The sequence below is a fragment of the Nelumbo lutea genome, chromosome 7 (assembly GCF_056320005.1).
Source record: "Nelumbo lutea isolate HS-2025 chromosome 7, American lotus-T2T, whole genome shotgun sequence".
In the NCBI taxonomy this organism is placed as follows: domain Eukaryota; kingdom Viridiplantae; phylum Streptophyta; class Magnoliopsida; order Proteales; family Nelumbonaceae; genus Nelumbo; species Nelumbo lutea.
The window spans coordinates 14,285,443-14,413,875 of NC_142690.1; the positions used below are offsets into that span (position 1 = coordinate 14,285,443).

Sequence of the window (128,433 nt, forward strand, 5' to 3'; positions counted from 1 at the left end):
TTATATGTATTTGCATTGTACATATTTGTATTCGTACTCCTTCCAAACTGAGCCTTAGGTCATTTTAGAATTGATCCACTCAAATGCATAACTTGCACCTCTACATCTTAATGCTTTGAAACCTTACTCCACACTATTTTCCAATCCTTGCCCTATAACTGAAACAAACTAAATTCATCTTTTGATGTGATATACTTAGAGTTGGATGCTTTAGGCAATGTCTTGAAAACTAGAATAGGCCTTGACGGTGGAAATACTGGGTTTGGTTGCAAGATTTGCACACATATTCAGAACCACTAAAGCCCAGTTTGGAAGGAATACAAATACAAATATGTAGAGTGCAAATACATTCAAAATAATACAAAGTATAAGGTTTTGCACTCTATATATTTGAATTTGTACTCCTTCCAAATCAAGCTTAAAGCTCATTCGGAAAGAGTACAAATACAAATATGTACGATGCAAATATATAGAAAATAATACAAATACAAGGTTTTGTACTCTACAAATATGTGAAATGCATAACCTTGTATTTTATATTATCTCGAATGTATTTATACTATACATATTCGTATTTGTACTCTTTTCAAATTGAGCCTAAAAAATAATGAAAATTTGGAATTTTTACAGTTAAAATGCAGGGCTGCAAATGGGTTGAATGGGATATTGTTAGATCTAAGTTTTACTATATATTATATACACAATTCAAATTTGAATAAGATATTATCCATTGTATTTAGATTGGATTAGAATTGAATTCGAATTGCAATGGGTATTGAATAATATAAATAAAATAAACTGAAAATGATCAAAATATTTTATATTACTAGTAAACATGTATGTGCATTTTCACGTGGCAATATCTCTAAGACAAAATTATTTATAATTCATGTGTAGTTTCTAAAATGAGGGTAAATGACATATATGCTCTCTTTATGACCATTGTATGTTTAGACAAGAGGGATAGAAAATGTCCAATGAAAATTCCTGAAAGAAGGGGCATTTGCAAACTCTCCAATGAATTGAAAATTACATGTATAAAACTTAGAACCTATTACAATAGTAAAAACACAACATTCAATTCAAGTTCACTAAACATATACCGTAAATTTTAAGTATATATGAACATATTCATTTTATAATGGATTTGGATCAAGTTGGAAATAAATTTCGAGCGGAGCCAGGGGGACCCAGGGGAGCCATGGCCCCCCTATAGTCCATAATTCTTCACTTGCAAATAGAGCTTTCCATGTAAGTTTCCCCCTTCCCAAACTCTCCAACCTAATGGTAAACCCCCCCCCTATGGGCCCATAAATACTTATTCCCCCTCCCCCATTTCACTTCAGGTTTTGGCCCCCCTCACAAAAAAATTCTGGCTCCACCCTTGTTGGCAAATTATGGTGGCCAAGGCCCATCTATATGTCCTTGTACACACCAAATCTATAATTTTATACTCATGTGAATATTTGCCTTGGATTTTGTGTCGATAGTAAAAGTTAAATCCAAATAACGTATATCATATATGATTAATACTTGCACAATGTGCATAATATATGCTCTTACACTAACTTACCCAAAAGGAAATACTCATCAAATAAAATAGCTTATGTTTGGATAAGTTTCTTCTTTTGGGTTGTCTTAAACAAAATATATTCTATTATATAGTGTATATTTGCCTTGGTTTTGGTGGTCATAAAATTTAAATGTGATTTCAACTATGGTGCTAAAAAGACATGATACTGGAAAAACTTATACTAATCAACCCACATTATAAAAAGTAATAACTAATCAGGTGGGTTTTCATCAAATTTACAAGAGTTGTGATTGGTCAAACCATTTCAGGTATCATGTCTTTTTGGCATCATAAATTTTCTCAATTACATAATGTTCTCATATCCTTGTCATTTACTTGCACACATGCATAGCATGTGCAATTACACTAGTGTGACAAAAAATGTTTCAAGCGTTTAGTACTTGACCGATATGTTGTGTTTCGTTGAAGATTCGATACACGTAACATACAAAATCTATATGTTTCATTTATTTTTGATAGTATTAGACCATTTTGGGTCTGTTTCACTTTGTATCGGTCCGTTTTGGGTTTGTATCAACCAATACAATCCTGATACACTGCATGGATACAACTCGAAATTCAACTTCAAATTTGAATTTAATGACTCTTAATTCGAATATATATTCCATCATTCTCTCTTAATATTAGTAACTTTTCAAATTCAAATTTAATAACTCTTAATTAATTATTATATTTAATTAAGAGTTTGTCATATAAATTTATATATTAATTTTTAATTAAATTGGAATGTTAGTGAATGACTACCAATAAAAGCTAAAATTCATCACTAAAATATATATAATAAATATCAATGTTTAGAGAATTAGGTTGGACATCAACCCAGAAAAGGGAGAGGTTCAACCGAGGTCAAATTGCGATGGTGTAATACTATATATATATATGTATATTATTTATATATTGGATTCTAATATATTCAGATTATATAATTGTATTCTTTTATAACATATATTTTTTATTTTAATTTCAAATTTTTATAAGGCACCTATATCGAAAAGTTACCCAAAATAAAAACAAAGGTCACTGCAAAAAGTTATGGCCTTTAGAAGTTTGCATTAATGTGTTAAAACAATTTAAAAAATCTGTTGTTTTTCTAAAGCCAAGAATGAATCACTAGTAATCGAGTTTGACTAGTCAGGTCGGCAAGTTTAAGCAAATTTTTAACCCAATTTAGTCATGGTCCAATCTGTCTAATAGGTCAATCGGTCCTATTTTCTAAAAAAGGTAAATATTAATACAAATTATATTGATTCTTTAAATACTATGATATGCATGCATACACAAATATTGAAATATGGATTTTTATGTTTAATTAGCTTATTTATAGTGATATAAAACTTTTATTTATTGTAAATAATACATATTTTTTAGGATTTATATGGATTTCTTAGTGTATCTATGTATATCTTAATTTTCTATTCGTATCCATACATATATTAAGCATATCTCGATATATCTCTTAAAATTGTTTCTCCGATATACATTACATTTCTGATACTTTAAACTTAGATTGTAAGGATTGAGAAGAATCTCTTGAAACACCAAAAAAGCAATTAAGTTTTTGTTATCTTAATCCATATACTAATCTTACTAATATTTATAATATAATATTAGCACCACATATGTAATTTGTCCTTTTGCAAGTAAAGAATGGTGTTTTCCAAGTTGACTTCAAATATATGATATGCCAACATCAGCAAAAATTAATATAATGTGCCTGAGTTTGTTCCATCATCCATGTGACTTGACCCACCAGGCACTGCCGCACTGAAAAGTCATTTACCAACTGTGCGGCCACAAAACTACACTTATTCCAATCCCAAAGGTTTCCGAGCCCACTAAAATCGGATCTAATTGTTTATCCAAAACATGACAAAATACCTATCTGATTAAAGCTGTACTGAAGAATCTGGCCCAAAAACAGTGAAGCAGCCAGCATTGGCTAATTGGATCAACTTAGCCACTTGGACGGTCCAGATGGACGCAGAATCTGCACGGTTGGCCGTGCAGAAGCAACTTTCTTATATTTCGCCCAATAATATTCAACGACAATTTGTTGCGAACGTCAGAGCTGACAAAACATGCCCGGCTAATCGGGAACCCCCAACCGGCTATTGCCAGTCTTTAATACGGATAAAACGCCCAAGAAAACCGGCAGTAACCGGTGAATAGAACGGTCCATGCTGTAATCGCTTTTGTTCTTTCTTCACATGTGATTCTACTCTCCTATATCCAGTCTATTAGGTAGGCTTCACGATTTGATCATGTCTGATCTGTTAAACATCTGACTAAGATTCCTTATCCGTGGTGATTAAATGTGTGGAAGTAAAATGAGATTTACTGGATCGGAGCAGACCAGTGGACTCTGTGCTTCTGAGACGAGGTAGACGCTAGAGGAGGTGTGTGCTTCCGGCCCTTGCTCTTTTATCTTCACATCCATTTGTTCTCTTCTCCACACGATCCTCTCCCTCTCCCTTTTTCATTCTCTCTCTCTCTCTCTCTCTCTCTCTCTCTCTCTCTCTCTCCCACTTTCTGGTTCCGTTTGGTGATCAGCTATGGCTCTTCAGTCCATCGTACCCATGCCACAACTTCTATACTCTAATGGCTTCTCATCCAGCACTTCACTTTCAGCAACAAAGAGTTCAATTTTCGACGCAAACAGAGGACTTCTCTTCGCAGACTTCATCGGTCTGTGTTGTAAATCGAAACGGACGAGACAGAGAATCGGAAACAGAGCAGTCCGGAGAGGTCGGGGGTCATTGGGGAGGAGCTGGTCGTCGGTGAAAGCTGTTCTTGACGTCAATCGTGTGGATTTCGCTTCCAAGGAATCTGACACAGTTCGACGTGCTGAAAACGAGGTATGCTTCACGCTATGACTTCTGTCAATGAAGAGGCTATGTAGTATCTACTTTTGAATACAGAGAATTCTGCTTTGGAATGACAGAAGTTACTTTATATAGTTTCTGGTTAGGCTGCAATTTTTAATTTCTATATTTGAACTTAAATGTATAATGTGTTGGTTGTAGTTGCCTTATTTGATCATCTCTGTCGATGCTAGTTCTAATTAGCATTTGAGTTTTTGGTAGAGGTATGGTTACTCTGGTTTTTGACTTTATATTGATTGATGATCGTGATAATTAGAATTTCATAACTGTGTTGACGACTAAATAGCAATCTTGAATTTATCATGTCTGTGAGGGGCGATTGGCCTATGCATCGGTAAGAGGGTTCCGGAATGGCATAAGGTTGTTAGTCACTCAAATGCTGCTACTGTGTTATGGACGTTAAGATTGATTACATATTTGGTTGTTTATTTTGAAATGACGGTGGACGTTATCATGGAGCTATAAGGTGACAGTAGTTGATCAATTATGTTTTTATCGTTTGAAATTTACTGGGCCAACTTTTGGATTGGCACATGGTGTAATTCCATATTCTGAAATTTGGGTTGAGCGATCAATATAGCCTCTAATGTTCCAGTTAATCAACACAATGCTATTACATTTTTCTTACCCTGACAATTGCAACTTCATCTTCAATCTGAGACCCGCAGCATTTTTATCTATTTTTATTTAATTCTGATTATAAGTTACTATTTGTTTTTTATTAAGATAGTAGTAGTGTATAGTTTACTTATACTAGGGAAAGAAAATCAATGAAATAGAAGAAGCATATAGTCATATTATAGAGGTTTAAACAACATAGAGAATCCAAGTAATCTGTTATTCCCTAGGCAGTTGGCAATTTCATTATGTTTCTATTGGCTATAAGCAAGAATGTGGATATGGTTTATTTTATTTTATTTTTTGATAAATAACTTCATCATCATAATCATTGCCGTCATCCAAGCTTTATCACAACTATATGGGGTTTGGCTACATGAATCTTGTTTCACTGATCTGTTCTATTTAATGCCATATCCATTGTTAAATTATTGAGAAGTAAGTGTACAAAGTATTATACATGAATGAGAGAAACACAATGCGTATACAATCCATGAAAAGAGCATTTACAATTCGGCCCAGAATAATTGATTTCTAACAGCCCCCTTGACTGGCTAATACATCAGCCAAAGAGTTGGCCGATCTATGTGTGCATTGCACCTTCACATGCATTCCTTCTATTAGCCATTTGAACTTCCTTATTTCATTCCTATAGAGCGAAAGAGCGTCCTCCCTCTGTAGCCATCCCACCACCACCTTAGAGTTGTCTTCCACCACAAGCTTCTTGATCTTCATCTCATGTGCCTTTTGTCTTCCCTGAATCACAGTGATAATTTCTGCTCTTAGTGAGTCACCTTCTTCTATTGACCCTAAGAACACAGCCATTAAATTACCCTTCTTGTCTTTGAAAGCTCCCCCTATCCCTAAAGGTCCTGGATTCCCCATACTGCTGTCAAAATTAATTTGATAAAACCCTCCACTGGTGGTATCCACTTTCTAAGGGTTATTCCTTTCTTCTGGTCTGTGCTTGCCATTTCCTTCCACTTTTTGACTATATCCTCTACTCAGTGAGGTTGGAATAGTTTAAGTGACTTGATCCAATATACCACACTAACAGTGATGCACTCAATGACTGCTTCAAAGGATCTTTCTTTCTCCTTGAAAATTCTAGCATTTCTTTCCTCTCAAATTGTCCACACAATTGCTGCTGTTATCACCCTCCATAATACTCTTCCTCTTTCCTTTGGCCATATGAAGGACGTGGCCATTTTTTGAGTTTATCATTATAGATAAACCCATTTTTTGAGTTTAGCATTATAGATGAATTTTCCTTATCTTTTTTTGATCATTAAATGCAATTTCAATTTCATTAAAGTATTAATAGAAAATTACAAAGTGTACAGAAAGCAAGAGGATAACAGATCATCTCCAATCCAAAAGCTTTACAACTGAGCCCAAAATATTTGAATCCTCCCAGCCTTTTGTTTTTCCAAGGAATCCACCATGCTGTCAGGCGTCCTTTGCACTCATTGAATTTTAATATCCATGTGTGGTTATCCATTTAAACTTTTTAACTCATTTTTGTATACCCACAACTTATCCCCCCTGTTTAGCAGCCAATTGATGAACACTTGTGAGTCCCTTTAAATAATCAGTTTATTCACATTCAGCTCCTTTGCCTTGCTTACCCCTTCCACAACTGCCATAACTTCAGCCTTCAAAGAATCATCAATGCCTATAGGACCTGAAAACATTGCCAACACATGCCCTGACTCATATCTGGAAAGACCTCCAACACCTAAAGGGCCTAGGTTCGATTTGCTGCTTCCGTCGAAGTTACTTTTGGTGGTGTCCAAAAAGCTGGTCCTAAACTTCAGAGTCAAAGTTAGAACCACTTCTTGTGACTTTCTTCTCAAGTCATCCACTAAGAAATTCGAGAATTTGAAGGTGGAAAAGGCTTATGGATTGGGTATTAGTTTTGCCAGAATTTGAAGGTGTTCCAAAGGAAATGTATGAAGACAACTTTTGATCTGTTTTAGAAGTTTGATTTTGGTATATTTTGTTGCTGTTTTACTTATTATAATTTGATTGTCTTTAGGGATCTCTCACCACCTTTGATCTATTCCTTTCCTTTATTATTAAAATTTTATTTTTTATTTATTACCAATTACCAATTCAAGAATAGCTCCAATGGTTTTAGCCAGTGGGCCGTAGTAACAATTATATATTCAATTACAGCCTCCCTGCTTCTCTCTCTTTAAATTTTTTGCATTCCTCTCCTCCCATAGCACTTTTTGACTTATTTTGTTGCAATGTTCTTACATGCCCTTATCATGTCAACCTTTTCTCTCTCTTTTTTTTTTTCCCTTCTACAATGCTAACATGTTTAGACAAGCCTCATAAGGCCATATTGGCAACAATTCCTGTTTCTTTATTGTGCAATTAGAAGGCTATAAAATATCTCATAACGAAACCTAGCAAAGAGTGACTGAGGCTTTCTTGGTATGAAAACCTACATCAGGGTTTTAACTAGAACCTTGGTTATGATTTCAAGATGTGTTACAGAAAACCTACTGTATTATCATATGATTTTGGTCTTTTATACCATGCATGTAAAATAAACTTGAGTTTGCTTTTATCCATACTCTTGACATTGCTATTACAAGTTTTTCAGGTTGCAAATTTGAATGATATCATATCTGAAAGAGGAGCATGTGGAGTTGGGTTTATTGCAAACTTGGAGAACAACGCATCACATGAGACTATCAAAGATGCTCTTACAGCCCTTGGCTGTATGGAACACCGTGGTGGCTGTGGAGCAGATAATGATTCTGGTGATGGTTCTGGATTGATGACTTCAATTCCATGGGAGCTATTCAACAATTGGGCAAATAAACAAGGGATTGCTTCTTTAGATAAGTTGCACACTGGTGTGGGAATGGTTTTTCTCCCCAAAGATGATGATTCTATGAAAGAAGCAAAATCAGGTGATGCTGATAGCAACATGATCCTTGTCTCTGTTCATCTAGTTTTCCCTTTAGTGCACTTGCATAAATGTCCATGCTTATCTGATGCATCTTTTTATGTCCTAGGCTAGCTATCTGTGACTCATAGGTGCTGTATACTGGTATCACAAAACTTAGTATGCCTGATACCCAATTAGCACTGTATAGCTAAATATTGAATTATTGATTTCTTCCTCATAACTAATAAAATTCTGAGCAGTTAATGATAAGAAAGAATCTTTTCATTGTGCTCTATATATGATTAGTTACCCTTGGTTAACCTTTTTAAAGCATTTTCAGATATTTATTGGTCATCTACTTCTATTCCTCTGTCAATAAGTTTTCTATATTGTTTGTATTGTTTGTTGATTAAAAAATATTGTTTGTATTGCTGTTTCTGTATTTGCCTTTTCTTGATGATATATTGTGTAAATTCATTGTATGCTTTTATATCTAATTTATGCTTTGTGATTTTATTGCAGTGTACCCACTACTTATTTTTCTCTTTTAACATAAATTTGTTCTTAATAACAAATATATATTTCCTCTGCAGTTATTGAAAATACCTTCAAGCAAGAGGGCCTTGACGTTCTTGGATGGAGACCTGTTCCTATAAATATGGCAGTTGTTGGTTACTATGCAAAAGAAACCATGCCCAACATACAGCAAGTATTTGTGAAAATTTCAAATGAAGAAAACATTGATGACATTGAAAGAGAGCTATACATCTGCCGGAAGTTGATAGAAAGAGTGTCAAAGTTAGAGAAGTGGGGAGATGAGCTATATTTCTGTTCTTTGTCCAATCAAACTATTGTTTACAAAGGAATGCTTCGGTCAGAAGTTCTTGGGCAATTTTATTCTGACCTCCAGAGTGATCTTTATAAATCTCCTTTTGCTATCTATCACAGAAGGTACAGCACAAATACTAGTCCCAGGTGGCCACTGGCACAACCAATGAGATTGCTTGGTCATAATGGAGAAATCAATACTATACAGGTTTCGTCTTTGATTGTCCTATTTATACTTAATTAATCATCTCGGTGCTATTTGTTTCCCTTTATGTGCTTTTTGTCTGTATTTTGGGTCTTTTTATCCATTTTTTGTATTTTTATTAATAGACTCATCTAAACATTTTTATATTAGTATTTCATGGATATAAAATGACTTTGATGTCTTCTTTTTTGGTACATGATGCTGCCAAAACTTGTCCAGGGGAACTTGAACTGGATGCAGTCTCGAGAGACCTCACTCAAGTCTCCTGTTTGGCGTGGTCGTGAAAATGAAATTTGTCCTTATGGAAACCCAAAGGCATCTGATTCAGCAAATCTTGATAGTGCAGCAGAGGTATGAGAATTTTAATACCTCTTGTCTTTGTTTGAATAACTTGTACAATTCTTGTTGTGCAATCTTTTATTAAGTTTATTGTACACGATTCCTTGGAAAGAAAAGAAAAAGAAAAGAGAATTTCCTTTAGAATACTGTCACTGATGACTTGAATTTTTTGGTAGAAATTCTCCCTAATCTGAGGGATTTGTATTTCCACAAAGTAGTTTAAAAACAAATACGATGATATCTGTACAGATTTTCTTTTTTGATTGTGGCAAGAATGCAAAGAAAGAAAGAGTGCTGATAAAAAAAAAAGAAAAAAGAATTTCAAGAAAAAGATATGTTTGTGTAAACAATAGAGTAGTAAGTCCTTTTTCCTGGGCAGCTAAAGTAGAGTTTACATGAGAAGAAGAAAATGGAAGAGAAGCCTAGTCAAGGCCTAGAAGATAAGGAATCTGGAAAAACCCACAAAGATGAGAAACAAAAAGAAATGGCAAATAGTAGTTACAAATAATCAACACCTCTTTACCTTGGTAGAGTTTCCCTGTTACAACTCAGGTCTACCAACTACCCATTGGTAAGGCTGTTCGCAAAGGAGTTTCTTTTTGAAGATAAAGAAAAAATTTATTAAACCCTAATGGTTCAAGGGAAAGCCTATTTCTGATTTCCTAAACCATCATTCTCACTTGCCAGGATTGAATTGGAACCTTGGTTTTAATAGGAATCTTAGAGAATGTGAATTGCTTGTAGTCTCTGAGTTGTTAGGTTTGCTGAATTCAGATTTTTTGGGGGGAAGGTGGGTTAGATTCTAGAATTTGGGGTCCTAATCCTGATGGATCTTTTTCTTGTAAATCATTTTTTCATTCGATGGTTGCCACATAGTCTTCTCTTCAATTTCTATTCAAAGAAATTTGGTGCCATCCTATTCCCCCTAAAACCAGTGCTTTTTGTTGGGAAGTCTTTCATGGTTGTATTAATAGCTTTGATGTAATTCAAAGGAAGAGGCCAAATGGGTGCTTGCCCCCTAACTAGTGTGTTCTGTGTAAGTTGAATGGTGAGACTGCTATCCACCTTTTTTTATCTTGCCCCTTTGCCAGTTTCATTTGGAATAGGTTTACTTCTCTTTTTGGGTGCAAGTGGTCTTCTCCTGACCAGTTAGAAGGTTTATTCAACCCTAATGGTTGCAGTGGTAAGACAAGGAGGGGAAGGATTCTCTAGAGGTGCACTAGAGCAGCAATACTTTGGACTATTTGGGAGGAAAGAAATGATAGAATATTTGAAAGTAAGGAAAAATGCAAGGAATCTCTTGTGGAAACAATAACATTGAGGGTGGCACACTGGGTAAAAAGTTTAAAGCAGTTCTTAGATATTAAAGTCAAAGACTTCTTCAGGGTTTGGGGACTTATTGCTGCTTCATCAACTATGAGGCGACAGATTTGTGAAACCTGGTCCCCTCCAACAGAGGGTTGGATGAAGCTGAATTTTGATGGGAGTTGTATGGGTGACCCAGGCCCTTTAGGTATTGGGGGGGGGGCATTAGAAATGAAAATGGCTCCTGTTAGAGTTAGCCGAATAAGGGTAGATTAGTCAACTCACCTTGGTTAAGTTATGAGCTTATGTGGCAGTCTTATCAGAGGTTCTCTGTCCCATACTTAAGTAGGGGCAGTTTAGTCCTTGTACATTTAATTAGAGCCTAATCACTATTAAGAGGTCGACTGATAGGGTTTAGCTATCAGGTTCGACAGTTCTTTCATCTTCTTCTTCTCCTCCTCTTCTTCTTCTTCTCCTTCTCATTCTTCTTCTCCTTACTGGTTCGGACTACTGTAGCAACAGTAGAAACATGGTATCAGAGCAAGGTTTGTGACCTGTTTCAGTTCGTGACAACTTCAGTTCGTGTTTCAGTTCTCTCCTTTTCTTCTCTGGGCTGTCAATAAGAAAAGTGGTTCGTCCCAGGCCTGAAATATCTCAGCTCTTTTTTTTTTTTTTTTTTTTTTTTTTTTTTCCGGGTACGCAGAACCTCCTTTCCTAAGAAAACAACTTCAGCAGTGAATGGTTGGCTGAAGCTCTCAAACGAAGGTTGGTTATCTCTTCTCTTTGTGCTGTTGGTACTTCTGGGTTGAAAATCTTCAAGAACTTGAGAGGACTGATCAGAACCTAGAGAACTAGGTTGGTTGTTGCCCTGGTTTTTGGAAAAATTCCAAGAATAGGCTGTGTTTACAGTGACCAAATGGTGTAGGGGCTACTGTAGGTGGCCGAGTGGTGCAAGGTGTAATGCAATGGTACTAGTTGAGTTCTTGTTGGTCTTGTGGTGCCCTCTTAAAAGCGTTAAAGCAGGTTTGTATTGTGTGTGACAGCTATGGCTGTGTGGTGGTGCTTGTGATGCACAAACTCTGTTGAGTAGTTGTAAAAGAGTTTGCATGTGGTTAGTAAGTTCTGAATTAATGTCAGTGTAGTCTGTGTTTTTTTTTTGTGAAATCAGTAGTGGTGTGGATAAGAACAAAGGCGCGTGTATCTATCATTGTGTTTAGGGATTGCTGTAGGTTCTGGAACATCAAACTCTTGATGGCAGCGCTTAGTTGGTGATTGGGAAGTCAGATTAGAGGCAGCATTGAAAGAGTATCATGGCAGCAATTGGAGATGGCTGTAGTGATCAGAAACCTAGTGTGGTGGTTTACTCTGACTATCTAGGTGTACAAATGACATCAATTAAACTGAATGGTGAGAACTATGTTCCATGGGCCAAGTCGGTGGAAGTTTTTCTCAAGGCAAAGAGAAAAGTGAAGCATGTGAAAGAAGATAAACCACCGGTTGACTCTCCAGGGTTTGATGATTGGGAACAGGAGGATGCTCAAATCATGACATGGCTATGGAACAATATGAAACCCAAAATAAGTGCCAACTTCATGTTCTTAGATACAGCTAAGGACATATGGGAACATGCCAAGAAGCTGTATTCTGGACAAGATAATACTACAAGGGTATATCAGCTCTATCAGGAGTACTTTGGTCTGCAACAAGGAAATAAAACCCTAGAAGAGTACTATACCAGTATGAAGAACCTCAGAAATGAACTCAATGTCTATCATCCTCTCACTCCAGATGTTAAGTTTCAACAACAACAGAGGGAACAACTAGATGTCACAAGGTTCTTAGTGGGGTTGAAATCAGAGTATGAACCAGTTAGGGCCCAAATATTGGGGGGCTCTACCCTTCCTACACTTGAGGAAGTGTTTGCTCGGCTTCACAGGATTTCTTTGGGACAGACAGAGAATCCCACAAAGTCTGATAGATCAGCTTTTGTGACAGCCAGAGGAGGTGGACGTGGTACGAAAGGGGGAGGACATGCCTCCCGAGGAGGTCGTGGTGGTTCCATATTTGGCCGTGGTGGTGGTTGTGACTCAAGGGGAGGCAGTGGCAAAGAAAAAGGCAGCTCTACAAGGAAGTGTACTCACTGTGGCAGGGAAGGACATTCGGTAAATTTCTGTTATGATCTCCATGGCCGCCCTCCCTCTAAATGGGCCAATCTTATTGTTGCTGGTGGGGTTGATGCTAGTGATAATCAACAGGCAGACCTAACTCCTTCCACATCTACATCTGTTTCCGGAAGGGAGATGGTGAGTGTACCGCGTGATGAGTATGAGCGGTTCCTTCAGTCCACTTCACATCACACTACTGCTACTCTTGCCCACTAAGGTATAGCTTGCCTGTCATCTAAAATCTCTCCTTGGATTATTGACTCAAGAGTCTCTGATCACATGACCGGGACTCCAGGTGTGTTCTCTTCTCTCTCTGAAACTTCCACATCTCAAACTGTTACCCTTGCCAATGGTTCCTCCTCTCCCATATGTCCCTAAGTTTTCATTCAATCTTATGTCTGTTAGTAAATTAACCAAGACTCTTAACTGTTCTGTTACTTTTTTCCCTTCCTCTTGTGTTTTTCAGGATCTCAGGACGGGAAAGAAGATTGGTGGGGGGCATGAAGCTGGTGGATTGTATTATCTTGACGGTGGTGGATCGTCAGTTGCACTTCAAACTTCACTCACTCCTCTACAGTGGCATTGTCGACTGGGACATCCTTCTCTCAAGGCACTCAAGATACTAGTTCCGTCTTTGAGTCATTTGTCAGTGTTATAGTGTGAGTCGTGTCAGTTTGGGAAACATCGTCGTATTTCCTTCAGTCCTAGATTTGAAAGTCGTATGTTGAGTCCTTTTGCTTTGGTTCATTCAGATGTTTGGGGCCCGATCAAAATAGAGTCTTATAATGGTTACAGGTATTTTGTCACTTTTATTGATGATTGTTCAAGAATGACATGGATTTATTTAATGAAAGAAAGGAGTGAATTATTTTCCATTTTTCAAAAATTCCATGCTGAAATACATACACAATTTGGTGTTCCAATCAAAGTTCTTCGTTAAGATAATGGTCGTGAATATTTTCTAACTTCCTTTCAACAATATTTAGAACAGTATGGCATCATTCATCAAACTTCATGTGCATCCACTCCTCAACAAAATGGGGTGGCCGAACGGAAAAACCGTCATCTCCTTGAAACGGCTCGGTCTATTCTTCATCATATGAGTGTTCCTAAACGGTTTTGGAGCGATGTTGTACTTATTGCGTGTTTCCTCATTAATCGGATGCCCTCCTTTATTCTTCATGGTCAGTCTCCCTTCTCTATCTTGTTCCCCACCTTGTCTCCCTTTCTATTAACACCTCGAATCTTTGGCTGTGTGCTTTGTTCACAATCTGAGTCCTGGAATAGACAAATTGGATGCATACTCCATTAAGTGTGTCTTTCTTGGCTACTCTTGTACTCAAAAAGAGTACAAGTGTTACAGTCCCATTACTCGGAAGTGCTATGTCTGTCCTGATGTCACATTTTTTGAGTCTGTTCCCTTCTTCTCAGGAACTGAAGCATCTTCGTCTCCACCTTTACTTCCTCTTCCTCTTCCGGTCAGTGATCCCGTTCCGGGTGTTCCTATTGGAGTTGACTCGTCACCCCATCCAATGCAGATCCCTACTGAACGACCACCAATTCGGCAAGTGTATACACGTCGAACGACACCGGCCCCTCCTCCAGCTTCTACCTTGTCTGCGGATCCCGTCGTTGCTTCTATTGCTGAACCCTCAGGACTTGATCTACCCATTGCCTTACGGAAAGGTAAATGTAGCTCTACTCTCCATCCCATTTCCAATTTTGTTTCAGTATCTCGCCTTTCCTCCTCACATCGCCAGTTTGTTTCACTATTGTCATCTATTTCCATACCTAACAATGTCCGATAGGCTCTTAGTTCACCTGGGTGGAGGCAGACAATGGAGGAGGAACTCTCTGCTCTTCAGCATACTCACACGTGGGAGCTCACTACTCTTCCTCCTGGTAAGCATGTTGTGGGTTGTAAATGGGTGTATACTGTTAAATACTTGCCAGATGGTGGTATAGAGTGTCTGAAAGCCAGACTTGTTGCTAACGGTTATTCACAGTTGTATGGAGTGGACTATATGGAGACCTTCTCTCCAGTGGCTAAGATTAGCTCTGTCCGTGTGTTAATTTCCCTGGTAGTTATGTATGATTGGCCCCTATTTCAACTTGAATAAAAAATGCCTTCCTTCATGGTGACCTTATAGAGGAGGTATATATGGAGCAACTACCTAGGTTTGTTGCTCTAGGGGAGGCTGGTAAGGTGTGTAGACTGAAAAAGGCAATTTATGGGTTGAAACAATCGCCTCGTGCTTGGTTCGGGAAGTTTAGTGAAGTGGTGAAGAATTTTGGAATGAAACAATGCCAGGTTGATCACTCAGTGTTTAGCTATGACTCAGAAGCTGGAAAGATTTTATTAGTGGTCTATGTGGATGATATTGTCATAACTAGCAGTGACAAATTGGGGATCGACAAACTAAAGGTCTTTTTGCAAAATCATTTTCAAACAAAAGACCTTGGGACATTGAAGTATTTTTTGGGTATAGAAGTTGCTAGATCAAGACAAGGTATAATCCTGTGCCAAAGAAAATATGTTCTCGATCTATTGGATGAAACAAGACTGTTAGGTGCAAAACCGACTGAGACTCCTATGGAACCAAATGTTAAGTTGAGCAGTGATATAGGGGAAATATTTGATGATCCTGGAAGGTATAGACGACTAGTGGGGAAGCTGAACTATTTGACTATCACGAGACCAGACATCTCCTTTGCAGTCAGTGTGGTGAGCCATTTTATGCAGAACCCTCGTATATCTCACTGGGATGCAGTTCTTAGAATTGTAAGATATCTGATGGGAGCTCCGGGCCGTGAGCTATTGTATAAACCAGGAGGAAAACCTGAAGTAGTTGGGTACACGGATGCAGATTGGGCGGGCTCTGTGTCTGATAGAAGATCTACTACAGGTTACTGCACATTTCTTGGAGGAAATCTTGTGACGTGGAAGAGTAAAAAGCAGACGGTTGTGGCTAGAAGCAGTATTGAAGCCGAGTACAGAGCCATGACACACACTACATGTGAATTAGTGTGGTTGAGGAATCTCCTACAAGAAATCGGGTTCGACATGGATAAACCTATGAAGTTGTACTGTGACAATCCAGCTGCGCTCCATATCTCATCCAACCTTGTTTTTCATGAGAGAATAAAGAACATAGAGATTGATTGCCACTTTGTGAGGGAGAAGGTTCTTACTGGAGAGATAAGCACAGAACACGTAGGCTCAGTTGATTAGTGGGCAAATCTGTTTACAAAAGCCTTAAGCTCAGGGAGAGTGAACTATATATGTAACAAACTGGGATTATATGACATATATTCTCTAGTTTGAGGGGGAGTGTTAGAGTTAGCCGAATAATGGTAGATTAGTCAACTCACCTTGGTTAAGTTATGAGCTTATGTGGCAGTCTTATTAGAGGTTCTCTGTCCCATACTTAAGTAGGGGCAGTTTAGTCCTTGTACATTTAATTAGAGCCTAATCACTATTAAGAGGTCGACTGCAAGTGTGTGAGTGGTATGTTCTCCCTTCCAACTCTCTACCCCCTTATTAAGTCCTTGGAATTTGCTATGGAAAATAGTCTCCCCAACACTTTTGCAACCAAGGTAAACAAAAATGGAGTGAGGGGGTCGCCTTGTTTAATCACTCTCAAAGCCGTAAACAAATCCATTACTATCCCATTCGTCAAGATGGAGTAGTGGCAAGTCCTAATGCAACCCATCACCCACTTGCACCATCTGCTCTAAACCCAAAGTGGGTTATCACCTCCAATAGGAATGACCAATCTACCAAGTCATATGCCTTTTCCAAATTCAATTTGCAAACCACCCCTTTTTTCGGATCTCTTGAAATCTTCCACACTCTTATTTGCTATAAGTATTTGATCTATTATGTACCTCCCCTTCACAAAAGCTCCTTGGTTATTTGGTATAATTGCTGGGAGCACCTTCCTAATCCATTAGGACAACGCCTTTGTAATAATCTTATACAGACTATTAACTAGGTTGATTGGTCTATAGTCCTTCGGATGATTTGCATCTCTTTTCTTGGGAACCAAGGCAATGAAGGTGGAATTCAACCCTGGGTTAATCACTCCCCTGTTATGGACTTCATCAAATACTAGCATTAAGTCCTCTTTTAGTATATCCTAACAATCCTGATAAAAAGCCATTGCAAAACCATTTGGGCCTAGTGCCTTTAATCTAATCCATAGAATAGGAATGACCAATCTACCAAGTCATATGCCTTTTCCAAATTCAATTTGCAGACCACCCCTTTTTTCGGATCTCTTGAAATCCTCCACACTCTTATTTGCTATAAGTATTTGATTTGTTATCTACCTCCCCTTCACAAAAGCTCTTTGGTTATTTGGTATAATTGCTGGGAGCACCTTCCTAACCCTAATGGATAACGCCTTTGTAATAATCTTATACAGACTATTAACTAGGTTGATTGGTCTGTAGTCCTTCGGATGATTTGCATCTCTTTTCTTGGGAACCAAGGCAATGAAGGTGGAATTCAACCTTGGGTTAATCACTCCCTTGTTATGGACTTCATCAAATAATAGCATTAGGTCCTCTTTTAGTATTTCCTAACAATCCTGATAAAAAGCCATCGTAAAACCGTTTGGACCTAGTGCCTTTAATCTAATCCATATAGAACACCACCCCCTTTATTGCTTTCAAATCAAATGTCCTTTCCAACCACTCCCTATCCTCCAACCTCAAGGTTGGCCAGCCCAACCCCTCAAGCTACACCTTATTATTTAGGGGTCTTCTAAATATAGACCTAAAATGATCCCAAAGGCCCCACCAATCTCTCTTTGATTGGAAATTGTTACCCCTTCAAGTTCCTGACTTGAGATAAAATTTCTTCTCATTCTTCCACTTGATACAACACGAAAAAACTTGGTATTTCTATCTCCCTCTTTCAGCCACTTATATTTTGATTTTTTCCTCCAACTTATTTCCTCCTTGAACAGATAGTCCTCTAACTGTTTGTGCAATTTCCATCTTTGTTCCTTATCCTCTTCTGTATGACATCCTCTCCCTTCCTTGAGATCCAAGACTTCAATTTGTGCAGTCACAAATTGCTTCCTTTCCTCCAGTCTCCCAAACTCTAAGAGATTTCATTCCTTGATTCTCTTTCAAATATTGGAGCTTCTTGTGAAACCTCGTTCCACTCCATTCCACTGTCAGATTACTCTCTAACCACCACTCTTTAACTTTCTGAATAAAGACTGGGTGTCCTAACCACATGTTTTCAAATCTGAATGGAGTGGGTCCTGCATTTCCCAACTCCTTACAAATCACAATAGGTCAATGGTCAAAAGTTACTTTTGGAAGCGCTCTAGAGGTCAAGTTCCTCCAATGTTCTTCCCAATCATTTGAAAATAAGAATCTGTCCAACTTAGAACAAATAGGATTCACTTGGAGATTAGACCAAGTGAAACAGCTATGTGACAAGGATATCTCTTTAATCTCAAAGTCATCCACAAATTGATTAAGTTTCCTCATGCTTGTAGTCGACCTCTGCCTAGGACTGTTTGTTTCTTCCAAAAATCTGATTACATTGAAATAAACTCCTAAATGCCATGGTCCTTCTCACAGTCCCCTGATATCAGCCGTTTCTTCCCATAACCTCCTCCTCTCTCTATAGTCATTAGGCCCATAAACATTGTTAAGGTCACCTTTGTTGCAAAAAAAAAAAAATCAGGATTAATTGCTATTCCAACTTCCAAGCTTGATTTCTCCAAACTAGCTGATGCCATCTCTCTACTAAGAAGTAATCTCTGGTCTGAATACAGACTGTTATACAGCGCAGCAGTTGTACTAATTTTCTGGTCTGCTTGAATACCAGAACTGAGGCTTCACTTCAAGGAAGAAACAATACTGAATCAAACTGTAATAATGGGCTGGTCTTTCTTGATACTGTATTCTAATCACTGTCACATACTAACAGTACTTGCACATCACCAATACTTATCTACAACCTGTCATACATTGCCGCAAACAACCACATTATCATTCTTCTTGCAATCAACCTCTGAATTTTGAATGTCTTTCTTTATACAGAATACTTCCACCACGAAGAATGTTCTTCTTTGATCTGTCAAATAGAGGAACTTACTACAACCACACAACTACCACTCATCCATAAGGAGGGCAATGGCAATTGCTATCTGATCTGACTCTCTACCAGAGAGCTCGGTTCTGATTTATGCTAACACAGGTTACTAAATTTTCTTATACCACGTAATGTAACCTGCGATCAGTTAGTGATAAACAAAAAAGACGATATGTTATAGAAGAATAGAGAAAGACTGGAAGAGAGAGGACAAAGAGAAAGAAAATGGATGAGATGGAAAGAAAACCTTTTGATGCGGAGAATAGAATACTCCCCAACCTGCAGCAGCCTATTATTTATATTAGAGATTAATAAAATGTTAAAAGACACTACTTCCCCTATTAAGTAAAGTCGTAGATGGACAGAAATACCCTGATGCCCACTCTACCCTCAATATAGACATATTTCTAATACTTCAAAACAATGTGGACCATTTCAAATCTTATTAAAACCTGTAACAATTAGCTTCTATTCAGTTCTTCACCTTTTTGGTATTTGTACAACCATAATTCATTTTTTTGTACATTGGCTCCTGACAAGTTTTCTCATTCTGGTTTAAGCTTTATAATTAATAAGCTTCTTTTTACCTGTTTGTTTTCTCCTTATTCTCTAACTTGTTGTGTTGTGGAATTCTTCATTCTGATCAGTTGTTGCTAAGAAGTGGCCGTAGTCCAGAGGAAGCTCTCATGATTCTTGTCCCAGAGGCATACAAGAATCATCCAACTTTGATGATAAAATATCCTGAGGTAATATACATTTCAAGTTTGCATCTGTAATCAACTGTGGCTGGCTAATCATTATTAATATGTTATCGTTATCTCCAAGATCAATGGTGATATCATTTTTGTTCTGTTGTAGGGCACTTAAAGTTCATTTTATTTCTTTGTAGTTTGACATTCGTCTTTTTAAATCACAATCTTGAATGCCATTATCCCTGGTTTAGCTTTTTTCTGTTTTTTTTTTTTTGTGTTTTGATTTTTGGGTGTAGACCCTAACTTTTTTTTTTGTTGTAGTGCAATTTAGTTGATATTATATGAGCCTTTAGTTGCTTAGGCCTTTTTTGTTTTTTTCCAGGTGGTTGATTTTTATGATTATTACAAGGGTCAAATGGAAGCTTGGGATGGACCAGCTTTACTGTTATTCAGGTAAATAACTTCACAAGGGCAATGTGCATCATTTCTAAATCAAAATCAAATATTTTTAATATGTATTCTATTATATGATTGTATGATTTATTGCTATGTTCTAGTGAAAATTCTATTAAAATGCTAACTAGAATATAACAACCCCTGAGAATGATTTTTCTACTCCTTACCCTTTCTTTTGGACCTAGCTTCACTGCCAAATCTTGAATCACACGTTGGGCAGTGAAGAGTGACAATATTATGTTTTGTACTGGTTGGGTCAACTGCAACTTTGACCCTTTGAAACTTCTACCCAAGCTTAGCTTAGTCACTCCATGAAGGAGGCAATATGAGTGGAGAAAAAGGAAACTAAAAGGCAAAAGGGATAAAGGGGTTCTTGCCCATGGCTATCCTCTATAAATATGTATATAGGGGTAGGAAAAGTTTTATATACAACCAATATATTGTGCTAGTGAATCCTGAACCCAATGAAAGTCATGGAACAGTGTTGGATCAGTGAACCTGACACCTATCCTGCTATCCAGCACCAACATGAACTCTCCAATAAAAACCATAAGCTCCCCAAACCTGAGAGGGACCATACTGGAAACTTGCAACCTGTCTCATTTCTATCCTTGATATCATTAATTGCATCTTTATTGCTCCCTAGGTGGTTTGAGAACATTGGCAATTCCAAATTCTTTGATAATTGAAGGTGTTATCCGAGTAGCTTAGCTCCACCTCTCGTGGTGCAGTTGAGTGAAATTTTTATGGTCCATCAATGGTTGGAGCTTGCTTTAGAGGTTATTGCCTGTTGGATGCATGAGGGATCAGGAAGGTCTATGGTTTCTGTCACATTTGGAGAGTGAGGACTTTGATGGCTAGAATGAGGACTGTGGAGAGTTCTAGGAGTCATTCTAGATCTGTGGTTGAAAGAGTAAACTTGATTTTAGAGCTGTTATAGCAGGTTTCTGGATGGATGATTTTGTTGTGTAGTTTTTGTTTGGCTGTTTATAAGGGAGCCTTTTTCTGGGTGGGACCTGTTAGGCATGCTATGGGTCATTTGTATCTTTCTTCCTCTTTGTTTGTTCTTCTCTATTTTGACTATTTTAATAAAATATGAAAGTTTTCAATAAAAGGGTGATATCATAACACTGATACATATGATTCTCTATATACCCTTTGATAGTATCAACCAAAATAATATAATATTGTAGTAAACATGTAAATGTTGAGATGGATGAGTGGGAAAACCAGAAAAGACAGTCAGAAGTGGTAATATTCATAAGAATGTAGAAGGTCATTTAATTGCATTATACTCAGGCCCTGTAGGAATAGGGGTTCTATCCATGCTGAGTTTTAAGTAGTGTTGCAGGGAGTACAAATTGTTAAAGAGCTGAACTTTGACAGGTTGAAAGTTGAAGGGAACTCTAAATTGATAGTTGGGTGGCTCAAGGGTCCAGACACTGTAATCTGGACTTACGGGAATAGAAGAGCTAGGGGTATAAGGATAATCTTTTTTGAGCTCAGTTGTAATCTATTGTTGTAATTGAGGCTGCATCTTGCGCCTCTCTTTTTTTTTTTTACCAATATATTTTTTTTTCTTGTGCCTCTCTTTGGGATGTCTCATTGTATTGCTTGGTACCTTTGATTATTTAATAAAACATTATCAGTACTTTGGAGTAGACTTGAAAGGTGGTAAAATGATTGAAAAGTAGACAGTTTGGTCATGTGCAGAGAAGACCATCTGCAGCACCAGTAAGAAGTGACCTGTTGCAAGTTGAAGGGATAGAACTAGGGGCAGGCCAAAACGAACGTAATTAAATTAATGAATAATGATTTGAAGGACCATAGTTTAACAATAGATAATGGCACTGAACAAAGTTGAATGGAAAAACAGGAGTAATGTAGTTTAATCCATTTGGTTGAGACAAGGTTTTGCTGAGTTGAGTTTTGTACTAGCCATGTGGACTTAAAGATGGAAATTAGGTATATCTTGGATAGGATGGTTAAATCTTTTATTATTATTGTTGTTGTTGTTGTTGTTATTATTATCTATTTCTGTCATACTGGAGTTGCCACCCTTGTACAGTTTTGATATTTAATAATTATCAGTTACAGTTTTTGTTATTATTTGAGTAAAATTTATTCGCTTCTTTCACTTACTTGTTCTTGTTCATTTGAGCAGTGATGGAAAAACTGTTGGAGCTTGTCTTGATCGGAATGGCCTTCGTCCTGCTAGGTATTGGAGGACAGTAGACAATGTAGTCTATGTTGCTTCCGAGGTTTGTTCTTTATCATTACTCAGATTAGATGGGACAGTTCTAGTGGCATCCCCCTCCCCCCCCCCTCCAAAAAAAAAAAAAAGAAAGAAAAAAAGAAAAATACACATTAGTAGTTGCACCTTGTATTGGGGTGGCTGATGGATTGGAAAAATACAACTTGTATTAGGGTCAAGTGATGTATGTTATCTATTGTTATATTGTTTCTTGTTTTTGGGTAGTTGGTGTTGTTAGCCAAGGCTAACAAGCTGACAAGCTCTATGGGTGTATCCTTTGAAAGCTAAACCTCTGCAGCCAAAGTAGCAGAAAAGAGGAGAAGAAGAAGAGATGCTGGAATGTCGAACTGTACTAGTCAGTCGACCATGCTATTATTTATATTTGAATATAGTACAAGATACAAGAGATTACTGGAATGCCCTTGATTAGTGATGGGACACCCAATTAACTTAAAACATAAAACAGGTTTAGGGCCATTAACACAGGCCTAGTTACGGGATAACTTAAACTTAAGTATGGGCTGATAAGAACTCTTATCAGCCGAACACCCATACAAAGAGACATCATTCTATCATTCTAACATTCTAACACTCCTCCTCAAGCTAAGCATGGATATCAATCATGTTTAGCTTGCCAAGTATGTCCCTGAACTTTGTTGTTGTCAGTCCTTTAGTCAATACATCTGCAATTTGCATCTCTGATGGAGTATAAGGCACACGGAGTTCTCCTAAAACAATTCTCTCTTTGACAAAGTGTCGATCAATTTCAATATGTTTTGTCTTGTCATGCTACACGGGGTTGTTGGCAATGTTGATAGCAGCTTTATTATCACAATACAGCCTGAGAGGACCCTCGACCTTAATACCAAGCTCATTAAGAAGAGTTCTGAACCATAAGAGTTCAGCAACCCCGTGTGCCATAGCTCGGTATTCTGCTTTTGCACTTGATCTAGCCACAACATTCTGCTTCTTACTGTGCCATGTAACTAGGTTCCCTCCCAAGAATGTACAGTAACATGAGGTTGATTTTCTGTCTCCAACAGACCCAGCCCAATCAGCATCAGTGTAGGCTTTAATTTCAAATCTGTTGTTTTTTCTGAATAGAATTCCTTTCCTTGGGCAAGTCTTCAAGTATCTGAGAATTCTTTCCACTGCTCTCATATGAGGGATCTTTGGTGAGTGCATGAATTGATTGACAACATGCACTGCATAGGCAATGTCTGGCCGAGTAAGGGATAGGTATATTAGTTTTCTTACCAACTTTTGGTACCTCTCTTTATCACAGTATTCCTCACCTATTGATTCTTGTAGTCCATGGTTCGGTTCTATTGGAGTGTCTACTGGCCTGCACCCCATCATGCCTGTTTCCAGTAATCACCATATCATCCACATAAACAATGACAACCGTAAGTTTGTTATCCTGTCTCCTTGTAAACAATGTATGATCTGCACTGCTCTGAGTGTACCCAACTTTCTTCATGGCCATACAAAGTCTCTCAAACCATGCCCGGGGAGACTGCTTCAAACCATACAATGCTTTCCTTAATTTACACACCTTCTTTCCAACATCATAGCCAGGTGGAGGTTCCATGAATACCTCTTCATGAAGATCACCATTTAGGAAGGAATTCTTCACATCCAATTGATGGAGCTCCCAAGAGAAATTTGCTGCTAGTGACAGTAGAACCCTGATTGTGTTGAGCTTTGCTATTGGAGCAAAGGTTTCCTTGTAGTCAATTCATTCATTTTGTGTAAATCCCTTTGCCACAAGTCGGGCCTTGTACCTCTCTATTGACCCATCTTCCCTATGCTTTACTATGAATACCCACTTGCACCCAATAGTGCCTTTCCCCTCTAGCAGGTCCACCAATTCCCACGTTCTTGCTTTCATTAGGGCTTTCATCTCTTCATTCATGGCTTCTTTCCACCTTGGATCAGATGCCACCTCTGAGTACCTGGAAGGGACACATATAGAGGAAAGAGCAAACACAAAGGAGTGATAGGCAGGAAATAAGTGTGAGTAAGAGACAAAATCAGCTATGGGATGCCGGGTGGTACAAGAGCGAACAGACTTACGGAGAGCAATAGGAAGATCCAAATCTGAAGTGAGAGAGTCAAAGTTACCTTGGATTGCAGAGATATATTGATCTGAGTTCAGCTAGTTGCAATCATGAGGTTGAGGGCCCTTTTTCCTTCTGCTGTAAGTATCTCTTTTTCTTGCCTACAGGAACCATCAGGAGCATCTACTGTATCAGGAGAAGTAACTGGCATAGTGGGAGCCACACTAGGTTGACTCGGAATGTCACAGCTAAGAGTAGTGGAAGGTGATGAAAGGGGAACAAAAAAGAAGGGAGAATGAGAATCCTCTTCCAACCCACTAGTCTCCCCCTGAAGAGGATTCTGAGAAGACTGGAAATAGGGTTGATACTCAAAAATGACATCTCTGGTGACATATTTTTTCTTGGAGACATGATCATAACACTTATACCCCTTTTGTGTAGGAGAGTACCCCAAAAATATTCCCTTCGTGGCCTTGGGATCCAGTTTGGTTTTCTTTGGATCCTTCACATGTATAAAGCATGTACAACCAAAAACCCGTGGAGGAAGAGGAAACTCTGGAAGGGTGGGACACAAAACAGAGAAAGGAGTCTTCATACCCAATACCTTAGATGGCATCCGATTTATCAGGTATGATGCGGTGAGTATAGCTTGAGACCATTATTGCTTGGGCACTTGGTGCTGGAAAAGTAGGGCTCGAGTTGTCTCCAATAGGTGCCTGTTCTTGCGCTCAGCAACCCCATTTTGCTGAAGGGTATAAGCACATGATGATTGGTGTAACATGCCTGCATCTTCCATGAATGAGTTCAGGGATCTTTCAAAGTATTCAGCTGCATTGTCTGACCAGAATTGCTTAATCTTCTTCTCAAATTGTGTTTCAATCATCTTGCAAAAAATCATGGTTATCCGTGGAACTTTATCACGTCCTTTTAACATATAAATCCAAGTGCACCGGGAATAATGGTCAATAAAACTAATAAAGTAACAGAATCCATCAATGGAAACAATGGGTGAAGGTCCCCAAACATCCGAATGAACCAAATCAAAAGGAGCACGGATTTCATTACTAGAAATTGGATACATTGTTCTACATTGTTTTGACATTTGACACACATCACAAATTAAACTTTGACTTGGAATTCCCTTACATAATTCGGGAAACAACATTGCTAAAGAAGAGAAAGACACATGACCTAGCCTAGCATGCCACAGATGCAACCTAGCCATTGACTCCACACTTTCCGGACTAGTAGTAGCAGAAGCTCGTAGGGCTGAGCCGATGTCTGCATCAAAATAGTAGAGGCCCCCATATTCATGACCACTCCCAATCGTTCTCCTCGTCAATCTGTCCTAAAAAACACAATGAGAGGGAAAAAAAGTTATACTGCAGTTCAAATTTTTCGTAAGCTTTGAAACAGACAACAAATTTGAGATAAGACTAGGAACATGTAGGACTGATTTAAGAGAGAGATCCTTGCTTAGGTCAACCACCCCCTTTCCAAAGATGGTGGAAAGTGAGCCATCAGCCACTCTCATCTTATCTTGGCCAGACAACAAATGATATGAAGAGAATAAGGAGGACATATGTGTCATATGGTCAATGGCTCTGGAATCAATCACCCAAGAGGTAGAATTAATGGAACTAGTTGCACTAAATGCAGAGGCTGTACCTAATTTGGCAAGAGAGGGGAAGCTAAAGGATTGTTCTTCAGACGGGCTAATGCCCGACTGAGAACCTCTACCTCACTAGCTGTGAAGCCCAAAGTACTTGGTCCAGAGGAGTCGGCAGCCTGCCCTGGGGAGGAAGAAAACACTGTCGGAGTACTCTGTGAGTTGTCACTACTGTTGTTGGTGGCAAGATTCCCACTTGCTGAGTGACCCTTATGTTGCCTTTTGTCCTTTCTCAAAGCAGTTGGCTTCAGATGATGATACATGACCCAACATTTCTCCTTTGTGTGTTTCTCACCACCACAATGGGTACACTTGAGGGACTTCTTGTCTGAATATCTATTTCCCTTAGTGGAGACTAGGGCTGAATGTTCTCTAGATAGTCTAGTTGATTGAGTCTGGGAGTCAACTTGCATCTCCCTTCTCCTGACTTCTTCATTCCTCACCAGGTAATAGAGATGGTGAAGCTCTGGTAATTCATCTCTCCCTAGAATTTGTGACCTTATACCCTTATATACTGGGTCTAGGCTATCCAGAAACTTGAAGGCTCTGCTCTCTTCAATTTGCTTATCATGTCTCTCCTTGTCCCTGGAATTTTCCCAATCTAATATCAAGTGATGGTCAAGTTCTTCCCAAAGACCTTCCAGAGTTGCAAAGTATGTTGCAACTGTCACATCACCTTGCCTTAAGGCAGCAATGTCTTGATTCAATCTGTAGATTCTAGCATTGTTTTTCTTTTGTCCATAGGTCTTAGACACCTTTTCCCAAATCTTGGCTGCTGTAGTAAAGTGATGAACAGTCCTGGCAACCCGAGGAGTCATAGAGGCAAGCAACCAGGACATAACTGTGGCATTCTACTTGCGCCACACAGCATAATCTGCACTGCCAACATCAGGTTCCTTCTTGCTCCCATCTAGGTAGGCTGTGAGGTCACGGGAAGTAATAAACAGCATTGCAGAAACGGACCACTCCCTGAAGTTGTATTCGTCCAGTAGCACACTTGTAATCTGCAGGCTGTGCAGATTAGGGTTTTCCAGATTTGAAGACCTTGCCGCAGGTCTGTTATCCCTAGAAGAAACATCTTCGGATATTGAAGACATCTTGACTGCAGCCCCTGTGAAGATGGCACTGATTTAAGACTAGCTGAAGCAGTTCTGAAGCAGTTCTGAAAGTTTTGAACCAGTTCTGATGCAGGTTCTGATTAGCCGAAGTGACCTCAGCAGGCCCTGACAGCTCGCAACACAGTTTCAGACTTGCCGAGACTGTCACAGTTCTGAAGCAGTTCAGTTACAGCAGCAAATGAGGTGTTCTGGGCTGGTAACCGACCTGTGCTATGCAGACTCTACTTGAACTTTGAGTACTGTAACTGTAAAGGGAGTCCCCCTCTTTACAGCCAACACTAGGACTGCTGAAATCAGTCCTCAACTAGGTCTGTCCTATACAAACCTCTCTTAGCAGCCGAATAGCTGCTAACTACTAGAAACTAGTAGGACATCAGCTTCTGGGTCTTACCTCCCTTGCGCCTTACAACCAAGGGAAACCCTAGGTCGAGCCTTGTGTTGTTCTCCTGCAACCCTAGGGTTTCATAGCAGCAACCCAGAAAAAAAAAACAAGAAGAAAGACAGCAAAAGAGAGGAGATAGCGTCGGTAGTAACCAGGAAGGTGCTCAATGCTCTGATACCATGAAAGCTGAACCTCTGTAGCCGAAGTAGCAGAAAAGAGGAGAAGAAAAGAGATGCTGGAATGTCGAATTGTACTAGCCAGTCGACCATGCTATTATTTATATTTGAATATAGTACAAGATACAAGAGATTACTGGAATGCCCCTGATTAGTGATGGGACACCCAGTTAACTTAAAACATAAAACAGGCTTAGGCCCATTAACACAGGCCCAGTTACAGGATAACTTAAACTTAAGTATGAGCTGATAAGAACTCTTATCAGCTGAACACTCATACAAAGAGACATCATTCTAACATTCTAACATCCTTAACCTTGTACCTCCCTTAAATGTCAATAAAATTCTTTCAGTTATTCATCAAAAAAAAGTTCCACCTTTTGGTGCTGCCGGTAATATAAGATAGGCCTTTTCTTTGTGGTGGAATTTGGTGGCATCTACAGCATCTAGAAGGAATAGAGGAGCGGCTGTTTGGACATCTCAGTCATATGGGCAGTTTGAGGGATGCAGCTTGGGTAATCCAGGTGCCTTTGCAATCTCAGGCCTGATGGGTGCAAGAAACTCGGAATAGAAATCCTTAGATTTAATACAACTAAATCTGGTTAGGTCTCTAGATTACTGAAACTTGATTGTTGAAGCGAATTCGAGCACAATCACCAGTTGGCTAAAAGATGGGGCTGCTGGACCTTGGCAATTAAGATATTTATCCATAGAACCTAGGCACCTGGCATCTTCCTTTGGTGCAGTCTTCTCCTGAATTCCATGGTTTGCAAATGTAAGCTGATTCCGCATCTGGAGGAGTCAGCATGCAGAATCTAATTTGAGGATCATACTAACTAAAATAAAACTAGTTTTTTTTTTTGCCGTTTGTGTTGGTTCTCTGAGTGCGGGAGTAACATGAGGATATCATTATTCCGTAAGAGGTCTCAAGCAAAGTGACCCTTTATCCCCATTCTTGTTCATCTTAGTGGCTGATGTCCTTGGTAGTTTAATCTCTAGAGCTGATGCTTTAGGTTTTGCAGAAGGGCATGAAGTTATTGATGTAGATCTTTGTGATTCAGCACTATACTTGCAACCAACTTAGGTCTAGATGTGTATCATAAACAAACAACTAACAGAGTAAGAAGAGAAGAGATGGAAATAAGATGAAAACACTAGGCAATCACACCTAAGGGTGAAGGCAATCACACTAAATTCTGTAGAGAACTTTCTTTCTTCATTAGGAAAAACTGTTCCCCAAAGCCCAACAAGCCACTTACAAAAAGAAGCTAGTTTAGACTAGGCCTGCCCCAAACAATTATAAACATAAAGCCGAACAAAGGTAAATTACTAGACTAAGACCTGCTCCCAAACATAACCCACCAAACATGCAAAATTACAAAAATACCGTTGCTGTCCAGAAATGTAAGAAAACCAAATAAGTTCTGTCCAGCAGCAAGCTTAACCACACAAAGAGCATCTTAAGGTGGATTGAAGACCGACTCTAGGGTCTTCCCAAGTTGATGCACTGCTATCCCATGTGGGCTCCACATCTTCATAATGATGCCAAATGAGCATAGGAACAGCTTTGGTTCTCTTTTGATATGCCTTAAGTTGATCCCCATCATCTTTCCCTGGCTTGGAAATGTAGAGAAGATGAAGGGTAGTTATGTAATTTTATCTTTCTTTCTTGTATTTTAGCAGGCGTTTACATTAGTGTACAGCTTCTTTAATTCTTTTGTAAGGGAAAATTTGTCCATTCATATTTCTTTAATATAAATACTCTCTTTTTGGATTGGTTCGATCAGATTGATCAACCCTAACAGATCTGGACTATTTGTTCTTCCCCTCGTCTCTTCACTTTCTCACAAACTAACATGGTATTAGAGCAGACTATTCTCTGATCCATTACTTTTTCTTCTAATCTGTTTGAGAGCTATCTTCATCGTTGATTGGTTCTGGACTGTTCTGATCATTCCAGGAACCAGTTTTCTGTGTTTTGTGCATCCAGCAAGAGAGATTTCATTGGATCTCTCTCGGAAGACATCCGTTTGTAGTGAAAATTAAAAGGAAGTGTCGCCTGGTCCTCTTCTTCATCCCCTGAAAGTTCCATCGAGATCATAGAAGTATTGAGAGAGATCTATACATCTTTTCTAGGCGGCAGCAACCAGTCCTTCCTTTTTTCGACTGTGTTCTTAGTTTTCAACTATTGCTGTATCTTGGACACTTTCTTTCGACTGTAAGAGATTTTTTCTCTTGGTTTTGACTATCTTGAATTGGTTTTCTGCTTATATTCCTTGCTTCAACTACGTTTTTTGCTTTGTGTTCTTACTCGACATGGGTCTGGAAAAGAATGAGATTATTTCTATTAAGTTTGATGGAAGCAACTATGCTCTCTCGAAGTTTGACTTTCTGTATTTTGTTGAAGGGAAGGGTATGTCGGGTTATATTGATGGTTCCACATCCATTCCCGATGCTGATGATATCAAAGGGCTGAAACAGTGGAAAACTGAGAATGCAGAGGTTGTTTTGTGGATTATCAGTTCTGTTACTATGGATGTCAATATTCTGATGAGGGGACTCAAATCTGCCCATGACATGTTCGAATACCTTGAAAAGGTTTATCAACAATCGAATATGTCTAGGCAATATCAGATTGAAGTTGATATTTTTTCTTATGTTCAAGGGGAGAAGTAGATTCGGGAATACTATGTTGGGTTTGTGAACCTTTGGACTGAATATGAGTTGACTCACTTTGGGGATCTCTCTACGGACTGTTGTGTGAAAACTATGAAGAAAGAGAAACATCTCAGTAAGAGAAAGACTGCATTTTTTGATGCATCTCGGATCTGATTATGAAACCCTACACTATAGTATACTCAACAGAGAGCCTGTACAAGATCTTGATGTTATACTTGGTGAGTTATTAAGAGAGGAAACTCGTCTCCTCACTTAGTCTGCACTTGATCAGAAGAAGGGGAAGAAGGATTTCTCGAAGGTGTAATGTTATGAACATAAGGAATATGGACATGTGGCATCCCACTACAAGAAGAAAAATTTTTGCACCTACTGCAAACAACAAGGACACATTATTGTGGAATGCCCAATCAGCCCCCGCAAGAAAGGACAACATAAGGCTTATCAAGCCTCAGTTGAACCAACTCCAACTGATACTACATCATCTTCATAAACTCACAAATCAGATGCACAGGGAAATTTGACTGAAGATAAGATTCATGAGCTCATGTACTCAACTATTTCCTTTGCTTTTTCTGCTATTGGACTGGCTGGTAAGTTTGCTTATATGTGTTCTTCTCCTTCACACATGCGGATCATGATTCCAAGACCTTAAACCATATGACCGTGGCCTCCTTTGGTCAGTCTTCTAATCCTTACACCTCTATCAACCACATTATTACTGCTAATGGTGATTCTCTTCCTATATGTGGGTGTGATAATTTATGTTTGTCCACTTCTAAGTCTACCCCCTTGCATCTTCTTAAAACCTTTTTTGTGCATAAGTTGACTATTAGCCTTATTTCTATTGGACAACTTGTTGATGATGGTAATACTGTTTTGTTTACTCGTGATGGTTGTTTTATCCAAGATCAGCATTCTGGAGAATTGAAAGGGAAGGGGCGTAGGCTTGGATGACTGTTTGCTCTGGAATTTGAGAATAAGAAAGCTCCACCAGATTATTGTTTTCTATCTACTACTTCTAGTTTTTCTCCTACCTCTTGTAATAATGTGTGGCACTTGTTGATAAATCTTGTTTAACTTGCTGTTATAGCAAAAGCCATGTTTTGCCTTTTCCATCTTTTACTAAACATGCTTTTACACCTTTTTATCTTATTCACAGTGATGTGTGATCGTCTCCAATTATTTCATGTTTGGGTTATAAATATTTTGTATTGTTTATTGATGATTGTACTCAATATATATGGGTTTACTTCCTTTGAAAGAAATCAGAGGTCTTTCCCATTTTTAAGAACTTCCATGCTATGGTTATGACCCAGTTTAAAAGCACTATAAACATGGTGAGTTTCAAACCTACCTCAAACAACATGGCATTCAGCCATAGAGATCTTGCCTAGGTACACCTTAATAGAATGGGTATCTAAGCATAAGAATCGCCACATTGCTAGTATGGTGAGATCCTTGTTACAAGACTCCCATGTTCCCATTACCTTCTGGGTGGAGGCGACCCACACTACTGTTCATCTCATCAACATTCTTCCTACTGCTATCCTTAAAAATTCTTCCCCCCATCAATCCTTGTTTCATCGTCCCCCTAATCTATCCATGCTTTGTGTCTTTGGTGGTGTCTTCTTTATCCATCTTCCTCCTCATGAATGCACTAAGCTAACAACTCAATTAGCTATGTGCACATTCATGGGATATAGTATGGAACACAAGGGATTTCTTTATAATGATCCCGAAGTCCAAAGACTGTGCATTTCTTGTAATGTCATTTTTCTTGAGAACCTTTCATTCTTTGCACATATTAGTAAATTGCTTGCACCATCCTTTTTTGTTCTACAACATTTTGGCTTTGCAGGTGATCCTCCTCCCATATCTTTGCCACTTCAGGAAGCATCCAGCTCGCCCACTACCTATGCCTCCTCCACCTCCAGCATCAATGAATGGTGATTCCTCTCCACCCATCGCTGCTGTAAGTTCCTCTTCCCATTCTGTTGATTTGCCTTCATCTGTTCCTTTGGATTGATCATCTCGTGTTTCTCGTCCACCTGACAACTATGGCTTCTTTTCTAGCCATAGCTCCTTTTCAGCTGTTCTGTCATCAATAGATTTTCCTAAGTCTTACAACCAGGTTGTAGCAGTTAAGCATTGAAAAGGTGCTATGGACTTTGAGGTTTAGGCTTTATTGGAGAATGATACTTGGGAGTTAGTCACTCCTCCTCCAGATGCCTCCATCATTGGTAGCCGATGGGTTTACACAGTGAAACTTAAATTAGATGGTACTCTAGACAGATATAAAGCCCGGTTGGTTGCTCAAGGCTACAAGCAAGAATATGGAATTGACTATGATTAGACATTTGCTCCAGTGGACAAAATGACAACAGTCCGTTTACTCTTGGCCACTATTGCTATTAGACAATGGACAGTTCATCAGATGGATGTCAAGAATGCCTTTCTCCATTGGCATTTACAAGAAATAATTTACATGAAACCACAACCTGGCTACTGCGATGGTCCTCATATGTTGTGTAAATTGAAGAAATCTTTATATGGTTTTAAACAAGTTCCACGAGCTTGGTTTGACCGCTTCCATACAGTGGTGTTGGAGGTTGACTTTCAGCAAAGTGCTTCGGTTACTCTCTTTTCACTCTCAAGCGAGCACGGGGGTTGACTCTTTTCTTGGTACATGTTGATGATATACTTATCACTGGAGATGATGTGGATGACATTAACAATTTGAAGCTCCTTCTCAGCAACTCCTTCAAAATGAAGGATCTTGGGCCTGTCACCTATTTTCTTGGGCTTGAAATTTAGCGGTGTCCTCAAGGTTATTTTGTTAATCAACATAAATATGCCTCTGATTTGGTGACACTTGCTCGCTTGACTGATTCTAAACAAGTGGATACACATCTAGAGCTTAACCATAAGCTAAGCAAGGATGAGGATGAGCTTCTCCCTGATGCTACTCTATATCAACAACTTGTAGGTAGTCTTATTTGCCTAACTATGACTAGACTGGACATTTCCTATGTGGTCCAACTTGTTAGTCAGTTTGTATTTTCTCTATGTCAGCCCCACTTGTTTGCTGTTCTCTGAATCATCCGTTATATTAAGGGCACCCTATCTCATGGCTTGTTTTTCTCATCTTCATCCTCTACCTAGCTTCAAGCTTATGCAAATGCAGATTGGGCAGGTTGTCTTGACACTTGTCGTTCCACTACTAGCTGGTGTATATTTATTGGTGACTCTCTGATTTCTTGGAAATGCAAGAAACAACAAACCGTTTCCAAATCATTTGTAGAATCAGAGTATAGAATAGTGTCCTCAGTATGCAGTGAAATAGTCTGGCTCAAAAATCTACTTCATGACTTGGACATTGATCATTCATTTGCCATCCCCCTGTTTGCTGACAACATGAGTGCAACCAAGATTGCATCCAACCTAGTATTTCACGAGCGCACTAAACATATTGAGGTGGATTGCCATTTCATTCGTGATCTTCTCCTTGCTAGTCATATCTCTCCCACATGTCTCCTTAGGCTTACAACTTGCAGACCTCTTCACCAAAGCTATGACCAAAGCTCGACATAATTTTCTTATAGACAAACTGATGCTTATCCCCCAACATCAGTTTGAGGGGGAGTGTAGAGAAGATGGAGGGTAGTTATGTAATTTTATCTTTCTTGTATTTTTGGTAGGCATGTACATTAGTGTACAACTTCTTTAATTCTTTTGTAGGGACAAATTTGTCCATTCATATTTCTTTAATATAAATACTCTCTTTTTGGGTTGGTTCGATCAAATTGACCAACCCTAACAGATCTGGACTACTGTTCTTCCTCTTGTCTCTTCACTTTCTCACAAACTAACAGGAAAAACTCGGCTTCGTCAAGTAAAAGGAAAGGTACCTCTCATACATATCACAATTCAGGCATTGGAACTCATTGGCAGTGATCCAAGTGCAATTAGAGTGAGGACGACCTTTCCATTTGACAAGAAACTTGTGATGTCCCCCATGTTGTGTTGAAACAATTTGATCATCAATAACATCTTCAATCTCTTCCTTGGAAGTGGGGGCTGGAGGTAAGCGACCTATGAATTGGTCCATATTAGTTGTATCACCTTGATACAATGTTAAATCCTCCACATTGAACACATTACTCATACCCATATCCTTCAGCAAATCAAGTACATAAGCATTAGATTTGATTTTCTTCTTGATTTTGAAAGGACCTAAGCTTCTTATAAACACCTTTAGGGAAGCGTTCAGGCCTGGTTTGTACCATTACCATGTTCCCTTCATTAAAATCAGTAAACCTGCGTCATAAGTCAACATGGGAATTCTAGGCTTCATTGTTGGTTGGAATCTTCCTCCTAACCTCATCATGGATCTTTTTTTTTTTTGATCAATAACACTTTCATTAATTCATCAGTGGAAAATTTACAAGTGGAAGACAAACACACTTATCTTCCAAGAGTCACAAATAGCTTCAAGAAAGGAAAAAAGAAAAAGACACTAACGTTACAGCTTATCCCAAAACAATGAATCCCTTTCTGCCCCTTGTTTAGCTAAACCGTCAGCTAGGGAATTAGCTGATCTTTCCAACATGTCTTCACTTCCATCTCCCACACCAGCCACTTGAATTTCCTCCTCTCATTATTGTACTTCCATAAATCATTTTGATCTTTAGTCAGCCACCCTATCACCACCTCTGAATCCCCTTCAATTATGAGTTTCTTGATGTTCAATTCCTTAGCTTTCCAGACTCCTTCCATAACTGCAAAGATCTCAGCTCTAAGGGAGTCACCCACTCCAATTGGGCCTGAAACATAGCAGAGATGACCCCATTTTCATCCCTAAAAACACCCCCGATCCCCGATTGTCCCGGGTTTCCCCTACTACACCCATCAAAGTTTAATTTCAAGAATCCACTAGGTGGGGGGGGGGGTCCAAGCCACACTCATTACTGATTTGGTCTGCGTGCAATTTGCAATTTCACCCCACTTCCTCAACATGTCATCCACAGCGTAATCTGTGAATAGTTCCAAAGATTTCAGCCACTGTACCGCCCTAATATGTATGATAGCCCTCAGATCTGTTGCTCCTCTCTGAGTTTCTGAGAAAATCCTGGAGTTTCTTTCTTCCCACGGTGTCCAACATACTACAGCCCTTAGTCCTCTCCACATTGTCCTTCCCCTTTTTATCTACCACCTGAAAAAGGAAGGGGAGAAAAGGCCTTGCAGTCTGATGGGAGATTCTAGATGCATACAAATAAGGAGAAAGCTCAATCCCAAATTGACCTTGTGAAGTGGCAAGACACCAGTAGGTGAAAACCAGTCTCCCCATCTGCTTTACACAGAACACACCACTGAGGTGACAAGCAAGTATTGGGTCTCTTCTTTTGAAGTAGATCACCAGTGTTGATTCTTTCCAGATAGGCTTTCCAACAAAAACTACCAACCCTAGGGGGTATAGCTTTGCACCAAACCTCACCAATAGGGAAAGGGGGAAGGGTAGGACCGGTGGACTGATTTAAGACTTTGCAGAACGAAGCACAAGAGAAAATGCCATTGGGGGTAGGTGTCCAAATTCTAGAATCCGCCCTAGTGGGGTCTAAGACAACGTTATCAAGAAGTGCGATAAGGCTCGAAATACTGTCGAAGTCTGTGTCCCTCAAATCCCTTCTTAGACCCAAGTTCCACCCAATCCTAGATGTGGAAGAGGACAGGGTGGTGAAAGATGAGATCGGCTCATTTTTCAGATTGGAAACATCATACAAAGACGGAAATTGATCCTTTAGAGGGGCGCTCCCCACCCAGGTTTGTTCCCAAAATTTTATAGAGTTACCGGAATTCAAGTCATACCTGATATTAGGGAAGAAAATAGGTAGCAGGTCATGAATGACTTTCCAAGGAGAATTGGTTGTGGTCCTTACTCTGATTCCATCGTCCCATCCATTGTGCTCCAGCCCATGTATACTTGCTAGCTTCTCCTTCTCCATAGGAAACCTCCACAACCACTTCCCCAACAGAGTCATATTCCTTCTCCTAATACTCCCAAGCCCCAAACCACCACGCGACGTACCCCTACAGACTATCTCCTAGCTAACTCTATGATCCCTCTTCTCCTCTCCCGGCTCCCACAGGAAATCTCTCATTAGCTTCTCTAAACTGTTAACAATCTTCACTAGGATTTTAAACACCAACATGAAAAAGATGGGTAAGTTAGCAAGCGTGGCCTTAATTAGTGTAATTCTCCCACCAAGAGAGAGGTAGTTCTTTTTCCAGGATACCAGTGTTTCTTCAAACCTTTCCATCACCGGGTTCCAAAAACTCTCTCTCTTGGGATTATCACCTAATGGCAACCCTAAGTAGTTCAAAGGTCACTCCGAAACTTCACACCCCAACACTTCAACACTCTCCTTGATCTCTCCCTCCTCCAAATTCACCCCCACTACACAGCTTTTCCCAAGGTTAACATTCAAATTGGACATTTGCTCAAACAGTTGTATCACCGACTTTAAGTTCCTGATAAACTTCACATTACCGCCTTCACAAAATAGAATCGTGTCATCAGCAAACTGTAAGTGAGTGAGGGGGGTTTCCATCCTCCCAACTCTCCAGCCTCTAATGAGCCCCCTAGAATCTGTTCTGTGAATCAGTTTCCCCAAAACCTCCGCAATTAGAATGAATAAGAAAGGAGAAAGGGGGTCTCCTTGTCTTATACCCCTACTGACTGGAAAGAAATCTACCACTGTCCCATTCACTAGCACTGATTAATGACAATTTTGGACACAACCCATGATCCACTTACACCATCTAGCCCCAAACCCGAATTTAGTTAAAACTTTCCTCAAAAAATCCCAGTCCACCAAGTCATAAGCCTTTTCCAAGTCTAGCTTACAGACCACTCCCTTCTTATCCCTCTTAAAGTTCTCCACACTTTCATTAGCAATTAAAATCTGATCTGTAATTTGTCTTCCACTCACAAAAGCTCCTTGATAGTGTGCAATGATATCTGGCAGTACCTTCTTCAGCCTCAAAGACCACTTTTGCAATGATCTTATACAAGCTATTAACCAAGCTAATTGGTCTAAAATCTTTCGGGTGGGATGCATCTTTCTTTTTTGGAATTAAGGCTATAAATGTAGAGTTCACACCCGGATTGACAATTCCTCTCCTAAAAAACTCCTCAAACACCCGCAAGAGATCATCTTTCAAGATATCCCAACAATCTTGATAAAAAGCCATTGTGAACCCATCCGGCCCTGGAGCTTTTGTTCTATCCATAGAAAACACTGCCTCCTTGATCTCTTCTAGATTAAAGCTTCTTTCCAACCATCTCCAGTTCTCCACCCCTACATCTGGCCAATCCAAACCTTCTACCCACACCTTTCTACTCATAGGCATTCTTAGAATAGATTTGAAGTGCTCCACACAGGCCCTACCAATCTCCTCTTGTTGTACTAACTCAACTCCATCTACTACCAATTTGGAAATAAAGTTCTTCCTTCTCCTGCCATCTGCTAGAGAGTGAAAATACTTAGTGTTTCTATCTCCCTCTTGCAACCATTTACACCGAGATTTTTGCCTCCAGCTAATTTCCCCCATGTGCAGGCAGTCCTCTAACTGTCTTCTCAAGTCTCTCCTGAGATCATTGTCTTTCTCTCCAAATTCTCCCCTTTCCTCTTTAGAGTCAAGGCTTTCAATCTTATCCATTAGGTCTCCCTTTCTTTCTTCTATCCTCCCGAACTCTATCAAATTCCACTCCTTGATTATTGCTTTCAAGAATTGTAGTTTCTTATGGAATCTCACCCCCTCCCACTCCACTAGCGGGTTACACTCGTGCCACCACTCCCTTACTTTGTTAGGAAACCCTGGATGAAGTAACCACATATTTTCAAATCTAAAGGGGTTTGGACCTCCACACCTTCTTTCCTCCTTACATAACACTATGGGCCAGTGATCCGAGGTCACCCTTGGGAGAGCTCTAGAAGCCAAGGTTCCCCAATGTTCTTCCCAATCCAAAGAGAAGGGGAACCTATCCAGCTTAGAGCAAATGGGTCTAGATTGGAGATTTGACCATGTAAATGCCTTATGTGATAGGGGAATCTCTTTAATCTCAAAGGCATCCACAAAACTGTTAAACTTCCTCATGCTTTTTGTCACCCTTTGGTTAACCTTATTGGACTCCTCCGAGAATCACATTGAAATCCCCACCCATGCACCAAGGCCCATCCCACAACCCTCTAACATTAGCCAGTTCCTCTCACAACTCCTTTTCTCTCTTTGTAGTCATTTGGTCCGTAAACATTTGTGAGCACCCACATATAATCATCCTCTTGCTGCTTAAACTTCATGGAAACTGAGTACTTTCCGATCAACTCCTCCAGACCTTCAACCACATCCCTCTTCTACATTGTTACAATCCCCCCGGAAACACCCCACGATGGAGCCACCACCCAGCTAATCCCCTTGGCTTTCCATACACTCCTTGCCCACTTGTCATTAAACTCCATTCTCTTAGACTCTTGCAACAGCACAATCTCTGGGTCATACCGTCTTATTATCTCTTTTATTGTTGCTCTCTTCTTTGCATTCCCAATTCCCCTCACATTCCAACTAAGAATCTTCATTCCACTTCTTTTTTAAAACCCCTTGCCACCTACCCACTACTTTCCCCCTTTCCTTCTATCTCCTTTTACCCCGAGCTTCTTGTCTCCTTCAACATCTTTTTTCAATCTCTCTACTTCACTCAATCTCCTCTTCTTTGTTATGATCTGCTTCTTCCTCTTCTGTAAATTTTTGTATCTTCTTGATGTGGTTAGCAAAATTTTCTGCATCTGCACTTGGTCTTGCTTTTGATGGCAAAGGAGCTAGGTCTATAGGCTTCTTAGGCTGAATTCCCATCACTATCTCAAAGGGGCTGTGACCTGTACTTCTGTTTACGGAACTATTGTAAGCTAATTCAGCTGTAGGCAACACCAAATCCCATTTTGTAGCATGATCACTCACCAAACATCGTAGTAAATCTTCCAAACTTCTATTCTCAACTTCAGTTTGCCCATCAGTTTGAGGATGAAAAGCTGAAGAGAACTTCTACTTAGTATTCAACATACGCCAAAGAGTCCTCCAAAAGTATCTCAGAAATTTGGCGTCTCTATCTGAAACAATAGTACTAGGTAGGCCATGCAAAAGCACAACTTCCTTAAAGAATAGTTGTGCAATGTGTACAACATCAAATGTCTTGCTACAAGGGACAAAATGAGCCATTTTGGAGGAGCGATCAACAACAGCATAGATGAAGTCATGCCCCTGTAGAGTCTTAGGGAGACCTAGCACAAAGTCCATGCTGAGGTCTTGCCAAGGAGAATGTGGAACAGGGAGTGGACTGTACAAACTAGCATTATGTTTCCTTCCCTTTGCTACTGCCATACACGACACTGCTTGATAACCTTAAGTACATCCCTTTTGAGTTCTGGCCAATAGAAACAATCTTCAACCAAGGCAATCGTTTTGTCCCTTCCAAAATGACCTGCTACACCCCCTGCATGTAGTTCCCAGATTATCTCTTCCCTAAGTGAGGTATTGGGTAGACACAAATGAGTCCCTTTGAAGAGAAAGCCATCATGTAGTGAAAATTCTGGATATGTTGCTTACTGTCCCGACTGCAAATCTGCATAGGTAATGCTGAAATCTCGACATGCAGGGTAGTCTCTTTTGAGCACATCAAAGCCTACCACCTGTATAGCCATATTAGAGAGGATATAGACCACTCGGCTAAGTGCATCAGTTACTTTATTCTCCTTCCCAGCCTTGTGTTTGATCACAAAATTGTATTCTTGGAGGAATGCAACTCACTTGGCATGCCATTGATTCAACCTCTTTTGAGAATTGATGTGCTTCAAAGTCTCATGATCAGAAAAGAAAACAAATTTGTTGGGAATAAGATAGTGTCACCAATAACAAGGCTTGCACTACAACATAGAATTCCTTGTCATAGGTGTTGTATTTTTGCTTGGCTTCATTAAGCTTCTCACTAAAGAAAGCCACAGGGTGACCCTCTTGGCTAAGAGTTCCTCCAATCTCAACATGTGAGGCGTCACAAATTACTTCAAAGACTCTTGAAAAGTCTGGGAGGATGAAGGATTGGTGATCCTGTTAGTTTCTTTTTGATCTCCTCAAAAGCCTTGGTTCCTGCATTAGACCATAAGAACTGGCCCTTTTTCATGCAATCAGTTATAGTACGGAGCTGAACTTCTGAATAAAATGCCTATAAAATGTAGCCAATCCATGAAAACTTTGAACTTCATGTAGTGTGGTAAGTATAAGCCAATTAATTATGGCCTTAACCTTGTCTGGGTCAATCTTCACACCATCATCTGATACAACAGAACCAAGAAACACAACACTAGGCACCATAAAACAACACTTCTTCAAGTTAACATAGAGCTTCTCATGGCAGAAAACCCTCATAACTTGTTGAAGGTGGGCAACATGTGTATCACTACCCTTGCCATATAATAGTATATCATCGAAGTAAACAACAAGGAAACGACCAATAAAGGGTTGTAGTACCTGATTCATAACTTGCATAAATGTGCTAGGTGCAGTAGAGAGACCAAAGGGCATGACCAACCACTCATATAAGCCATCCTTGGTCTTGAATGCTGTCTTCCATTCATCACTGGGTTGATTCTACTCTTATGGTACCCACTCGTAAGATCTGTCTTGGAGAAAATTGTTGCACCAGTCATCGTGCCAAGCATATCATCATGTCTAGGAATGGGAAACCTATACTTGATGGTGATCTTATTAATGGCTCAACTATCAACACACATACACCAAGAGCCATCCTTCTTTGGCATCAAAAGTGCTGGAATTGCATAAGGACTAAGACTTTCTTTGATGAAACCTTTAGACAGCAATTCTTCAACATGCCTTTTAGCATGTTCTATTGGATTCATGCCATATGCAGGCAAATTGAGAAGTGGGGACTTGGGATCCTGGAACAAAATCGATAGCATGCTAGATGTTGCACATTGGTGGCAACTCATTTGGAAGTTCTTCCAGTGCCACATCTGAAAAATCTGACAACAACTTGTGTACTTCTGGAGGTGCATCTACAAGTGGGACAGGTGCTGTTTTCTCCACTTCTTTGGCTACTACAGCATAGATGACTCCTGTCTCTTTGCTCTCTTCCTCAAATTCCTTGGTGATCATGTTTAAAGTGAGGATTCATTATTTTGAAGAGTTGATGCAGTGGGAATTTTGGTAGATCTGCCTGATTCGAACTGCAGCTGAGTCTGATACATATCTTGGAAAGTCGGTCACAAGTTCCCTCCAGGGGGGGTTGTGTCCATGCAACACTGTTTATAGTAAACTATTGCTTTGTGGGCCTTGAATTGAATTCTTCTAGGTGCTTACAATCGTAGGGGCTGGCTTTAGTGATGGATGATATCTGTTTTTTTTTTTGATAAAATAACATAATTGTATTGAATTAAAAGAGAGCTCCAAGCTGTCCAGAGTGGACAGAGGGGAAGGTACAAGGAACAGCTATGAGCTGAACACAACAAAGCTGTTGTGAGACCATGGTTTAATGATTGTTTTTTAGGCTTCATATTATTGCCTAACTGCTAACAAGATATGTAGGTTTACGGTCTTGGAAATTTAATCTTAATCGTGTCCTTGTACTCTTTGCATTTAGGTTGGTGTCTTACCGATGGATGAATCAAGGGTCACAATGAAAGGCCGCCTAGGTCCAGGAATGATGATAACTGCTGATCTGCAAACTGGCCAGGTTTGTGATAAAGATGCCATTTTGGCATATCAGTTGGAATCAAATTGTGCCATTATTAGTAGTAAATGTTTCCACTATACAACTTCTTTTGTTTCTTTGTTTGTTTTCTTTTATTTTTCACATTTATATTTTGAAATTGAACTTTTTTGTTTGATTGGATGTTCAGATACTAAAATTTTCTCATATACTTTGTCTAAATGGAATATTATAGTTCTTGTCATTATTTCTCTTTGTTTTGTTAATCTTTTTTGTTGGAAGTTGTTGAGTAAATCTCTTTAGTCAATTTGTGTGTGGTGCTAATGTGGTGCCTTTACCTTTGAGGAAAAGTAGGACTTTGGTAGGCTCCTACCTGACTTTGTGAAAGTGAAGTTTTCATCTACAAGTCTGCTTACATCCCTGAGTCCCTTCTTTTGGACTGCTAAAAGAGATGAAGCCTTTTTGCGAAAATCCAATTGAGGGGTAAAAGAAAAGAAAGGAACAGAGAAGAAAAGAAAGGGGAACTCTTGCATCTAATGGATTAATTTGACTTCATCCTTGTGGAAAATTAATACAAGTGTGATGGTCTGAAGTGGTAAATTGAAGTTAAACATACAAGGCATTTATCATGTTTTTTTTTAATCAATAACAGAAATCAATTTATTAAAGGAAAATGTAATTACAACATTTCAGGAATAGATAAAGAGGCTTAACTCTCCCGAAAAAGAACAGAAATGAAAATTACAATAAAGCCCAAACCATTTGTTCCCTTCCCACCCCCTGTTTTGCCAAAGTATCTGCAAGAGAATTTGCAGTCCTCTTCACCCACTGAAACTGAACCTCCAACATAGTTAGCCACTTAGCCTCCCTCCTCTCATTTGCAAATTTCCAAAGTCCACTGTCCTTTTGTAACCAACTTTGAGTCAACAATTACCGTCTGGATGTTCAGCTCCTTTATCTTCCTTAAACCTTCCATTAATGCACATACCTCAGCTTTGAGAGAGTCACCGCTCCCAATGGGGCCTGAATACAATTTAATCACCTTCCCATTCTCATCTCTGAGCACACCACCAGCACCAGAGGGCCTTGGATTGCTCTCACTGCTGCCATCAGAATTTAGTTTTATAAACCCCGGGGCTGGTGGGGACCATGTAGGACAGACAACTGAGGAAAAAGGGGCAGAATTTTCCACTTCCAGCCAGATATTCAGCCGCATATCTGTAGAGACATCAGCAAACAGATCCAAGGACTTCAACCAATACACCACCCTAATGATTATTACTTCAATGATACCTTCTTTGTTCCTTTCCTTGTTAGAAAGGGTCCTTGAGTTCCTTTCTTCCCATAGAGTCCAGCAAATGGCAGACCTCAGCCCCTCTCACACCTCCACATGGTCCTACCCCTTTTCTTAGGCTATCCAAGGAAAGAAGTAGCAAACAAGCTTTGCATATCTAGCGGAGGGATCCACTTGGAGGGATCGACTCGCCCTAGACTTCCTTGATTGGAAAAGATTGAAGTTGTTGGTCTATTGTGCCAAGGACTTAAAGAAAGAAGCACAAGATAAAGCCCCGGAGGGGGACAAAGTCCAAATTCTACTATCCCTTTTTGAAGGATCCAAGATATCCCTTTTTGAAGGATCCAAGACCACCCTATTCAACATTTGAATTAGATGCACAACAGTTCCAAGTTCTGACTCCCTAAGGCCTCTTCTAAAATCCAAATCCCAATCATACCCAAAGTTTGACTCAAAAGGGATCAAAACATCAGACACACTTTTCTTTGAAACGGGAGAAGGAAAATAAAGGGGGGAATTGGTCTTTCGGAAGTACATCCCCCACCCAAAGGTGTTCCCAAAATTTTACCTGATTCCTAGAGCAAAGGTCATACATGATGTACTGCAGAAAGGAAGGAAGAATGGAATGTATGGATTTCCAAGGAGAGGCTAAATTAGTCCTTGCCACGAACCGAGAATCCCAACCATCATCTGCCTGTTCATGAATGCTCAAGATAACCTTAGTCCACGACTTATCCCTATCCCCTCCAAACCTCCACAACCATTTCCCTAACAAGGCTTCACTTTTCTTCCAGATATTACCTAATCCCAAGCCACCCTCAGCCCCTACTCTTAGAGACTAACTCTCAGTTCACTCTATGATCTTTCCTCTCCTCCCTTGGTTCCCATAAAAAAATCTCTCATCAAATTTCCAATACTCTACTTATTTTTTGTGAGATCCAAATACAGATAGGTAATACACCAGGAAGCTAGCCAATGCAGACTTGATCAAAGTGATTCTACCACCTAGAGATAAATAATTCTTCTTCCAAGAGGCTAACCTTTTTGTGAACCTATCGATTACTGGGCTCCAAGAATTGTTATTCCTCAAATTATCCCCTAAAGGCATCCCCAAGTACATCATAGTTCACTGTGACACCACACATCCCAAAATTTCAGCCCTGTCCCTCACAACTCATTCCATGTTAATCTCTACCACACAACTCTTATTAAAATTAACCTTCAAGTTTGACATTTTTTTTAATAATTGCACTACCAACTTCAAATTTCTGACCCACCTCACATCCTCCCCTTCAGAGAATAAAATTTTGTCATCAGCAAACTGTAGGTGTGTAACAGGTGCTTTGTCTCTTCCAACCCTCCACCCCCTCACTAAGTTCCTTGAATCTGCCCTCTTTATTAATTTCCCCTTGTCTAAGTCCCCTAGTGGCCGAAAAGTGATCCACTACAGTACGATTCACCAGGATTTAGTAATGATGTGTTTCAATACATCCTAGGATCCATTTGCACCATTTTACCCCAAAGCCAAAGCATTCATCATTTGCACTAAGAAAGACCTATCTACCATGTCTTATTCTTTCTCCAGATCCAACTTACACACAATCCTTCTTCCTCATTCTCCTTAGATCCTCCACTCATTCATTAGTAATTAAAATTTGGTCCACCATTTGTCCATTTCCCACAAATGCCCCTTGATTCTGTGAGATAATCCAGAAGCACTTCTAGACAAGACTTTAGCAATGATTTTGTACAAGCTATGAGCCAAACTGATAGGTCTATAATCTATCGGATGATTTACTCCAATTCTCTTTGGGACCAACACAATAAAAGTTGAGTTCACCCTCGGATTTATCACCCCTCTTAAGGCATTTATCATGTTAGATGCTTAAACTATTGACTTGATGGGAACAATTTAAAATACTTTTCTTTAATAAGATGAAGTAATTTTATTAGAATATGGATAAAATCAGGTACAAGTGTCTCAGGAGAGGCACAAGCTGCAACCTCTCCACACAATCAAAACCAACAACAGATTACAACTGTGCCCAATACAAGTGTTCCCTGTTTGTTCCCTGCTTGGCTAAACTGTTAGCCATGACATTTGTTGATCTCCCCACCCAATGTATTCTGACATACAAACTTATTGTTAGCCACATGAATTTCTTAATTTCATTCTTAAAACACCATATCACAGACTCTGGCTTTTGTAGCCACCTCACGACCACCTTTGAGTCTCCTATTATTAGCTGTTCCACTTTTAGCTGTACTCCAAGCTGCACCCATTGAAGGGCAGCTAGTAATTCTGCCCTAGTGGAGTCTCCCACGCCTAAGGGGCCCAAGTATATGAGAACCACATTTCCACTTTCATTCCTTGACTGCTGCCATCAAAATTTAGTTTCAAAAAGCTTTCAAGAGGGGGGGGGCAACTCATACACACCCTCTTTTTTCAGAGAGGAGCAACTTGCCACTGCTGCCCAAATCCTCCAAAGATCATCAAACGAAAACTGATGAAATAAATGCACAGATTTCAACCACAAGATAGCCCTATACAAGATGCACTCCTTCAGTTCCTGTTGACTTCTCTTCTCTTGGAAAATTCTCTTGGAAAATCCTGGCATTCCTTTCTTCCCCCATTGTCCATAGCAAGGCTGCTCTTGCACACCTCCACATTATTCTTTCTCTTCAATGGTGCCAAGCAAAGGTAGATGGATAAAAAAGCATATTTATTTCTACTTGCCTATTCCACCTAGAGATGGCAACGGGGCGGGTGCGGGGAGGGTTTTGTAAATTCTAGACCCTACCCGCCTTCTTAAACCTCCCAACCTGTAGCCACCCCAAAACCTGTAGTGGGTTGGATTTTGGGAATCCAAACCCTCTCCGTACATGAAAATGCAAAACCCTCCTTGACCCTACCCTCCCTACATTCAAGGGTAGGGGTGGGTTGGGTTTTGAACCTGTATCCAATTTCCTATTATTTCTTGTCATATATAAGCAATAAATAAGTAAAATAACACAAATATACAACAAAGTTTATTTGATTAAGACATGTAGAAAACACATAAACTATCAATTATCCCTCACATAAAATTCAAAATATTATTAAATTCAACACCTAGTACATAAAGTTTATATGCTTTCCAACAATATGCGGGTCGGGGAGGGTTGGGTTTAACCTAATACTGTACCCTACCCATACCCGTATGGGTTGTAGAATCCCAAAACCCATCCTTCAAGAAAAAAATCCGCTCCATTGGGGAGGGTAGGGGTGGGTACCCACTAGGTAGGGTAAAAATTGCCATCCTTAATTCCACCTGCACCCAAAGATCAAGAAGAGCCAACCCCACAACTCTATAGTGACTGCACAAGACATAGCTGTCAAGGTGGCTCGCTCAAATACCTTGACAGTTAGCGACTAGGATCACTAGGCACTCGCCTAGGTGACAAATATAACAAGATGGACACCTTTTATAATATCAAATATATTGTTGTATCTTATTAATGTATATGTTAAAAAGATTTTATTATATGCTATAAATATCAATTATGATTCGTTTTAATGTTTTACTATTGAAATGTAAAAGATCAAAGGGTTTTGAGGAGAGAAAAAGAAAGAAAGAAAGAAAAAAGAGAGATGAAAGAAAGAATAGAATTATAAGGAGGTTCTTTTTTTTCTTCTCTCTCTCTAATTAGATAAAACAGAAACTCCATCATTGTTTTTTCTATTTTTACACTCCATGTTGAATATTTATCATATAAACTTAATAACCTTCTTTAGCTGCTAATTGTAATGAAATTTCTCTGTTAAATACTTATTATAGTAGTATTATTTTTGAAAATAATGAAATTAATATAAAAGATTTTTATCATTTTAGATGTGATGATTTGCCACTTTTTTACTGGAAATTTAATGTTCTTACTAAAGGGAATTGCTATTTATCAATTAATACACATGCAGAATGGTATATAAAACTAGGGAACTATCCAAAAATTAGTTTTTATATTATAAAATTTTTATCGCCTAGGCGACTAGGTGCCACAGTATCGCCCAGAATTGCCTAGATGCCTTGAAAACTATGGACAAGAGATTATAGTACATGATAACAGTCCTCACCATGAGACCTACAAAGAGTACACCAGTTAGGTGAGATACACAGATAAGGTCTCTTCTTTTGTAGATTACCCAAGGTGTTTACTTTCCCAAAGTACACTTCCCAGCAGAATGCCAAAATCTTAGGGGAATAGGCCTACACCAAATCTCCTTAAAGGGGAAAAACTGTTGAGGAAGTGTGGCAAAGGGATTTAAAAAGGAAAGCCCAAGAGAAAGTACCCAATCTGTAGTTGCAAAATATTCATATCTTGAACAAGTATTTTCATAATTAAATTATTTTATAACTTCTCAAGATGGGCATGCCCATAGGGAAATGACCCTTTAGTAGTGTTGCTTTGATCCTGCATCTTCACCAAGTGACACATGCCTCATGACCAACTCAACCACTACTGGGTCATTTGGCTTGTACTCTGTGCCTTTAGTTTTTATCTAGATTTCCTGCTTGTGTTGTCCATAATAAGCATGGGTATGTATAAGTATGTCCTCAAAGTTCCTTGAGTTTTATATTAACAACTGGAACTTCTCATATATACCTATAAAAAACCAGAACTTCTCATATTGCAGGTCTATGAAAACACAGATGTTAAAAAGCGGGTGGCCTTATCAAATCCATATGGCAAGTGGCTAAGTGAAAATATGCGAACTTTGAAGCCTGTGAACTTCCTTTCAGCATCTGTTATGGACAAAGAAATCATCTTAAGACACCAACAGTAAGGGATATGATTTTAATAGCAGTTTTTAAGTTTCTCATTTGTGGATCCTTCTATTCTGTAACCCTCATTTCATCAATCGAGTTCTTTTATTATTCATTGATAAGAAATTAACTGTTTTTAAATGTGTATTATGGTTTTCAATGTGCTATGGCATGGTTAAGCTGAAGATGCTGCATATTTTATTTTCAGGAATGTCTTTATATTTTATATCCAACCTAACCCAATTCAAGCCCATGCTTTAGAGATCTTTGAACCAAAGATGGGTGAGAATCTGGTCTTTTCTCCATGTTGTTTTGCTTTGTCCACGAAATTCAAGACTTTGAGAGAGAAGTTGAAGGTCTAGAACAAAAGTAACTCTTTCAAGGGTGGAGATCAAGCTGAAGGGACAGCTTGGTGAAATTACTGAAATAAATACCAAAATAGAGTGGGACCATTAGAGATGTGTAAAAACTGAAAATAACTGGCCAAGAATGAAAATTTCAGTATTGCCATATGAATACGATATCTAAGATTCGAAACAATAGCTGTTTGTCTAAAGGAAAGGGGTAAAGGGTTTTTTTCTGCATGAACACAGGTCAAGCCTCTTTCCAAACTTCTTAGTTCCTTTATAACATAACTATGCTGCCATGTCAGGTTGCTTCTTCCATTCAGCCAACCCACTACTGTTTTTAGTCACGTTCCATGATCACATTAGTGAAATTTGACACATTCCCAGCTCTAAGTATCTACAAAAATGCTTGCAATTCCACTCAAATGGAATTCCCTTGGTCAGTTGGTCTGGAAAACATGGCCTAAATAGCTCTGTGCTCATATCTAAACACCCCCATGACACCCATGCTTGAAGGCCTAGGATTGCCTTGGCTGCATCCATGAAAACTAAGCTTGATTTGATCTCCCAGGCATAGCCATTGGACTGAACCACTTCTTGAGGTGGAAGAAATTGTTATTGTTATCCATGACCAGCCTCTAAGAATATTATCCATGGAAAAAGGCTCAAAAAGCTTAGTTGTCTTCACCTAGTGCTCCTGATGAGCTCCTCATTAGTTCTCTTTTTTGTCATTAAACACCCTATTATTCCATTCCCTTTAAACAGTCCAAGCAATTGTTGCTTGAATGAATCTCCATAACAGTCTTTTTTCCTTGGAAATGTGAGGAAAGAGGATTTGAGAGCCTTCCAAGTTTGCAGGGGGATTCCACATACAACGAAACAGAGAGAATGCATTCCCAAAATGCTAGCCACAAAAGAACAGAAGATTAGTACATGGTAAGAGGCTTATCCACTTGTATTGCATAGAGAGAAAATGTGTGGCGAAAGGCACCAGTTAGGTCAGTAGAAGATCAAGACTGTAATTAGTCTTGAATCCTAATAGGTTTTAGGTTTGCAAAACAGAAGAAAAAGAGGGAGAAAGGAGAGAGAATAGAAGAGAAACAAGAGAACACAAGTTGTTGAAAGGAGGGACAGATTCTTATAGGTTATGTTTAGTACATAATGGAAAGGACACATCTGCCCTTGGTACTTACATAATAAATAAAGTAAATAAAAGCTGAAATAAATAACAACTGACTCAAACTGACACTACTATAACTGAAACAAATAACTACACTGCTGTCCTACGAACACAGTGGGGACCACTGCAGTGGGGCCCACATCAGTGTTCTCTACACGGTCTTTTCTTTTTTAGATGGTCAAAGGTGTTGGTTTTTGAGTGAAATGCCTCCCAACAGAAGGCCCTAATTTTTGGTGGCATGGGTCTACACCAACAATCTTTTAATGGAAGGTCTGCAAAGTAGAAATGGGGGAGCTGAGGGCTTTAAAAGAATGAAGCACAAGAAAAGATACCCAAGATATCAGCATCGCGATATTTTTTTCAAAGATAAAATAAAAATTTTATTATCCCTCTTGGAAGTGTCCAGAAAAATCCCATCTAAGGAGCTCAATAGAGATGCTGCTAAAAGTTGCCTCCTGATGCAGGAGCTGAAGAGTCAAAATTGGAATTTTATGTATTTATATATTCTTGGACAATTGGGGGTATTTTTGTCATTTTTCAATTTTCTGTGGGGGGGTCCAATGATAGGGTCTATTTTGTCTAGTTATAGTTTGTTTATGTATAAAATTTCAGAATCATTGCATAAGTAGGATTAGAGTAGGGTTTTTTGGCTATTTTGTAACTGTAATCTGAAAAGAGTTGGGTTTGGAACCACCTTTAAGGGGAGGTAACACCTCGTGCCTCCTCTTAGGCCTCCTCTTAGGGTGCTTCATGCTTGTTATTGAGTATTCTTTGAAATGAATGGATATGACAGCTTAGTTTGAGTCCTAGGATTATTGAGTCTAATAGTTTGACTCCTAAGACTGTTATGAGTTTAACAGTTTGACTCCTAGGATTATTATGAGTTTTGAGTCTATAAATATGTATGGATGGACGTTTTACACAAAGAGCAATGAAGTTTATTGAATTTTCTTCAGCTTATGCTAGCTATGGTGAGTGATTCCCATGCCCCAGAGTGATTCTAGGCATAAATGATACGTTATGAAGTTGCCCTGTAAACCATAAGAGTCAAAACTACATGATTGAACGAGTTCAAGGAAAATTTTAACTCAGAGAAAATGCAAATGATTCTAATAGATTAACCAAATATCTATTACACAAAACAAAAAACTAATAGTTAACCTCATGCTTGAAAAGAATATCGAGTTGGCTCAAAGTGGTAATAATGTCCGTTTAGTGGGCAATAACATTGCTACTCCACATATCTACAATACTGTCAGCAATTTATGTTACAGTACTATTTCTTGTAGTCAACATAGTGCTGATAGTGTTTATGGAGGGAGTATGTCGGTTCTAGCAAAATTTCATGTCGGTACCCATGGAAATAAATCAATGAAATATTAGGACATTTATGGGCATTTTAAACTGTGGTTATTTAATGATGCCATTATTGTTATGCTAATAGGTCAATATCCCCAAAAATATGTTCTTGTGATATAATGAACCATTTCAGAATAATTTACCATCTACATTTGTGGGGTCAGGGCATTTGGCTATTCAAGTGAGGACGTCCAGATGGTTATTGAAACCATGGCTGCACAGGGGAAGGAACCTACCTTTTGCATGGGGGATGATATACCACTAGCTGCACTCTCTCAAAAGCCACACATGCTTTTTGACTATTTCAAGCAACGTTTTGCACAGGTTTGCTTAAACACTTTGTCATATCTGAATGTTTCCTTGAAATGATCCAATATGCTTATTTTTAGTTTTAATGAGAATATTATTTATGTGCTTCTCTTGGATATACTGCCATTCAGTTTAGAAGTCCATTTTATATATTTTGGAATCAACATTATAGCTGTGTTTTCCATGTTGTTATGGGGGTCCCTGGGACAAGATGATATGGTAGCTTGGTGATATATAGAATCGTGGCATTGTAATTTAATTTACTCTTGTTGCTTAAGAAATAAAAGTTAGGAATAGGCATTGGGTGACCTGTTCCAACATTCCCTTTTATGTTCTACTCACTCCCAAATCTCTTCTTCCTTCATTTAACCTGTTTCACTAGCAAGTTGGTGTTAGAGCAGTGGTGTACCTGCCAGAGGGTTTAAAGATCAATTGAACTTGGATGCTGATGCCATCATGGCATCCAGATGATGTAGCTCTTGTATGGACATATGGACCTGATAAAGATGGCTTCTACAGTTTGATAAAGGATTTTTTTTTTAGGTTTATAGGTTTTATGGAAGGTTTTAAAATGCGACCTGGAAATGGAACCGCTATGGCCACTGGTTCATGGGTCAGCAGTTCGACCATCTGGGTCAAACGGTTCAGACGGTCTGATTAGATCAGGGCAAATATTTGTGGTTGTCTTTCTTTTATGAGAAGAGAGGCTTAGACAGAGGTGGTTATCGGCTGAGAAAGAAGAAAGAAAGAAAGGAAAGAAAGAATAAAGGAATGAAAGAAAGGAAAAGAAGGGAAAGGAAGGAGAGGAGGATGAGCAGGAGGATCTGGCGTTCACCGGTGGTGGTGACAGTGACGGCGACGGAGATGGCAGCGACAATAAAAACGCAGCAGCAAGTTGGCGTCCATTCTCTCTCTTGTCTCAGATCTCTCATATCTGAGATCTGAGATCCCTCCGCTCCAATCATTTTTCTGGCCTCTCTCTCTCTCTGGGATCTCGATCTTTGAATTCTGGTATGAGAGTTCCTCTCCATCCTTCAACCTCATTTTTGTTATTAAATGGTGAACCACTATCTCGGTCAAACGGGTCGACGGTTCGACCGCCTGGGTTAGCGGTTCTTTGACCAAATCAACAAATTTTGGCCCAGGAACGGGTCAAGGGTATATGGAACCGGTTGCCTGGACAGTTTCCGGGCTGAATGGTTCGACCGTCCAGGCCAATAAATATATTTATATATATAAATATATATTTATATTTATATTTATATATAAATATAAAGACATATTTATATATTCTTATGATTCTTTTTCAGGTCTATTAGAAAGTTACTAAATCTGTAGTTAATTCTTTCCTGTTGTAAAACTGACCAGAACATCATAATTAGAAATGCTAACAACTCCTGTTTTAAGAATATCAAGCTAAACTCAAAAATAAAACCAGGGCATCAAAATAGAAAGTTCTTTATCTCCAAAACTATTAAACCAAAATTATTGAAATTCAAACTGTTTATACAAAAGGGATAGAAGACCCCACTAGTGGGGTTCACTTGGTGAAATGATTATTTTGACTGTTGATCAACTGTGTACTTGGACCAGCAACTGTTATCTGCTTCATGAAGGCTTTCTACAGTTCCATTAGTCTAGTGAAGCCAAAATTTGATGTTCAACACCATATGTCCTTTAATATATCCAAAATTCAATGAAATCCTGTATATGGATAGTTATAAGCACTTGACTTTCTGCCCAGAATTTCTCTCTTCTTTTGACTTTTTATTATGCACCTTTTGGCTTCTGGGTTAACTACAAAATTTATGGATAAATACTTAAGAAACAAGAGGTTTTGAAATAAGTAGGACTAAAACAGAATATATGACATGTAAATTTCATAACAACAACAACAACAGCAATAATAGCAACAGCAGAAATAATAGTAATAGTAATAACAACAAAAACAACAACAACAGCAATAATAACAACAACAGAAATAATAGTAATAGTAATAACTACAAAAACAACAACAACAATAATGATGATGGTGATGGGAGTGCGAATTAGGCTAAATTTGGGATTGGAGACCGAGAGAGAATTGAGGAAGATGTCATCCATAGAATTAGAGCAGGATGGGCAAAGTAGTGGGGTGCATCTGGAGTCTTATGTGATTGGAGAATACCACTCAGGTTAAAAGGAAATTCTATAAAACAGTTGTAAGTTGTAACACTAGAAATGCTATATGGAGCAGAGTGTTGGGCAGTCAAGAAAGATGTCTAAAGATGAGTGTGGCATAGATGCATATGCTGAGATGGATAAGTGGAGAAACTAGAAAGGGTAGGGTAAGAAATGAAGTCTTTCGAGGGGACCTAGGAGTAGCTCCAATAGGTGATAAAATGAGAGAAAAGTAGACTAAAATGGTTTCATCATGTGTATTGAAGACCATCTACAGCATCTGTAAGAAGAAGCAATATGTTGCAAGTTGAAGGGGCTAGAATGGCTAGGGGCAGACGAAAGAGGACATGGGTTGTAGTAAGAAATGATTTAAGTTCTAATAATTTAACAATGGTATGGTAATAAACAGAATGGAATGAAAAAACAGGATTCATGTAGCTGACCCCATGTAGTTGGGATCAAGCTTAGGTGATGATTACACAACAATAGACGGAATGCCATTGTCCTAGAACTACTATTGGAAAACATTCATTTGCCCGTCACTTTGCATGGAAGTAAATACCAGAAAATAGTGTTTTTTGGAAATAATTTGTTTTGCTTAATTTTACTTGAAACCAAACAGAGTTTGTGTACATCCTTAGTTGGTACTTGTTGTTATTAATCCCCACTTTCCCCAAAGGTTCCTTGATCCTCATAATTATGTGGAATCGTGATCATTGAAATAGCACTCTTAGATACTTAGTTTTTGAAAACTTATACCCTGTTGGTGTTTTATTATGTAAGCAAGTTGTTAGTGTTCGGTCTGCCTGTTAGACTGATAACAGTTAAGGAAGAGAGAGAGAAGAGAGAAGGAGAGAAAGAGAGAAAGGAGAAGAGCAGAAGAGAAACAAGGAGAAAAGATTCTGGTTCGAATGAGAGAAAAAAACTCACTCTCTCATTCGGCCAGATGTATTTTATATTACTAAAATAATGTGGAAAAGTCACATATGCCCCTACTTAAGTTAGGGACATAAAATCTAACATAAACTTACACATCAACACCTAAACACAAGCACAAAGACAAAACTACCCCTACATACTCGACACTAACACTGCCCCTCAAGCTGGAGAGTATATATCATATAATCCCAGCTTGTTACATATGTAGTTCATTCTCCCCCGACTCAACCGTTTAGTAAACAAATCTGCCCATTGGTTCCCTGTGTTGGCATGTAGTGTCTATCACTCTACTTAGCACCTTCTCCATAACAAAGTGATAGTCAACCTTTATGTGTTTGGTCCTCTCATGAAACACCGGATTAGAGGAAATGTGAACTGCAACCTGATTGTCACAGTAAAGCTTCATTGGAGTATCAACAGTGTATCCCATCTCCTGTAGAAGGTTCCTTGGCCACACTAATTCACAAGTAGTATATGCCATAGTTCTATATTCTACCTTTGCACTGCTTCTTGCTTTTCCATGTGACCAGATTACCCCCAAGAAAAGTGCAATAGCCTGTGGTAGATCTCTTATCAGATACATAACTGGCCCAATCAACATAAGTATATCCTTCTATTTCAAGTTTTCCACCACTTCTGTATATCAAACTGTGACCAGGAGCCTCTTTTAAATACTTACAATCCTTATAACCACATCCTAATGTAGAACCAGAGGTTTCTGCATGAACTGACTTACCACACTAACTGCGAATGAAATGTTTGGCCGAGTGATGGTTAGGTAGTTCAGTTGACCTGCCAGCCGTTGGTATCTGCCAGGGTCTTCCAACACTGCACCCATATCACTGCTCAACTTAGTGTTTGTTTCCATAGGAGTTTCAACTGGTTTAGCACCTAACAAACCTGTTTCTTCAAGCAAATCAAGAGCACATTTCCTCTGACACAAGTTAATACCATGCTTGGACCTTCCTACTTCTATCCCCAAGAAATACTTCAATTTACCAAGGTCCTTTGTCTGAAAATGATCCTGCAGAAAGATCTTCAACCTGTCAATGCCCATTTTATCATTCCCGGTAATGACAATATCATTTACATACACCACTAATAGGATCTTCCCTACCTGAGAGTCATGACTGAAGACGGAATGGTCAACTTGGTACTGCTTCATACCAAACCTCCTTACTACCTCACTAAATCTGCCAAACCATGCTCGGGGAGACTGTTTAAGCCCATAAATGGCCTTCAGTAGCCGGCACACCTTACCATCCTCCCCCTGAGCAACAAACCCCGATGGTTGCTCCGTATTGATCTCCTCGAGCAGATCACCATGCAAGAAGGCATTCTTGATACCAAGTTGATAGAGGGGCCAATCATACATCCCAGCGAGAGAAATCACAACACAGACTTAACCAATCTTAGCAACCAGGGAGAAAGTCTCTGTGTAATCAATACCATAGGTTTGGGAATACCCTTTGGCAACCAATCTAGCTTTCAACCGCTCTACACTACCATCAGGTAAGTACTTAACCGTATAAACCCACTTACAACCAACAGCTTGCTTACCAGGAGGAAGAGTGGTGAGTTCCCATGTATGATTATGAGCTAGAGCTGAGAGTTCTTCTTCCATCGCACAACACCATCCTAGAGAGGCAAGGGCTTCCTGGACATCCTCAGGTATAACAACAGAAGATAACAAAGAGATAAACTGGCGATGGGAAGTGGAAAGGTGAGCCAGTGAAACATAATTAGAAATAGGATGAAGGGTACAACTACGCTTACCTTTCCGCAAGGCAATAGGAAGATCAAGATCAGATACTGGGGTTCGGGCTGGTGTGGTAACAATTGTTGGATCTGTCGACGATGATGAAGCTAGAGGAGGTGCCGGTACATGTGGGTGATGTGTATACACGTGATGGATCTATGGTTGTTCAACAGGTGGTGGCACCGGAGGCAAAGACTTGGTCACTGTAGGAACAGAAGGAACATAGTCCACAACTGGAAGAGGAAGGGGAGGAGGTGATGAGGAGAACAAAAGGAACAACGCCCCTTTAAAGGATCAATTTCTTTCTTTGTATGCTCTATCTGACTTGAAAAATGAGCCGATCTCGTCTTTCATCACCCCGTCCTCTTCCACTTTTGGGATTGGGTGGAACTTGGGTTTAAGAAGGGATTTGAGGGACTCAGACCTTGACAATATTTTGAGCCTTATTGCACTTCTTGATAATGTTGTCTTAGACCCCACTAGGGAGGACTCTAGAATTTGGACACCTACCCCCAATGGCATCTTCTCTTGTGCCTCGTTCTTCAAAGTCTTAAGTCAGTCCACCAGTCCTACCTTCCCCCATTTCCCTGTTGGTGAAGTTTGGTGCAGAGCAATACCTCGTAGGGTTGGTAGTTTTTGTTGGGAAGCCTATCTGGAAAGAATTAACACTGTTGATCTACTCCAAAAGAAGAGACCCAATACTTGTTTGTCACCTCAGTGGTGTGTTCTATGTAAAGCGGATGGGGAGACTGGTTTTTACCTACTGGTGTCTTGCCACTTTGCGAGGTCAATTTGGGATTGGGCTTCCTCCTTATTTGGACGCAGTTGGAATCCCCCATCAGACTTGCAGGGCCTTTTCTCCCCCACCTTTTTCAAGTGGCGGATAAAAAGGGGAAGGATAATGTGGAGAGGACTAAGGGCTGCAGTATGTTGGACATTGTGGGAGGAAAGAAACTCCAGGATATTCTCAGAAATCCAAAGAGGAGCAGCAGATCTGAAGGCTATCATACATGTTAGGGCGGTACAGTGGCTGAAATATTTGAAACTATTCACAGATTACACTATGGATGACATGTTGAGGAAGTGGGGTGAAATTGCAAATTGCACACAGACCAAGTCAGTAATGAAAGTGGTTTGGACTCCCCCACCTAGAGGATTCTTCAAATTAAACATTGATGGATGCAGTAGGGGAAATCCGAGGCAATCGGGGATTGGAGGTGTTTTTAGGGACAAAAATGGGGTCATCTCTGCCATGTTCTTAGGCCCAATTGGAGTGGGTGCGAGTCCCTTAGAGCTGAGATCCTTGCAATTATGGAAGGAGTCCGAAAAGCTAAGGAGTTGAACATCAAGAATCTCATAATTGAAGGGGATTCAGAGGTGGTGATAGGATGGCTGTCTAAAGATCAAAATGGGTTATGGAAGTATAACAATGAGAGGAGGAAATTCATGTGGCTGGTGCGGGAGATGGAAGTTAAGACATGTTGGGTTAAAAGATCGGCTAATTCACTGTTTTGGGCCAAGATGTAACTTTAGTGTATTCATTTCTATTTTTCTTCTTTTTTCTTTCTTTTATGAGGCTCTTAGTGACTCTTGGAAGATAAGTGTGTTTATCTTCCTCCTGTAAATTTTATACTGATGATTAATGAAAGTGTTATTGATAAAAAAAAGAGGAGAAAGAAACATCACCGGACCCCAAGAAGAATGGAGTAGACTCAAAGAAAGTAACTTCAGCACATACAAAGGAACGTCGAGAGCTAGGGTGATAACACTTATACCCTTTCTGATTCCGGGAATAGCCAAGGAAGATGCACTTAATAGACCGTGCATCTAACTTGTCCATTCCTGGCCGCAGATTATGAACAAAACAAACACATCCAAAAACTCAAGGAGAGAGAGGAAACAGAGACAAGGTAGGAAACAATGTGGTGAATGGGGAATGACCATCAAGGATAGACGTGGGCATCTGGTTAACCAAGAAGCAGGAAGTAAGCCCTACATCACTCCAAAAGGATTTGGGAACATTCATGTGATGCATGAGGGACCGAGTTGTTTCCAAGAGGTGACGATTCTTTCAATCAGTTACCCCGTTTTGTTGTGGGGTGTAGGTACATGAAGTCTGATGGATAATGCCATGTTGGTCTAGGTAGTCCTGAAATGATGAAGAGAGATATTCACAACCATTATTAGAATGGAAAATTTTAATGTGAACACCAAATTGGTTGCGAATCTCAACATAAAACTTTTGGAAAATGGTAAACAATTCACCTTTTTCTTTCATTAAACAGAGCCACGTCATCCTTGAATAATCATCAATAAAAATGACAAAATATTTATATCCATTGTATGACATCACTTTATAAGGACCCCAAACATCTGAATGAACCAAAGAAAAAGGACTCAATACACGATTATCAACTCTAGGACTAAAGGGAACACGATGATGTTTCCCCAACTGACACAACTCAGAATCCAAAACAGAAAGATGACTCAATGAAGGAACCAAAGACTTCAAAACTTTCAGTGAAGGATGACCAAATCGACATTGCCACTAGAGAGGAGAGAGGGACGATTGGAGAGCTGTTGACGTACTTCCACCACCATCAATCAATCTTCATCCCCGTCTTGAGATCTTGAAAAACACATGAAGAGGGGTAAAAGGTAATGGAGCAATTAAGAGACTTGGTAAACTTACTAATAGACATAAGATTAAAAGGTAACAGATTGTGATGCTGAGCAATGAGAGAGGGAAGAAACACACCTGGAGTTCCAGTCATGTGATCGGAGGCTCCAAAATCAATAATCCAGGGATGGGGTGTGGATGCCAGACAAGCCATACCTGAGTGTGCGAGAGTGGCCTTGTTCCACTGAAATGTGGCCTATACTAACCTCTCATACTCATCACGGGGAATATTCATCATCTCCTTCCCATCAACATCCATGGATGTAGGAGGTACTTGATTAGCTAAATGGCTCTCCTGTCTGAAGTTATTGTCACTAGTCACGACATGATTGGCCCAAGTTGAAGGTGGACCTTGCAAGTCATAGCAATAATTGATGGTATGTCCATCCCTACCACAGTGTGTACACCTCCTTGGAGCCGAACTACGTCCTCTACCGCGGGCTCCCCCTAAATCTTGACCTCTAGTACGATCACCACCACGGTTATATGTAGGTCCACTACTACCACTCCGGCTATATGCCGGTCCACTACTACCACTACGGCCAGACTGAGCTCCCCGAGCTCCACCACTAACGCCACGGCCTCTAGATACTGCTAGGGCTGATCTATCAGAAATATTAGGGTTCTCGGTAGATCCAATGGAAATCCTCCTGAGTCGAGCAAACACCTCTTCTAAGGAAGGGACAGTTGACCCTCCTAGTATCTGAGCCCGCACTAGTTCATATTCAGATTTCAACCCCACCAGAAACCGAGTCACATAAGTGAGGGGGTGATAAACATTCAATTCATTATGAATGTTTCTCATACTAGCATAGTACTCCTCAAGACTCTGATTACCCTGTTGTAGATTAAAGTATTCCTGGTACAACCGATATACTCTGGTTGTGTTGTCTTGACCCGAATACAGCTTCTTAGCATGGTCTCACACTTGTTTGGCAGTATCAAGGAACATGAAATTTACACTAATCTTGGGTTCCATACTATTCGATAACCATGTGATGATATGTGCATCTGCCTGTTCCCAATCATCATACTCAGGAGAATCGGTGGAAGGTTTTTCATCCCTTATGTGCTTCACCTTCTTCTTTGCCTTAAGTAAGACTTCTACAGATTTGGCCCAAGGTACATAGTTTTCTCCATTCAGCTTAATGGAGGTCATTTGAACATTCAGGTAGTCAGTAGGGACCATCACACTAGTCTTGCTATCACTGTTGTCTCCCATTGCTAAATTCTGATATTGCTGAATTCGGCAAACTGCACACTAGATCACACTACACCCTGATTTCAGCACTTACTACTGCTGTAAATTGCACTCTTTACACCACAAACCCAACTCCGCGACTGCCTGAAACTTCCCAACACTGTTTGAGGAACAGCCCCCCTTTGAATCACACTGAAGGGTGCACAAACCCTAGCACGCTACAATCTGAAATCCCACCATACAGTCTGAAATAGACTTCTCATTTGATTCACACCAAAAAAAAAATGCAAAAATCCTCTTACCTGATCACTGAAAATCAGACCACACAAGACACCCACTGCACTACACGAATCAGCCCTCTTCTCTTCATCGATTAGGGGAGGGCTTCTTAGAAACTGCAGCAACCGACCACAAAAGCCACAACTAGAGGCATAGAAACCTCCAAGGGAAGAGGGCGATCACTCCTTTTCAGCCCTGTCCCTTATCTCTAGCTGATGGCGAAGAAAATAAGAGAAAACTCTAGGCTGGGTGCGCAGATAACCGAATTCTGGGCAGATCCGATTTGCTCAATTTAGCTCTACTAGAAGTTCAGGACTGTTATCAGTCTTGAACCCTAATGAATCTCAGGATCGAAGATAAGAAGAAAGAAAGAGGGAGGAGAAGCAGTAGAACACAAGGGTTGAAAGGAGGAGCAGAAGCTTAATGTTCTGCCGCTGCCACTTTAATTAATATTTATAGGTTATGCTCATTACATGGAAAGGACAAATATTCTCTTAGTCTTTACATAACAAATAGAGTAAAACAAAGACTGAAATAAATAACAACTGAAACAACTAAATGACCAATAGCTAACCCTAGGCAAACTAGAACATCTTCTACCCTATGAACACAGTGGGACCGTAGCTGTGGGGCCCACATCAGTGTTCTCTACACTCCCCCTCAAGTTGGGAATAAATGTTTATCATTCCCAACTTGGATAGATCTGCCTCTAGCTTCTTCCGTGATACAACTTTAGTGAGGATATCTGCCAGTTGCATATTGGAGGTGATGTATGGGAGACATACTTCTTGTGATGAGACCCTCTCTCGTACAAAGTGTCGATCAACTTCAATATGTTTAGTCCTGTCATGCTGCACTGGGTTGTGTGCTATATTAATAGCCGCTTGATTATCACAATACAACATCAGGGGCTTCTCATACTCAACACCCAATTCCTCAAGTAGTGATCTCAGCCAAAGAATTTCAGCCACTCCATTAGCCATTGACCTGTACTCAGCTTCAGCACTGGATCGAGAGACAACACTTTGTTTCTTACTCCGCCAAGAAACCAGGTTACCTCCCACAAGAGCATAATATCCAGAGGTAGACCTTCTGTCATTAACACTCCTAGCCCAATCGACATCCTTATAGACTTCCACCTTCATGTGGTCATTGTTCTTGAACAGTATACCTCTACCCAGGCATCTCTTCATGTATGCTAGTATTCTTTCTGCTGCTAGAAGGTGTGTGGTTCTAGGAGAATGCATGTACTGACTGATAACACTAACGGCATAACTGATGTCTGGTCGGGTAAGGCATAGATATAGGAGCTTTCCCACTAACCGTTGGAACATAACTTTGTCTTCAAGCAGCTCCCCACTCTCTGCATTAATCCTATGGTTCTGTTCAATGGGTGTATCTGCAGGTTTGACACCTAGCTTTCCAGTTTCAGCCAAGAGATCTAACACATATTTCCTTTGAGAGACAAAGATCCCCTGCTTAGATCTAGCAACCTCAATACCCAAAAAATACCGTAGTGTACCCAGATCTTTCACCTCAAACTCTTGATGAAGGAGCTGTTTGAGGGACTCAATCTCATGGTTGTCGTTTCCTGTGACCACAATATCATCAACATAAACTGCAAGTAGTGTCAGTGACGACTCCACCCTCTTGACGAACAGTGTATGATCTGATTGGGACTGTACATAACCGAACTTCCCAAGGGCTAGTCTGAATTTGTCGAACCAAGCTCTAGGTGTCTGCTTCAAACCATACAATGCCTTATTGAGCCGACAAACTTTCTTACCTGCCTCTGTATCATAGAATCTAGGAGGCAACTGCATGTGGACCTCTTCCTGCAAGTCCCCATTCAAGAAAGCATTCTTAACATCCATTTGGTACAAAGGCCAAGTGTAGCTTGTTGCAAGAGATAATAGAACCCGAATGGTGGTCATTTTGGCTACCGGGGGCAAATGTCTCCAAGTAATCTATACCATAAGTTTGAGTGAACCCCTTTGCAACTAGCCGAGCTTTGTACCTCTCAATGGAACCATCCGCATTATGCTTCACAATAAATACCCACCTGCATCCAACTGGTTTCTTTCCTTTGGGCAAGTCAACTAGCTCCCAGGTATTATTTTTCAACAGGTCATCCATTTCAACTTGCATTGCACCTCTCCACTCCGGGACTGATAGGGCTTCTTGCACTGTTCTCGGAATAGGGACATCAGCAACAGAGGTGAGATAGGACATGTAGGAGGGAGATAGGTGATCATAGGACAAAAACTGGGAGATGCAATGGGCTGTAGATGTGGTGCAATGCCTTTTTCCTTTACGGAGGGCAATGGGAAGGTCAATGCCATTTGCAGAGGGTGAGGTAGCAACAACGGAAGGAGTCTCTGTGGGCCCTGGGACTGTAATATCTGGACTTGGAGCCGCAGAAGAGATTGTAGCTGGCTGGGACTGCTGATGACCAGGATCAATCTGCCTGCATCGCCTGTGATAGACTCTCAACTCCCGATCCCTTTGACCACCCTCGCTACTACAACCCTCATCACTACAGCCCTCATCATCAACTGGAATAGGTAAAGGAACAGCCCCAAAGGTATTAACCCTGTCCTCACTACACTCCTCCCCCTGAAGAAAAAGACCCAAATCTCAATGCTCACTACTCTCCCCCTGAGGAGAGACCCGAGAATAGTAAGGTGTCTCCTCAAAGAAAGTGACATCCATGAATACAAACTTCTTCCCTAAGACAGGATCATAACAACAATAACCCTTTTGAGTTTGTGCATAACCAAGAAAGATGCATTTGGAGGCCTTGGGTTGAAACTTGGAGTGATTGGGACCAAGAAGCTGAACAAAACAGGTACAACCAAATGTCTTGAGGGGAATAGTGAACAACTCCTCATTGGGGTATAGAAGGGAAAAAGGAGGTTTCATATCAAGAACCCGAGAAGGAATCCGATTAATAAGATATACCGCCGTAAGGATAGCATCACCCCAGAAGCGAATAGGGACGTTGGAGGTAAACATAATACTTCTAGCCACCTCCAAGATGTGCCTATTCTTCCTCTCTGCAACCCCATTCTGCTGAGGTGTATGAGGACACGTGCTCTGGTGGATAACCCCATGATTAAGGGTACGATGCCAATGGCTTAGCAAAGTATTCCTTTGCATTATCAGATCTAAGCACTTTTGTCCTGGCATCAAATTGTGTTTGGATCATTTGGTGGAAGTTTTGGGTCAGGACAGGCACCTCATCTCGTGATCGCATAAGATAAACCCATGAAAAACGGGTGTGGTCATCAACAAATAGCAAAAAATACCTGTACCCCCCCATAGAAGGAATGTGATATGGCCCCCAAACATCAGTATGCACAATATCAAAAGAACTATTACTCCTTTTATTACTCAATGAATAAGAGTTTCTACAATGTTTAGCCAACTCACAACTTTCACACTTCAACTGAGATGACTCAACAGACTCAAACAAAGTAGGAAACAGACTCTTCAAGGACCAAAAAGATAAATGACCCAATCGGTTATGCCACAACATAACCGGACTCACAACTTGAGAAACAAGTAACTTCTTATCCACTGACTCTTCTCGACGAGAACTCTCCCCGAGCAGATAGATCGCATTCGTCTCACAGCCAGTCCCAATCACCTTCTTCGTCTCCATGTCCTGAAAAACACATCGGTCAGGAAAGAAAGTTACTGAGCAGTTCAAATGTTTGGTAATGTTACTGACGGAAAGGAGGTTAGTATCCAGTTTAGGAACATGCAAGACAGAGGACAAGGATATGGTATTTGACAGTTTGATGTCACCCTTACCAGAAATAGGGACAAGAGAGCCATCAACTATAGATACTTTATCCCTACTAGAAGATAAGTGATAAGTAGTAAACAAAGAGGGCAAGCTAGTCATATGGTCAGATGCACCTGAATCTATTACCCAACACGGTTCAGTAGTACCTGGAGCGGAGGCATGATAGGCCGAGGCTCGAGTACCTGAGTGTGCAAAGGCCGATGTAGCCGGAGCTGATGATGATTGCGGTAACTGAGCTGAACTGCCAACTTCCTTCTCCAATTGTATTAGAGCTGCCCGAACTGCAGCTAAGGTCTCTAATGGTGTGCCTCTCGTGCCAAATGAGGATGCTGAATCAATAGTCATAGCCACATGAGCATTACTCCTTTTATTTCTCAACTTTGCCGGGACCAAATGTGGATGCAGCTTCCAACATGTTTCTTTTGTGTGTTTAGGTTTCTTGCAATGCTCACACACCACATCCCTTTTATCTTCCTTCTTTCTGTCCCTCTCTGAATCACCCTCTGTTTTGGGTTTGACAGCTACCAAGGCAGGTGTAAGCGGCTGAGGTTGCATCATGACTTTCCTCCTGGTCTCTTCACTGTGCACTAAGGAGTATGTCTCAGAGAGGGTCACACTATCTCTGGTCAAGATCTGCTACCTCACAATATCATATTCTGAATTCAGTCCTGCCAGAAACTCAAACACTCTGTTTGTCTCAATGTGCTTTCTATGTATCTGAGCATCTTTGGGACTCTCCCACTCAAGAGTCTCTAAGTGATCAATCTCATGCCACAGGGACTGCAAGTTAGAGAAATAGACCGACACCGGTTTCTCTCCTTGTTTAAGGGCATTCACCTCACATTTCAACTCATATGCTCTAGCAATATTAAGGGGTTGGGAGTAAGTCTCTTTCATCACATTCCATATCTCCTTGGCTGTCTTTGCCCATAAGTAATTTCGGCTGATATGGGCCTGCATTGAATTACAAAGCCATGTCATAACCAAGTAGTTTTCTTGGACCCACTTGGTATACATAGGGTCTCCCTTGGAAGGTTCTGCTACATCTCCCAAGAGATACCCTACTTTGCCCCTTCCCCCAATAGCCATCATGGCTGATTGGGCCCATTCCAAGTAGTTTGGTCCATCAAACTTAACGGTTGTAATCTGAAAACCTATCTCAGAACCACCACCATAACTGCTGTTCCCAAAACTGCCTTCTGCCTGATTCTTAAACTCCATTTCAGTCAAGAACCAGAATTATCAAAGATTATGGTTACTACAGTCAAAACCAGCACTAGAACTCCCAACAACAGTCACAAAATCAGTAGAGAACCAATCTGTACTCACGATAGATGTGCATGAAATATATATAAGACTGATCTGAAATCAATAACCACACACAACAGCAACAGTCCGAACTGTTTTCACCCCTTCAAAAGTGTTCGAAACCCCAAAAGAAGACTGAAACACAGTTTGAAGAACAATCTGATATGCTGAAGCCAATTCGAGGTTTTAATCAGTCCTAAGAGCCGTACGGATAAGGTTTGTATTAGGGTTAATATGAAACCCTAAAACTGATCAATGTTGAGGAGAATTCTAGGGTATGCTGCAGGAATAAGATCACAAGTTTCGGTCTAATACTAGGGTTTGCCGTAGGGATAAGACAAAACCCTAGAGAAACCCTAGAGAATAGAGAGAAAAAACCCTAGAGTAGTTCGGCCACCCTTACTGGATAGGTCCAACCTATCTTTTCTGATGTTACTTCTCTCAGAAAGTAAAAACTTACAGTAGAATGCAGTTCGCTGCCTACCAAGGTTACCCAAACCCTAGCCTTCTCTGATTCTTCCTGATCACCAACTTGCTACAACTGTGACACTTCTTCAAACAACTGCTAATCCTCTGGAGATCTCCAAGAACCAGTCAACGAACTCTGCTTTCTCAGCTTCCAGCCTTAGATGGTTCTCATGTGGTCGGCTGGACTAGACTCACATGAGAGAACTTAGCTCTGATACCAACTAGAAGTTCAGGACTGTTATCTGTCTTGAACCCTATCTCAGGATCGAAGATAAGAAGAAAGAAAGAGGAGAGAAGAGAAAGAGGGAGGAGAAGCAGTAGAACACAAGGGTTGAAAGGAGGAGCAGAAACTTAATGTTCTGCCACCGCCACTTTAATTAATATTTATAGGTTATGCTCATTACATGGAAAGGACAGATCTGCCCTTAGTCTTTACATAACAAATAGAGTAAAACAAAGACTGAAATAAATAACAACTGAAACAACTAAATGACCAATAGCTAACCCTAGGCAGACTAGAACATCTTCTACCCTACGAACACAGTGGGACCGTAGCTGTGAGGCCCACATCAGTGTTCTCTACAGCTCTGATACCATGTTAGTGTTCGGTCTGCCTGTTAGACTGATAACAGTCAAGGAAGAGAGAGAGGAGAGAAAGAGAGAAAGGAGAAGAGCAGAAGAGAAACAAGGAGAAAAGATTCTGGTTCAAATGAGAGAAAAAATTCACTCTCCCATTCGGCCAGATGTATTTTATATTACTAAAATAATGTGGAAAAGGCACATATGCCCCTACTTAAGTTAGGGACATTAAATCTAACAAACTTACACATCAGCACCTAAACACAAGCACAAAGACAAAATTACCCCTACATACTCGACACTAACACAAGTCAATCATCCTGTGTCCATTTTGGTCCTATTGAAAATTCTGGTTTATATTCCCCTCTTTCATTTGAGAGAGAATCCAGAAGAAATAAACAAATAGATAACATTTTTACGTATGGCAATGAGTCCCATCCTGTTGTGGCTGTAGGCCTTTTTTCTAACATTTATTTCATGTGGGGAGCCATTATCAGCCAAGTTCATGACAATGCTTGTAGATAACTGTTATTCTTACATGGAATTAAGATTTATTAAAATTTATAAATTAATATTGTATATGGAGCCATAATCAGCCAAGTTTAATGAATGGGTTGTAGATGGACTTTCCTAATGGGATCAGAAAGTGCATCCCTTAAATAAATGTAGTTCTTGTCTTTATTTAGATTAGTTTAGGACTTGCTGCCTATTTAAGTGGGCTCTCTTAATTAAATTATCTTAAATTGCTCTTATTTGAATGGCTCAAAAGAAGTTTTTTTAAGCTATATTTTTTTTTGAAGAAAGGTAAAGTATAATCTATTAACTCAAAAGTATATGATCCTCTGTACAACGAGTTGCTGTACAAGTATATGCCAAAACAGGACATCCAAGTATAATGTAATTTTTTTAATCTGTAATTAGGGCTTGGGAGTGGCTTAATAGCCTGCTTCTGATCCAAAAAAACCAGATTCATAATTTTGAGGCTTCAGAAAAGGCCATTAGCCAATGTTGGTCCCAGCTATCTAGGGTCTTGGGAGTGTAGAATGGATACCATCCTAAGCCTTTTTTTGACACAAAGTGGTTGCTGTCAGAACTTTGAGGCTTCAACAACAGACTAATTATAGTATTATAACTGTACAAATTATAGCAACCAAGATAAATGGTAATCCCATTATTGAAAGTAGAAGTAGGATGTATACACGTGTCCAGTGAGGTGGTTTAAGTACCAAACCATCCTCATAATAAAAATACACAAATACCCTTGACTTTTAACACCTGTATAAGCAATGGTGAGAGTGGATCTCTAATCTTTCTTGAAGGTGTATGATTGGCATCACTCAGGAACTAAAAGTCTGGAGGTTTACTAGCACATAAATTTTATATAAAATTTCATCTTTATTATTTGAGATTTCTAAATCTTAAATTGTAGGAGTTAGCATAAACTCTAAATAGAAACATACAGGTTTCTCCTTACGCTAAATCTAGCTTGAGGTTGTTTTCTGCATTTACTAACGTTTTTCTCTGCTGCATTTAATTTTAGTATAGTAATTGATTTTTTTACCAATCTTAGCATGCTTTTAGATTTCCTTACTCTATGCTGTTAATTACATTTAGATCTATCTTTTTTTCCTTTCAATAGTCACAAAATTTCTTCCAGGTTACAAACCCAGCTATTGATCCCCTTAGAGAAGGTCTAGTCATGTCTCTTGAAGTCAATATTGGAAAGCGTGGAAATATCTTAGAGGTTGGACCAGAGAATGCTTCCCAGGTATGTTAACACTTTTTTTATCTGCTTCTAACTTCCTGCAAGGCGTGTTGTATATTTTGTGAACCTTCAAGTTTGTTCTGACGAACATCTGTTTCATATAACAAATTATCTTTCTCTGTTCACTTACTATTTTAATTATGTTTTATAAGGTTATTCTATCTAGTCCCGTGTTGAATGAAGGGGAACTTGAGTTGTTGATGGAGGATCCCTACTTGAAGCCCCAAGTACTTCCGACATTTTTTGATATTAGGAAAGGATTAGATGGTTCCCTGGAAAAGACAATAAAGAAATTGTGTGAAGATGCTGATGAAGCTGTTAGAAATGGTTCACAACTTCTTATTCTTTCTGACCGCTCTGAGGAGTTGGTAAGTAATAGTTTTTTATGCTATACTCAGTGAATTTATATCATATTTCAGTTAAATTTTGGTATGCTACTAACATGTCCTTTTTTCGTTTCACTGTTTCTACATTGCATTTTTCTAAATTAGATCATATGTGCTAGAGAAAACCTTAGCTGTATTCTGGATTTTGTTTGTGCTTTCTTGTGGAAGATTTCTGTTACATGTTTAGATTTCCCTTCTTTACCATTGTTTACTGTAAAAGTGTGCTTTCAACCATAGTGCAATTCATTGTTTTCGCTTCCTGTGGTAACCTGATGCTTGTGGTTGGAGAGTCATATAATTGTTACTTTTGTAGCCTGTAGGCATGTTAATCTTATTCGAAAGTTTTTGTCTACTTGTATTTTTCACACCTGCTCTAAGTTGTGGAACCAGGTCAAATTTTCCAAATTATGTTGATAGGCAAGTCATCCGGATCATTTTATGATTGAATACATGCTTTCTTTAACTGAATTCACCCAATTGCATGTTCAGTTTGATACATATGGATTTTAAATGGACTTATTGATATTTCTTGTTATAGCTGCTTTATGTTTCCATTGATATGTTGTGGCAATTGTTTCTTACAGTACCTCTTGTTTTGGTATGTTAATGACTTACTGTTATAATGTTAATATATGCACACATATAGGCATTTATGTTGTCATTTGTGATTCATTTGTTATAATTAATTGCTGTCTTGTATGATTATGTGTCAGGTCTACAACTATTTGTGGTCTTTTAGTTTACAGATCCCATTGTTACCTTCAATTATGGAAATTAAATGGATTTATTGGTATTTCTTGTTATAGCTGCTTTATGTTTCCATTCATATGTTGTGGCAATTGTTTCTTTCAGTACCTCTTGTTTTGGTATGTTAATGACTTACTGTTAATGTTAATATATGCACACGTATAGGCATTTATGTTGTCATTTGTGATTCATTTGTTATAATTAATCGCTATCTTGTATGATTATGTGCCAGGTCTTCAACTATTTATAGCCTTTTAGTTTACAGATCCCATTGTTACCTTCAATTATGGAAATGTTAATTGATAAAATCATCCAATACTGGAATGAAGTTCATTATTGTTTTTTCTTTCAGGAACCAACACGACCTGCCATTCCAATACTTCTTGCTGTTGGTTCTGTTCACCAGCATCTAATTCAAAATGGCTTGCGGATGTCGGCTTCCATTGTAGCTGATACTGCTCAATGCTTCAGCACCCATCAGTTTGCATGTTTAATTGGATATGGTGCAAGGTCCTTTCTCATCTTTCTGTAGACTATTCTTAACTCCCTTTCTGATCTTTGTTTTACTTAGGCTTTAACTCTTGTTTGGTTATCCATTTCATTATGTGACAAAAAATAATTTGAAAATTATATTGTAAGGACAAATGCATGTTGTTCCTCCATGTTCCTTTTCATCCCTTAAAGAGAGAAATGATAATGGATTTATTAAACTCTTATTCTATATTTTCAATTAAGGAGTTGGTTCTTCCTTTGGGTGAGATTTTTTTTTATTGGTAACTGTAAAATTCATTAATATTTGAAAATGATGCGCAGGAGTACAATAAAGATACAGAAGCATTGAGAGATAAGCCCTCTTATCTCTCCCTGAAACAGCTTTTCTTCTTTTTACAATTGTGCCCAAAACAACTGATCTCTATCCACCCCTTGTTTAGCAAGAGTATCAACAAAAGAATTTCCATTCCTTTGGGTGATAATTAGTGCTCAGCATAGGTCAAAGCTGTTAATCAATTTACAAATGACTTGGGCATTTGCAGACAAGTTGAATGAATTCCTATGTTAATGTGGTTCATTTGGTTGCATAAGCTGATACGAAGATTGCTAGTCATCATACGTTAGAGAGGGAGGGAGGGAGGAAAAGAGGGGAGGGGCAACTGTGCAGGCAAGAGACCTCATATCATATGATGTTAGTGGCTACTACATGCTATCTGAAAATAATTGGGCATCTACCTGTCTACCTGAAAAACTATCATCAAGGGTGGTGCTATGACTTCCCAAGGAAAACCACATGCCACTTAGGGACTACTTTGGTGCTACGAATGCTTATCCTTCCTGGATACTTGACCTGACATCTTTCCAATACCTTCAACAGTATGTGAGTGATGGAAATGAGAACTGGCAATATACCAAGGAAAACATGAAATGTGTGGTTCCTAATGGGCTATAGAGTGCAATCTGAAAATGCAAAAGATGCTTAAAGCAATGTATGCCCCATGAAGATGATGGCATTTTTTTTATAAGTAATAGAAATTTTATTTTTAATCAATAAACAGCAAGGTATACAATCATGGCTTCCCAAACAGGTGCAAGATGTAGCTTCAATTACATAAATAAATTACAGCTGAGCACAAAATGGATAACTCCTAGTCACCCCTACTAGTTAAATAGTCTGCCATCCCATTTGCTTATCTCTTTTCCCATTGAACTCTTAACCATATTAGTAGTCAGCCATTTAAATCTTTTCACTGCTTCCTCTTAGGTCCAAATCACTGTATCCGGTTCCATCAACCACCAAACTATCAGCTTTGAATCCCCTTCCATCAGCAATCTGTTAAAGTTCAAGTCGTAGCAATATTTACCCCCTGTAACACTGCTTGGAACTCAGCATCGATGGAGTCCCCTTGTCCTATTGGACTTGAATATAAGGCAATAATATGGCTGTCTAAATTTATGAAGACCCCCCCTCCCCATTCCAGAAGGCCCTTGATACCTAGGCTGCTTCCATCAAAGTTGAGTTTTATAAATCCTTCCTCCAGAGGCATCTGAACTGAAAGATCCCTTTCCTTGTTGGCTGAGCTCATTGCTATAACATCCCAATTCTGCCTCATATCGTCAAAGAAAAGTGGAGCAATAGGTCCAAGATTTAAACCGAAGTAGAGCCCTGTTTACAATACAATCCCATACTGTCTCCACATCTCTTTCCTTCTCATTGAAGATTCTAGAATGTCTCTCCTCCTAAACCACCCAAAATGAAGCAGCCCTGACACATCTCCACAAGATTCTATCCTCCTCTTAGGCCAAACAAAGGTCACAAGGTCAAATAAGCCACTAATCTGCAAAGGTATATTCCACCTGCATTCAAACAGAACAAAAAAGCCTTTCCCAAATGCCTGCAACCAAAGGACTGGAGATTAGAAGGTGGTAACTGCTCCCTTCACTAACTTTGTAGAGAAAGCACCAGTTTGGGGAGATGCAAAGGAAGGGTCTTCCTTGTAACATGATGACATCATAAAACATTGTATGGTGATGACATCATCACCATCATAATTCAAGCCTATCCCAACTATATGGGGTCAGCTACATGAATCCTGTTTGAGCATTCCATTCTATTTAATGCCATATCCATTGTAAACTTTGGGCACTTAAGTTATTTCTAAATACTTAGACCCATGTCCCTTTTGGTCTACCCCTAGCCCTTCTATCTCCATTTTGTCACCTATTGCAGCTACTCCTAGGTTCTTTCGAATAACTTTATTTCTGACCTTATCCCTTTTAGTTTTTCTACACATTCATCTTAGCATATGCATTTCTGCCACAGTCATTTTTTGGACAAGTTTCCTGACTCCCCAACATTCTTCTCCTTACAATATATCTGGCGTTACAACTGTTTTATAAAATTTTCCCTTTAATCGAAGTGGTATTCATCTATCACTCAAGACTCTGGATGTACCTCTCCATTTTGTCCATCCTTCTCTAATTCTGTGGGCATCCTCAATCTCTCCCTTGTTATGAATTATCAAACCAAGGTACTGGAAAAGGTCACATTGCATTTTCTATTTATCTCCAATCCAAAGTGTATTCTCATTTGCATTCTATTATTATTAAATTTACATATTATATATTTTGTTTTAGTCCTACTTTAAAACCACTTGTTTCTGAAGTATTTGTCCATAAACTTTTTCACATTTAATCCTTCGTTAGTTTCATTAATTAAGACAATGTCATCAGCAAACAACATAGAATAGAAGGCTTTTACGTGTTTGTGTTTTTTTTCATGTGTTCTTGTTGGCTGCAGCTGCTTCATGTTGATTCTCCTTGCTTTACATTGCTTGTATTGGATGATTCCAAGCATATTTTTCCTATAATTATAAACTATTCTGGCTCCTCCCAAATTCTTTTCGATAAATGCTCCTATGGAAAATAAACACACTTCCAAATTATGAGCTTTCCTGCACCTTCCCATACACATTGCTCTGAATTCTTTCATGCTTTTAATGCTATAATAATTTCTGCAGTGCTGTATGTCCATACTTGGCATTGGAGACTTGCCGCCAGTGGCGTCTGAGCACCAAAACTGTGAACTTGATGCGGAATGGAAAGATGCCTACTGTTACAATGGAACAGGCTCAAAGGAACTTTTGCAAGGTGTGCATGATAGAAGAGATGTAATCGCTACTTTATCTGCAGTAGGTTCTCTAATATTTAATACTCAGGGTGGGGGTGGATCTAGGTATTTTATAGAGGACCAGAACTACCTGAAGAAACACTTATTCTAATAAATGAAATCTTTGTGTATTAACAGTTCTAAACAGCACTGTAAAATATATAATGCTCAAAACACAAAATGTTGCAAGCTGCTTAGTATCTGGCCATCTGCATATACTGGGCAAAAAGACTGAAGCAATCAACATTATTCTCCATATTCTTGTCCAAATGACATGAGGCTTAAATGATGACTAGTTTTTGCTTGTTTTTGTATTTCTATAAATCAGTAACAAGTTTTATTGATAAAACAAAAAGCCACTCCCAAAATAGAACTGCAAACACCCAAAACAGCAATATACAGGATATACAAAAAGAGGGGGAACATGAACTTGGCTGGATAACCCGTACTTTAGTCTGGGGCATTGGCCTTCTTGATAAGATTATACAAAAATACAAGTACAACCTGTAAATCATCCTCCACCTCAATGGGGAGATGACTCTCCATTTCCTAAAATCCTGGACAAGGATGCAGATAGGAATATCTCATATGATATGCTTATACCGTGCTTTTATATCTAGTTTTGAAGCCAACTGTCATTCTTCAAGACTTGTGTCTTGCAAAATTTTATTAAGCTTCTAACAGATATAGGTGTTTTACAGTATGGTTTGTTAAAACAAATCATTTTACATGTTTTAAAAATGTTAATGCCATAGAGTAAATCTAGAATTGCCTCTGCAGTAGCAAGTGTTGTATTGTAGCATGTATAAGACTTGAGGTATCATAGCCTACAACTACTTTCAGCAACCAATAGTCCTAGAGAATAAAAGTTGGCCATTTTTGCACATTCTGTTATATCAATAGAAAACAACCATTATCAATCCTAAAAGTTGCAAGGATATAATTTAATCCTCTAATATCTTAGCAATCATGAGAAGTTCTTTCCAGATGGCCTGAACATGTCACAAATGATTTGGAAATCAGTAGTAATTAGTTTTAGATTGCCTGTTCTAGGAATAATTTATTGGTGGTAAAATAATGAATAAACGTAAGAGGAAGCAGAATACAGGACAAAGAACAAATATGGAATAAGGGAAGGATAAGTAATGTAGGACCAATGGCTCTTGCACCAATTTGATGCAGGACTCAAATGATGCAAGGGTGAGTCTAGGATAAAATTAATTAGCTAGATTAAGGTTTACGAATGATTTTATAACTAAATACCACAGAAAAGGAGTGATTTTATAACTAAAGGTAGAGATTGGCTAGGTTAGAAAAGGATCTCAGGGATTAACTGCAACAATGGCAGATTTATTCAAGAACTATGAAAAATTTCAAATTGAGGAAAACAGGACTTGGGGTTGGGACTTTTCAATGAAAATTTGTACATAGATATCTCCTAGATAGATGTAAGGGTTGACCAAAATTATAGAATCTAGGGCTTTAGGTGGAGTTTTGAGACGAAATTTGGTAGAAAATTTTATGAAGATCTATAGGGGCATCCAAATATGGAATCAAATGAAAATGGTTGGGCACAAAAAAATTGCCATAATTAGAAAATGCCAGGTTTCAACATAAAATTGCTAATATACAGACTTATACTGGATGGTTTTGGTTTTGTTGGGGGGGGGTTAGTTAGGCTCAGGAATGTATAGTTTCTGGCTGTACTTGTTTCTTATAAGGCTTATACATGTAATCTTGACTTTTGATAGTGGCGATTTACCTTTTTTCTCAAAAAAAAAGGGTTCATTTTGAGACCTTTAGGGGTGTTGAATAAACCCCTCCAGTGAAAAACTCTTGATCTTCTGATGGCTGTAATGGCTGCTTGCCAAATTAGAGGGTGGATAGAGAGAAAAAGAAGAGGGAGAAAACTCAGAATCACTAAATGGAACCTTAGAGTCACTCTAGGTTTTATGGGAATCACTCATTGTAAGCATGATATGCACCAAAAAACTTGAATACCATTCCAAAACTGTCTCTGCATTTTTGAACATAAATATATAGACATTATATGTAGGGATGATCATGGGCTTTGCCTGGTTTAACACCTATTTAAGGGGCGTATCTTAGGCTTTACCGCTTTAGGGCCTATAATAAGATATTTTTTATTTTGTGTATATATGTTTTATTTAATATAGTATAGTATAATATATATACTATATATCATATGTATGTATGTTCCAAGCCGGGCTAGGAATGATCCTTCTATGGGGGTGGCCCAGCCTACTAGAACTAGGAAAAACTGAAATTACAGCATTACCACTGTTTAAGAAAACATAGTAACTCCTAAATGACTTATAACCCATGAATCTGATAATTTAAGCACAAACTAAATATAACTAGACAAATCAAACTACTAGGCCAAACCCCAAAACAATATATGTAGTGACAAAAATATATTTGCTATCTAAAATAAAACACAAAAATTCAGAAAATTCTAATTTTGGTTTTATTGGTGCCAGATAACCCTTTATATCAGAAAGTAGTAGATCACAAGAGTTATCCTGATTAAGAATCCTTGTCCCAACTAGATGGGGTTGGCTACATGATTCGTGAATCCTGGTCTGCCATTTTGTTCTGCTTGGTGCCTGATGAATCAATTTTTGGTGATGTATCAATTTTCATTATTTCGATTTTGGTTGAAGGAACCAAAAACAAGTTACTGTCACTGAAATAATCATGGTGACAAGTTATCAGACATGAAAAATTTTCATTATTTTATAATGAAAAATTTCCAAAACAGGTTACTGTCACTGAAATAATCATGGTGACAAGTTATCAAATATGAAAAACCAAAACAAGTTACCAAATATGAAAGAGCCCAAATTTCACCTAAGTGTTACTGAAATAATCTAAGTTTTGTTTTTGGTTCCTTCAACCAAAATCAAAATAATGAAAATTTTCCAAAACAAGTTACTGTCATCATCATCATCATCATCATCATTTTACTATTACTATTAAAATTGCTGTTGCTGTTACTTCTGTTGTTAGTTGTGGTTATCTACTTTGGGGCCATAGAGGTGGTTCTGCAACTCCAATGTTCTATGTACCCATTCATCAAAACGGCATACTAATTGCTCGATACAATTTCAGGCAGTCAAATCTGGTCTTCTCAAGATTCTTTCAAAGATGGGCATATCATTGCTTTCTAGGTTGGTATTTTAAATGTTCCTTTTGTTGATTCTGTTTTACATTGTGGCAGTGGTTATATGAGTAGAAATCTGCTGAAACAAAAAACTGTAAAAGAACAAGGAAGAAAAGAAATGGTCTTGTGAGAGAAGAGAAGAAGAAGAAGAAGAAGAAGAAGAAGAAGAAGAAGAAGAAGAAGAAGAAGAAGAGGAGGAGAAAGAGTGAAAAAAAGAAGAGAAGGAAAAACTAATCTGGCTTCTCTCTCCCATTAGTGTTCATACTTTAAATAAAAACTATGTATAAGGACTGATATGCCCTTATAAGGTGGCTGATACAAAACACTCAATAAAAAACACAAAAGCACTACTCTAAAAGCCTCCCAAATAATATGTTGTGGTCCTCGCTTCCTAACTAAACAAAAATCAAGTAACAAAACTGTAAAATCCCTCAACACTCCCCCTCAGGTTAGGAGTAAATGTCACACATTCCCAATTTGCATAGGTCATGTTCAAGCTTACTCCTTGCAACCCCTTTGGTGAAGACATCAGCCAACTGTAATTCAGAAGAGACATAAGGGAGGCAAACTTCTCCAGTTGTCACCATTTTTCTTATGAAGTGTCTATCAACTTCAATATGTTTTGTCTTGTGATGCTGAACTAGGTTGTGGGCAATATTGATTGCAGCTTGGTTGTCACAATGTAACATCATAGACTCCTTTGCATCTATCCCAATCTCACTCAACAAGGACATAATCAAAAGTAATTCTGAAACACCATGGGCCATAGATCTATACTCGGCTTCTACACTTGACCTTGCCACCATTGACTATTTACTTTTCCATGAAATCAAATTTCTTCCCACAAAGGTACACTCTCTTGATGTAGATCTCTTGTCATCTAAGCAACCTGCCCAACCTTGACCTTACCCTTTCACTATCTATAAAGGGTAAGAAAAGCTAATCAAATCCTCAATTAAGGGGATTAAGAGATTAAACCAAGAAATCTATAAATAGGGGTTCTCATCAAGCGGGAGGGGACTTTTTGGAGTTAGGAAGAAACTAAGTGAAGTTAGAAAGGTCTTGGAGAAGGAGGAAACAAATCCACAACTTTTTGAAGAGCAAAGCTACAACACACTCGGAGTTCTTGCAAAATCCTTCTTTTGATCAAGCTTTCAAAGCCCAATTGAGGGAAGCAATCTTCGTCATTTTCTAAAGTACGAGAGCACATTATCCGACCCTCGGCTTCAACTCAATCCAAATCCTCATGTTTCAAGAAGCACAATCAAGAGAGAATCAAAGGTTCTATCTCTTTTAAGAGAATTCAAATCCAAAGAGTTTGTATCCTATTTATTTCAAATATTGTATTTGGATTCATACATGAAATTTGTGTCGACAATGACCCTCACTTACAAGTAAGAATAAAGCAAAAAATGATAATGTACATAAGATACAACATAAATATGTTCTCCCAAGAGCTAAAAAAGGAAAGATGTAAGAGACATAAATTAGTCTCTACACATAAGACTTCTTGCCACCCCCACAATGTGTATATTTTTCCTCTCTGCCACCCCATTATACTATGGTGTATAAGCACAACTACTCTAATGAATCATCCATGCTCTAATAAATATGTGGCTAAATCTTTCTTGAAGTACTTTCTAGCATTGTCTGATCTGAAAATCTTAGTCCTCACTCCAAACTGTGTGAGAACCATCCCGAATTATTGCACCAAAATAGGTACCTCATCACGCAATCTCATCAAGTATATCCAAGAATATCAAATATTATCATCCATGAACAAAAGAAAATAGTGGTAACCACCCATGGAAGAAATATGATAAGGTCCCCATACATTAGTGTGAACAATATCAAAAGAAGAAGAACTTTTGTTACTTGGTCTCAAAGAATGTCTACAATGCTTTCCTAACTGGCAACTTTCACACTCCATACTGGACAACTGAATAGACTCAAAGAATGTTGGAAATAAATGTTGCAATAAACTGAAAGAAAGATGACCCAAATGATTGTGCCAAAGCATAACCAGACTCACTGACTCTGACCAATTACTGCTGCTATTAACATGGTGACTCTGATATCTTGGAAGCTCATCTAGAAGGTACACTCCGTTCACCTCACAACCACTCCCAATCGTCCTCTTTGACTCCTAATCTTGCAAAACACAATTACAAGGAAAGTCACTGAACTATTCAATTTTTTTTATCAATCTACTCACAGAAAAACACTAGTGTGAAGTCTAGGAACATGGAAAACAGAGGACAAAGTAATGCCATTAGTCACCCTAACTGTCCCTCTCCTAGCAATGGGAATATGAGAACCATCTACTGTAGAGACTCTATCTCTACCAGAACGCAAATGGTAAGAAGAAAAAGGGTAGACATATTGATCATACGCTCAGATGCTCCTAAGTCTATAATCCAGGGAGGTCCCTCCTTACCTAAGGTGGATGCATAATTAGCAGTAGCATATGAACTACCTATGTAGTAAAAGTAGTGTGATTGGCTCCTGAGTTTCCTGCACTTTGTTGCCTACCTGAAGAGCTAGAACCAGTCGGATCCTTCTTACTTAAAAGCTACCCATACTCGTTTGTAGTATTAGCCCACAAAAAAAAAAAAATTACCAATGTCACATAACGTTGAATAACACAACCAAGAGACATCACCATGTAATTTTCCTGCATCCATCGGGAAGAATTTGTATCAGGTTTCTTCTCTCCCCTAGTAATGTACCCTAATTAAAGCCATCTTTGCTGATTGTGCCCATTCTAAATAGTTTGTACCATCCAATCTTACTGTGGTAATAATCCCAAACCCAATAGGATCACTAGTACCTCCTACACCCAGACCCAGGATCAGTACTCCAACCCTCCATTTCAACTTAATCAGTTCGAAAACAAAAAAAGTTTAGGTAGAAGAGTCCAACTTTAAAAAAATGAACCTCCCCTTTTAAAAAACTTAAGGAAATCCAGAAAGGTCTGAGCACCCAACACCAGGTCAAAACTGAAGAATCCAACTTGACTAGGACTCTTCTCGAGACTCTAGTTTTTCTTGGTTTTGATGCCAAAATACAGATCACCTTCTTGATGGCTGAAGCCCACCAAAAAGTCCAAGAACTGGGCAATCTGAAGTAGATTGATCAGCCCTCTATCTCCTCATGTAATTGGCTGATTTAGGACTGCATGAATCAATTTCAAGAAACCCTAGCCTTGCTTTGACACCAAGTAGAAATCTGCTGAAACAAAAAAACTGTAAAAGAAAGAGGAAGAAAAGAAGTGGTTTTGTAAGAGAAGAGAAGAAGAAGAGAAAGAGTGAAAAAAGGAAGAGAAGGCAAAACTAATCTGGCTGCCCTCTCCCATCAGTATTTATACTTTAAATAAACTGATATGCCCTTATAGGGCGTCTGATACAAAAAAACTCAATAAAAAACATAAAAACACAACTCTAAAAGCTCCCAAATAATATGCTGTGGTCCCCACTTCCTAACTAAACAATTAATAAAAATCAAGTAACAAAAATGTAAAAATCCTCAACAATATGCATTTGCTATTTATAATTGCAACCTGTGTTTGTGTCTATTTCCTGTGTCGTTTCAGTATATTGATGGTGACACTTACTACTTTTCTTTATTCAGTTATTGTGGGGCACAGATATTTGAGATTTATGGGCTAGGTAAAGATATTGTTGATCTTGCATTTTGTGGAAGTGTGTCAAACATTGGTGGCCTAACTCTCGATGAGGTAAGAAACATTACAGAGTTGATGGAGCATTCTCTACTTTACATGGCATTTGATCAGCAGTTGATTTCAAAAGATAATCCAAGATTAAAATTTTGAACATTTAGTTATTTCTTTTAAAAGCTGGATATATCTTCAGTCTCAGCTTCAACCCCTCTATAAATGAGTAACTTAGCATGGATAGAATTCATTGCATGGCCTCAATTAGAAATTTTTGATGATCTGTTAACTAATTTAATCATATACTATTTGTTACATTAGTCTGGTTTTATTTTCTAGAGTATTTACTCAAGAGCCTTTTGTACTTTGTACTTTAATATCGATGTTTTTTCTAATTAGATTTTTTTTCCTCCAGTTGGCAAGGGAAACTTTATCTTTCTGGGTGAAGGCTTTCTCAGAGGACACAGCTAAGAGACTAGAAAATTTTGGGTTTATACAATTCAGACCAGGAGGTAGTATCCTTTGTCATCAAACAAAGATTTTGCTAGGAGTTTCCAAGATTACATTAAATGGCTTCAATGGTTAAGACTATGCATCCATTGAAAGTTAACACAAGCATTTACTTCATCCTTACCTACCCTTTGTTACTTGATCAATCATTACTTACTATTCATGTATACACTCCTTTATTAATAAATGTATAATTATCAGGCCCAAGATTCTTAATGAAAACCAAAGAAAAGAACCTCCTATAAGTTGCCAAGTCAAGCAATCAAAAGTTAATAGGAATTTGGAAAACCAAAACCTGAAATCTTAATTCAAAATTCCTACTATTCTTACATAATAATCTTGTAGACCTTCCAGGTTCCTCTCACTCGCTTGAAGACTCCTAAAGATTCTTGAACATCATCACCATTTTTTAAAGTAAATATTTTGTTAATATGAAACAAAGAAATTTGCAAAGGAAAAAGAATGTTGAGAGCAGTGCAGCCAATGGCTAGTTGATTTGGCATTCCTATGTGCTGTGTTGACTACTTGGTGCCTAGGCATTGATCAGTTGGTCAGACACCAACTTGTTAAGTGCAATGATTCAACCTCATATATTTGTCAATAATGACTACATATTGAGGTTGCCTCACCCAAGCACCCACATATTATTAACTAATTTATTCATTCTATAGGTTTATAATTCTTATTACTAGTTTCTTTTATTATATTCTTATCTGTTTGGGTTCAATTGGCACACAAGCTGGTGATGTAGTCTTGAACCCTATAAGACAACAATCAACACACAAGAACAACCATGGAATGTATTCTTCTTTTCTTCTTCTGCCCCTTTCTTTTTTTCTCTTTACTGGGTCAAAGATAGGGGCTCCACCCCTTTTTCTTTTTACTTTCCAAGTTTTTGCATTTCCTTCTTCCTTGGGGAAGAAAACAAGGACCTATACCTATATTTTCTATGTTTTATTTTCTTCCTTATTTTTCTTCTCCTAAATATGTTGATTTTCTATGTCTTGACATGAGGTTTATACTTTTTCATGAGGGTTATGGTAATTATTGGTTAAACGTTGCTGATTACTATGAAACACAGGGAAATGCCATAAGTTGTATGCTTTTTTTATTTAAAAAAAAAACTCATTGCCTAGCCGACTAGGCCCACCTTGAAAGCTATAACTACAAGTCTGCAATAAAATAAGCAATATAGAACATTTAGCATATGCATCCTTCCTTTTTTGATCAGTTGTACCCCTATTTTCTTTAAATGATTCCTTCAAATTCTAGGTGTTGGTGTTAAGATTGCTTGCTGGTGCTCATGCAAGTAGGTCTTCTTGTCTTCTATCTTCTTATTTTATCAGTAATGTGATTAGATCTGAACTGGAGAAGAAGTAAGAAGAGAAGAGAAAGAAATGTTGCTGATCCAAAAAAAAAACAAAAGAGAAAGAAATGTTGGAAGAAGAGAATGCTTTGGCATTTGGTCTTTAGATATCAAAAAAAAGTTGGAAGAAGAGAAAACAGAATTGAGAAGAAAGTCAAAAGTGGGTTAGGCAGTGCCCCCACTTATTCTTTTAGGGTTACGTAAAAATAGATGAAAGGACAGAAATACCCCTAACACACATAACGAGACAATGTACGACAAATAACAGTGACCAAAAGTGACTTTATTGAAAGAAAAGCATGTGTGCCCCTTTTTTGCTAACATAAAAAGGAAAAATAGATGGGCTAGTGATATGGATGGATCTTGCTTGTCTGATGTGACTCCATTGCTTGTGGCAATTTCTCTACAAAAACATTTAACAAATCTGAAGACCTGAAAAACCTCTTCCCTCTACAAAAACACATAATGTGGGGTTAAAAGCTGTCTTACTCATTGTTTTCTTTCTAGAAGAGAAAGAGGGGAGGAGAGAAGAGAGAAGAGAGAAAAGAAGAGGAGAGAAAGAAGAGTGTTTGAGAGTCAAAAAATTAAGCTGGCAGCACGCCAGCACCCAACTTCCTATTTATATTAACATGATGTAAAATAAAAGAATAGAAGAATTACTAACATGCCCCTGGCAGCACACCCTAATAATAAGAATTAAAGAACATGTTGACAACATCCTAGACTGGCAACACTCTAACAACAGAGATAAAACTAAATCTAACAACACTCCCCCTCAAGTTGGGCTGAATATATCTATCATGCCCAACTTGTCACACAGCTCATTATGTCGCAAGTATGGAAACTCTTTTGTGAGAACATTGGCTAGTTGCTCCTTGGAGTTGACATAAGGAGTGCAAATTTCTCCCTTTTCCAATTTTTCTCTTATGAAGTGCTTGTTCACTTCAATGTGCTTGGTCCTACTGTGTAGGACAGGATTGCTAGCAATATTTATAGCTGCCTTATTGTCATGGTAAAGGGACATAGGATTGTGAACAATAATCCCAAGTTCCCCTAGAAGATTCTTCAGCCCAAGTACTTCAGCCACCCCATGCGCCATAGCCCTATACTCCGCTTCAGCCCTTGACCTTGCAACTACACGTTTTTTTTACTTCTCCATGTCACTAGATTTCCTCCCACAAATGTACAGTACCCACCTGTGGACTTTCTATCATTCACAACACCTGTCCCATCAGCATCTGTATAAACTTCTACCTTCAAATGATTATGTTTGCTGAATAGCAAACCTGTTCTTAAGTACTTCTTCAAATACCTAAGAATCCTCTCTACTGCCTCCATGTGTGGTCTCTTAGGGGAATGCATGAATTGGCTCAAGACCCCAACTGAATAAGCAATGTCTGGATGTGTCATGGACAAATAGAGCAACCTTCCCAGTAACCTTTGGAACTATTTCACATCTTTCAAAGGTTCACCATCACCCATTTTATGATCAACATCCATAGGAGTATCTACTAGCTTTGCACCTAACTTGCTAGTTTCTTGTAACGGATCAAGGATATACTTCCTCTGAGAAATGAAGATGCCCCTTTTTGAGCGGGTAACTTCAATTCAAAGAAAGTACTTTAGTGGATCCAGATCTTTCACTTCAAATTGGGAGGCTCGAAACCCCTTCAACCTTTGTATTTCTGAGCTCCAACTTTCTGTAATGATGATGTCATCCACGTACACTATCAGTACATCAACATGTTCCTGACATCTCTTCACAAAGAGAGTGTGATCAGACTGACATTGTTTGAATCCTACTTGCTGGACTGCCATATGAAATTTACTAAATCATGCCCTTGGAGATTGTTTTAAGCCATAGAGGGACTTTCTTAGCTTGTGCACCTTATTTTCATTTCCTTTGGCACAGAAACCTAGGGGTTGAACCATGTACACCTCCTCCTCCAAGTCACCATTTAAGAAGGCATTCTTTATATCCAGCTGATGCACTAACTCCCAAGTCTGATTCTTATGGAGGGCATTAATCTCCTCCTTCATAGCATCTGTCTATTCAGGGTATTTTAAAGCCTCTGCAACATTTCTGGGTATGGGGATGTTATCAACTACAGATAGGAAGGCATGGTAAGAGGAGGAAATGTGGTTATAGGAGACATATTGGGTAATGGGGTGTTTGGTAGTGCATGACTTGACTCCCTTTCTTTGAGCAATAGGAATGTAAAGGTTATCCACAATCAAAGTGGCAGTTGGGGTATCAACAAGTGGGATATGCCTAGTTCTTTTGGACTTACCTCCTTGGAGTATGAAGGTGTCAGTTGCTCAATGTTTGGTGGCTCCACATCTTTGTCATGTTGCTGATATCTATGACGTGTACATTGGAAGACACAAAAAGGAGTAGGGTCCGAAATAGAAGGAAGAAAGACTTGATGGACTTAGACATGCTTCTCTTCCACGCTACTCTCCCCTTGAGGAGAAGTAGGGAAGAATGGTTTAGACTCAAAAAAGAAGAGTGTAGAAAGATACATGTGATCAAAGCACCGATAACCCTTTTAAGAGGAGGGTTACCCTAGAAAGATACATGGAATAGACCAAGGGTCTAACTTACCACAAGGCGGAGATAAATCCTAGACAAAAACACGAAAACCAAACACTCTCATGGGAATGGAAAACAGAGGAGATTGGGGGAACAACTAATGAGGAGCCTTGTAGTTCAACACTCTGGAGGGCATGCGATTGATAACATCATCCCTCATGCGACCTCAAAGAGGTGTCTGTTCTTTCTTTTTGCAACACCATTTTGTTGTTGTGTTCTTGCACATGAGCTCCTATGAATGGATCCATGGAAGCAAAGAACTCATTGAGCTCACCATGGAAATATTCCTTTGCATTGTCTGATTGAAAATTTTGAATTTCAACGTGAAACTATATAAACACCATCTTTTGGAGATCCCTCACAATCTCTGGAACTTCGTCTCTGCTACGCATGAGAAATTCCCATGTATAGCGGGAGAAATCATCAATTAATGTGATAAAATACTTATACCTGCTCTCTGAAGTTATAGTAGTAGACCCCCCACATAGAATACACAATATAGAAAGGGAAACTTGATCTTTTATTACTTGAATGAAATATTGTTCTACATTGCTTGTTTAACTAACATGTTTGACAAATCTGACACTGAAAATGACTTAAATAAATAAGGAATCAAAGACTTCACTATTTCAAAAGACACATGACCTAATCGGTTATGCAACAAAAAAATTTGACTGACTATGCGCTTCTAAGGATGGCACCGAGAAACCAGCCTTGTTGTCGAGAGTGTAGAGATCATCCACTAAGCTTCTTCTACCAATCATCCTCCCAGAAGTTAGATTTTGAAAAACACATGAACTAGGAAAAAAGGTTACACTGTAGTTTAAAGACTTTGTGATACTACTAATGGAAAGCAGATTGGGAAGTTGAGGGGCATGCAAAACATTATTCAAGTTAAGTCCATGAGGAAGGGATATTGATCCTTGGCCTGCAATGGAGGAGAATGGTCCATCTACAAGTCTCACCTTATCCCTTCTTGACAAAAGGTTTGGCTTACCGGTCCTGTGGTTAGAGGCCCTTGAGTCAATGATCCATGGAGAATTAGTGGTACTGGATACATGAAAAGCAAAGGGTGCATTACCTGATGCAGACACAAATGAAGTCGAAGTGGTACCAGTAACTGAATTGCCCATCTAGCACAAGGCCTTACCATATGATTCCAAATGATTGCGGGAGGAATTCATGATGTCTTCCTTGGGGTCAGAATCAATGAAGTACTCCCAAGCAATACCAGTCAACACCCCAACAGATTGAGTATCTTGGGTTGCCACATTTGCCACATTATGTGTTGTATTAGGCTTCTTCTAACCCTGCACCTTACTCTATTCTTGGTTCTTTACAACCGACTTTGGCCTCCCATGGAGCTCCCAACATTGTCTCGTGTATGTCTTGAATGCAGGCAGTGGGTACAAAACAACTTGTCCTTATCATCAGCCTTCTTGGAGTCATTTTTCTTTTCTATATTGTTACCACCAATTGCAACCAATGCCACTTGTTGCTACCCCTCAGTTGTAACCATCACACTCTACCTACTTTTCTCAGACTGAACTAGGGCATACACTTCTTGAACTGAAGGCAACTCTTTACTCCCTAAAATCTGAACTCTAAGAGATTCATATACGGGTTTAGTCCCAACAAGAAAGCAAAAACCCGCTTTGAGAAACCAACTTCTTATAGGCTTTAGCATCGTCATCATGTTTCCATTCTACAGCTTGATAGTGGTCCAACTCCTTCCATACTAAAGTAAGGGCTGAATGATAGGCTGGCAAATTACAATTCCCCTATTTACAGGTTGAGGATTCAGCTTGTAATTGGTAAATCTTGGCATAGTGCCTTTGCTCAGAATAGGTGATTTTTGGCTTGTTCCCATGTTTCACTAGCAGCGCCTGCCCACATAAAGTTCTTCTTCACATCAGGTTCCATGGCTGCAAGAAGCCAAACATCACCATACTGTTCTCTTGGTCCCACCTATTATGTTCAGCTGTCCCATTCTTGGGTTCTTTCACTCTTCCATTTATGTACCCAGTTTTTTCCTTGCCGTTACATAAGATTTTACACCTTTAGCCCACTCCAGGTAGTTCAGGCCATTTAAAGGGGTAATTGGCATAGGAAATATCATATTTTCAGCTCTCATACCAGCTGTACTATGGGTTGATGTAACCCCAGATGAGGCAGAATCATCATTTACCATTGACAGAAATAAAGACTACAAGGCAACTCAAAACCACAGGTGCACAAGACCAGTCCCCACTCAACTACTACCTCTCACAGTCACAGTTAGGGCACTAAACACCAAGAAATCTGCTTCTGAAATAAAGAATCCACTGCTGTAGTCCAATTGCAGCAACTAAGCAGTTCAAAAACAGTCCAGAAATAACAAACCACACTGCTGAAATCCTCTAGCAGTAATTAAACCATCGAGGAACAGTCAAGAAGATTAGACAATTCAAAAAACCGTCCAGAAATAACAAACCACGCTGCTGAAATCCTATAGCAGCAATTAAACCATCCAGGAACAGTCCAGAAAATTAGACTACAGTCACCATTGGTCTACACACAACACACACCAACCAATCACTGCACATACTTGTGACAAAAAAGGGGATCACACACCCCTGTACAGCACCTGTACGTAGGTGCAGGTCCAAGACCAAGTCTTCACAGCATCAGCCAAAAGAAAGAGCCCTCACAGCATCAGCCCTCTCCTATTAGGGTTACCTTGGTGCTGTCACCAAGGAAGAACCAAGAAAAAACAGCAACAGTTGGTTTTGATCAGTCCGATTAGCGTTTCTTGCCTTCACTATCAAAGAATCAGAAAACTGGGTGGGATGAATGTGATTCAGAGGAGAAAAGAGACTCCTATCTCCCAGAGTTATGCTCTGTCACCATGCTTTCTTTCTAGAAGAGAGAAAGGAAGAGAAGATGAGAGAAAGAAAAGTGTTTGATAGTCAAAAAATTAAGCTAGCGGTGCCCTGCTTCCTATTTATATTAACATTATGTAAAATAAAAGAATAGAAGAATTATTAACATGCCCCTAGCGGCACACCCTAATAATAAGAACTTAAACGAAGAAAAGAACATGCTGACAGCATCCTAGGCTGAGAGCACACTAACAGCAGGAATAAAACTAAATCTAGCATCACTCATGTTCTGCACTTCTTTCACTTGGACTTCCTTTGGGCTTTGTAATTCAATATAGAATAAAAGAAAAATATATACAAATGTCATTACTTAATACGTGAGTAACATATTGCATATGCAAACTGCTTAATATGTGTTTTTGTATGCATTTGGCCATGAGTTACGGGCCTAGGTTAAATGTATACATATTGTAAATATACTCTAGAGGATACATAAGTATAAATATATAGTATCTCAAGGAACTATTCAACCTAAAAGCTTAATCTGTTAGGTAAGGTCCCTGAATAGGTTTTTATTCTCTAACATAGTATATATACATGTATACCTTAATATACAATACACGTATACTTGGGATAAATATATTATAGAAGGTTGAATGGGGCCAGGTTTTGTTGGGGCTTGGGCTACCTGAGGCCAAACAGAGTTGTAGTCGAGCTTAATTTTTTTTTTCAGGCCTAGGACCAACCAGCGCTTGAAAATTGAAGTTCAGCCAGTGCCAAAGCTAAGGTTCAGTTGGTTCGGGCTTTGGTTGGGTCCAATGAAGTTACAGCCCAAGTCTTGATTTCATAGTTGAGAGCAAAAAAAAAACAAAAATTCAATGATGAACAGCCTTTCCATTACCTTCCTCTCTACCTCTTTCTCCTCTTCTTCTTGTCCTTAACCTCCTTTTGGCAATTTCAGCTAATTGAAAAGTGATTTGGTACAAACTGGTAATAGATCTTGAGTCAATTAGCATAATGAGTCATAGATATTAACTGTCTAATCTAAATAGTGTTATCTTGGAATGGATTCTGTTCTATCTTGGTATGAACACATTGGATCTCTATGGATCCATTGGTTCTAACATCCATGGTTATAACATTTTATTATTAGTCAATTTCTGGCTTCTTGTATGTGAATTAAGTTTGTATTTTAAACAATGTTCTCTAAATTATACTAGACTTATTTCATGCCTTGCTCACAAACCATATTTACAAATGCCATGTAAGTTAACTGAGTTCACCATGGTATGAAAGCCTGCCTCTATATATAAGATTGCTGAAGCACCTTTCTGTTATTTATCAAAAGGGGAATATCATGGGAATAACCCAGAGATGTCAAAGTTACTTCATAAAGCAGTTCGCCAAAAGAATGAAAGTGCCTATTCCATTTATCAGCAGCACCTGGCTAACAGACCTGTGAATGTGAGTTTCTGAAGATTCTTCTTTCTCATGTTTAAATATAAACTTCTGTTTTTTTTCCTCTGACGAAAAATTCTCACACTTACATATACCTTGGTGTTTTGCACTTAGGTTCTTCGAGATCTTCTTGAATTTAAAAGTGACCGGCCCCCAATTCCAGTTGGAAAGGTTGAACCTGCAGCTTCTATTGTCCAGCGCTTCTGCACTGGTGGGATGTCACTCGGAGCAATTTCCAGAGAAACTCATGAAGCAATTGCAATTGCAATGAATAGACTAGGTGGAAAATCTAACTCAGGAGAAGGTGGTGAGGTAGCTTCTCCATCACTTGTTTGTGACCGTAAAACTTAAATTTTATTCTACATCATCTTTGTTCAATTCTTAGTACATTCCCTGGGTCATGGTAACCCTCCTTAAAGTTCATAAAAATCATCATCCTTTTATATCCAGGATCCTATTCGGTGGAGCCCACTTACAGATGTTGTAGATGGTTACTCTCCAACGCTTCCACATCTCAAAGGTCTACAAAATGGGGATACTGCTACTAGTGCAATAAAACAGGTACTGAAATTGTACATAACTAGTGAATAAGTTGCTAAAGCAGTTTGCAGTAAGCTAATGATGTAATTTAAATGGCTGTGTTTCCAGATAAAATTGGAATTCAGAACGATAAAATTAATAACTAAAGCTGGTTATCCTTTAAGGATGCTTGTATCTTCTATGGTTTTAACTTATTTTATCGTTTCATTTTTTTTCAGGTTGCTTCTGGACGCTTTGGTGTTACCCCCACATTCTTGGTCAATGCTGATCAGTTGGAAATCAAAATTGCACAAGGAGCAAAGCCTGGAGAGGGTGGTCAATTGCCTGGAAAAAAAGTCAGTGCTTATATAGCGAGATTGAGGAATTCTAAACCTGGGGTTCCACTTATATCTCCACCTCCACACCATGACATTTATTCAATTGAAGATCTTGCTCAGTTAATATATGACCTTCATCAGGTGATACTTTCTGTGTCTTTTTTTGGTAGAAAACTTGCTGTCTTTAAGTCTGGTCATTCTTAATTATAGAAGTGCTTATAAGAAAAAATGTTCTTTATCATAGGTGTAGAGTTTCTATTAAATTTCATTGATAATAACTAATATGCTTCAAGCAGGTAAATCCTAAGGCAAAGGTATCTGTAAAGCTGGTGGCAGAAGCTGGAATTGGCACGGTCGCCTCTGGTGTTGCAAAGGGTAATGCTGATATAATACAGGTATTCACTCTTGACTATTACAATATCTTATTTTTTCCTAAGAAATATCAATCCTGCATTCTATATTATGGTTGGAGAAATGTTTTAAAAGGTGCGCCTCCAGGTGAGGTGCCCTCAAAACCTGAGGCATATGCCAGAGGCGCTGATGCCTCTGAGGCATACACCTAAGGTGCAAGAGGTGTATGCCTTATATGCATTTTTCCATGAGGCATGCTAGAGGCATATGCCTCATGCATGCCTCATACAAGAAGACAGAAAGAAAGATAAAAAAAAATAAAGAAAAAAAGAAAAGAAGGGAAGGAAAAGAAAGAAAGAGAAGAAAGAAAAAACAAGGAAAGGAAAGGGAAGGAAAAGAAAGAATAGTGTTATTTATCTCCATTCTTCTTAATATAAGACATCTTTCATAAAAAAAAAAAGAAAAAAGAAAAACCAAGTTGAGATCCTCCTTCCACCTCTTCTTCCTCATCCTCCTTTTAAGGAGGCTTACACCTCCATGTGTTCAGGAAGCTTATGCCTCTTACGTTCTGAACTAAACCTCACGCCTCCAGGTAGTGGAATGCCTTGTGTCACACCCTTGCACTTTAAAATATTGAGCTGGAGATCTACTTTCTGTCAGAGTTATATGTGTCCATAAATAGCTGTGTAGATTACTACAACATCCACCAACCCCATCTGGATGGACAAATACCCTTTATATGATCACATGTAAAGCTAGTAATGACAATGGATTTCTAATCCTATCCTTGATAGTAAGATTAGCATTCCTCTTTTTCTACTACTAATGTTGTTGTTTTTATTGCTATTGTTACTGTTATTGTCAAACTGTGGGACCATGGTCCATCAGTAGCTAATCTATGCATAGATGCTTCTTGGGATCTTGGGATGAGTGGACTGAATAAGGACCTAACTTTGGCATTATTTTATGCACAATGTGGCTGTTCTCAGACTCAAACCTGCATTCTCACGTTTGTAAGCCCAAGGTTTTACCATTAGACCAAGACATAAAATATATAGTAGAATATACATCACCAATATCAATAACAATAGAATATACAGATATAAATAAATAGATATCATAAATAATGGTTGAATACATAGATATGCTGTTGCGTGCTTGGTTATAGCTCAGGCCCGTAGGGGAATTAATAAAAGGAGGATGATCAAGTATCTTCCCTTGCGGCCAGTAGTCGATCAAGACTACAATCAGTCTTGAATTCAAAAGAAAAGAAAGAAGAAATTTCAGAAGAGAAGAAGAAGAGGAGAAAAAGAAGAAGCACACGAAGAGATTTTGAAAAGAGAGAGAGGGTTGATTAGTTGATCTGCTGACCCATTCTTAACTCTATCTTCATGTGATCATTATTCTTGAATAATATACCTCTACCTGGACATCTCTTCAAATATGCTAGTATCCTCTCAACTGCAAGGAGGTGAGTAGTTCTAGGAGAGTACATATATTGACTGGCAACTGCATAACTGATGTCCGGTCGTGTGAGACAAAAATAGAGGAGTTTTCAACTAATCGTTGGTACATAGCTTTGTCTTCAAGTGGCTCTCCACCCTCTGCACTGATCTTGTAATTCTGTTCAATAGGTGTATCTGCAGGCTTAACACCCAACTTTCCAGTTTCTTCCAATAGATCTAGAACATACTTCCTTTGAGAAATAAAAAACACATGTTTAGATCTAACAACCTCAATACCCAAGAAGTCGTAGCTCTCCCAGATCTTTCACCTCAAACTCTTGATGAAGGAGTTGTTTAAGAGACTCAATCTCACTGTTATCATTCCTTGTCACTACAATATCATCCACATATACAGCAAGAAAAGTCAAGGAAGAGTCTACTCTTTTAATGAACAATGTATGGTCTGACTGGGCCTGTACATAGCCGAATTTTTCAAGGGCTTGTCTGAATCTATCAAACCAAGCTCTGGGGGACTGCTTTAGTCCATACAAGGCTTTATTTAGTCGACAAACCTTCTTTCCTGTCTCTGCATCATAAAATCCAAGAGGTAACTGCATGTAGACTTCTTTCTGTAAGTCTCCATTGAGGAAGGTATTTTTAACATCCATCTGGAATAAGGGCGAGGAGTAACTGGCTACAAGGGATAACAAAACTCTAATAGTGGTCATCTTTGCTACTGGAGCAAAAGTCTCCAAGTAGTCTATACCATAAGTCTGAGTAAATCCCTTTGCAACTAACGGGGCCTTATACCTTTCAATGGAACCATCAGCATTATGTTTCATAGTAAATACCCATCTACATCCAACCAGTTTCTTTCCTTTAGGTCGTTCAACTAGCTCCCAAGTATTATTCCTCAGAAGAGCATCCATTTCGACCTTCATTGCATCTTTAAGAGGGGGACAGGCGATCATAGGACAGGAACTAGGAAATGTAGTGAGCTGTGGATGTGGTGCAATGCCGTTTGCCTTTACGGACTGCAATGGGGAGGTCAAGGTCATCCAAAGGAGGTAAAGTAGCAACAGTGGAAGGTATCTCAGTGGGACCTGGATCTGATAAAGGGACTGTGGTACCTAGATCTGGATCCGCAGATGGAACTGGGGCTGGCCTGGGCTGCTGATGACTGAAATCAACCTGCCTCCACTACCTGTGATAGACTCTCAAGTCCTGACACCTCTGACAACCCTCCCCATTACATCCCTCATCATTCAATGGAATAGGTAAAGGATCTTCTGATGATTTAACCCCACTCTCACTACTCTCCCCCTGAGGAGAAACCCTAGGGTAATAGGGTACCTCCTCAAAGAAAATAACATCCATCGAGACAAATCTCCTCCTAGAAGTAGGTTCATAGCAGCAATAACCCTTTTGAGTTTGTGATAGGTAGTGAACAGTGATGGCAAGCTAGTCATATGGGCAGATGCACCTGAGTCTATTACCCAACAATGTTTAGTGTTACCTGGAGATAAAGCATGGTAAACTGAGGCCCAAGTACCTTAATGAGCAAAGGCTGATGTGGGAGGAGCTAATGGTGGCTGAGATGATTGAGCTGAATTTCGAACTTCCTTTTCCAACTGAGTTAGGGCAGCTCGGACAGCAGCTAGGGTGTCTAGAGGCGTGCCTTTTGTGCCCGATGAGGATGCAGAATCGGTATTAACAACCATATGAGCATTACCCCTTTTGTTCCTCAATTTTGCTAGAACTAGATGAGGGTGCAACTTCCAACATGTATCTTTAGTATGCTTAGGTTTCTTGCAATGTTCACACACTAGATCTCGCTTATCTTCCTTCTTTATATCCCTTTCCGTATCACCCCCAGACTTAGGTTTAACTGCTGCCAAGGATGGTGGGAAGGGTTGATGCTACATCATAACCTTTCTCCTAGTCTTTTCACTATGCACTAAGGAGTAGGCTTGAGATAAGGTCACACTGTCCCTTGTTAGTATTTGTTGTCTCACAATATCATAGTTAGGATTCAGACCACCTAGGAATTCAAAAACCCTATTAGTTTCAACTTGCTTTCTATAAGTCTGTGCATCCTTCTGACTTTCCCACTCAAGTGTTTCTAGGTGGTCAATTTCATGCCACAAAAATTTCAAGGTAGAGAAGTAAACCAAGATTGGTTTCTCTCCTTGCTTAAGGTTGTTAACCTCTTTCATGACATCCCAGATTTCCTTGATTGTTTTTGCCCACAAATATTTCCAGCTAATGTGGTTGCATAGAGTTGCACAACCATGTCATAACCAAATAGTTCTCCTGAACTTATTTGGTATAAGTTTGGTCCTCCTTAATTGGTTCTTTCACATCTCCCAACAAGCAGCTAAGTTTTCCTCTACCCCCAATTGCCATCATGGCCGATTGAGCCCATTCTAAGTAGTTTGATCCATCAAACTTCACAGTTGTAATCTGAAAGGCATTCTCAGACATGTTACTAGAATTGCTAGTCCCAAAAACACCTTCCCCCTGATTCTCGAACTCCATTCTTGGTCAAGAATAATAATAAAAAACCTTTTAAACTACTGTAATAGAAAACAACACCCAAACAACTGATAACAGCCGGCCTAGGTCTTCCAAAGAACAAAGAAAACAGAATTTTGTATGAAATCAGTCTAAAATCTGATCTGAAACCAACAACAGTTCCGAATTTTAGGGTTTTCTCTCAAAACCCTAAAGGACAAAACAGATTTTCCAGCCGCACCTCTCAAAATAGACCAAGATGATTTTTTCCAAGGTTATTCTCATGAAAAAACTTACTTTATGAAAGAAAATCTCTGGCCGCCACTTTCTGTCTGATGCAAAACCCTAATCTTGAGGATCCGAAGCCTTTTCTGATTCTTCCTGACTACTGGAACTCTCCCAGCCTTCTACAATCTTCTTAGTTGCAACCGCGCACTACCAGTAACCTCCAAGAATCAGCCGATCCTCCTCCTTTGTTGAAAAACTTCTAAACCTAGTAAATTCTCATGTAGTCAATCTAATTAGACTAACATAAGAGCTCCTAGGTTGGCTTTGATACCAAGTAATCGATCAAGACTACAATCAGTCTTGAATTCAAAAGAAAAGCAAGAAGAAATTTCAAAAGAGAAGAACAGAGGGATAAAAAGAAGAAGCACACAAAGAGATTTTGAAAAGAGAGAGAGGGTTGATCAGTTGATCTGCCAACCCACTCTTAATATTTATATATGTTGATTAATTGTAAAAGGGCTGAATTGCCCTTATTGCTTACATGGCAAATAAACTAATAATAAAGCTGAAATAACAAGCTATAATAACAAACTGAAATAACTACCAACTAACACTGACATAACTAACAAAAATATGCTGCCATACGAACACAGTGGGGACCATAGCAGTGGGGTCCACATCAGTGTTCTCTACACAGCCATCATGTAGTGTATTCAGGAAGATACAAACTCTAAGCTCTTCTCTAATGGCCTGAGGCACATGAGGATATTAGTTGCCAAGTCTTTTAGACCAGCCAATTGCATTCCTATTTCAGAAGGGTTAAATGGAATCTTAGTGGATTTAGGTATTGAGGGATGGGGCAATGCTAGATCTTTAATAACTGAAAATTGCATTAAATTAATTAAAGTAAATGAGTGTGGATTAGAGCTAGAAAAGAATTGAGCCACCTTTTAACTTTACATTCAGAACCCTATTACAATTGTGCCTAGAATAGATGCTCACTGTAGACTCCCTTTTAGCTAATGAGCCAGCCATCCCATTTGCAGTTCCCCTAGTCCATTTGGAAGTGGCTCCCAACTCCTTTGCTTTCATTTGTTTGTAATTATTGTTGTCAGTTGTTTATGTATTCAGGTTTAGTACCATAAGGGTACTGTTGTAATTTCTCCTATGTTTATATTGTTTGACTGTACTAGTATAAATAATAAAATCATTCTTTCGCCCCCTAAGTTCTGGAGGGATTTCAGTCACTCGACTCACCTCTCTTCTCTCTTCTCTCCTCTCTTCACTTGCTCTTGCTCATCATGGTATCAGAGCAAGTCGTCCAGGCCTGAAGGGTGGTGTCAAGCTAACTACTGTTGCATCCAGTGCTGTCTCCAATCGAACTTCCGATCTGGTGAAGTCAGTTCAACCCAGAAGTTACAGAGTCTTTTCGTCTTCCAGCCCAGAAATTGCTCCTCCTGTCTGCTCGACTGTAGAGAGACTATTGTTTGCAGTTCGTAGAGGGTGTTTTGTCTTAAAAAATTGCTCATCTTCTGTTCGGCTGCCTATTGTTTGAGGATTCGTAGAAGGAGCTCTGGTTTATAGTCAAGGAGTTATGGTTTACCATAAGGGAGACTATCATCTGAAACTAAAAGAGGTACTATCATCCTTGTCTGTTCGGATGCCTATTGTTTGCTGAACTGTTTGATGACTGTTCGGCTACCCTACTGTTGTCTGTTCGACTAATGAACTGATGAACTATTTTGATGCCTACTGTTTGATGCCTATTGTTTGTGGGCTATCATCCTTGTCTGTTCAGATGCCTATTGTTTGCTGAACTGTTTGATGACTGTTCAGCTACCCTACTGTTGTCTGTTCGACTGATGAACTGTTCGGCTACCCTACTGTTAAGCGACTGTATTCCTTAACACAGTAACTGTATTCGAACTTTTTTGTTGTTGGTATTGTGGGCTGTTGATGGTCTGTTTTGGCCGACTAATTGCCTGCTCAACATTAATTTTATTAATTGACTGTTCGGCTACCCTATTAATCTTCTTGACTGTCAGCTATCAGCCCTACTAAGTAGGTCATTCAAACCTGTTCTTGTACTGCAACAGCAGTGTGCAGGCTTGTTTCAGTGAAACCATAGGTCAGAAGGACCTGTTTCAGTACTGCAACAGCAGTGTTCAGTTTGTTGTTTGTTCTCAGTGAAGCTGTAGGTCAGAAGGACCTGTTCTTGTACTGCAATAGCAGTGTTCAGTTTGTTTTTTGTTCTCAGTGAAATTGTAGGTCAGAAGGACCTGTTCTTGTACTGCAACAACAGTGCTCTTTTTTTCATTCTCAGTGAAACCGGTGGTCAAAAGGACCTATCTCTGAAATAGTCTTGTACGGCTGTATCTTTTTGGTTGCTGTTTCAACTTTTTATTCAGATATCATGGGCAGTGAAGATTCAGCCACATCTGGAGTTTCCTCAATGCTGAATGGAATGGGTGGGGGTGACCTACCCTTTCCCATGGCTGTTGTCCCTCTTGATGGTTTAAATTACCGGGAGTGGTCAAGAGGGATCAAATTATACATCACGGCAAGGGGGAAGATAGGCTATATTAATGGGAGGATAAAAGAACCATCCTTCGGGAGTGCTGAATATGATAGATGGAATCAGGAGAACAGTATTGTTATGTCCTGGCTCTTGGTTTCCATGCAACCTCAGATCAGGAAGAATTTCATGTGGGCTGAAACAACGAATGAAATCTGGGAACAAGAAAAGTCTACATATTCAGAATTGCGATACTATGCCAAAATTTATCAACTGCAAGCAGCATCTTCTACTTGTAGACAGGGGGAGAGGTGTTTATCGGTCTATTACTCTGACTTAACATCTGTCTGGAAGGAGTTGGATCACTACCAGAGTGTGGATTGGAAGTGTGATGAGGATGCTAAGAAGTACAAACAGCTTGTCTCCCAGCAAAGGGTGTTTGCATTCTTACATGGTCTGAATCCTATGTATGAATCTATTAGGGTTCAGATTCTCAGCTCTAAGGATCTCCCTTCTGTTCAGAAAGTATATGCTCTTGTACAATCTGAAGAAAGCAGGAGAAATTTGATGAACTGCCCTGGTGGGGATGTTGTTGTGTTAGTTGCAAAAGGAGGTGTATCTACTGGTGTGGGATCTTCTTCCCGGAAAGGAGAAGATCTGACTACCTACTGGGATCTTCATGGGAAACCAAAATGGGCTCAAGATCTGACTAAGAGGCAAGGTTCAGAGGTGAATAAGAAGTACGAACAGCAAAGTACAAAGAAACATCACATGGCCAACATGGCTACTCGGGAGAATCAGCCCTCCATTTCTACTGACTCAGACACATCTCACTGGACCTGACCTGAGGGAGGACATTATGAATTCCTTCCATGACCATTTAGAGCTTTATGGTAGAGCAATTCGTCAGATGGATACTCCTCCCTCAACCTCATTTGCATCTACGTCAGGTAACCCTGCCACTGCTTTCCATGTTGCTTCTCACAACCCTGACTCTTCATGAATCATTGATTATGGAGCATCAAAACATATGATTGGTACGTCCTCTTACTTTCAAACCTATCACCCTTTTTTTGGAAGAGACAAGGTGAGACTAGCCGATGGATCATACTCTTCCATAGCTGGTCAAGGAACTCTCTCTCTTCCTCTTGGCCTTACCCTTTCTGATGTTCTTCATGTTCCAATTTTTCCCATTAATTTGTTCTCTGTTAGTAGTGTTACTAATTCCTTGAATTGCTCAGTGACTTTTTTCCCTTCTCGTTGTGTGATTCAGGATCTGGCCTCGGGGAGGACGATTGGTAGGGGTCGTATGGCTGATGGACTTTACATGCTAGAGAATAAGGCTGGTCTTCATGTTACAGAGTCTATGAGTCAGTCTATGAGTCAGTCCTGTAAGAAAAAAGTCTATTTATGGCATTGTCATCTTGGTCATTTGTCTTCTAAGTCTTTGAAAGTTGTATTCCCATAACTATTTAAGTCAATGTCTGTTTCTGATTTTTCTTGTCAAACGTGTCAGTTGAGTAAACATTATAGAACTCATTTTCTTCAAAGAAATAGTAAATCTGAATCTCCGTTTCACATTGTTCATTCTGATGTGTGGGGCCCTGTTACTTTACCATCTGAGAGGCTACAAGTATTTCATTACCCTCATTGATGATTATTCTAGATATACTTGGGTATACCCGATGCGAACTAGGGAAGAAGTACCAAAAATCATTCAAGATTTCCAGTGGATGGTCTTCACTCAATTTCAAACTGAAATCCAAATTTTCCAATCAGACAATGCAAAAGAATTTTTTCATAGTGACCTCACGGAATTTTTTGCTTCACATGGTTCTCTTCATCGTAGCTCTTGTGCCCGCACACCAAAACAAAAATGGTGTGGCCGAACGGAAGAACCGACATCTCCTTGAAGTGGCTCGAAGTTTACTACTTCATATGAATGTTCCCAAACGGTTTTGGCTTGAAGCTATTCTTTGTTCCACTTACCTTATAAACCGTATGCCCTCTCGTCGGTTAGAGTACAAAGCCCCACATCAACTTCTCTTTCCTAAGGCTCCCCTTCTTTCTATTCCTCCCCGTGTCTTTGGTTGCCGGTGTTTTGTCCAAAATCTGTCTCCCACCCGTGGGAAATTGGATTCTCGTGCTATCCCTTGCATATTTCTTGGTTACTCCTTCACTCAAAAGGGATACCGTTGTTTTGATCCTGTTTCTCGTAAATTCTATGTCTCCATGGATGTTTCTTTCTTTGAAAATGAGTCTTTCTATCCTGTTTCTCCTCAGGGGGAGTGTAGGCATGAGGAGAACCAAATTCAAGAGCTGTAGAGAATCCGGAAGTTGTACCTCCAGTGCCACCAGACTCCTCGGAGGAGGATCATACTCACTCAGGTATTTTGGCTCCCAATGATGTCCTTGAATTTATTGAAAATGATTCCTCTACTGCTAATGATCTTGATCGTCCTATTGCTCACAGGAAGGGTGTTAGATTGTGCACCACTAAACATCCTATTTCCAACTTTGTCTCCTATGAGAACATTTCATCCTCCTTCTGTGCCTTCCTTACCTCTATTGACAGTGTCCCTATCCCTAAGAATGTGGTAGAAGCTCTTTCAGTTCCTGAATGGACAAATGCCATGAGGGAAGAAATTAATGCCCTTCACAAAAATGGCACATGGGAACTTGTTGATCTTCCTAAGGGAAAGGTTCCAGTTGGATGTAAATGGGTGTTCACAGTCAAGCATAAGGCTGATGGAACAGTGGAAAGGTATAAAGCTCGCTTAGTGGCAAAGGGATTTACTCAAGTGTATGGAGTTGATTATGCAGAAACTTTTGCCCCCATTGCCAAGATGAATTCCATTAGAGTCTTTTTCTCTCTTGCAGCTAATCTGGATTGGGTTTTACACCAGCTGGACATCAAGAATGCATTCTTGAATGGTGACCTTGAAGAGGAAGTGTACATGATTCAACCTCCTGGTTTTCTAACCCAAGGCAATGAACAGAAAGTGTGCAAGTTGAAGAAGTCCTTATATGGGCTGAAACAATCACCAAGAGCTTGGTTCAGCAGATTCCATGTGGCAATTCAGCAGAAAGGATACAGGCAATGTCAATCAGATCACACACTGTTTGTGAAAAAAGAAGGTAAAATTGCTACTCTAATTGTATATGTGGATGACATAATTGTTACTAGTGATTGGGAGGATGAAATTTAGAAATTGAAACATTTTCTTGCCACTCAGTTTGAAGTGAAGGTTCTAGGACCTTCCAGATACTTCCTTGGAATTGAAGTTGCCCAATCAAAGAAGGGTATCTTCATTTCTCAAAGGAAATATGTCCTAGATTTACTTCAGGACACTGGAAAGATGGGGGTGAAGCCAGTTGACTCTCCCATTGACCCCAACCATAAATTAGGTGACAACTGTGGTGAATCGCTCAAGGATGTGAAACAATTTCAGAGGCTTGTAGGGAGATTGTTATACCTTTCTATGACTCGCCCAGACAATGCATATGTTGTTGGTGTCCTCAGTCAGTTCATGCATGCTCCTAGGTCTTCTCATCTTGAAGCAGCAGAGAGAATCCTCCGATATCTAAAGAGGTATCCGGGTACTGGTTTGTTGTTTCAAAAGCATGGACATTTGAAAGTTGAAGTTTATACAGATGCAGATTGGGCTAGATCCCAAAGTGACAGAAAGTCTACTAGTGGCTACTGCACCTTTATAGGAGGGAACCTTGTTACATGGAGGAGTAAAAAGCAAAATGTGGTAGCTAGATCCAGTGCTGAAGCTGAATATCGTGCTATGGCCCATGGGGTTGCTGAAGGCATGTGGATAAAGAATTTGTTGGGGGAGTTGGGTTTCCCAGTGACCAAACCTATAACTCTATTTTGTGATAACAAAGCAGCTATAAGCATTGCCACCAATCCGGTGCTACATGATAGAACAAAGCACATCGAAGTTGACAAGCATTTTATCAGAGAGAAAGTTATCACAGGCGAAGTGTGTACCCCCTATGTCACTTCTGAGAACCAGCTTGCAGACATCTTTACAAAGGGTTTAAACCTTTCCAGACATCATGATCTTTGTGACAAGTTTGGCATAATTGATATCTATGCTCCAACTTGAGGGGGAGTGTTGTCAGTTGTTTATGTATTCAGGTTTAGTACCATAAGGGTACTGTTGTAATTTCTTCTCTGTTTATATTGTTCGACTGTACTAGTATAAATAATAAAATCATTCTTTCACCCCCTAAGTTCTGGAGGGCTTTCAATCACTCGACTCACCTCTCTTCTCTCTTCTCTCTTCTCCTCTCCTCTCTTCACTTGCTCTTGCTCAACAATTATGATTTGCATTCCCATCTGATACAAAATCTGTACTTTTTTCTCTTTTACACTCACTGGCAGTGCATACTTTGCATCCCAAAAACTGATGCAAAATTTGCACCACCTTCCTCCTACCCCAATTCTTTCTCAAGTGCCGATCACATCATCTTGCATCCTACCTCACTCCTAGACAGATACCCCTCCTCCCTACCCCCATTCTCTTTCATTTAAAATGGAGGTCACTTAATTTTAGTTCCTATTTTACTTCTCAAATAAATAAGACAGAGCCAAATCTGAAGTGAAAGTAAACCAGAATTGCACTCAGTGCAAATTTGCACTAATTTTGAATCCCCCTCCACCTCCTCCTGCTGAAGTCCAAGCTGTTTAGCTATTCTCATCCCTTGTAAAAGTGCCATTGCCTCGGATTTTAAAGAGCCTCCAATACCAATCAGACCTGAGTACATTGCCACTACCACACCTTTATCATCCATAAATACACCTCCAATCCATGACAGGCCTGGATTGATTAGACCATCAGAATTCGGTTTCACTCTACTGCTTAATACTTTGACAGAGGCTTCCATTCCAAGTAAACTGTCTTTAATTGTTGAAGAGTTTTCCACCACCCCTCAAGCTCTTCTAATGTCATCCATAGAGAAATATTTGGAACCTCCATTCAAAAATTTTGCCACTTTTTCAAGTGCTTAACCCCAGAATTGATTACCATTCCACCATTTCTTGATACCTGATTTGGGTATTAGTTTATCTGATTCAATCTGATATATTTGCAGCCCTATATCACTTCAAAATTTGTAAATTAAATTATATTGGATGGTTCCTCTTACTGGTTCTTTTTTTTTTTTGGATTATCTCTATTGAAGAGAGAAGGAGAAAGATAATTTTAATATGTGCACCTTATCCGTAAAAATAATGTTGAGCAAACAGTACAGGTGCACTAAGGAAGCTTAGGAAGACTAGTTATGGTTGACTAGAGGAATTCAAATTTTTTAATCATACTCTTGCAAGTTGGATTAGAGATGCAGTCTAACCAATCACCATTGTTTGTACATATGTCCATGTCAAGGGCTTTTTGTGTTGTTTTCTATGGTGTTGTTTTGGTAATAATGCCAACTTATATGGACACATGCAAGGCATTGCAGAGAGCACATATCTAATTCTGTTAAATCCTTCACTTGGCCAAGTACCCATTTTGGAATTTCTGTACTTATGGGCTATTTTCGGATTGACCTAAGAGAAGAAAAAGAAATTTAATTCTCATTCCCCACCTCAATAATATGGAAAATGCAAGGCATTACAGAGAGCACGTCTCTAATTCTATTGAATCCTTCACTTGGCCTAGTACCCAGTTTGGAATTTCTGTTTTTATGGACAGATACTTTGTACTGGCCTAAAAGAAGAGAGAAATTTAATTATCATTTGCCACCTCAGTAAATAATTGGTTAACATTCAAAAAGAAACCCACAGAAAAAATACAATCCATTTACTTCCAGTTCAGGGATAACTCCCCCATATTCACCTCATTTTAGTTCCCTGTAATAAAAAATCAAAACTAATGAGAACTCCCCCCAACCTCTTCTTGTTGAACTGCCTTTCCCTATCCCTATCTCCCATTCCAAACTTGATTCTTCCAGTTTATCCCATTATAATGAAGCCAACAAAGCTTTTTACTTATCTTCCCTCCAAGTTGCAATAGCGTCCCTTATGTTTGATGTAAGTTATTCTCACTAAGGATTTTTTTTCCTGCTGCTCCTCCTCATCTACTTCACCATATTCCTTGGTTCAATATCCCCCCAAGAAAAGCCCCCAATTTTTTACAAATGCCAACTCTTCTCTCAAGAATCTTTGGGTTCTTTTCCTAATATCTATTCTTCTTACCCTATCTAATTAGGCCTCCTTATCAGTTTTAGCTTACAATTTCATCTCATCACCCTGCTAGGGGTGCAAGACTTTATACTGCATCAAGCTAGGCCCATTCAAATTTTAGCAAATGTTCAGCCCAAGTTGCTGCCCTAGACCCTGCTCAACTAGGTTTTCTAATAGCCAAACTTGTGTTGATTATCAGAGTTAGGGACCATGCAACAAAATATATACTCTACCTTTGTTCTTAAATTTTTAATTATAAGTATTTTAAGATACTCCCTCCCGATTAGGCATGTGAAGTTTCAAAAGTTGTGACCCAGACCTATCTTTGGATTTGCAGATATCAGGGCATGACGGGGGAACTGGGGCTAGTCCCATAAGTTCTATTAAGCATGCTGGTGGTCCTTGGGAACTTGGACTTACAGAAACACACCAGGTTTATGTGATATGCTTTTTTTTTTTTATTCCTATTTCTTTTTCTTTCGAGAATGTCTGTGTTGCTTTATTATTGATACCTTCTGCAGACTCTTATTGAAAATGGGCTTAGGGAAAGGGTTATTCTAAGAGTTGATGGTGGCTTCAAAAGCGGGGTTGATGTCTTAATGGCTGCAGCCATGGGTGCTGATGAATATGGATTTGGTTCTGTGGCAATGATTGCTACCGGATGTGTAATGGCACGCATATGCCACACTAATAACTGCCCTGTTGGAGTAGCGAGTCAGGTACAATGGTTTATGATTTTGTAATACCATATTCATATCTTATGTCCTTTCTAACATCCATTAGCTTTTCATCAAAATTACCTTCAGAGAGAAGAACTCCGTGCTCGTTTCCCTGGTGTGCCTGGTGATCTGGTCAATTACTTTATGTATGTTGCTGAGGAGGTGAGGCATTTGAATGCTTATCAATTTATTAGGAAAATTACTGTTGTATGTAGCATTTCAAGTAATAATTTGTTTTCCTCAGCATCCTAGTCCTGGATTCTAAACTTTAGGAAAATTACTGCTGTATCTGCAAAATTTTTGCTAATCAAACTTTAAGCATCCATCCAGGTCAGAGGCATCTTGGCGCAACTGGGCTATGAGAAGATGGATGATATAATTGGACGAACTGATATATTAAGTCCACGGAATATATCACTAGTGAAAACTCAACATCTTGACCTCAGTTACATTCTCTCTGTATGTACCGAAATACATTTCTTCGTTAAACTTTGTATTTGTTAATTGTATGTTTCGAACTATATTTTTTTCATATAGTTATTGATAAAAGAACTATATGTTTTTCACATAGTTTCTTGCCTACTGTTAAGAACCACCTTTTGTCTTCAGAGTGTAGGTCTTCCAAAGTTGAGCAGCACGAAAATCAGGAATCAAGATGTTCACACTAATGGGCCTGTTCTAGATGATGTTATACTTTCAGATCCAGAGGTAATTTTTTTTTTTTTTTGGAAAAAGGTAAAGTAATTTATTCAGAATAAAAGAAGGTTACAACAAGGCCCAGGCCACTAGATCTACCTGGGCCCAAAACAGATTACAAGTACATCCATGATTTAGTGCAAAATAAGGGAGATACATTATGATTTTTAAATTCCTCATTTACAAGTACCATATTCCAAGATAATTATTTTACAATGGCTAGTTCAGATAAATATAATGTTTTACATTAATAATGTTGATTTTGAGTCGGATTACATGGTCATGGTCTCGTGGACTTCCTGGTCTTTTAATGTAGCAGTCATGGAATATAGTAAAAAGCTTCTTAGTAAGTCTGCAGTTTACTTTTTCTTCCAGGGTTGAAGCCATATGGATCTAATCAAAAAACCATATGCAGAATTAACAAAGATGATTAATACATGCTAAACCTCCTAGGTTTTTAGAGATTTTTGGAGATATTTTGTTCAGATTTTCAGTACTAAGAATGAAGCTCTAGAGATCCCCTCCTGAAAAAAAGAAAAAAAAGAAAAAAACAATGATTGGGGATTTTGTTTGATTGATGTTATTCATAGCTGATTCATTGTGGTGCTCAATGTTTTTTTATTCAAAATAGATTTATAAACCTAAAAAATCAAGTTTTCTTGAATTTTATGGGGTTTTGAATGACAACATCCTATTTCTCATCTTCAATTTTAGCATGATCTAGTCAATATCATATGATCTTCTATTTCTTATCAAGATCTATGATACTTGTTGGTAGTAGTGAAAAATTCTTTGATATTAATGAAGTCCACTAGCAGTAGTTCCAAGCAAATCCTAGCTTTGTTTCTAGTGGCCCTATAGAGTATCCCTTGTTATGAATTTTCAAATCAAGGTAAAACAAAATGTCACAATGAGTTATCTCTTCTTACCCAATCCTAAGTGTACCTTGATTTGCACTCCTTAAATAGCATATATTCTATTTTGGTCCTACACTCCTACTTATTTGAAAACCTTGATGAACGAAAAAAATAATAAAATAAAAATGATGTGAATATGTTTTGAGTTTGTTTTTGTAGTAGGACCTCAAATAGTTGTCTTGGAAAGCTTTGTAGTCAATTTCGTTCCAGGGCAGTTTGGGTGCCCCATTGTTTGGTTTTGGTCCCCTGGGTGTTCTTGTAACTAAATTAATCTTTTGGGGGTCGTTCAAAGTTATTTTTGTTCTGTAGGAGTTGAAGGGGAGGCATTCTGGGGTAATTATCAAAAAAAAAAGGGGAGACATTCTTGGGGCTTTATGTATAAATATTTTAGTTGGCTTGCTTCCTGAGCAAGCCATTGAGTCTAATAAAAGAGAAGGGGGTTGCTTCTGTGGGGATCTTTTGGTTCTTTTATTTTGAGATGTAGGTCAACCCCAGATAGGGTTGACATCTCTGCATGTCCATGTGAGAGGCCAGCTAGATGCCCTTATTAAAGTAGCAAAGCAGTTCCAGGAGAAGTTCTACAGGGTCAGTTCCAAAGTCTATAAGAATCCAGTTTGTTTTTGTTGTTTTCAGTGGTTTATTGCTGTGTTTATTGTTGTTCACTTGAAGTGCTGCATATATCTTGCTTATCTATCCACATCAAGCCTCTTGTTTAAGATTATATGGATGAGAAGTGCAAAAGAAATGTTACATGTGCCTGCCAACCATGGACTAAGATGAATATCTTAAACAATGCTAGAAATCCCTCTTTCTCTACTTCTCTATCTTGAAAGTTGAAATTACTTTGAGATGAAATTGATCATCTTGAAACTATAGAATGGGAGAGTGCTTAAGATGTTGTAACACATTGGAAGCTAGTAAAGCATACTAGGGTTTTGGATTCGTGGAAGGATTGAACCTAGAATATAATCTTATAACATATTTTTACTCATGATATGATATTTCTTTCTCAGGATTATTTCTTGATCATATTGAAACTATAGAATGGGAGAATGCTAAAGATGCTGTAACACATTGGAGTATATCATAATAAGGTTTCAAATTCATGGAAGGATTGAACCTAGAACATGATCTTATTTGTTAACACATTTTACCCTTGATACAATTTGTGCTTTCTCAGGATTTTTGGTTGGTGCATACTAGTGAGGAGTGTAGAAGACATGTGATGTTACAAGATCCTATATAGTCCACTTGTAACTTGTTTAATAGCCAAAATCAAAGACTCAATGTACTGGAAAGGGAAGAAATGTGGATGAAAGGAGATTGCTTGTGATGATGAGACGTGTTAGAAACTTAATCCTCATTTAAAACTAGAAAGACTTTGAAACAACACCACCAAGAAAGGGAATACTAATGTGGTCACTGCTGCACCAATAGAAGGAGAAATGCCTCCAACTTTTCCAGGACCACCAGATTTTCCTTCCTTGGAGAGATTAACATTTGCTTAGGCTGAGGTGGAATCAGTGTTACATGGACATGGGAATCAGTATGTGACACGTTTTTAAGAGTTTAACTCAGAAAGACTAAACGAAAGAATTTGTGCACCACCCAACCCTGCTATACAATCAAAGTCTGACCACCCAATCCTACTATTCAATCAGAGAAGCCCAAAACAGATTTTCCCTAGAGACCCCTTGTTTGGCTATTGTATCTGCCAAACCATTTGCTGGTCAATTTACCCATTTAAACATTGCCTATATCTCGCTTGCCATCTGCCGGATTTCTCTTAGGACTTGCCTTCACTCCAAACTCTTTGGCTATCATTATTCATCCAGCTCACCACCAGCATAGAATCCTCTTCAACCTCCACTTGTCTCAAGATTATCTGCTTGGCTTCAGTCCATGTAACAAGGCTGTGATTTCTGCATTTAAAGTCTCCATATCCTATTGGTGCAATAATTGAACCATTCCCATCCTTAAATGCTCCCCTAATACCCAATGGTTCAGGGTTGCCAAAGGCAATCCCATCAAAATTCAATTTGATTCTGTTATTACATGGTGGAGTGTTATGGACGAATTCCTCGGAAAGACGTACCATTGCCACCGGCAGCAACAGGAACCTGACCCACCACCAGATTAGATTAGATCATCTTGCTTGTTCTTATCTTATTCTATTGCTCTTATCTTATCTTGTTAGTAAGTTATCAGATTAGGATTAGTTTATCTTATTATCAGATTAGGATTAGTTTATCTTATTATTAGATTAGGATTAGCTTATCTTATCCTTAGCAAGATAGAATTGGAAGTCTCCCTATTCAGCAAGGAGACTCCCTAAGATTAGGACTTTTGTAATCTCATATTTAAGGAGACACCATTATTGAATGAGGATATCGAATATTCAGTCAAGAAAGAGAGTAAAGGAGAGTTAGGTGATCTCTTGAACAAATCACCATTAGGGTGCCTAGATAGGTTCATCAAGAGCAGGGAGGAACAAGGGAAAACAGAGGGTTTCCCCCGTGGACCGACCCGTGACGAAATCCTATTCGCGGGCCCATAACATTCTTGTATCAGAGCCGGTCGTCATGGGAGATCTGCAGCAGCTATCATCTAGGGTCCACGAACTGGAGCATAGGCTCGTAGAAACCAGCAAGGAGGTTCGTGAGGTCAAAGACGATGTCCGGGAGCTGCGACGCTTGCTGGAATCGTATTTCTCTAACAGGGAGAGGAATCCAGAAGGAGCTGTAACCACAAACAGCCTCCGACCAGACTTGACGGAGCCGTCCGGCAAACAACAGCAGCAGCAGCAGACTCTTCTTGGTCCACAGCAGCAGCAACACCCTCAGCCACAGCAGCCAGACAACCAACAACAGCAACAACTGCAGCAGCAGAAGCAACAACATGATCAACAACAGCAACAGCAGCTTCTCCGAGCAGCTATTACTAGTCCTAGTATAGTTGCCCCGAAACTGGGCCCTAAGTCCTATGGGCCCTTCAAGGTTCTACGACAGATTGGCAGTGTGGCCTACCAGCTAGAACTGCCAGAGACTAGCCGGATTCATGATGTCTTCCACATCGCCTTGCCGACACCATTTACGAGTGTTCCTCTGGACCAAGTCCCTTCCCTACCACCCCTGCAAGATGGCAAACTGATTCCCCAACCTAAAGCTGTCATCCGCTCTCGTTTCAATCAAGGAGTTCTTGAAGTCTTGGTGAAATGATGTAGCTTACCATCGGCCAAAGCCACATGGATCCCATTGACAGAGTTCCAAGCCACATATCCGGAGTTCAAGCTTGAGGACAAGCTCGTAGTCCAAGAGGGGAGTAATGTTATGGACGAATTCCTCAGAAAGACGTACCATCGCCGCCGGCAGCAACAGGAACCTGACCCACCGCCAGATTAGATTAGATCATCTTACTTGTTCTTATCTTATTCTATTGCTCTTATCTTATCTTGTTAGTAAATTATCAGATTAGGATTAGTTTATCTTATTATCATATTAGGATTAGTTTATCTTATTATCAGATTAGGATTAGCTTATCTTATCCTTAGCAAGATAGAATTGGAAGTCTCCCTATTCAGCAAGGAGACTCCCTAAGATTAGGACTCTTGTAATCTCCTATTTAAGGAGACACCATTATTGAATGAGGATATTGAATATTCAGTCAAGAAAGAGAGTAAAGGAGAGTTAGATGATCTCTTGAACAAATCACCATTAGGGCGCCTAGATAGGTTCATCAAGATCAGGAAGGAACAAGGGAAAACAGAGGGTTTCCCCCGTGGACCGACCCGTGACGAGATCCTATTCATGGGCCTATAACATGGAGCCCACTGTTCTTGAATTTTGATCTCAATGTGGAGGAAGCTGCTATTGCACCCCAGCCTCTAATCATGTCATCCACACTATAGTCCTTAAAAATCTCCATTGTTTTAACCCAATGAAAATCCAGGGTTGCCAAAATTCTCCATTATTTTAACCAAAAGAGAATCCATTGATATTACTGTGATAATCAGTATGCAATCAACATAGATAGCACAAAATCCTATCCTGCATGATCCAACAAAGAACAAGTTAACCAACACTGAGAAAGAAAGATGTCTGGTGAAGTTTGTTTGTCATTTGTTAAGTTTGATCTACATTTGGTTGATGCATTGACCAAGGGACTTACCAAGTCCAAATTGGACCATGGTCTAGGGAATCTAGGTATGGTCATAGTTTAAGATGGCAACAAATTTTCTAATATTTTCTAATATGAGCAGAAGAACAAAAACCAGGCCAGCCAAGGTAAATAAGAAGCATTTGAACTGATGAACTATATGGTTTCTCATATAGTAACACCTAGTAGAAGTCAACTGCTATTTATCATAAAAGGGTGAAAAGGCCTATTTTAAGCTGACATTTCTACAGTAGCTACTAAAAGTTTAGAGTCAGAAATTCTCTGAAAAGGAAAGATAAGAGACTCTTAGTGACACTATAAGAATGTCATGATATTCATGATATTTGGATCAGAAAACTAATGGAGAATCCTTTATTGCTCATGAATGTGAAGTTTTCATTAAATGCAGTTTACTTGTGCAACCTGGTCCTAACTGGATAATATTGGGATGAAAAAATGGAACATCAGAAACTAGAACAACTTCATCCCATCTGTTTCCTGCTTTCATTTCAGGGATAAGTGGGAAAGGTTTAGATGGCTCAAATTGTTCTTTTTCTTATTGTTCACCTATAAGCCACTTGAGTTACAGGGTAGATTAAGTTTTTTACTTTAAATAGCCTTAGAGATTCTCACCTAAGCATCTAAGATTATGTCAAATACTTCTCTTAAGCCTCCACAAGTACGCCATATTTAGTCGACACAAGCTTTTTGTGACAGTTTTGTTGAACAAAACAATCATTTGGGTTTTTTCCAAGTAGTCTGTTTCTACTGGGACTGTTAGCTCAAAAGGTTCTACTAGTCTTTGAACCGAAGATTCCTCTTTGTGGGTATCTAATTTGGAAAAGTTCAAAATTGCAAAATGTTTGTCTCTCCACCATTTTGCCCTGCCTTATGATTATTTTGGAAATTATTTTGATCCTGTTTTGAAGAAAAAATACATCAAGTAAACAGGAAGAAAAGATAAATTATTTCTTGAGCAGGTACTTATTCCATAACCGTTCACAAGGGTTCAAAGATTGACCAATCCTTGGATATGTGTAGTTGTAAATATGCAGCTTTACATTAACTACCAGTGTTGGAGACTTCTTTAATATTTTATCTTTCTATGTGGTTTTCTATATATAACTCTAAAGTTTGCTGTTTTCTGTGTTACACTTACGAAGCCTGTCTTTTTTGTCCAGATATCTGATGCAATTGAAAATGAGAAAGTAGTTAATAAAACCATAAAGATCTACAATGTTGACCGTGCTGTTTGCGGTCGTATAGCTGGTGTGGTTGCAAAGAAATATGGGGATACAGGATTTGCTGGACAGTTGAACATAACGTAAGTGCAAAATCTTACAGCAGAAGCATTGGAAACTCTACTAACATTGCCTCTTTATGAAAACACAAACCATGTGACATAATTCTTTGTTTATTTCATCTCTCCAGATTTACAGGAAGTGCTGGGCAATCATTTGCATGTTTTTTGACTCCTGGGATGAACATTCAACTGATTGGAGAGGCTAACGACTATGTCGGCAAGGTATTTTGATGCATGTGAATTCCATCTTAAATCAGCTATGAAACCTCTTAACATCATTATGGAACATTTCAGAGTATGGCTGGTGGTGAGTTGGTTGTAACTCCTGTTGAAAATACTGGGTTCTGCCCTGAGGATGCAACTATAGTAGGAAACACCTGCCTATACGGAGCAACCGGTGGTCAAGTTTTTGTTAGAGGAAAAGCTGGGGAACGTTTTGCTGTGAGGAACTCTCTTGCTCAAGCTGTGGTAGAGGGGACTGGAGATCATTGTTGTGAGTACATGACAGGAGGTTGTGTGGTTGTGCTTGGAAAGTGAGTATCTCTCTTCAACATGCTTTATTGTGGTTAAGAACATCATGGGAATGGACTAAATTTTTAGTGTCATTCCTATGTTCTATTTTGACAGAGTGGGTCGGAATGTAGCTGCTGGAATGACTGGGGGTTTGGCATACATTCTTGATGAAGATGATACACTCATACCCAAGGTTTGTAAGAAATATATATGATATTGAAATCAGTGATAATTGAAATTTACACTTCTCAGGATATTTTCTCAAGGCATGTTTCCTAGGAAATGGAGTCATGCAGGTTTCGCTCGAGTAAATGCTGACTCATTCCCTCTTTTTGTCACTTGCCCTTAAGTTGAACTCATAAAAGACAATTTCATGCAAATTTGGAAAGAATTCATGGTTATTTATCAACTGAAGTTTCATGGACAAAAAATGCAAAATGTTACTTGGCTTTTTTCCATATAGATCTGACATTCCTGATATGTAATTCCTATTTTGCGTTTATTTGCATTTCTTCATTTTTCAAGTTACTTCTAAAATGTATATCACTTTTCGAGTTTCATTTCCTGAAAATGTGAACAGGTAAATAAGGAAATTGTGAAGATTCAGAGAGTGAATGCCCCTGCAGGGCAGATCCAGCTAAAAAGCCTCATAGAAGCACATGTTGTAAGTACACCCAACTACCTGCCTATGAATACAAACACGTATGCATTGGCATTGCCTTAATTTGAACGTATAGCAACTTAAAGGCGTGTATTCCTCTTCCTTCTGAAGGAAAAAACTGGAAGCAACAAAGGCTCTGCCATTCTGAAAGACTGGGAAGCATATTTGCCGCTCTTTTGGCAGCTGGTTCCACCTAGTGAAGAAGACACACCAGAAGCTTGTGCAGATTTTGAAAGAATATCATCTGGACAGGTGACATTGCAGAAAGCTTAGGACAGTGATACACGCATTCAGGTCAGGACTACAAATACAAGCAAATCCAGAGCAGTATCTAACACTTGTAGGCAGAGATAGGAAGTTGAATTCTTCAAAATAAATAGTTGCACAAGGCACGAGGATCTCAAAAATGCTTAGAATCACCATTTTATGTCCTGTACATAGAAGGTGCCACAACAAGCAGTTGGAGGCCTTGGGTCTTACAGAGGAAGCATTCATCCTTCCTAGCATGGTAGGGCTGTTGTAAAATGAACGCCACTATACTATCGGAACTGTAAGCTAAGGCATTTAGATATGTCAAAAAATTATCTTTTTTGGATGGCCAATGGCCACAATTATTTGTCTGTAATTTAAACAGACAATATCATGCAATAGAAAATTCTCGTTTTCACATTAAAACAGTTTGAGGAATCTAATAGAATCATGCCGTCTGAATGCAATAAATGAGTGCCACATAATAATTTAAAATCAAAACATAATATGGTAACGCTCTACCACCAGTTTGTGGTGGCATCCTTTTCAAGTGGGCAGTGAAGAGTGTTCCCCTTACCCCAAAAACGTTTGACTAGCAATTTTAATCTCTGATATTTGATATAATATGGTGACACTCTACCACCAAGAGTCTTGATTCTATGAAATTCCAATTGAAAGGTTTTTTGTTGACCGATCTCTGCCATCCGGCACCATCAGAACCAATGTTCAAAATATTAGTGTTACACAGTGTATCGATGAGCTTGTAAATCGATCCATATTGTAATATGGATTGGATATATATGGATATGATGGAAAGGTTTGAATGCATCTAAATACAACAAGAAAATTCTCACAAAATCTACAAATATGTTAATAAGGTATAAACATATAGAAAGCATGTATTCCTATGGTTTATATGAAAAAATATGTTATCTATTCTATATATAAAGTGAATCAGTCCACGTGTTACCTCCCTCTCCTTCAAAATTTGTTCTAAAATCCCCATTCTTAATTTCTCCTTTTTTTTGAATTTTCGTATTTTTTAAAGCCATGTAATTGGGCACATTGAACCAATCACGTTTCTCCTTTTCCCACCCTTACTAAAAGGTTGAAATTAGATTTCCAAATGCCTAAAAATCTTCTTAAAATCTCTCTCTCTTAAACCTCTCCAAAATTTCTCCAACACATTAGGAAACCTCTCCAGTCAGTTTTCACGCTATGTTCATTGCATTTTCTTCACCTTGCCAATTGAATGAGAGATGTTTTATGTTCCAATACATCTGTGTGGAGATGGAAAACCCAGCAGTCAATCACGATATTGGTTCCTCTTCATTCCTACACCTCTTCATTTTCAGTTTTTCATTTGTTATCTTTGTAAACTAACAATTCTTCTCCTTCAATGATGGATGTCGGATTAATCATGCATCGACAACTTTGAATTTGAGGTTGAAGAGGACTAGAGGAGGATCATCTTGATTTCCCCTAAAAGTCATTGTGTATCATTTCATTTTATTTATTTGTTTTGTTAATTTCATTAATTCGAACTTTGTTTTATTTCAGTTGCAAACTTCTGTTGTAGACCGCTTCTGTTGAGGTATTAGGTAGGTGTTTCACTTGTAGATAACGTCAACCCACATATACTATTACGAACCGCTTTAGTTTTTTGTGTTATTTGTTGTATAAAATAGTACTTTGTTTGATGATAGGTAATTACAACTCTATCCAACATTATCTATTATTATTAGTTTGGTTTGATAAAGATTAGATAGAGTAGGAGTCTCATTAGGCAGATCCAAAATGGATTTGTCACGGGAGCTGGGCTTCTCACATGTAGGTCCCTCAATAGCCTTAATACTTTTGGTTAGGAGATAGATTATGCTAAGAATAAAAGAAATAGAGAGAAATGGGATTGGACCTATATGAATAACAGCCGAAATAGGAGCAAGAAACATTTCTAAAAAAAATGAAAGAAAAAGATAAAAAAAATAGGTTCTACATAACCTGTTTTGTCGTTCAAATGAAGACAACAGACAGATTAAGTAGGTTACAAAGGACCGTTGAAGCCATACACTCCTAAAGCTCAATTCATAAGACAAAAACCAAGGAGGAGGTTGCTGCAATCAACGTTGTAGACAAGGCATGATTTCGACCATACCGAGTTTGAAAGCTTTTCAAAGTGGTTGGGGTGTGTCTTCTTTTAAAATAACAATAATAATCCAGTGGGGTTCTTATTTATTTTTTAATGCATTTAGAAGGTTTATGATAAGAGAAAACAGTCAGAGCTCAGACCTTGCAGCTCTTAAATACTGGGTCTAAGTGATTCTACAAATTTTGTGGTAAGTTGGTGTTAGAATCCAAGGAGTTATTGTATTTAATATTTAATGTTCCATTAATTGCTTTTAAGTTTTCAGAACATGATTAGGCAGAAGTCTGTTGCCTCATTTTTTTTTTTTTTTTGAAAATAAACAGAAATGTACTACACACAACGTTAATGGGGTAATGCATCCCCAAAAGTCAGCAGAACAAATAAAAAGAAAAAAGGGAAGAGATGCGATGCTAAAATCTAGAGAAGAAAAGGAAAGAGTATCCCGAGCCACCCATTCAGCTGCCTGATTTGCTTCTCTATAGACATGTTGATAATGAATATCTCCTTCGAACAGATCTCCCTTCCATAAGCAGCTTGATATAGCACCTTCCAGATTCCAAGGAACATCCACTTTTCTTTTGAGGCAGGAGATGACAAAAGACGAATCTCCATCTAGATGACAGAAAACTCCCTATAGTTTGTAACTTGAACATGGGCTTCACATGCAGCCCAAGCTTCAGCCTGGTTGATGGAACATAGGCTTCCCTATAGTCGGTCTGTTGCCTCATTTAGAAGTTTAAGACTAAATACTATTATTTGTTTATTCGTAAAATTATTGGTGAGTTCTGTTATTTACTGGTCTTTTGAAGCTACAACAATTGATTCTGTTATTTAATGAGTTTCTACTTGCAGGAAAACAAATTTTCAAGAGAAGACTCTATTTAGCGAGTCACAAGGTTTGTTCATTGCGCATTGGACTTGGGCTCTTAAGACTAGGACATTGGAACAGTTTTTATGGAGTTCTGAAGACTGATAATTGTTCTCATTAGATTTTTGCTTTTTTATTTTTTTATGAACTGAAAACAAAGATGATCTTCTTCTCTGGGTTTTTCATACATCATTAACCTGGAAGATAGTAAGCAATAATAGGGATAGGGCTGCAAATGGATCAGATCGAATCAGATATAGGCATATCCGAATTTGATTTGTTTATATTCGAAGTTGAATCAGATCATATCCACCAAGCAAAGTTGAATCAAATTATAATCGGTTATTAAATAGTATAAATAAGTTATACTAAAAATGATCAAAATATTACATATTATTAATAAAATGAGCTAAAAATAATTTTGATATTATACTTTATGAACAAAATGAATTAAAAATTACTTGCATAAAACTTGAACCTATAATAATTTAGTGAAAATACAACATTGGGACCGACTTCAATGATAGATATTTTGTAGCATATATATATCAAAACAGATCATATCAGATAGGGGTAGATTCATGTTCGATCCAATTACAAATTACAAACACATCGTGTTTAGACCACCCTTAATAGGACCAAATTCGGATAATCAGATACAGTTTGTATTCTTAAATAGGGAGAGTTGCAAGCAACAAGGATCTCTACTTGAGAACCTTCAGTGAGTGTATGTATCATTTTACAAAGATCATTATTGTTCATTTATTTGTGGTGTAAACTATATAGTGATACATGGATGAACTAATTCTAAGTCAATTAGGTACCCAAGAAGAGAAATAAAAGCTTATGATTTTGTAATTATCAGTAAATGCTAAGACCAACTGCGGTATGAGCTCATAGGATGTGAAAAACATTGTCGATATTCCTTTCATTTTCTGATAATAAGAGTAATGATGGAAATAGATATAAGTGATATTTTAATATCAATTTAAGTTATCTCTAAGATTGTACATCAGATGACCATCTACATGCAGCACCTATAAAAAAATGGTAAAGTACAGACAGGCCCAATGCAGATTTCTGATTTCTATTACAGAGATATAAACATTCAAAAGATCAAAAATTCATATTCTATGCACTCATACCCGCCCATGAATTAGCATCAATTCCGAACTGGCACCTATCCCCTAATATACTTTGAACTTACAAATTCTAACCCTGGGCTGAACTTTCATTTTCCCTAAAAAAAAGTTATCTATACAAGTTAAAAGGGCTAAAAGGGCTAGGGGGCAGATGAAAGACGAACCCATATAGTTGGGATAAGACTCCAATGATAATAATGATAATAATATTAAAGAACAAAATTAATGATCTAAAATATAATCAAAATAATGTAAATAAAAATAAATAAAGAATTTTTTTATTAAAAATAAATTAAAAAATAATTAGTTGATATTATAATATCACAAATATCAAAAATCATTAAAATTTGAGAATGCTACAATTTTCATTTTGCCTCAATTATGCTTAATAAAACTTGTGCATGGCACAGATCGTGACTAACTAGTAATCGATATAGTGAACATGGTTTTCAAAACAGGACCGGACGGTTGGACCAAAAAAATTGGGAACCAGTCAGGTCCGTTTACCCTAGAACCGTTATTTCCTCAAAAATCGTTGATTTGGTCAGCAAACCACTGAATCGGGTAGTTGAATCGTTCAAACTGTTCAATAGTTTGGCCAGTTTTTATTTTTTTTTATTTTTTATTTTCTTTGTCAGAACAGACCATTCGTTCAATTCAAACGGTCAGACCATTCAACTCGGAACCGGACCCTTGACCGATTCATTGTCCAATTCGATTTTAAAAAACTTAATAGCGAGAAGCTTTGGATAATCCTCTTGGCTAACTGTCAACTTTCAACTAACCTATTTCCGGGTCTTTGTAGATTCTTTCCCTGTTAAACATCATTACTCCTGAAAAAAAGACATGAAAGGTCTAAATATTTACCACTAAAAGAAAAGGCATTTTATATGGTATCGGAAAAGGTAAAATACCTGTAAAATTTTAATCAATCAAAAACCCACATAAATTTAATTGAATACCAGAGATGAGGTCCTTGAACAAGTTGATATTCTCTAACACGTTTATGCATTTATTCAATCTGAAATAAGAGTTTGCCGGAGGAATTGAGGAGTCTCCGATCAGGTACAAGGTCGAGAAAGATTAGTTGCATATCTAGCCAGTTTATGGGCAACCTTATTACAACTTTTTTGTTATATAATTATTTCTACATCAATGAATTAATTGGTATCATTTTTTAAACTGAGCTTTTGATTTTCAAGTATATATAATCCTACAAAATATCACCTCTCACATCCAGATGAAGGCGAAATTCAATTCCAGGTCTCTACTGACAAAGCCTTCAACATGTGGATCGACAGCTAGCCAATCCAATATAATCCAATTCGGTTCAATTTAAAGGAAGTTTCATAAAAACTCATTTTTTGTTTAATTTATTACTGTTATTTAATATTTGATCGTAGTCTCAACACGAATATAAACACATCAAATTTGGATATACCCTATTGAAGAAGGAAGATTTGGTCCGACCTCTCTATTATGTGATACGTGGCAGAAACGACAGCTCGGCAAAAGGGGCCAAGCCTAGGTGGGAACAAGGGGATACACTTCGCCTGGCTGACCCACCTTGTAACAGCTCGGGATAGACTTCGCCGAACTGCCACCTTGTAACAGCTCGGGATACACTTCGCCGAACTGACCCACCTTGTAACAGCTCGGGATACACTTCGCCGAACTGCCACCTTGTAACAGCTCGGGATAGACTTCGCCGAACTGACCCACCTTGTAACAGCTCGGGATACACTTCGCCGAACTGACCCACCTTGTAACAGCTCATGATACACTTCGCCGAACTGACCCACCTTGTAACAGCTCAGGATACACTTCGCCGAACTGACCCACCTTGTAACAGTTCGGGATACCTCCGAGCTCGACCGCCTCGCTCAGCACTTCGCGTCATCTTCTTGGCACCAAAGCCAAACAAGTCGTACCATGCCTGACACTAGGGAAGTCCGTGCCCGAGGGCGCCACGCCTGATTGACTTGGGATCTGACGTTTGGCAGCAGCACTCTAAACGGCCACCTGCCACCGCCACTGACGCCGCCATCTCCAGTTAGACGGTTAGGCAGTGACGGTTCTGTCTCAGCAGAAAGGACGACGGCCGAATTGACAAGTGCAAGGGTAATCATACCCGATCTGACAAGGGCCTCGGGACGAGTACACGAAGTGACTATAAGAGCCCCCTGCCCCCCGACAACGGAGGTATGCAAACTTTGCGCTATCTGGTATTACCTTGCTTTTGAAGGATTCTAACTTGAGCTTCGGAGCCTCTACACCGGGTTCCCCCCGGAGCTTTCCCATCTCCTTCGTTTCAGGTTCCCTGTTACCCCGTTCGGAAGCAAGGCAGCGGACAGCTAAGACCAACCGGATCGCGCTCCATCAATTGGCGCCGTCTGTGGGAAACGCTTCGAAAAGCCTCCCTCCAAACTTCGATACCCCCCTTTTTTCTTCAAAAAACCCAACACTCATGGCCTCCTCCAACAACACCGGACGTGGCACGGAGACAAACGCCACCGGGGAGCAACTTCAGGTCCCCGTAGTGTGCGTTGGACAATTCACCATCCCCCTTTCGGCGGATGGGATCCCCATCTTGAACACGCCACAAGCAGTGGCACCCGTAAACCCTCCTACCACAAACGTCCCCTTTCCTCTCCCCATTGAGACAACCTTCACTGAACCAACTGCCGTCCCCCTGGCAGCTAGCCAAAACCGATTGGAGGACCTGATGCAGTGCATGCGGGCAATGCAAGCCCAAATAAAGCAGTTCCAGCAACACCAGCTTCACCAGCACCAAGTGCTACACAACATCTCCCAGTATCACTATCAACAGCAGTTCCCCGAACTGCCACTGAACCAACCACTACTTCCACCTTGCCACCCCGCTCCGAGGCCGGTCAAGGCCTCCCCGCAGGATGGGCGCCCCCGCCAGGCGAAGGCCTCCTGGTCCCTGAACCACCCCAATAGCCAGGCCTCATCCCCAGGCCGAAGAGAGGAAAATGTCATCCCCGGCGCTCCAAGCCCGAGCTCCCGCTCACCGAAAACCGATTCAGCGCCCTGGCGGCAGACTACCAGCACTCCGAGCCCATCGAGCTCGGTAACAGGGAGGCCAGCAGCGTCAGCACAAGGCCCGCTCAACGCCGAAGGCACCGGCGAAGTCGCCAAACCGCCACCCGCGCCTTGTCGGAATTCAGAGGCAAAGACACGAGCTCGGACGAGGTAGGGGCTACCCCGGCTCTCTCCGTTCCTTCCCCCTCGCATCGGAACTCCTGGCGGTACCCTTACCCAGAGACTTCAAGCTCCCACCTCTGGACAAGTACGACGGGTCCTTCGATCCCAACGACCACGTTGACGCCTTTCAGTCGCAAATGCACCTCGCCAGGGCTAGCGAATCGTGCATGTGCGTGGCCTTTACCACCACCCTCAGGGGGGTAGCCCGCACTTGGTACAAGAACCTGGCCCCCGAGTCGATAAAGTGCTGGGCCCAGTTCGTGCAAGTCTTCACCACACACTTCGTCACCAGCCGACGGTGCCCCAGAACAGAGGAAAGCATCTTCGGAGTGGTCCAAAGAGAAGGAGAATCTATTCGGGGCTACATCAAGCGGTTCAACGAAGCATTCTTGCAAATACCGCGGTTGGACCCCGCAGTGCAGCTCGTGGCGGCCAAAAGAGGGGTGACGCACAAAGAGTTCAAATGGCACATGGTGGCCAACCAGCCCGCGACCGTGGCCGAATTCCTCAAACTCGCTGATAAGTTCATGAGGACAGAGGAAGAAATCAACCAACGAACCGAAGGCGGGAACGAGAAAAGAAAGAGAGAAGGCAAGCTCTCCAACCTGGTGAATAGAAAAAACCCGACCCGGGAGCCGAAGCCGAACCAGTCCTTCCGGGCCCCCCTAGCAGTTCGGACGGACTACACGCCGTTAAACACGAGGCGGACAGAGATCTTAATGACGATCAAAGATGCTCCGTACGTTAAGTGGCCACCTCGCCTAAAAGGAAATCCGAACGAGAGAAACAAGAATTTGTATTGTAGTTTCCATAGAGACCATGGTCATAGCACCGAACAGTGTAATAACCTCCGGGACAAAATAGAGGGACTCATCCGTCGCGGATACTTGAGAAACTTTGTACAGCACAGCAATAACAATAAAGTATGTCAGCAAAGGGAGCACAAAAAGGATGCCCCCAAGTCTAGCAACAGACCTGCCGAACCGTTGCAGAAGCAGCCTCCGGAAGAGAGGCCAGTTCGGGGAACCATCCATGTAATAGTGGGAGGTTCGGTGGTAGCGGGGTGTACCTCGGCAGCAGCCCGGACTTCAGTTCGCGAAGCGGCCCTCGAAGAAAGGAACCCCCCAAAGAGACCAAAGACCAAAGAACCAATCTTTTTCACGGAGGACGACACACGAGGAGTCCACTACCCCCATGATGACACGCTTGTCATTAAGCTAAGGATCAACGACTTCGAGGTCAGACGCATACTCCTAGATTCGGGCAGCTCAGCGAACATCCTCTTCAAATCAGCATTTGACCAGCTGCAGTTATAGAGGAGCGAGCCGAAGCCCGCGAACACTCCCCTAGTAGGTTTTAGTGGAGAGGAAGTCAGGCCCCTCGGAAAAGTAACTGTCCCTGTGGAAGTCGGCACATGGCCTTGTGCGGTCAGACTCAACCATGATTTCTTGGTAGTCGCGACCCCCTCCCCATACAATGCCATAATAGGGCGGCCGATCACGCATATCCTACGGGCGGCGGTCTCCACCTACTATTTGGCCATGAAGTTCCCTACGGACTTCGGTGTAGGGGTAGCGCGGGGCGACCAGCTCGAGTCCCGCAAGTGCTACGTTGCCGCCCTAAAGGGAAAAACCAAGGCGGCCGACGACCTTGAACTGGAGCGGCCGGCGGAGCAAGGTGAGGAGCGAGCTTCGCCCACGGAGGAAACAGTCGCAATCCCAACTTCAGCTACGGACCCAGCTCGCACACTAAGCATCGGAGCTTCCACCGAAAACCCCCTACGAGCCGAATTGGTGAGTTTTTTACTTCAAAATTTAGATATTTTTGCCTGGTCCGCGGCCGACATGCCCGGCATTAGCCCCGGACTGATAGCTCACAAACTTAATACTGACCCTGTAGTCAGACCCGTTAGACAGAAGAAACGCAACTTAGCCCCAGAACGCTGGAGAGCGGTCGACGAGGAGGTCGAGAAGCTCCTCACAGCAAACTTCATAAGGGAAGTCCATTACCCGAGCTGGGTGGCCAACCCGGTGTTGGTAAAAAAGGCAAGTGGCAAGTGGCGCATGTACGTCGACTATACCGACCTGAACCGAGCTTGCCCGAAAGATTGCTTCCCCCTCCCTAGAATTGACCGCCTAGTGGACGCGACCTCGGGAAACGAGTTGCTAAGCTTCCTGGACGCCTACTCGGGCTACAACCAAGTTAGGATGGACCCATCCGATGAGGAAAAAACCAGCTTCATAACCGAGTTCGGCCTGTATTGCTACAAAGTCATGCCCTTCGGACTAAAAAATGCCGGGGCAACTTTCCAAAGACTTGTAAATAAGCTATTTCGGCCCCTGATTGGTACGAAGATAGAGTGCTATGTAGACGACATGGTCGTCAAGACTCAGTTTTCACAAGAGTTAATACAAGACTTAGATTCTGTTTTCCAAATCCTGCGTCAGTTTAGCATGAAGTTGAATCCCAACAAGTGTGTCTTCAGCGTCACCTCGGGCAAGTTCCTAGGCTACATTGTCAATCGACGCGGTATTGAGGCGAACCCGGACAAAATAAAAGCCATTCTAGATATGAAACCATCTCAGAAAGTAAAAGAGGTTCAGAGGCTAAACGGCCGCATAGCCGCTCTAAGCCGCTTCTTGTCTAAGTCAGCAGACCGCTGCCTGCCCTTCTTCAAGGCAGTCAAAGGCAAAGGGTTCGAGTGGACCTAGGACTGCCAGTTCGCGTTCGATGAACTAAAAGGTTACCTCGCTAGTGTGCCAACCTTAGCCCGGCCCGAGGTGGGCGAGGTCTTAGAACTGTACCTCTCGACGAGCGACGAGGCAGTCAGTTCGGTACTAATAAAGGAAACAGACCGGATCCAACGACCCATATATTATGTTAGTAAAATTTTGCAGGGAGCAGAGGCAAGGTACCCGGAGATAGAAAAACTAGCATATGCCCTAGTAATAGCAGCTCGTAAACTCCGCCCGTACTTCTAGGCTCACACCGTCATCGTCCTAACTGACAAACCTCTTAGACAAGTTTTACTCAAACCCGAAGTCTCCGGTCGACTGACGAAATGGGCCATCGAACTCAGCGAGTACGACCTCCAGTACAAACCGAGAACCGCTATCAAGGCCCAAGCTTTGGTAGATTTTATCGCCGAGTGCACTTTCAGCCACGAAGCCCCATAGGTCGAGCCCGAGGTCCCCAGTTGCGGCGAACCCGGAGCTCCTGAGCCCATAGAGTCCGAACCCCATGAAGTAGCAGCCAGTGTGGCATCTCTCCTGGTCAGGCGAAGAGCGAATTGGGATGAGGAGCCCTGGATCCTTCACATGGATGGTTCCTCGAACCGGCAAGGCAGCGGAGCTGGAATAGTCTTGTGCGGCCCGAGCGGCACAAAAGTAGAATACGCACTACGCTTTGAGTTCGGGGAATCCAACAACGAGACAGAGTACGAAGCACTGATCGCCGGGCTGGACCTAGCGCGAAAGGTTAAGGCAAAACACTTGGTCATCGGCAGCGATTCTCAGCTCATGGTAAACCAAGTTACCGGCGAATACGAAGCACGCGATCTCTCCATGATCGCATATTTGGCCAAAGTAAAAGAAGCCCTGCTCAACTTCTGGTCACACATCATCAGGCAAATCCCGAGGTCAGAAAACACTGAGGCCGACGCCCTGTCCCGGTTAGCCAGCATGAGTCACAACAATATGAGAACTGTGTACATAGAGGACTTACCTCGGCCTAGTATTCTCGAGGGGACAGAGGAGGTCGCTCCCGTCTTAGAAGCAGAGCCGAGCTGGATCGATCCACTCGCGAGCTTCCTGATAGACGGAACCCTCCCTGCAGAACGCAATGCGGCCAAGAGGGTGCAGCGCCAGGCGGCCAAATACGTCATAATAGACGAACGGTTATACCGACGGTCGTACACGCTCCCCTATTTGCGGTGCCTGCGACCTACCGAAGCCGAGTTCGTACTCTGCGACACTCATGAAGGCCTGTGCGGCGGACAGTTGGGGGGCAGAGCACTCACCCAAAAGGCACTTCGGCAAGGATACTACTGGCCAACGATGAAGGCAGAAGCTGTCGAGCTCGTCAGAAAATGCGACAAGTGTTAGAAGCACGCTAACATCCACCATCAACCTACCTCCGACCTCAAATACCTCACCAGCCCGTGGCCCTTTGCACAATGGGGTATCGACCTCCTAGGGTCATTCCCACCAGCAACAGGCGGAAGAAAATTCTTAGTTGTTGCGGTAGATTATTTTACAAAGTGGATAGAAGTCGAACCTCTGGCAACTGTCACGGCTTGAAACATACAGAACTTCTTTTGGAAGAACATAGTATGTCGGTTCGGGTTACCTCGGGTTCTAATCTCCGACAACGGCAAACAGTTCGAGGATATCAAGTTCCAAGAGTGGTGCCAGAACATGGGGATTCGGCAAAATTTTACGTCAGTCGCGCACCCACAGGCAAACGGTCAGACGGAAGTAATGAACAGAGCCATCCTGCGCGGACTGAAAGCACGTCTGGATCGAGCTAAGGGATTGTGTGCCGAAGAGCTACCAAGTGTCTTATGGGCTCACCGAATGACCGAAAAAGCAGCCACGGGAGAAACCCCCTTCAATCTCACCTACGGCACTGAAGCGGTGATCCCGGCGGAAATCGAAATACCAACATTGCGATTAGAAACATACGACGATCGGACGAACGGAGACGAGTTACGCACCAACCTCGACCTACTGGATGAGGTAAGGGACCTCGCGCACATCCGAGCAGTGGCATACCAGCAGCAGGTAGCTCGCTACTACAATAGCAGAGAAGCAACAAAGATTCCGAGTCGGCGACCTGGTCCTCCGTAAGATTATGGTGCCCGAACCCAGCATCGGCAAGCTTGGACCTAATTGGGAAGGGCCCTATAAAGTAAAAACAGCACTCGGAGGCGCATATGAACTCAAAACCTTGGAAGGCAAACGAGTACCCCGAACATGGAACATCGTGAACTTGAGGCGATACTACCAATAAACCACCTAGCGAAGTGGACGAAATCAGGCCCTATGTGCCACAAGGCAAGCCGAGGAACTTCAGTGTAGACAGCACATTATCAGCTCGGCAAAAAACCAGTTCGTGGCATAAAAGACCACGGAAATTTAAAAACCCGGCAAAGAAACAGCTCGGGGAAGATGAGCAAGGGGAAAAAGACACTCCATTGCAAGAAACAGTACATTGGCAAAAAAAAAAAAATTTACATGCCCGGAGCCACTTCTTCGCCATTGGAAGGCACTTCAACAACACCTAAAGGCCCTGCCTCTCCTTCAGAGTGGCTCGCCATCGGCAGCATTGGCCATCTCCTGAGTTATACGCGAAGTGGTTATGGCACTTACATCGAGGTCGGGGTATGTATTCCGGATCATCCACCGGCTCAACTTGAACCCCTCCTGTAAGAGCCCACCATCAGATCGTCAAAACGCGGGGAGGCAATGTAGTCCTCAACTGCCTTCTTCTTGGCGTCTTCAATACCTTGGGAAAAAATCTGTGTTCTCTCCCTGATGTCCTCCTGAAGATACTCGACTTGATGCTGCAAATCCAACTTCAAGTCCGCCATATGCTTGACAACTACCCCCATGGCCTCGGCGTCACGCTGAGACCTCGCCTATTTGGCACCGCGACGCAAGCAGCCTCTTCAGCAGCATAAGCAGCCACCTCAGCAGCCCGGGTATTTGCCTCTGCAGCACGGAAGGCTTCTTCAGCAGCATGAGCGGCAGCCTCAGCAGCTCGTGCCTATCGCGAGCTCCTCTCCACTTGGGCCGCTAAGGCATGAATCGAAGAATTCACCTACCAAAAGAAACAAGTGAGCAAAAATGACAGCAGAAGCAACAGAATAAAAAAGGTAGAATCTAACTTACCACCATGGCATGTGTTACGGCGCGGCAAGCGACCTAATTCAAGGGAAGATCGGTCCACGCCGCGACCTCCTCGGGGAAAGTAGCGTCCCTACTCTTCTGAAGAGCGTAGTTCGGCGTCAACACGCTCCTAAACTCCCCTTGAGCTCCCGAGCCTGAGGGCCCAGCCCGCATATGAGTAGACCCGGAGTGAGCAGGAGCACTTGAGTACGCAGGAGCGCCCGTATGAGTGGTTTCAGCGTAAGGCGCCCCGACAGTCTCGTGCACCGGTGGAGTCACTTCGGGCTCCCTAGGCAGATCCTCTAGCGTATGGTCTGGGGCTTGGGGCTCCTCATCCAGGGGCAGCTCGTTATGAGTTCACTTGGCGACCCACTTCCTCCTCTTCATACCTTGGAACAAACGCCCCCCACGAGTTCTCTCCGCATCCATCACACCTACAGAAACAAGTTCGACATCAAAAAAAAAAAAAGCCGCATAGCCAGAAACCTACCCGAACTCAGGCCGGCTGCAAAAAGCTTGGCCTCCGTTAAGTAGTGGTGGCACTTTAAGCCTTGTCGTGCCCATTGCCGGAGACCCTTCACCGTCTCTTTATCAAGAGTTACGCCCAAATCGGGAGCGGCCTCACCCCACCCGGTCTGAAAGGGCCATCTTTGTGCACTTCGCACGCCGAAGTAGTCCCGCTTCCAAGCCAGGACCTTATTAGGAAGATCGCGCAGAAGCTTGAAACCCTGGCGAGGAGAAAGGTAATACGCCCGTCTCCCTCCAGGAAGAGAACCCGCCTGTCTCTTGAGCATCAAGATAGAGGAGAATATCTCTAAATCTAAGGGAAAGTTCTACTCGCAAAAAAGGGAAATTGTCCCCACCAGGTTCCGAATAGAGTTCGGATGAAGCTGGCCAATGGTGACACCGAAGTGGTTTATGACTTCAACAAGAAGGGGATGGAAAGGAAGTCGCAACCCTGCAGCAAGCTGCTCTCGAAAAATCACGATCTCGTCGGGACCGTGTTCCCAAGGAAAGCTACCCGAAGGAATAAAATATGTGTACCCCCCAGGAAGATTATAAGACAGAAGTATGGATTGAAGCCCCTCAGGCGTCATGGTCGAAGGGCCAAACCGGTCTAGCATCCGACCTCGGCAGGAGGTAGACGCCAAACTGCCCGAAGCGACTCGACCTACTGGTTCGTAGTCCTCAAACTCCACCTCAGGATCACTGAGGCAATCTGGGGACACGGCTCGGTTGGTTGAACCTACATCGGCCCTACTCGAAGAATCGTCTGAGCTATCAAAGCTAGACATTGGGGAAAAGACGAATTCAAGAAAGTACTCACCAGAAAGTTTGAAGAAAAACCAAAGAACCGTGAACTGTATAAACCAGCCTTGACGCGAGCTGGAAAAGACTTGGACGCGAGCTGAAAGTTTGGACGCGAACTCAGTAGACAAACCGCAGAAGTGACAAAAACCGAGGTCCCCCACTACTTATAGCTACAGTAACCAAGAATCGACCGTGCAGACCGAAGACGATCCGACGGCCCACGTTCTTACCGACCGCACAACCCTTAAGGTCGAGACATGATTAGCGCACGTCTTTCCGAAAAAAGCGAAACGTCAGCGCGTCTTTTTGAAACCGACGTCGCTTTGACATGCGTCTTTTCGAAACTGACGCGCCGCACATCTCCCTGACAGTCGACCGCGCACGTACAACAGTGGCGTGCCTTTTTGAAATGACCCGCTATCACGTCCCAGCGGCACGAATCGGCTTGAAATTTAAAACGCGCGGTCACAACCACCAGCGTTCTTGAGTAAGCACGTTTCCAGCCTTCTCGGAAACCGAAAGAACCCTAGCAAATGCGTCTCGTACAGTGAAGGTTTGAAGGACGGGACAAATCCGCCAGCTACCTCGCGAAAACTCCCCGCACCATGGCAAGACCCTCGGCGCAAGGAGTGGGGGGCAATTGATGAAGGAAGATTTGGCCCGACCTCTCTATTATGTGACACGTGGCAGAAATGACAGCTCGGCAAAAGGGGCCAAGCCTAGGCGGGAACAAGGGGACACACTTCGCCTGGCTGACCCACCTTGTAACAGCTCGGGATAGACTTCGCCGAACTGCCACCTTGTAACAGCTCGGGATACACTTCGCCGAACTGACCCACCTTGTAACAGCTCAGGATAGACTTCGTCGAACTGCCACCTTGTAACAGCTCGGGATAGACTTCGCCGAACTACCACCTTGTAACAGCTCGGGATACACTTCGCCGAACTGACCCACCTTATAACAACTCGGGATACACTTCGCCGAACTGACCCACCTTGTAACAGCTCGGGATACACTTCGCCGAACTGACCCACCTTGTAACAGCTCGGGATACACTTTGCCGAACTGACCCACCTTGTAACAGCTCGGGATACACTTCGCCGAACTGACCCACCTTGTAACAGTTCGGGATACCTCCGAGCTCAAGACCGCCTCGCTCAGCACTTCGCGTCATCTTCTAGGCACCAAAGCCAAACAAGTCGTACCATGCCTGACACTAGGGAAGTCCGTGCCCGAGGGCGCCACGCCTGACTGACTTGGGATCTAACGTTTGGCAGCAGCACTCTAAACGGCCACCTGCCACCGCCACTGACGCCGCCATCTCCAGTTAGACGGTTAGGCAGTGACGGTTCTGTCTCAGCAGAAAGGACGACGGCCGAATTGACAAGCGCAAGGGTAATCATACCCAATCTGACAAGGGCCTCGGGACGAGTACACGAAGTGACTATAAGAGCCCCCTGCCCCCCGACAACGGAGGTATGCAAACTTTGCGCTATGTGGTATTACCTTGCTTTTGAAGGATTCTAACTTGAGCTTCGGAGCCTCTACACCGGGTTCCCCCGGAGCTTTCCCATCTCCTCCATTTCAGGTTCCCTGCTACCCCGTTCGGAAGTAAGGCAGTGGACAG

At 40.1% G+C, this 128,433-nt stretch overlaps 1 protein-coding gene across 2 annotated transcripts; it reads left to right on the forward strand.

The window, feature by feature from the left end:
• Nucleotides 1-3,803: 3,803 nt before the first annotated feature.
• On the forward strand, nucleotides 3,804-112,648 carry LOC148845231 (ferredoxin-dependent glutamate synthase, chloroplastic-like). 2 transcript variants are annotated; one of them, XM_088953614.1, is made up of 34 exons: nucleotides 3,901-4,449; nucleotides 7,709-8,021; nucleotides 8,593-9,035; nucleotides 9,252-9,383; nucleotides 19,607-19,705; nucleotides 20,034-20,104; nucleotides 22,272-22,368; nucleotides 32,304-32,417; nucleotides 42,153-42,245; nucleotides 48,188-48,333; nucleotides 51,368-51,527; nucleotides 68,354-68,464; nucleotides 68,614-68,829; nucleotides 69,947-70,104; nucleotides 73,107-73,236; nucleotides 76,388-76,446; nucleotides 80,070-80,175; nucleotides 80,528-80,624; nucleotides 88,791-88,906; nucleotides 89,015-89,212; nucleotides 89,351-89,461; nucleotides 89,659-89,898; nucleotides 90,054-90,152; nucleotides 103,347-103,442; nucleotides 103,531-103,728; nucleotides 103,816-103,890; nucleotides 104,059-104,187; nucleotides 104,338-104,436; nucleotides 110,678-110,820; nucleotides 110,928-111,021; nucleotides 111,094-111,332; nucleotides 111,427-111,505; nucleotides 111,893-111,976; nucleotides 112,085-112,648. In XM_088953614.1, the coding sequence occupies exons 1-34, from the start codon at nucleotides 4,147-4,149 to the stop codon at nucleotides 112,244-112,246; spliced, it is 5,010 nt and encodes a 1,669-aa protein (XP_088809740.1). In that variant the 5' UTR covers nucleotides 3,901-4,146; the 3' UTR covers nucleotides 112,247-112,648. The 2 variants fall into 2 exon arrangements, with proteins under 2 accessions (XP_088809741.1, XP_088809740.1); XM_088953615.1 differs by lacking the exon at nucleotides 32,304-32,417 and having other exon boundaries at nucleotides 3,804-4,449.
• The last annotated feature ends 15,785 nt before the right edge of the window (nucleotides 112,649-128,433 follow it).

Bases quoted from the DNA above. Each gene is read 5' to 3' on its own strand.
- LOC148845231 (XM_088953614.1), top strand. From the start codon at position 4,147: ATGGCTCTTCAGTCCATCGTACCCATGCCACAACTTCTATACTCTAAT. The intron at 20,105-22,271 runs GTAAATAACTTC...TCATTTGAGCAG, and splicing joins CCAGCTTTACTGTTATTCAG to TGATGGAAAAACTGTTGGAG. The intron at 104,437-110,677 runs GTAATTTTTTTT...TTTTTTGTCCAG, and splicing joins TTATACTTTCAGATCCAGAG to ATATCTGATGCAATTGAAAA.